General features: G+C 45.0%; 5 protein-coding genes across 7 annotated transcripts in view; 4 read left to right on the forward strand and 1 right to left on the reverse strand.

Annotated features, from left to right (window-relative positions):
• Positions 1-505: 505 nt before the first annotated feature.
• Positions 506-40,595, forward strand: LOC8028604. The gene is made up of 21 exons (XM_042294848.1): positions 506-552; positions 1,684-1,736; positions 2,791-2,884; positions 4,906-4,974; positions 5,158-5,226; positions 5,937-6,041; positions 7,295-7,547; positions 9,533-9,821; positions 13,551-13,662; positions 15,441-15,608; positions 16,762-16,844; positions 16,924-16,999; positions 18,739-18,843; positions 21,095-21,316; positions 21,972-22,104; positions 23,468-23,615; positions 26,259-26,394; positions 28,660-28,770; positions 30,480-30,598; positions 31,010-31,157; positions 33,510-40,595. Exons 1-21 carry the CDS (start codon positions 517-519, stop codon positions 33,708-33,710), a joined length of 2,730 nt encoding a protein of 909 aa, XP_042150782.1. The 5' UTR covers positions 506-516; the 3' UTR covers positions 33,711-40,595.
• A 3,458-nt stretch (positions 40,596-44,053) lies between these two features.
• LOC8028598 lies at positions 44,054-82,749 on the forward strand. 2 transcript variants are annotated; one of them, XM_029981090.4, is made up of 12 exons: positions 44,054-44,290; positions 51,500-51,591; positions 55,753-55,862; positions 57,436-57,558; positions 66,140-66,276; positions 67,710-67,942; positions 68,963-69,107; positions 69,773-69,963; positions 73,891-74,082; positions 78,112-78,190; positions 78,376-78,428; positions 79,476-82,749. In XM_029981090.4, the coding sequence occupies exons 1-12, from the start codon at positions 44,170-44,172 to the stop codon at positions 79,593-79,595; spliced, it is 1,596 nt and encodes a 531-aa protein (XP_029836950.2). In that variant the 5' UTR covers positions 44,054-44,169; the 3' UTR covers positions 79,596-82,749. The 2 variants fall into 2 exon arrangements, with proteins under 2 accessions (XP_029836950.2, XP_029836951.2); XM_029981091.4 differs by having other exon boundaries at positions 78,115-78,190.
• Positions 82,750-89,533: 6,784 nt separating this feature from the next.
• Positions 89,534-113,612, forward strand: LOC8028599 (putative RNA-binding protein Luc7-like 1). 2 transcript variants are annotated; one of them, XM_040206582.3, is made up of 9 exons: positions 89,604-89,733; positions 92,644-92,701; positions 96,631-96,725; positions 100,010-100,108; positions 101,189-101,299; positions 104,307-104,818; positions 107,172-107,327; positions 110,224-110,299; positions 112,484-113,612. In XM_040206582.3, the coding sequence occupies exons 4-8, from the start codon at positions 100,013-100,015 to the stop codon at positions 110,288-110,290; spliced, it is 942 nt and encodes a 313-aa protein (XP_040062516.1). In that variant the 5' UTR covers positions 89,604-89,733; positions 92,644-92,701; positions 96,631-96,725; positions 100,010-100,012; the 3' UTR covers positions 110,291-110,299; positions 112,484-113,612. The 2 variants fall into 2 exon arrangements, with proteins under 2 accessions (XP_029836947.1, XP_040062516.1); XM_029981087.4 differs by lacking the exon at positions 92,644-92,701 and having other exon boundaries at positions 89,534-89,733.
• Positions 113,613-115,442: 1,830 nt separating this feature from the next.
• On the reverse strand, positions 115,443-130,464 carry LOC8028600 (putative surface cell antigen sca1). The gene is given in 12 exon segments (XM_029981086.3): positions 115,443-115,831; positions 116,375-116,536; positions 118,627-118,870; positions 119,458-119,548; positions 119,927-120,015; positions 122,046-122,110; positions 123,707-123,745; positions 123,827-123,940; positions 127,214-127,263; positions 127,266-127,326; positions 128,412-128,579; positions 130,411-130,464. Coding segments are annotated over 11 exon segments (1,077 nt in total). The 5' UTR covers positions 128,463-128,579; positions 130,411-130,464; the 3' UTR covers positions 115,443-115,720.
• Positions 130,465-130,642: 178 nt separating this feature from the next.
• Positions 130,643-143,000, forward strand: part of LOC8028601 (sorting nexin-8) — a 20,867-nt gene continuing 8,509 nt past the window's right edge. The window contains exons 1-8 of the mRNA XM_029981085.4: positions 130,643-130,848; positions 130,997-131,124; positions 135,737-135,863; positions 136,691-136,905; positions 137,868-137,982; positions 140,660-140,781; positions 142,100-142,180; positions 142,575-142,735. Of these exons, the coding sequence (XP_029836945.3) occupies positions 130,827-130,848; positions 130,997-131,124; positions 135,737-135,863; positions 136,691-136,905; positions 137,868-137,982; positions 140,660-140,781; positions 142,100-142,180; positions 142,575-142,735 (971 nt within the window). The 5' untranslated portion in view covers positions 130,643-130,826. The remainder of the gene's footprint in view (positions 130,849-130,996; positions 131,125-135,736; positions 135,864-136,690; positions 136,906-137,867; positions 137,983-140,659; positions 140,782-142,099; positions 142,181-142,574; positions 142,736-143,000) is intronic.

The raw sequence follows: 143,000 nt of genomic DNA on the forward strand, positions 1-143,000 counted from the left end.
ATGTATCTCGGTATTTGCATTCCCGAATACTTTTTGGAGTATCCCTGCCCAGCCCTGCTTTCCGGGCATGTAATCGCCCGCAAATTCTCGGGGCAGCGAAGGCGAAACCCATCATAAATATAATGAAAAAAAAGGGGGAAAAAAAAGGGGGGGGGGGGGAGAGGGGGGTAGAGGTAGATAGGTAGATAGCTACCGCCTACAAGCTTACGGCGTAACAAGAACGCGATATTTGCCCCCAGAACAAGAAGCAGTACGTCAAAAACGCGCCGACGTGTATTTGTCATTTTAAAAGCGGTTTAACGACTGCTAGTCGTTAAATACTCCCTGGTAAACGATTAATGAACAAGATGTCATAATCATTTTAGTGAAACACAACTAAGAGAGCACTTTAGGAGTAAATTTGAGGAAAGGTTCGAGTTCGAACAGTTCGAACTTCGAACCACACGATGTTTGTCGCAGCCGACTAGCGCCTCCGACGATCAACATCGGCGCTACCGCCACTGCCATCACGACAATATGGCGGACGAAAACATATACTGCGGGAGCTGGAAGGTCAGAAAAACTTTTTATTTCATAATACTGTCGAATTTCGGGCACGCAATTAACCCGACGGCACCGCAAGGGTCGATTCTTCCGACCACACCTCAAATTTGATTGCATGCACTCGTGTGAGGTTCGTGCGCGCCACTCTAGCAGCACAGGCCGTCGGTACACTGGCTTTCCTTCGTCTGACATTTAATGCGACTGGTTTGTTTACAAATATCCGTGCAAATGTTACCTTTGCGCAGTTCTTTTGAATAGCCTTTGCTATTGCAGTAAGAGTTGAATCGTGTTATTACGCTTCATTTTGAGTCTCGTCTGGACGCCTAGACCGCAGAAAAATGCTCTTTTCTCCATCTCAATGTTTCGACTTCACAGCTGATCGTTGGACGGGGGGAACGGGGAGGAGAGAAGCCTGGAAATATTCCTGGATGACTTCGGCTCACCAAAACAGCCGCAAATCATTGTTTGTTTAGATAACTCCCGTGTGGGCGTCGTCCCTAGCCCTTGACGGATCAATAGGAGCCTGAGAAATTATGCGAATGTGTAAATATAATTAAGGTAGTTGTCCCGTTTGGGTGGATCGAGACGGTGTATCTCGTTTTTGTCCTGCAGCTTGTCGCAAAGACCTGTATGAAAGACCTGCGTTTTTACCGCTGTGTGATGGCGGAAACGGGATTTTTCTGTCTTCCAAATATCGGCTGCCTTCGTTTATCTGGCTCGAGCCGATTCCTTTTATCTGGGTAGTGAAGAAAAAGACAGGCTCGCACCATAACCTTAACCAACCATCTCACAATATCCAGCACCTAATTACTTCAGTTTATAATTTTTTTCCCATGCATTTGTATTTGCACTGATGTTATACTAGTAGTCAGGTGACCCCGATGAATTGTCCACTTTTTCTTATCATGCTCGTCTCTACGCTTCTCTATGCCAACACCATTCAAAATGAAAGGAAAAAGAGACTCCGTAAATTGCCGTCACCGAACCGGCATACCTGCCATGCCTGGCCTGACGGTCCAATGGAGACGACATTCGGCTGTTCAAACACCGACCTCTTTCCAGTACGGGTTGGGTGGCACGCACTGCTTGGACTGTTGTTGAGTTGCGGACACATCATAATTTCTCTTTCTGGAATTGCAGATCACGAAATGCATATCGCTGGCCGCAGGAACTGAGGTTGCAGATGTCGAAGGGTAATATATTACACGCTGTTCTTATTCATCTTGATAGAGGTTTTAACACGAAATGTGTTTTGTTAGTCATTTGCTATAAGCAAGTCGTTGTGGACGAGTTTCGGGAATGATTGACATTGATGAGCGATACGCTAAGGGCATGACATGACGTTAAGGTCGTATATGAAACTCGAACCTGGGTCGATGTGGTGGCAGTCGGGTGCAATGGCCGCTGAGCTGCGTAGCACAGCTACTCTGAAAGCATTGCGCTCCTGGCAAAACGTGCCAGTGAGAGCGGTGTGACGTCGTGCCACGTAACCGCTCACCTCATTGACGTCACGCATTGCTCGAGAACCATATGGGCTAGTGCCTGTGCGGTGCGCTCGCCTGTTCTCTCTCTACCCGTGGCTAACATCTATGGTGCACAAAGAAAGAACTTGCACAGACCGCACATTCTGTGCTCCGTGGTCTCTGTCGGCACGATCGAGCTTGTGTGTTTTTATCTTTCACGGCTCTCCTAGAGCCTTCTAGTAGCATTGCGTAACATACCGCTCGTTTTAAAGTATGAAATGCTTTTTAACGCTATCCCCCCCCCCCCCAATCAAAAAGTTTTGTCTGGTTGTCCGTCCGTATCCCACTAAATTTAGCGAGGAATTGGATGTCATGTGCCCTATGCACGAATTCAGGTTCTATGCTAAATTTAGTGGAATCATTGATGTTGTGTGAATTGATGTCACGGGACCTACAGACAAATTCAGGTTTCCCGCTAGATTTAGCGGAAAAATTGACGTCACGTGACTTATGCACCAGTTCAGTTTCCCGGCTAAATTTCGCAGGAAAATTGATATCACATGATCTGATGTCATGTGCCCTATACAACACATTCAGATTAAAATAGAAACAAATTAAAGAATGATCCCTTTTTAAAATACTGCATTTCATACATTAAAAGTCTTTGAACGTAAAGGTCGCTGCCAATTTTTTTTACATTGACGGACCGCAAGGGAGTATGTCTGTTTTTGAGTAAAGTTTTTGGTCAACAAAGCTTTTCACATCAGTCTCTATCTTCCGCCAGGACGGAGTTCACGCTCGACGAAAGCGGAGACCTTACTTGGAAGATTCCGGACAACGCGGAATCCATGCCCTTCTTCAGTTGTGAGACTTTCGAGGTAAAACTTTCTGCGCGTTAGCTAGCCCATACTGCGTTTCGTCTTACGATCGACCGAAGCAGTTGCTACTGACTGCCCCGCCAATCCAACGCCGTAAAAGTGTCGCGCAGCTCTGCACTTCGCTTGTCACGGTGTGTCACTGCGCCCCAACCGAGAGGCGCTTGCACGGCGTTAGATGACTGATGTCTCGTAGTGTCTCCATCGTGAGATGCAACAGAGTATGTATAGTGATTTTTTTAGGGGGCTAAATGACGATCGTTTTGGAGGCTAAAAACGTGAGACGTGCAAGATTTTTACCAGATGGTATCTGTAGAGCTCTCTGCAATTTTTGATAATCACACGGCATCATAAAGTTTCACAGATTCTGACATCCTTGCATTCAAAAATTCCTCTAGAATTTTACATACCTTTCGTATGCTCCGTAATCAACTGATAGTGTGGTCGCTTTTGATACATATTTTTGTTCCTGCTAGTCTAGTGACACTACAAAAGTTTTATGTCACTACAGATATTTATACGGAAAGAGCTATCGTCAGCAGTCTTGGATATTTCCCTGAAAAGCGTTTTTCTACATTCTACTGTGTCTAATATTTTCTAAATGTATCTAACTGTTAAAAAGCAGTCAAACAATTTCGTATAGCACATTTTGTAGACATCAACATGGACCTGTACTCTGTTTTGTGGGATTAGATAGCAGCTTCAGATGCTGGCCAGAAATCTTTTATATTGATTGTAGTCAAACTTTGAAGAAGCTTTATTTTTTCAAGCCAGCAGGGGAACTATTTTTAAAAAAGTTAACTACCGAAATATCCCAAAAGATGCCCCACCCCTGAAAGATAACCCACCCCTATTTCTGGCTTGATTTGCTATTTTATTTTAAACACCGAAAGATAGCCCACTCCTGGTTATCGTAGTGTTCGGATCAATGACGACTTCTGCATAAAAGCGGCTAATTAGCCATGACGGGATATACCGTAAAGTACCAAGCGCCCGCACCCAAATTTCGCAACATCTCAAAGAAATATGCACAATACATATATAGGTAAAATTGATGACCTAACAAGCGCCCATTCCCCCCTTTTTTACGATTATCTCCATATTTTGAGTGTGCGCTTGCTCGGTATTATACGGTAAGCAAACACTGCTTACTAAGAAGTACAGTTGCTTCCTTGTCCCTTACCATGATAACTAGTCTAGCAGAAAACATCATCTAAAAAAAGTGTTGTTTTTCAACTTCTCTTCATTTTACACCAAAAGTTAGCCCACTCCCTATTTTTACCAGATTTTCTCTCAATTTTGGGTGGGCTATCCCTCAAGATATTACGGTGAGCATGGCTTTAAAGGGAAACTTCGGTCAATTCCGAAAATTCTGTTATTACGGGTGATTATCATGTTAAAACAAGTAATAAATGTTTCTGTGACATTCGTTTCCCAAAAAGCTAAATAGTTTTTTTGCGAACCTTGCTTAAACAAAAATCACAAAGCGAAACCGAAACCTTGCCCACAGCGGCAACATTGGTCCTGCTTGTCAATTACTAGACATCACGTGGTGCGGACACGTCAGCTATGTCATCAACGAAAGCGGCGGACAGCACCCCACGCTCTCTTTTTTTTCTCCCTCTCTCGCTCTTTGCGCCTCGAAAAGTAAGAAATAAAGAAAACTATTCTTCCAGCTGTTGTTGTTCCGTGCAGCGTTGGCTGTGTCCACACAGCGGCGTTAACTGCTCTGCTCCGCATGTCGCCTGCTAGATTGGGCGGGTTTCGGTAACTGTGGAGCCGTTCCAAATTCGTTAATCGGGTTAATAAACTTTTAGACCGAACTGCATCATAATATTTTACGTGTAGGCTTTTCAGATGATACGACATAGGACTGCATTGTTTTCTCAACATAGAAATTTGACCGGAGTTGCTATTTAAAACCCTGTCATAAGGGGTGAAATATCATGAGACCAAGCTTGTTTTGATGCGAACTGGCTGGTCTTTGGTGCGTTAGTTGCTTTTATATTTTTTTTTTGTTACAGGTGTTTCTTGGGAACCCGCACTACATCAGATTCTTCGGTACCTTTGCCGGTCACGTCATTGAGTTTCGGGTGGGTTGGGTCTCTACCATCTTGCCTCTGTAGTGTATTTCTTAATTCATCGACTCCGAACCTTGTGATTCTGATTGCCACTTTCATTATGAAACGCTCGTGTATTTCTGGGGTCGTGCACTTGACTTGTGCAGTCTTGGTTCGTCGTCTGTGCTCATGGATTTTGCGTCTGTTCCTTCGTAGGTGGCCCATTCCGACGAAGACGGCATTAACCTGATTTATGAGGGTTGGTGCGTCCTGCAATGCGTAAAGGTGGCGGTCCTTCTTTCGATCTTCCCGCAATTCATCTCCTTTTCTTTTTTTTTCGTGCATTTTTATAACTGTTTTAACCTCTTGTTAAGTCGTCGGTTACGTCCCTGCCTTTGTCCTCACTCTATCTTTTGTTCTTGTCTCAGTCTCTGCAGTTGTCTCTTTTCCAGTCTTCATTCTCGCCTTGCTGTAAATCTTTATACTTTTTTGCTTATTTTTTAAACTTTATTGTTGCATTCACATTGCTTTGCATTTTTGCCTTTATGTCTATTTTCCTAAAGATAACCGACTTTACTTGGCAGGTCCTTCTGTAACATTAATGGGGAATTCCTCTAGTGGACTTTGAGCATTTTTAGAGCTCTTTTTTCAGAAGGATATTGTGTGCTAGTATTTACCGCTTTACAGGTGCAGGCATGGAACGATTTTGGATTGCTTTAAATCTCCCGGGGATCTCTCAACGAATGAGGGGCTGTATAATTGCTATTGCACATGCGAGGAAATTGGGAAGCTCGCATTGAAATTATATTAATGTCGCAACATTAATGTAACATTAAGGCAACGATACTTTGAAAGCGAACCTGCTGGAAAAATCAGAGTTGTAGGCAAACATTTCGCTGCAAGTCAAAGCTTTCTGCCGGCTCTGACCACCTTCACGTTTTGTCGGTGACATTAACATTAAAAAAATGTCCTACCTAACATTGCTTCCTCCACAGCTGGCACAAGCAGAAACGGGTTGGGACGAGCCTTTCAGCTATCTGCATGCGCTCGAGGAAGGCTACTTCTCCGACGCTGTTATCACGGCGGAAGGTGGAAAACAGGTAGGCATTTTTCTTTCTCTCTTTCTTTCCCTAACCGGTGAAACAGCCGCAACATCTTGCTGCCGATTTTGTAGACGCCTTAGATGTCTCTGTTCACAGGTGAGACCTCAGAAGTCACTTCTGCAAGTGTGTCACTTACAGATGTGAATGTGAGCAAGTGTCGAAGTGTCTCACCTGCAAACATTTTTGTGTTTGAGACCCTCGCAGAAGTGTCCTTTGACAGAGACACTCGAATAAGTTTTGCTTATGAGAGTGTCTGTGTCTCATTTACAAATACATGCTTTTTTGAGTGAGACTCTTTCATAAGTGTCTCGCTTATTGGAGTGTCTTTGGGTGTCTCACCGACAGGCACCTCCAGAATATCTTTTAGATCAGGGGTCTTCAGACGTTTTGGCTAAGGGGCCAGATTAGCAATCTATCGCAATCTTGAGGGTTGAAAAAAAAAAAAAAAAGAATAATCAGAAACGAAGAAAAACTAAAGAAATTAACGAAGATAGGCATCTAAACACAAAACTGAGTTTTAGAGTATGTATTAAAGAAACCCTAAGTGGATTAATACATATGCTTGAATTTGAAATTTATTGTTCAGTGAAAAATGACATTTCACACACATTTGGCCAAGAAGACTCACCAGAAGTTAATCAAAGCGAACTTTGGCACCTTCGGGGAGGGCAAAAGACTAATTACAATAATTAGACTAATGCTGACAATGTGCAGTAGTCGCGACAGAGGACACTAAGCGCAATGTGCACGCAGAAGCCATTTAATTTTAACATAGTTATACATACATAAAGGGACTAAGAATGGTGATTCTGGTGATGACGATGTTCATTCAATAATATAGTGAGAGGAGCCGTGTTATGATGCAGCTTCTTTCATTTTTCTGGTACCCTAGTTTGTGCATCTGGAGCGCGTCACGGCGCCGTCGCTTTACGCACACTTTTTGCACTGCTAGCAGCGGGTCTTCTGGAAGCGGGCCAGGCTTTGTCGCAATGACTGCGGCCAGCCGCAGGCCGGTCAGAAGACTACCGTGGGCCGGGCCTTAGAGAACCTTGTTGTAGGTGATTGACTTGCGGAAGTATCCACAAGTGTCTCGATTAGAAACGTTTCTGTGAGCGAGACACTTCTGTAACTGTTCTGCAGACGGGAGATTTCCCGGGTGTCCAACTGGCAGACACCTACAAACTTCTCCCTCGCGCAAAGAGGTAATTGAGGAAACGCGCCAAGATCTGACATTGGGTTCCGCGTTGCAGCTTCCGGTGCACCTGACATTGCTCCGGCTGAGCTGTCCCCTGGTGGACTGGAGGTCCGGAAGTCCGCTGGACGGACTTCCGGACCCTGTGGTGCGGGCGGCCCTGCACTGCGCCTACGCGGACTGCCTGCCTCCTGGAACCACCGAGGAGACTGCACGGTCCTGCCTCGCACTGCTCGGGTCTCCTGTTGTGGGGTTCGAGAGGTTGACCGCGCTCTGCCAGCTCTTCCTCCACAATGCGGCCGTGCGGCAACGTGAGGCTTCGTCCAATGACTTTGTCTCGGTCACGGCATTTTGGGGGTTAACTCATTTTGATTCATGGGTGAGCGACTTCTGAATTTCCCAATGGCCTGTCGGTGCTTGCAGTTTGTTCTGTTGAGGGAAGATGCAAGTAAAAAAACGGCAATATTTTGCACAAGAAAAAAAGAAGTGATTTGGGGTTTTAAGGGGTTTTATTATTTTGAGTCTTTATATTTGATGTATAAAAATAATTAGTGACAGTTATGATTGCGAAATTAGTCAAACGCACATTTGATGACATCCAGGCAGCCCAGAACGGCATGAGTTCGAGCCATTTTTTTCTGTGTGGTTCTTCAAGTTGTGATGTCGCCCGCCATCACATTTACGTTGTCAAGTAGGCCTAGCCGTCTCCTTTTCGCTGCAGTTTTCTGTAGCTTTAGTTTTTCGCAGACATTTTTTTATAAAATGTTATTTTCGGCACCGCAGAAAAGTCTAACTATTCATCTACCATACAGTTTGAGCGCTTTGTTCTTTTTATGTAATTTTGGGGCATATTCACAGTTTGTGCACAAGAAGTTTTGTTCTTAATATTGTCCTATCACCATCAAATTTTCCATGTGTATACTTTAGAATGTATATATCTTTTATATTTATGAAAGCATTTAAGAAACTTCTGTTAACCCCTTGAAATGCCATATTTCATTTTTTTAATTATTTTAAAGTTAAGCAAGCGTCACATAGATTATTTTTGTTATTCATTGCACTCAGTGGTTTAGAAGGTGTGGATGAGTTTATTTTACTAGGCTTGTTTAAGTGTGATGCCATGCCTAACGTGTGCACAAAAACATGTTTTTTCTGCATGTACATTGCACCAAGAACCTAAATAATCAAGCTATATCAAATCTAACAGCAAATTTACAAAGAAAGGTTAAGCACCATAAACTGTAAAAATTTTATTTTGATAGTGTAAATAATAATAAAAACATTCCCCTGGCACGTGTCCCCTTAAAAGGCCCCTGAAAAGAAAAACAAATTTTTTTGAAACAGTTTGGTTAGGACACGCGTGTCAAAAAATTATTTTACGTGAAAAAAAACACTTTCTTAGAGCAATATCGACGGCGCGAGACGCAATTTGGTTGGTAGTCACCTCCTTTCCACTTGTTTTCTGTCCCGACATTTTGGGCGCGTGGAGGAGCGGTGGATCAACTTCGCCTTCACGTTGAGGTCGAAAGAGCGAATGACCATTCCTTTACGTCATGGACTTTGCACGCAGAATTTCAGATAAGTCTCTCGCCGTCAATACTGCTAAAAAAATTTTTCTTTGCGTAAAATTAATTTTTTTGACACGCGTTCTCAACGAGACTGTTTAAAAAGAATGTTTTTTTTAAGGGGCCCTTTAAATGTTTATTTTGGTCATGATGTAGTTAGATGTTGCAGAAAAGGAGGAAGGAGGCATTCTTTTCTGCATTGCCTCGGTGCAGTAAAAAATATTTTGGAACAAAGTCAACAACGTCAAAATAGGGCTCTCTGTCTAGCAAGGTCTAGGAATGACGTGCCCATTAAATGGGCGCGTCATTTCGTGGTCACACTTAAAACACGTGTTTGTGTAATAGTGCTTGAGTTGCACATGAAACATGTGACCCTTTCATGTTGCACATGCAACCTTGTGCAATCATTTCATGGTTGCACATGGTCACATATTTGCAAAATGCGACCATTTCATGGTCGCACTTTGCACATGTCGTGAGATGGGTGGAACTTAGTTTATCCCCATGAACACACAGCCAGCAAAGGACTCTCGAAGTCCTCTTCTGCACCATTTTGTCATAAAGAGGCACACATGATGCTGCACAATCATTGTTGTCATTGGCGTCTAAGAAAGGGGGCACAACAACAATGCCTCTGCAGCGTCGCACGTGTAGCTCTCCTCAAAGATCACCCATTTCCATCCTCACACCATGCGTTCCACCTCCGTGCCATGCATTCCACTTCTGCGCAGAGGTGGTATCCCTGGTCGCCGACATGCACCGCTGCGCATCGAGCGTCGTCGACTGCTTCAGCGCCAAGGTCGGCCCAGAGAACTCGCCCGGCGGTGGGCACCGAAGTGGCGGTGCGGTGGCTAACGCCGCAGCCGCGCCGGCACGCCTCTGCTACGTGGTGGGGCAGGCCCTGCGGGAGTGTGCGGTGGCAGCCTCCAAGCTGCTGCTGCTGTGTGACCTCTTCTCCCGCCACAAGCACCAGCTCTCGCGCGAGGAGAGGCGCGACCTCATCAAGTACTGCGTGTCCAGGTGAAAGGGCCTCGTCTGTATCCTGGGCATCGCACATTTTAACTAGAAGTGTTTTACAGTGGAGTTGTTAAAGGCTAGTTTCCCCAGGATTGTATCCGTCAGTAAACAAATGATGACACAGAAGTTTGGACAGCTACTGCCATTTATGAGTGATGGTGGCAACCAGACAACCGGCTTGCCGGTTGTCTGGTTGCCACTGTCACTCATAGAGGGCGACAACCTTTCGAGCCTTTCCATTTTGGCTTGCCGACTAGTGGCTCGCCATTACTTCATTCTTACCATAGTACAGCTTCCCTGGTCTTTTATCTTCACCGGAGTGGAAAAGCTGAAATTTTTTTTGGCTGGGTGTTCAGCATTGGGTGAAGCCCTGATAGAAGCATGGCCAGGAGGCTCGACGCCGATTGGCTGACGGATGGGAGAGGAGGAGTGAGGTGCTCGATGCCGATTGGTTTACAAAGAGGTTGTGTGACCAGAAGGGTAGGTGAGGAGGGGTGAGGTAGGCGAGAAGGAGCTCGACCACTCGTGCGCACTGAGGGAGAGGGGCTCGAAAGTGTGGAAAACTTTGGAAAATCGCCAGCTTCATCAGTTTGATTAGTGATAATACCGCTTCATTCTAGGAACAACTATTGAATTTACTCACGGTACACGTTAAACTGTCTGATGAAGAGTGCCTTGATTGTAGGCATCTGGTGTCGGGAAACTCTAGTATCGCTAAACGTTTGTGATGCTAGGACGTTTGACACATGCAACACAATGGCCTAGTAATTTGCCATAAATTTCTTTTTAATATTATTTATTTATGATTTAGAAATACTGCCAGCCACCATTGGAAGCCAAGGCAAGGGCGAGCGTATAAAAAGGAAGGCAAAAAGAATGCAGATTGAGATCTCTCGCGGCACTGCGAGCAACACACAAAAAACAGTAGGCTATCATGGCGGAAAAAGTTGTTGGTTGAATCATTGTTGGCAATGATTCCACGGTAGATGCGTTTGTAACGCTCTCTGGCAAGCTGTCCCGGTCGTTGATCATACTTGCGAAAAATACCAGCATCGGTGCGACGTCCGCCGTCCTTACAGGAACTAGCAGACGCGGAGGTTGGAGCAATGGTGCCTGGAGCGCATCATTGACTGGTGTGTTAAAGGTGAACTCCGCCGACTTTTCGAGCTACCGAATCCAAGGGCATAATCTGAATGTGGATGGCTTCCTGATTCTGAAATGCTATCTCGTTCTCCCAAATTGACTCTAGTTAATTTAAAAAAGTGATATTTTGTTTGTTGCCGAAACTGAAACATCGTTCTCCCTAGGTTTTTCCCAGTTTTCCCCACCGCCCAAGTGTGACGTCACTTGTGTGCAGCGAGGCACGCTGCCGGCAATCAAGTATGCTCGCGCCTGCCTTTCTCGCGTCTAACGGCAAGAAAACCTGGGCGTTCGTGCTGTTTGAAGTTGATAATTATATATATTTGCATAAAGTATGGCCTTGGTCTACGTGCACAACTATAAGAAAGTAAAAAGAAAAGAACAACGGGAGCAATTGGAATTTTTATAAAACCGGTTTTGCAACTCGCTACGCTCAAGCCGCGCCTCACTAGTTTCGTGATATTGCTGGTGGATCTGTTCCCTTTTATTAGAAGATGGCTGGCGAAGAAAGGTCGAAGAGTCACGCGATACATCTTTTGATGAATTGCCAAAGCACCGCAAGAAATGCTCGGAACGTGGGTACAGGTGCCCCACACGCTCGTATCACCTGAAGAAACGTGCCATTTGTTTTATATTTTCTTTTGAAAAGTTACTGTTGCAGGCATCAGCACGTGTAACTACTCTTGTGGCATCAATATGCTCCTTGGTGCTTAAGTAATTTAGCAAGGGATCTGTAGACATTTCTGAAAAGCGCTTCTGGTCGATGCCATTTTCAGCGTTCGTGCGTGTGGCGCATACATTGCTCGCCTTCCAAAGCGATGAACATTTGCGTGCTGGGCTGGGACCTAAGATATGTAGACTTTCTCAAAAAGAATGAAATGTTAAGAATGGAATGAACTGCATTCGTTTAGATCAGATGGCAGGTTACTGATCATGAAGATTGTGTTGAAATGACGATTAAAAGAACTTCACAACCACCAAGCCAAACATCAAGGTGCAATGGAATGCATATAAAATACACAAATACACTGTTCATCTCCAAATAAAGAATATTTGCTTGAAGATACAATAGTGTGTGAGGTACAGAAAGACATCATAAACCTTTTAATTCAATAAGTTAACAAAAGTTAATAAAAAAATGTACCCGTATTTTTTTCTTTTTACTTTTGCGGTAGAATGCAACGCGTTCAAACGCCCATCCACGAGAGCACATGGGAAGGGGGTAATTCTATATAAGATTTTTTTTAAGGTTAAGTTGGTTTAGCACAGTTTTCATCAGCTGTAAATTGGCATGCTTCCCTTTAGCACCATAATTATTTTCATAATTAAAAAAAAAAACTTCTCAGCCTTATATAAAATTTCTCCGCAATATAATAAATTAAAAACGTTTTCATCACTTCTGTAGCGAATATTGCACGCCAACCATTTGACAAACCAGGCAAGGCTCTATCGTATATTAATGGAGCTCAACACCTGCTTCATGAACCTCTGTAATAGCAGAGAGGAATAGCAATATGTCGAAAGTCATGTCTAAATTCAGTCTTGAACTTTGTTTAGACGTTTCACTTCTCGTCTTCAACATATCGGCCGCGTGAGTGGAACTCCGAGAGTAGATTCGACGTCCGAAACAAATATAGTGTTTGTAAAAAAAAAAAAAAGAAATCACTCAACCAATTGTGAATAACAAATGTGACTTTGCCAAATGTCGACTATGGTGCTAGTGTACTATTTTTTCTCAATATTATTAGCGCTCTTTGGACGGATGTCATAATGGCCACAGCTGGCCTGAGTTTGTGCTTGCCGCTCTTGAAACTGTTCCAGCTGCTGAAGGATACTCAGCTCGCAGCTATAAAGTATTCCGAGCAAAAGTGAAAATGTTTCACGTGACACTAGTTCTCCTGGCACACAGCTCGCGCAAAAGCACCTTGACGTGGCTGGCCTCCATTGCTGCCGGGGAACGTTTTTTTTTTTTTTTCTGCCATGAAAACAAGGGTAAAAAAGAAGCTTTTTCCCGGCACTGTTTCGACAATCTATTGCGGAGCACAGATTGCTACCCATTGCATAGGAACTTGCAACCTTGAAGCTGCAAAAAAATTATCTCGATCGCTGGCGTCCGGAAAGCCACTTCGCAGCTGCCCGAGTCGCTTGTCCGCCTGCACATGTGTGACGTATGCGGGTAGGGAAAAGTAGGGATTTTTTATTGTTGCCAGTAGAAAGTTGCCCCCTGGGACCCTCGCGGCCGGCGTAACTTGAAAATTTAATATTTTCACGAAAAAATTTTATTTCTTTAAAATATTTTGGTTATCTGATAAGAAAGGGTTATTAATGCGGTCTGCAAATTTCCAACCAAATCAAGGTCTACCAAAAAATTGGCGGAGTTCCCCTTTAAGTGCCCTACACCCTGTTGGGAAAATAAATTTAATTGAATTGAATTGAAGATGTGGGTAGACACACTAGTGTGAGACACATCCGAAGCACAGCACCACAACTTGTGGCTCATGAATACGTGCCTCGTGTTGGCATTTGTTGAACGAAAATGTATGGTTCTTGAGAGCGTTTTGCCTTACTTGCGTCACTGGCGCTGCCTTGCAGGCTACCCATCTTCATGAACCAGCTGCAGAAACTGCTCGAGGCGGTCAAGCGGTCATTCGGGAACCTGTCTTTCACGGAGCGCACGGTCATCGCGGCCTACGTCGTACCCGAGGTGGGTCCGAAGGCGCCCATTACTGAGGATCTCTGGCGCCGCCATCTTGGCGTTGAGTGTACTGTCGAACTCTGTCGCTTCTCCTGGATGGACATCTCGAGGTTCCCCGCTCGGTGTCCAAGTTGAAGCATGGAGGCATTCAACTTGCTGGTGTCGGAGGGCAGCATATTACCAGATTCTTTTTGTAGCGTTAGCTACACTGGCCGAAATTGAGCAGTTTCGTGTGGCCTTCATAATGGGCCGTGCTCATTATGTGAGCCGTGCTCATTATGCGGAGTGCGCGGCAACAGAGCTCCGCATAATGAGCTCGCATATTGAGTGCGCAATATTGAGCACGGCTCGCATAATGAGCACGGCTCATTATGAAAGCCGCGCGAAGCCGCCGCCGTGCACCGTGCCGCTGCCGCACGCTCCGCCGCCGCTGCGCTTGCCTTGCCGGTCTGCCCATTCCAGAGGAGTGACGTCACAGCCGTGGAAGACGCACTGGCGCCGCCGCGTGCCCAGCTGTGCGCCTCCGTTGCGCAGTAGCCAAGTCTGACGCTGCACCGGAGCCGCTTGATAGCACCTCTCATTTTGTGCGTATAAACTCATGCTACGTATATCCTGGCATAACTGAGCCAAGCCACCGCAATTGTTTGTTGCGACTCCACCTCGTGGTAAGGAGGATGAGCACAAACTATTTGGAAACTTTTTAGGGGCACGTGAGATTTGGGTGATCAGCAACTTGATCTTGATCCAAACTGACACAAATTCCAGAAGATGAGAGAGATTGATGGTGCACTGAACAACTCCGATATTGCTAGTTATACTATGTATTGATCTTTTGAGATTCAGTTAAAAAAAAAAAAACACACTGAAAATCACCTACCCCCTTGCCAAAATGGCTGTCATTAGTTCAGAATCGTTGAAAATTTCTCACACAATTTGTTTTGCTACTTTATTATGGTAGACTCTCATTAATTAAATCTCTAGGAAGCCACAAATTTTCTTTGAATTATCAGAAGTTTGAATTATCAAAACTTCATCTAAATATGCCACAAAATAAAATTATGATTTGCTATATGAATGGCTACACATACAAAGCAGATACTCAATGATTTCCTCTACATAACCCTACTGATCGGGGGCAGGTATGCCGCACGAGAAAAATTTGTGAAATATATGACATAGGTTTATTTATCCCTCAAAAAAGTTGTTTATCGTGGACTGTTTAGACAGCACATGACAACTCAAAACAAAATTAAGATTGTTTATTGGGCCAAGAAGTTGTCTAATGGGAACTATTAAGCAGTGGACAGAGGAGCAATGAAAACGGGCACCGCGCGGGAGTTTTCACAGCAACTTGCACGGAAGCTGTGACGTGGACCCATGCCGTGCCACCATGTCGCAGCATCTGCGCAAGTTGCTATGGAAATTTCCGCGCGGTGCCCGTTTTTATAGCTTGTGGCACCCTGCTCCAGCCCCGTTGAGAGCGCTTTTCACCGAGCACCCGTGCACTGTGGAGAAGCAGCACCCGCAGAAGCAAGCTTCGCAGGTGTTGCCTCTTGAAATTTGTTTGAATCAACCAAAAGTATGAAATATCCATGTTTGAATTAGCGTGAGACTACTGTGCTTTCAACCCTTCTGAACCCGGGCCTAGTTTGCAGCATACAGAACCCATGCAAACGAGGTTATTTACAACGTCGCCGTTGCCTCATTATTTGGACCATCAGTTGTTTGCGGGCATGGAAATAGAGACGGAACGACGATGGCACGATGCCAAACGTTGGCCCGCGCAGATCGAGTCTTCCCTGGACTCGCTGTTCCAACTGATTGCGGAGGCCAAGTGTGCCCTGGACCTGATCATCAGCCGGATGAGCAACGACAAGGGGTGCTCCGCATCCGCGGCCTCGGACTCCGAGGGGAAGGCCACCGTCGGACAAGTCCTCAACCGGTCCCTCAGAAACGTGAGCGGCTCCCTCGAAACCGCTGTCGTTTCACGGCGAAACCTCTAAAACGTCGCAACCAAAGATCCCCAGACCATCCGGCGCAGCTTGACCTTGGGTTACATAAGCAGCCCTTTTTTGACGAGGGTTTGATTCTGTGGTGCATCATAAATTTGCTGATACAAATTTGTTTTGTCACAGCACGCCACCTTTGTTGGTACTTGTTCAGTGAATTACGCTGGTACGTGTTTTTAATGCAAAAGCATTAACTGTCTCATGGAGCGAGCCAACGTCATCAGCTTTTAAACCGTGCCAAAAGGTACTATGAATCCTTTCTCCAAGTGAAGCCAGCTCCCAGCTATGAAACCACGCGCAAAGCTAGCCAACGGGACCAAAATTCCCGATCCCAAAGCAGCGGAGTAAAGCTGATGGATTTTCGGCTTCAATCTCATTGGCTGGTGTGCGTCAACGAGGCTACCATTGGCCGGACACGCAGTGCCATGGGATGGCCGCTCGTTGAAACTGACGCTGCACGTTAGTTTCAATGACCGGCCACCCCATGGCGCTGCGCGTCCGTCAGCATGCCAATACGAAACGTCCAAGGTCACAGCGGCTCTCTTTTCGCCGGCAGAGCAGAGTGGAAGAATGATGTACATGCTTTCGCATTCACAACTCATGAGAGGTGCTTAGTTGTACCTCGAGCCTTTTCTGAAAAAGTCTCGACTGTACAAGGGTCGAGTTATGTCGATGCCTCAGGTTCCAGTACTAGAAGCACAAGCAACTTTGTTTTCCTACTTTCATGGCTTTAATACGCGAGTGCTTAATAGGGAGAGTTTCCGCCGGTAATCACCTAGTGAGCGAATTGGGTACTGGTACTTCGGAAATTAAAGATTTATTTCTTGTTCCTCCGGAGAAGTGTGGGGACAAATGGCACAGGGGAGACGAAATTAGGACATCAGATCAGTTGCCGTAGTCTTTATCCGCATCCCTTTTTGTTCTCTGCTTGTGTCTGATAACATCCAGGCTTATGACTGACCTGCTAAAACCCATAAAAAAACAGTTTTTTGTCCCCGTTTTCAAAATGCTAAAATTAGACTAATGGGAAGTCGTCCATCGCAAAACTCATCACGGCATCATAAAAATCTTCTCTCTCTCTTGTCCATCATGCTTGCAGTCCCTGAACGTGCGGGAACTGGTGAAGCTGCGCAGTTTCTACGAAAAGGTGTTTGTGACCTTCATCAGCCTCATGCGGAAAAAGTGAGTCTCGCTCGTGCCTACGTCCTCGTGCCCGTGGGGCCGGCCCGCGTTTAATGATGGATGTGCGTCGGATGTGCAGGGAAAGCTTCTGCGACATGGGCAGTGGGAGCAAGATCCGGTCGGTTGCGAAGAAGTTGGAGCAGTTCATCGATGAGGTGGGTCCATGTTGATCCTTTGGAAATTAGGGCATTTGCAAAAAAAGCTTCACAGTCACTTCGGACACTTGCCATGTGTGATACTTCCGCGATGTAGTGACAGCTCAATATTTTAACCCTAATCTTGAAATGGAATTCTAGTTCATAGTCACTTCTGATAAATCTAAACCCTAGTGGCAGTCCGCTATCTTAACCTTAAGTTCAAAATAGAATTCTAACATCCACGTAAAGAGCTGCTTTTTATTTTTTGGGGAGGCTCGTTGCTGGAAAGAAGTGCCCTTTCTTTTTACCCAGACCGGTGCACCGATGATGTTGTGGCTTTGCCACAGGCCACCCGTGTTGTGAGGGAAGTTCGCTTGTCAATGTGGGAGAGCCCTCTCTAATAAACTTTTAAGATGTAATTTTAGAGCGAATTCGAAGCGAATAGAGGTTTTGGCCCAATGTTCTCTAATCGAATATCAAATAGTTTTTTCTAAGCCTTGCATTGCTGTTGCACCATGTTTATATGAAAACCCAGCTAAACCTGTGAAGGTTGTTTTCAAGCTTCACTTGTCTATTTATTAGCTAATTTTAATATAATTATAATTATCCACCATACCTAATTGAGTGGATTTACAAATCTTGACATCTACAAATATTTTTTTATTAATCTTTAATATAAAAACAGAATTAATCATGAATGATGAGCACAGGTTTTCAGGGCATCTCTGCCTTGCATACTCTTGCATAACAGCGACAGTTAATTTTGAAATATTTACTGCAACATAAATATCAATGCTAATGTTGAAGCTTGGGTGAGTTGGTACATACTTGAGAATTGAAACAGTGCAAAGGACGAGAGACGGGGTGAAGGACAGACAGTGCACTGAACTGTGGCGACACGGACAGAGCACTGAACTGTAGATATCAACATTAACGAAGTTCCCATTTCTTTTTAAATACACCAGGCACGCAGGTGCATCATCCCGCTTTGAAAGTGGGCTTTTCTCCCAAATATGCAATTGCGACATTCATGTTTTTCCAAGTGTTGATGGTGGCGGGTTACCCTATTGAGGGCGCTTCTTACTGAGCACCGATGCACTGTGGAGAAGCAACACCTGCGGAGCTCGCTTCTACGGGTCTTGCTTCTCCTCAGTGCACCCGTGCTCGGTGAGAAGCACGCTCAACAAGGCTAAACCATCGTTACCAACTCTTAGAAAAATATGAATATCGCAGTTCATCGCAAAGCGGATATCGAATAGTGCACTATTCGAAACTACTATTCGAAATTTTGAATATTTGCACAACACCACATAATTTACAAAACAAAATCCGAAGCACTTTTTCGTTTGAAGGTGAAATTAAACACTATAAATCAAGATTAGAAACTTGAATAGTCATAGAAATGGTTACAATACACTACTAGGTATTCGATTTAATACTTTGTAAAGAATATCTGTAAAAATTCAGTTTAATATAAGCAAGTTTAGAATGTTTGTTGAAAAAGTTAGAATTTGTCTCCATTTGAATCTATTAGAAAAATTTAGAATATATTTCTGGAAAGCATTCAGACCTACTTGAATCATGCTATAATTACTATACTTTAGAACTGGAGGACTGGGGTGTGTTTGTGCACTCTTGCTAAGCATGGGAGAAACTGTGCTCACCCCAACTTCGGTGTTCTCCATTTTTTACATCGAAAGTTTGCTTTGAATGGCCTAGTTTGAAACAAGGGAATGTGAATCTTTCTGGCGACGCAGATTCCCATGCTGCTTCTGCGCATCGAAGAGCTTCGCTCGGCGGTCTTGGAAAAGCAGAGCTGGAAAGAGTGGAAGTTTCTCTTCAAGCTTGGCACTTCCAAAGTGGTGAGTCGCACTCGCCGTGCCCGCTTACGCTCTCGTCATCTCAAAGCTACACAGGGGAGGTTCTTGGCTTTTAGAAACCATACCTTGATCTACATGCTTTCTAGGTTCAAAAGTTCTTCCATCTGTATCTCCATGTGTGGCCTCCCCTATTTAAAACTTTGACAAAAGATTTTGGTCCGAGGAAAAAAGAGAACTTCACCTCTTTCCCACAGTATGGTGGCAAAGGCAGCGGTAGCACAGCATGTATTCAAACCAATCAAATCAGTTTTATTCACAAAAAGGATTGATGCAATTGGGTGAAAAATGCAGATGCATCCGTAGCCAGTCGGCTAGTTCGGGTCCATTAAAAATACTATTTATTACATAAAGTGAATCAAGGAGCTTAACGAAGCAGGACTGGGATATTTAGGAAACAATATATAAAGCACCTGATGTCTGAAGCTGCAGTAATTTACTGATCGAGGGATGATCAAGAGGGTGAATTTGATTTAAGAGAAGAGCAGAAGGTATTTTTAAGTGCTTCGTTGAAGTTATGTAGATTGCAAATTTTTGTACCACGGAACTGAATTCTTCTTTCTCCTTATGCATTATGAAATTGTGGAAGGCTAAAAGGCCAGATGAGTTAGCTCTAGTGTTACGAGGACCCTTGTTGTGTGGTGCTTCTCATGCATTTCGTGCCTCGGTGGCTTAAACGTTGCGGAGCTTAGCATCTCCGAAAGAAAATCCTTCTAAAGCTAGTGCTTCAGCAGGGGTGGAATGCAAAGTTTGCATTCCCCACTGTCGTGCAGCCCGGCTTTGACCCTGCTACTTCTCGTCTTCCCATTTCCTCTGAAGCATGTGGAGATCCTGTTCTTTAACATTTTTCTGTAATTTGTGGCCTATTATATATTAATTTTCACCTCTACTTTCAAGTTCTTGTGCTAAGCACAATCATAAGCACAGTTTTTTTCGATCAATTGTGGTTTTCAAGAAAACCTTCAACTTTATCACAAACGTTTCTGCCCAAATTTGTTCACAGCACCCCCATCAAAAAGTATGACACAAAATATAGGAGTGTGTTACAAAGAGAAGAGGGTGTGGCAAGACTTGTTTTAATTTTGGCATCATGCTAGAAAAAGTTGTCTCAAGTTGAAAGGTTTCTGCTTATAATTAGAAACAAGTCATCAAAGTCTCTGCCAATTAGAGAATTTTGTAGTTGATGTTTCCCAGGAATAGTAGTCTCGTCGCACCCTTCGATATATCAGGTATTGAACGCCGAATAATGTATTCAGGTTCAAGTTTTGGACCTAAAGATACCGTGGGCAAAACTTTGTGTCGTGACAAAAAAAAATGAATTCCGAGAAAACGGGACAAGATTTCCCAACAGGCTTACGAATAGCATGGACACAAAGCTTTGAATCAATGTAAATATATATAAATGTGCCTTTCCTGAGTCTAGTACTTGCAATACGTTTTGTTTGTCACTTATAGATGAAGAGAAAAGAAAATAAATAAAAGGTAACTTCTTTTTTCTATTTTTGTGTTTCAAGACCAGGGTCTCCCCTTAAGATAACAAGGCCATGGCTGCTTCAGCTTTCGGCTGGAATTCACGTTCAGTCAGCGCTGGCATGAATTCCAGTCGAACGCCGACGCGGCACTGATACGATGCTCATTCATCACGGGAGTGCGTCACCGGAAACTGTTGGGTGCCAGCTGGCCGTACAGCATGTCTTCCGTTAAAGAACGACCTCGAAACCTTTTACAGCGACAGCTGTTGGTGAGAACCTCCCTCGAGGATTACGTGGCGGTCCGCCACAAAAACTCCCGCCAGCATCGTCAACCATATTGTCAATCGTGCAATCGCTCCCAGTTCTGCCGCTTCTGGGAATCCCTGCTGTGCCTGCCTCCGCTGTAGTTGGCACACTGTTGGGCTGGTGCATGAGCATGACCATCCGAGACCGGCATCGCCTCTCCTTCTCTGGTGCTCGCTGTTGAGGTTGGGGGGGGGGGCAGAAAGTACCAGCAAGATTGCCGCCGTGTGGGCAGACCTGTGGACCTTCAAAAGTCCGTGGCAGGTCTGAAGAATGCGACCTTTGGTTATGGCGTGTGAAGGAGATTCATTGTAGACGGGGTACGGATCGGGAACGGAAGCGAAACCAAGCTGTTGCTGCGACACGTGCATTTCGGTGCACCTTTGTTCGGGAGGCGAAGCCAGCGACTTCGTCGTTCGTTTTCGTTTTGTTCACTGACGGCGGTCGTCGTGCACTTGCAGACCTGGGTGCTGAACAAGCTGGTGTCTCACCGTTCCACCCTGAAGACGGTGGTGGCCCACTTGTGCGACCTGGTAGCCAGGGACCAGTTCACCTCGGCGCTTGTGCAGCTGGGAGTCTTGACACCTGCGTCCGGGCAGCCGCACCAGAACGGCGTGGAAAACGACGATGCGACGTCAGCGCCGGTTGCAGCGGCAGTCTCGCCCGCTGTGGATTCCTTGCAGGCGAGTAGCCTTCTCTCAATTGATTAATGTTTAAAGGCTCAAGAGCACATGCTAAAAACTGTTTCCTAATTGCTTGATTGATTGGTCGAGGTTTAGTGAACCAGAAGCCGCTAAGGCTCTGATGTACCAAATGAGCTTTGGCTATGATATGTCAAATGCATTAATTTGATTGATTGATTGATTGATTGATTGATTGATTGGACAGGTTTTAATTGCCCAAAACCAACTAGGGTTATGATCCACTAAATACCCTTCATTGTATGATGATGCTTTATATTTCATTAGCACTTTTAATATCTAACATGTGAATGCCTCTTTTTTTTTTTTTGCATTGGCTAGCAATGCGCTTTGTTTCATGTTTATTTCATGAAGTCTGTCTTAATAGCCACAGTTTTCTGTGTCTATGAGCATTTAATTGCAACCTTCTGATATTAGTGTTTTGGTTATCTGGCATTACTTGCGACAGATACTGCCATTGTGCTCGATGTATGCATAATAAGCTTTTTCTTTTGTGATGTTGCTTTTTTTGTCTGCACCACTGCATGCATAACGACAAAGCCAGTAGAAAGAACCTGAAAAAGAATCTCCTTGATTTTTGGCGTGCACCTGTCGTAACCGGCTCGAAACATGGCGGTGACGTCTCCTGTCGTTTCAGACGGAATCGCTGGAATCCCTGTGCGTTCCGCCTCCGGCCAGGGATAGCCGGCTGGCCAAGGACAGTCTGCAGTTGCTGCTGGACGGCAAGGACACAGACATGTCCTTTGAGATTGTGCCACCCGTCGTCCCCGGTGAGCCACGGTAGCGCTTTTTGTTTCCCCCGTGTAAATGTTTGGGTTTCGGATTCTGGGGACGGAAGTCCCGGTACTGCGGTGGTCGGATCGTATTTTGTTGCATTTTGTGTCTTCTGTCAAACTAGGGTCAACCTTTTCAATTTACGGTCTTGTCCCCGTTGTCCCCGTCAAATTTCAATCTCAGTCCCATCAAAGTACAGTCTCCACCCCCGTAAGTACTATGTGTTCTGACGGAAACCACTTTTCGACAAAATGAGGCATAATGAGGTAGGAAAAGGGGCGGAACTTGACCACACACTGGCCAGTCGCCGTCTCGCATGAAGCACGTGATGTTTGGTTGGCTGGTGCCTGGTTGTACATGTTTGGCCATCTTTCCAACGGTTGTTCATGCATGTGCACAGCCCAATCCAAACTCTTGTGATTATGACACGTTTGAGCCCACTAAAAGAGCCCTGCAAGGATGTTGTTCTATGGTCATTGGTGAGCTGGATACAGATGTCTGGGTGTGGGAGTGACACACTCATAGAAAATGGTCCCGGCAGGGCATGCAAAAACTGCCACACCAGTGGTACAAAAGCATTTCGCTTCAGAAGGAATACGTCTAGAGGCTGACATACCCACCGACCTCTAAGTGGTTGGTATCTGCAACAAAAAAAATAGGTGTAAATCATAATGGTACACTTCTCGTAGCACGTACGGAATGGAGAATGCACCTATTCCATTTGCTGTCACAGTTTTACTGGACATGTGCTTGTCTAACCCTAAGAAAAAAAAACTGATATTGTAGTACAGTTTTTAGGCCAGATGTTTTTGAATATTGATTGACTTTGGAGATTGAATGCAATTTTGCCATTTGAATATACTTTCAAATTGAATTTAATAGAGCTATAGATTACATGTGTAACTTGTACAAGAGTATTAACGCTTGCCTAAATAGGTTCAAAAAGCAAATCATCCTTTTTTACTAGTGTTCCTTAACAGTCATTTGTATATAAACAATGCTGCAGGGTGTAATCAGCAACATTGTTTTTAAAACATTTGTTTCAATTGAAAGAAAGCTGCAGGTCAGCTGTTTTCATTTGCCATTTCTCTTCTGGAGGAGAGGTACATAAATTGTGATTGATTGATTTGGATGATTGATGGTGATTATGATTAATTAATGATGATGATTCTTGGTTGATTGTGATTATTATTAAGATGTATTGATTGTGATTATAATTGATTGATTAAGTGTGACAATTATGATTGATTGATGGTCATTGTCATCATTGATTGATTGAGTGATTGATTGAATGATTGATTGTGATTATTATGATTACCATAGATTGATGATCTGATGCGTTCAAATTCCTGCTTGAAGGTTACGGAGGCGAGTCCAGTCCAGAAAGCGGAGGCGACGCACTGACAGTGTCGCACCGTCGAATCGAGGCCCATCGGGTCGTGGTGGCAACACGCTGCAACTGGTTCAAGAAGGCGCTGCTAAGCGGCATGCGGGAATCCATTGACAGGCAAGTGACGGAAAGTGCGGTCTAGTTTTACCACTAATAAAATTAATATTGATGATAATGAAATTACTCGCATCCCTCTGAGGTGCGAGACCCAGCAAAGCCAAAAGAAGAGTAACACTAATGTTGCCCCCGGCACCTCCTATTGGCAGTAACAGCATCCCCCTGAAATCGGGAGTTGGATTAAACCAGGGGTCAGCAACCAGCAGCCCGTGGGCCAGATTTGGCCCGCGAGGTCATATGATACGGCCCCTGGCACGCTACCAGAAAGCCCCACACATACATTCATACTCATACTCTCAAGGACTAATGGAGCAAGAAATATGGTTGGGTGCAAACCTTGTACTCGGACGTATTAATTCTGCAACAGCACACCAGGGAGTTGTCTCTGTATGTATCACCTATCCGCAGTTGTTGTGCACCAAGGTGAATCATTGAGAATCAATAATTAAGATCATCATGTCCAGCATAAACTGTACGAAATTACGGTTTTGTACCGTTGCCAATTTGAACAGTTTCTATCACACACGGAGGCTTAGTATGTAAATTCTGGCCAAGCGACTGGTCAGAATTTTAGCCTAAATCGTGTACGCCATTATTACAGAAACCAATTGGACTGACGGAGTTTAGTGTGCCTGATTTTTGGATGTTGGAATAAGAACTGTGTGACCTTAAAAATTATGGAGGCGGAAGCTGGGCCCCGGGAGCCTCACAAGATGCAGCGTGCAGCACAGGACAAGGCAGTTCACTGTGCGTCATATCGTTCATGTTTAAAAGCTGATCACCCCCCCCCCTCCCGGGCCCTTGTTTCCTATGCGGCCCGCTCCGCCTCCGTTTCGCGGCGGTTTGGTCCACTGCAGCGAAAAGGTGGTTAACCCCTGGATTAAACGAAAGTGAGGTGCAGAAGAATGTATTATATGTGCAGCCATGTCAGTTTACCTCAAGAAAAAACTTTAGTATATTTACTCTGTTGGCTCTTCAAGTGGCGTTATCACCAGCGTTACAAGTCTCACAAAAGTAATGTTGTTCCGTTAGTAAAAAAACACTTGTGCTAAGTTTGTAACATTGGTAGAAGCACCTGAGGTACTTTGTAATAAGGGTGTTGAATTAGTGGAGCTTAAAAAGTGCTGAATTTACTATAAATATTTGAATACATGATATGAATATGAATGCAGTTAAGAAAAGTCACGTTAGGCTCGTAATGGTGATGTAGGCTTTTGAGCTTCTGGTGTAATGAAAATAATGTTTTATTTTTAACACAGAATGTGTTACAGGGACAGTTTTCATGAAATCAGTGTAATATAACGAAGGAGCGCCACAAAAACCGTACCAAGGCCGCTAAGTTAGCCGACTTACGCCTGTAAACTTAAGGCCCGTTCACACTCTTGCAACCGAGTGCGACCGAGAGAGACCAAACCGGTTTTTAAGCCTCTTGCAATCTCTTAGGACCAGCTCCGCTCAGTGCATCCGGTCCCAAGAAGTCTTTCTCGGTCGTACTCGGTTGCAAGAGTGTGAACGCACCTTTAATTAACAATGATTTAATTGAGAGTCATGCCAATTTATTGTGCTTTATTTGATTTAATTAGACCAATTTAATTATTTTGTTTAAATCAGTTTAATGGAATTTGATGTAACTTAATTTATTCAATGTATTTAAATTAGTTTAATTGATTGCTAAATTAATCAATAACATTAATTTAATTTGATTTGATATATGTAGCTATTTCAAACTTAAATACTTTAATTCAGACTAATTTATTTACTTTAAATTAGTTAACAAGTATTAAAGGGAAGATGGGACACTTCTGCATTTGAGAAAAAACAGTTGTATTGCGTTCATTTGGCCTTTAGAATAACAGATTTCACAATTATGTTTCAATGTGATGCGCCGGAGAGCCATAAGAGCAATTTCAAAGTAGGGCTGAAGCCCCGCCTCCCTAGCCTTGGGCAGCCAAAAGATCCGTCGATGACGTCACGTACAGCGGCTGTCTTTCGCGGTTTCTCGCGTTCAACAATACTTGTGCAGCAAATGGTTTGGGTATTCGGGTTCACGGGGCACAAATACACTAGAATTCACCTCTAATTTTTTTCAAGAAGCTCCGTAGCTTCCCTTTAAGTAGTAATTACACCAACTCACTTTTTTAAGTGGATAACTATTTGTGTCCTGCTGCAGATTTTATGCCTCCGACTATCTATAAGATTAAGATACATTGAATTAAAAGTAATTCATTGTGCTTTTTGAGGTGGTGGCTGCGGGGGGATAAAGATGAAAGCAGAACACAGCAAATCTTAAGCACTGACATCGGTAGCTTCCAGAGGAAGAAGCAAGAAGACAACGACAGAAGGGTGGAGAGAGAAAGCAGACGGTAGGTTAGCCGTGTTCGTTTTGCTGCGACGAGTTGAAGTCGTCTGAGCGTTTGACAGCTTTATTTATTCTTATACGATACGCCAAATAAGGCTAGAGAGACGCTAGTTCCAGGCCGTGCAAGCAACGTTTTTTCCACTTCTTCGTGTGTAAAAAAACGTTGCCAGCAATACACCAACATTCGCATCCATGCCCCACCTTTTCGAAGCGGTTGCGATGAGTGGGACCTTTTCCTCCGGATGATTATATTAACTCCACGAGTGTCCGTCGTCGCACCGCAGGAAAATAGTGGTCCACGACACTCACCCCGAGGTGTTCCGGCTCTTCCTGGAGTACCTCTACCGGGGCTGCCTGGACTCGCGGACTCTGGCCACGGAACAGCTGGTGGAACTCATGCAGCTCGGAGACCGTTATGAGGTTCGTGGTTGGTTCCAACTTCTCGCCTTTACCTTCCTAACGTCCCGAGGCCCGCTCACCCACTCGCGTCTGCTTAGACCGAGTTGTGGTCTTTCAAGACGAGAAGACTCATCGGCTTGCTGGCGCCCTCTGCGAGGCAACCCCGGAACCGCATTTTACTAGAGCGAAGGTTTCACGGTATTTGCGAGACCAAATGTAAGCGCTATTTACGCCTCGTTCCCCGATTGTCTCGTGGGCGCCTTTGCCTTGGTTGCCTGGTCCGGTGCAAGCACAACCGGTAATAGTTAGGACTAGAAAGTGCGACTTCCCAAGCTCTAAATGCGGCGCAAGTGAGCTCTGGCAATGTCGTTTCGCTTTGACGGTGACTTCTTGAAATGCCTCCGGAGGACGGAAAAGCATTTTCTGCAATGTCGGATGAAGTGTCGGATGACCGGCAACGACTATTTTAAGTTTTGATATGATTTTTATACTCCATTCACCCTTGCTGAGGCTAGAAGGTCTGGTTTCAGCGCGAGCTTTCTGCCTTTGCTAACACAAGTGTGAAAGTGCAGGCACGCACAACCAAAACACTTCGGAAGTCAGCGAGCTCGGTTGAAAGCGGAGCTTCTGGTCTTAGCTTTAGGGCAAACGGAATATAGGCTAGGCAGAGCCGTATATGTAGAGAGTTTGGCCATTCGTTGGGAAATATAGGAGACAAATGAGGAGGCGCCATTGGCCGAAAGTGGGCTGGGCGTGTTCCAGGGCGTCTTCAGGAATTCAAATGTGACCAACCAGAAGCCGGAAATAATACCCTGGCAGTGGTCGCGAGAAACAAACCTGATAACTGCATTGGAGTAACTCTCGATGGCTGAAAATATGGTACACGTGATGTTTCAATCACGCTCATCCAAAATGATGGTGGAAGAGTGCGACTAGCGGAACGATCGACATAATCCGTACGCCAAACGCCGAGGGTCGGGAATCGGCCGTCCGAGCGGTCACACTCTGTTTGCGCAAAACAGAGTTGAGCGGCGCATTCGTTTCTTACATCTTTCTGCATGATCATGATCAAAACAACACGTGCACCCTATTTTCAACCACGAATAGTTACTATACTTCACTCTTACGCGCTTATTAAAACCATTTACGAACATAGACCTTTGATCAGAACTGTTTCTCGCTACCACCGCTAGGGGATTCTTTTCGGCTTCTGGTTGGTCAAGAGAGCATGCCAAGCCCTCTTTCCGAGTCTGGTGCACGCCCTGGCTCTGCCCGCGCCTCCCCATTGACGAAATCTCTACATATACGGCTCTGAAGCTAGGTTGTGCAAGCATTCCAATTTTTGAATTGTAGTTTCAAATAGTACGCTGTTTGATGTTTGCTTTGAGGTGAACTGCGATATTCATATTTTTTCAAGTGTTTATCTTAGCAAGTTGGCCCCATGGAGCATGCTTTTTAGAGAGCACCGGTGCACTGCTGAGAAGCAAAACCCGTGGAAGCAAGCTCCGTGGGTGTTGCTTCTCCGCGGCACACCGGTGCTCGGCAAGAAGCACATCCCACGGGGCTAACCCACCGTGATCGACGTTTCGAAAAGTACAAATATTGTGATTGCATGCTTCGGTGAAAAGCGCACTTTCAATGTAGGAAGGGTGACGCACGTGTCTGATGTAGAAAGAAGCGAAAAATTTGGGAATGTTGGCATCTACATTGCTGTAAAGTTTTAAAAATAAACTGGGGCTGTTATGCAAGGGTATTTGTAAGGCAGGGATGCCCTGACAACCTGCGTTCATCATTTTTTATTGACTTTTTTTTAGATTTGAAATTGAAGAATATTTGCATGTAGCAAGATTTATAAATTCCCTCGATAAGTCGTAGCTGGGTTTAATAGGTTTAATTTTATGTCAAATCCGTTGTTTACTTGCCATCCCAATGTAGGCATTGAACTTCTTAACGCCGCAGCTGGTAAATGCGAGTTTGATTTGAAAATATTCGGCCAAAACCACTATTCCCTTCAAACTCAAAATCCCCTCTTTGCACATGCCTACTAAAAGTGTTGTTACTCTATGTTTTAGTCGCAACCATGCAACCATCTTTCTGCCAGTATCCGACTATTTTTGCTTGGAGTAGACTTTCCAAAGCAACGGCAGAACTGTTCTCATCAGCACACACATTTTTTCTGTTGTTCTGTCCGCGTCTTGTGATTTTTTATAACGTTATCTGTCACATCGAAATTTGGGGACGAAGTGTTGGCCTTCAATAGTGTGTTTCTTTTCTTTTTTCTCCCAGGTGGACATGCTGAAGCAGATATCAGAGGATGCGCTCAGAGACCACCTGGACGAGGACTCGGCGCTGTTCCTGTTGAATTTGGCTGATCAGCTGAATGCACGAAACCTCAGGGTGACTGCTTCACCTTCTTTTTTTTGCCTCCCCTTAGCAGGGCTTGAACCTTAATTTGACTTTCCCGCTTAAATACGTCAACATGCTGGTGTTAAGCCTTGCGCCTTTTAGTTTTGACGTCTGACATAGCTTGGCCATAAGCTTTTCGGTTTTAACCGAAAAAAATACCGATAAACATACTTCGGTGTAAAAACATGAAATTGTTAAAACTGAAAAACACTGATAAACATTTGTTAGTGTCAAAAAATACAAAATCAATTTAAACCGGAAGATACCGGTTTCTTGAAACTTATGCTCCAGCTGGGACTGTTTTTGTAGAAACCATCGCCTCTTAGACTAAAACTCTTAGCTTTTTATTAGATTTTTTTTCACCAACTATCACCGTTTTTCTCGTCCCTTCGAAGTATGTCATCCAAGTAAACCCATATATTAAAAATGAATAGTAAACACTGACTAGCTTTCACTGATTTCCTTTCTAAATAAACACCATACAATCTATTTCCTAGACATAACCTACCATAATATCCCGAGTCATCGCCCATCCCCGAGCCATCGCCCACCCCATTTTTTGGGCCAATATCGATATCCGAAAAAACACCGAGTCATCGCCCACCCCTTCAAATACCCCAGCGCGGACTCTGCGATCCGCAAACACTCATCCTACCCGAATGAGGCGGCTGCGGACCTTACAGTTGGAGGACCTCCGTGACAAAGTAAAACGAAGGAGGGAAAGACACTTCTTTTTGTTTACGCATTTCCTCCGTGAGCGACCCCAAAGTGGTCGTGTATCCGTGCGAAACGAAAACGATGGAGATAACAAAATAAGAGTTTGTTAACGTAGCCGCGGAGTGTTAGGTCAAAGTCTGTCTCCGCCGAAGTAAGGTCACCGCGAACCCGCTCCTTCTTCCCGCCCGTGGCGACCACGGTTGTGCAATATTTTAGGCAAAGCCAAAGCGTAAATAAAGCGTCGCTGGAACATCCTACACAGACGTTTGCAGAGCGTCCCAACCATGCATTGATAGCCCGCCGTGCACGGACGCACGTATGTACGCACCAAACAAGAAAGTTGCGCAAGAGCTTGCAATTGACAAGGCGCCCGACTTGGCCCGACGCCAAAGTATTTGCCAACGCAACCGCCGGCTTTCACGCTTTCCCAGCATTGCTCTTGGTAGCTTCTTTGGACCGCTCGCTCGCTGGCTCGCTCGTTGCGCCTGGTCGGTTTTTCTATTTTCTTGTGGACTTTTCTTTCTTTTTTTTACTAACTAGGAGAACATAATGGTGACATTCTTTCACGGAACAAACTTTCGTGCTATATGCAGATCGGCGGTGTTTCTAGCGCGTATGCAAGCAACGGACTTCGCTATAGTAAAATATTCTTTCGTGAGCATTTTTTTCTATAAAACAATGAAACTAAATCGAGTTTTGAGTTTGATGTATCTCTTGTGCATCAGCGCTAGATACGCAGAAAAAAATAGGCGTTTTTTTCCGCTTTTTTTCAAGTGTTTGTGCTCACCCACCGAGACATGGCCCACCCCACTTTTTTAACGAATTTCAGGCGGTTGGGGGGTGGGCGATGACTCGGGATATTACGGTATACTATACACTCCGGGAAATACGGTGCTCTGTTCTAGTTTGTGGTGTACGCTCTTGTTTCCCGTGCATTGGGTTTCACTGAAACGTGTTTCTGGTCCGTTTTCCGACGTGTGCAGAACTCAGTTCTGGAGTTTGTGGCCATCAACAAAGACGTTGTGAAGAGTGAGGGCTACTTCGAGTTGCCCAAGGACCTGCAGACGGAGATCATGGAGACTATCACCTGGTTTGAGCTCAGGTTCGAGGCACTTCTCTCTTTTATTTGCCAAGTGGCATATGTGTTGTGTGAAATCTGCTTTCTCATGGGGAAGCATTACTTTCCATGGGAAAAAAATTGCTACTCATAGAAAAGTGGGTAGCTTTTTCTCCCAAATCATTCTTCATGGAGAAACTTATTCCACATTAGAAAGCTTCCCCTTAAGAAAGAATCACTTTTCTCTTTAGTTTGCCGAGTCATATGTTGTAGATGATTGAAAAAACCTGCCCCTCCCCCTTTCCCCTCCCTTAAATTTTTACAAATTCGGAATTTAAGGGGAGGGTGTCACATCCTGACTCCCCCTTCTAAATCCATTACTGCCCATGAGTTACTCCTTGGAATCCGGCTTGAGAACCCACGTTTTGACCGAATAGACGGCCCACACTTCCGCAGGAGTTCCCAGAGGGCGGAGGACACTGCCCCTTTTGGCCGGCCGTTTGAGGTCACCAGCCCCGGCTCGGCGTCTTCCAGCCTGCTCGACATGGACGAGTTTGCCTCGGCACTCAACATCTCGGGCAAGGAGCTGACCGGCAACGGACACGTGAGCGACCTCACGAGCCGCGTCGTGCGACGCTTTATGTTTCGACGCAGAGTCTGTTCGCGTGGCTGGCTCCTAGCCCTCCTGTTTAGTATTTTCGTAACGGAAGAGTGTTGCACGAGTGCTGCATCAGCAATTGGCTGCAACTTGTGTCCTTACCGATTGGCAGTGTTGGGAAGTACCTCAAGTATGTTGTGCTTAAAGTACTACTTGGAGTAGGTTTAGAAAACTTGTACTTTATTTGAGGTGCATTCTCTGAGTGTGTACTTGTACTTTGCATAAAGTATTTTTTCTGGTACTTTCCAAAGAAAGAATAACTCAACTTCAATGTACATTACCCATGTTTTGTCTCGGTGAAATTAGCCTCTTTTCAAGGACCACATGCTCGCGTCCTTGACTTTCCCACTACTATACACGTTTGCAAGTCCGGTCTCAGGGCGCCGCCATCTTCCTCAGTGGGGTGCGCTCTCGGGAGCGGCCATAATCCGATTACGACGCCTTAGCAAGGCTTCGTAATCGGATTATGACTGGTCCAAGCGCACCCCAGACAGGCAAGATGGCAGCGCCCTGAAGCCGGACTTGCAAACGTGTATACACAACTCCTGAGGTCCAGCATAAAGATTCACCAACCTCTAACAAAAACTGGCGCATCGTTGTGGGAATATGCGTTACCGTCTTCCAAGATGTCATTTGGTCGGTTCTGTAAGTGGAGTAATGGCGGCTATAAGACCACTACAAATACATGCCTTATAGGTTGATTGTGTTAAATAGTTTGTCAGCGAGAGTAACACAACTACTACTCTGTGGCCACTTGACTTTATCCAGTATTCGCCGCCATTTCCGAAAACAACTGATGCACCCCCGATTACCCCTGGGGCAATGCATACGAGTTAAATAAACACTGAATGAAAGGGCACTATTAAAATTGTGTTAAAAAGTACTTGCATTGTACTCTGAAAGTACATTCTATTTATTGTACTTTACATCAAGTACATTGCACCTGGTGTACTTACTATTTTAGTTGAAATACCGGTACATAACCTCTCGTTTACTTTGTAAGTTACTTTGAGCACTTTGTGGATGTACTTTACCCAGCACTGCCAATTGGACACAGGATTCGGCTGATAGATGACGCAGTACCCGCGTCCAATCTGCGCCTGGTAGGCAACATAAAAAATATGTCGTGCACTATGGCCTTGTCACCTGTTAGGCGTTGAGTGAGTGCGCTTGCACATAGTATTAGGGCAAAGGAGTTGCAGGCCACTCCAAGCACAACTAGACATACTGGTTGATTGATTAGACGTATTGGCATCATGTGGTGAAGGCGGTGCGACCCGATAAAGCACTATTAGACAAATGGGCGTATCGGTTAATGGGTTTATTGAGTAGACCAGTGGTTCTCGACCATTGATGTTGATGTTTCGGAAATTTCTTGTGAATCGGCGATGATGCAGGACCCTGTTCGTGGTGAGGTTAAGGGTAAGGTATAGGTTAATTATGATAATGATTTAATAAATGCATATAACTAAGGGCTAATATGAAGTAGACTTTACCCATCGACAGATACACGAGAAAACTCGCGCGAAAATTAGTTTCTTCTCAATCTGAAAAAAAAAAAAAAAGACAACTTTTATTGCTGGTGCTTGACTGATGAGGCAGGGCTTAGCAACCCCAAAGGTTTCTTAGACCCCCATTTGAGAACCAAAGGAGTGGACATTGCAGAGAGAGATGAGGCCCACTTGCACTAGTCAGCATATTGATTAATTGACTGCCTCACATCAACGGCGTAGGGCAAAGGAGGGGTGGCATATGTGAACACTAATAGAAAAGTAAATGTGCTAGTTAATTGACTGATTAATTGACTAGACAATATGAACTGAGGGGTATGGCCCAACATTGGGCCTATAGGCATATTGGTTGATTGATTGATTGATTGGCAACATGGGGTAAAGGCGGTAGAGCCAATTTTAACACTAATTGAAGAGTACACACCTTGATTGATTAATCAATTGACTGGTTAGCATTGACAACACAGGGTGAGATGTACAGTCTACTGCAGCACTAATGGCCATATTGTCAATTGATTGATTGGCTGGATAGCATCAACAACACAGGGCACAGGAGGTAAAGCATGTTAGTTAATTGATTGACCTATTGACCAGACAACACAGAGTGAAAGGTGTGGCTCACTCCGGCACTAACCACACACATTGGTCAATTGATTGATCGGCTGCCTGTTATTGACAACACGGACGAAGGACGAGCAGCCCTTTCCATTGCCCAATAACACGAATAACCATATTGGTTAATCGATCGACCGACTGATCGATGGACCGGTCGGCGTTGACAACGCAGGGCGAGCGAGGCGCGGCTCAGTCCAGCAGCTGGAACTCCTTGGAAGAGCTGCCCCTGACCCACGACTCGGCACAACTCGAGGTGTGCGTGGAACAACTCCGCGACGTCGTCGGCGAGGCTGTCCCCCGGGAGGCCCTCGTGCAAGTGTCCCTGGCCGCCGACTACGACGTCAACCGGGCTCTCAACTTCTTCTTCGCCTGAGAGCCTGCATTGTGCTGCAGCGCGAGTCACGGCCCGAGCTGAAACCAGCGGTCGTAGCGAGTTGCCTTTTGTTTGAATGCGGCTGCCTCTCGCATCGCAGGTTTCTGCGTCGGAGAGAGATATTCTAGGTGTCTCTCTCTCTCTCGCGATTACCTCCACGGGTTCATCAAATGCTCACCGCGGCGTCTTGAGTATGATAAATCCTACTTTTACGGATGGAAATGAGACGGACATCGGACTGCCAATTTTGACAGTGTCGGCGTAAGGACGCGACGATTAACAAGCTTCCACCGCGCTTTCTACGCACACTATCGAGACTGTCGCTGGCAGTCAATGATCCCGGTCATGACGTCCCGGTTAGGAGTCGTGCGAGAGAGCCACCGAAACGTCTCATTGCCAATGGTCGCCTCTGCCTTTTGCTCTCTCGCGGTAAAGGCACTCGACAGAGCCACCTTCCGGAGAGATGGGTCGCGAGCAAATTTGTCGCCGTTGTCTAGTGTCGACTTGTGAGAACTTGGGTTCGAGATTTTGCCCTGCAACGAAGGACGGTTCTTGTTGGTCGCTCATGGCGTTGAGGTCGTCGTTGAGTGCATTCGCTTGTGGGCAAGTTTGTCGGCGGATTCGTGACTGGGGTCGCGAGGCCCGACTTTCTGGTCTTGGGTGTAAGGCCTCGTGTTGAGTTTTAAACCTTTGTGCGACATTTCGAGGTCAATTTTAGGGTGTCTTAGGAATTGAGTACCTCGGATCGGGTTCCTCGGTTTGAGGCAGTCTTAACTCTGAAACTATTTTTGTGGTTAGCTTGACAAAGGTCAACAACTTGGGAAGCTCTGTTCCTAGAACCCCCTGAATAGGCGGGCTTGCTACGAGGTAATTTGGATGTTGCGTTGGTTTCAGAAACAATCACGAGCTTTGAGAGCTGCTGCTTTTAATTCAGAGATGGCCTTAGAGCAGCCATGATCAAGCTAGCTGTTCAAGGTCACGATGATAGGCGACTTTCAACGACCTGCCGCATTTTAGATCAATTTAGATAACTTGAGACACTCCAAGAAAATAGTTTGCTGACCGGCACAATGACAACGACACATCTTTAGGAAGTGCTGATGAGAGCTCTATTTACTTGGGTTTTATTTTATCCTCATTTAATTGAAGGACAGAAAGGTTGATGTTTTCCCAGCAGTATGAAGTGGGCAGCCTGCCTGGAACGTATCGGGCCACATCACCCACTCCGACTGCATTTCCGAAGGCCTGATATTTGTCATTGAGGGGAAAAAAGATATATTAAGGGTCGCACATTATCAGGGGCACATTTGCAAGGACTGTAACTTGCTTTACATGAGGTTGGTGTACAGCCACTAAATGTTACATATTTACATTACACATGCATCACATAACTAAACTGTGTACTAGAGGAAGTTTTTTTGTTCTGTTTTTTTATTTCCGCAGCCCAGTGGAAAGCTTTGCTAAACTTCAATTTGGAGATGAGAACATCTTAGAGAGCAAGCACGAAGCTAAGCAGGAGCCCCGCGAAAAGCGTCAAACTAAAATGCCCAAAACACGTCTCCTTGCGGGGGACGGCTTGTTTGATGTGTAACTTGACCTTGACGTGTCCTAGTTAACTTGCAAAGCCAGTGGGGCAGCAGGTGTTGTTGTTTTTGCACTCGCAGTGTTCAAAGCACTCGTTACAACGCGTTTCTCCGTCTTATAGCACGACAATACATTGTTTGTCTCTGTGTGTGTGTGTGAACATGCCTTTTGGAAGTTTTATATAGAACTCTACATGTGCAAGGGAGAACAGAGCCGCTTGAGAACAGTTGTGATAGCACCATTTCAGTCTGTTCGAGGGCGTGCGCTAGCGTCGGCGACGACGATTTAGCATTTCCGAAAGCACCACGTACCCCGTCACTTTAAAGGTTCGAAAGATCACTTACTAGTGCTGTTGTGCTCTGGAGTTATCTCTTAATCTCTCATCACCCCAAGACCCTATCATGTTGGGAATTCTGAAATCAACCTCTCCTTTTGCACACGAAACGCGTAACGTTTGGAACCAAGATTTATTGCAAGGACAGAAGGATACATGCACTGCAGAGGACACAATGATTAAGGACAGTTCTTAACAGCCATGTCTCTACGATTCTTCATTTAATATTCCTCGGGACCATTACCGCCCTTCCTTCCTTAACCCGGCCGCACTTCTACCTGCAATGCGTTGAGTGGTGTTGACATACATAGTCTACCATACGGACGGACAGCATGGTCCCATAAATGTCCCGGTGACGTTCGGGGGAATGAAACGACATCCTGAAGACGTCCTTGAAAGCACGTGTCCTGTCAGGGTATAGCCACTGTTTGAGCGAGCCAGCTTCCTTCGTTTTAGTTACGCATTCGATCAAGCAAATGCGTCCGTGGTGCTCTTTGCTCCGTGGTTTCTCTGCAGCACACAGGTGCAATAGGGAAAAGTATCCTGCCCTGTCGCTTTCCCCGTGGTATTGTGGCGCACTGCGGGAAAGCGTCTCTCTGCGTCACTTTCTCGCAGAAGGCTTGGCTGGTGTCGGAAAGGGATTTGTCTGTTTGGCTGTGTGGTTGAGGTGAAGAGCTCCTTCCTAAATGTTTTCTTTGTGTTCCAACGTTGGGAGACCAGACTGCCGCTATTCGTTGAGCGAGTATGATAGTGTCTTCTGAGTGGCTGTTACCTGCTTTATTTGTCTGTTCTCTTTCCTAAGGCGCAGGCATTGCAAACGGTAGACTACGCCGAGATTCATTTTAAACTCTCAAGGTACAAAGCGCTGTGCCATCGCCACCGAGAGCAGTTGTCAAGGCGAGAACTGCAGGGTTATGTAGAGAGAAGGAAACTCGGTTTTTCATCCCGCATAAATAAACTTTGCGTCGCAGTAGGCTGAAACTCTGTGAGAATGTGACGCTAGCGGTGGTCATAGAATGGAAAAGTTTGAGCAATGACGTTACCTGGATAAAAAGATAGAAAAGAAAAACAATCTCTCGGCGAGCTGACGTCCACCTAAGCCTAGTATTCATCAAACTGAAATTTGAAATTGTGGGTGCCTGTAGGATTTATTTTAGTCAAAGAACTTGTCGGTAAGAACGAAAACAATGTCATCCTTCTAACTGGCACGCTTTTTTCTCTGAAATAATTGCTACGGGACCCTGCGATTTCAAATTTCGGTTTGATGCTGAATATTAATCGGGCCTAGTGGACGTCGGCTCGTAGAGAAATTTTTTTTCTTTTGTATCTTTCGATTTAGGTAACATCATGTGCTTTAGCATTTGATCTCTACCGCTAGCACCACAATCTCGCGTAGTTCCAGCTTTCTGCGATGCGTAGTAGTTTATTTCTGCGGGCGGATAAACCGGGTTTCATTTTGAATGTCTAACCCTGTCTGAGCATCGGATCTGATGGCACCTATCGCTCGGAGCGTGTGACGTTGTAGTAGTACCTGTGTCACCATAAATCGTAAGGATGAATGAGCTTGTGCAGCTTCCAGGCAGCTAACTTTGGCAGGTCAGCCTCTTCTTCTTCTTCAACTCCTTTTTTATTGTGCAGGCATAAGCGTCTCATCGTGTTACCTAGTCTCTCCGCAGTTTTTGGAACTAGGCGGGTTCCGTCATTGCGACGACTGTGAACCGACCAGCCGAACCTCTTACGCGGGGCCGGATGGGTGACAGTTTTTACCTAGTGTCTTAAATTGTCGGTATTGTACCGTATAGATGTTTGTGTGTGTGGTTTGCTTTTATTGTTGTGCGTATGTTCTGCCTCTTTTTTTTTTTTTTTTTTTGCTGGCAAAGTTTTTTTAAGTGGGATGCACCTTGAGCTGTTCGGTCACCTGCAAACAAAAATGGTCATGCTCGTATCGACGGAAATTGGAAGGCTACGACTACTTCAATGTGCCTCACTCTGCCGCCATATGACGTGCTACTCTGCAATGTGAAAATGGTCACGGCACTTGTAGGGTGCCTGGACAGTTTTTGTTCGGGCCCGTACATCACGAGTCAACGTTTCCGTGTGTTGAGCGCTGTGCTCGAGTTTACAATGCGGCAGAATTTGTCTATTTTTTAGGTATTAAAAGTCTGCAAAAATATAAATGGAGGAAGAAAAAGGCTTGAAAGCTCTTCCTAGCCTAGTCAGAAAAGGAGTTGTGCATTATGAGTTAGTAATTTGAATTTATAGCTCCTTCCCTAGTTTAAATCATCATAAATGACCCACAAACACAGTGTATCGCGAAGATAGCACTGTCAAATCGAAGCAAGGAAATTTCATGGCTGTGCTATCACAAGCTCTCTGACTGTGCTTTAGTGCCATTTTAAACTCCCTCGCTTTGCATACCTCTACAGTCGCAAGCCATTTGATTATACTTTAATGCCATTTGCAGCTTCCCCACGTTACGCATATGTACTTCTCTGCATTGACTTGTTGCACTGCAAATAAGCATTCTGTGTGATGGGTAAAGTTTGCGAAAGAAAGCTCCACAGAAGTATCTCTAAGGGCACCAGAATGATACGGTTGCTTGCAGGTTTTGAGTATGTTCAAATGGAAGTTACTGAGACCTAATATTTAATTTAAATGATCTCAAAAGAGGCACTACACTTGCAAGGAAATTCAATACACTTCTAGTCTTGTTGTCGACTTGTCTATTCTTGCATTGTTCACTTTGGTGTTCATTGATGCCGTTTCCATTTTTGTTTTTGGGGAGGTGGGTTTTTCTCTAGTTTATGCTTATCTTTTTGTTGTCTCTTTTCTCACAGTCGCTTTTGATGCCTTTATACACCTTGTTATCTCGAGGAAATTATTTTATATTTTGTGTGCCCGTGTTTACCCAGGCATTCCGAAGTGATGCTGTGGATTGCTTGAGGGAGTGTTTGCAATATTTTATGCACCCTTTGTTTGCTGTGATATGTGTGTAATATCTTTTAGCAGTGCCATAGTGGCGGCATTATTAAGAACGATAGACTGCTCCACGGCAATAGCATACTTATTTACCGTTGCTTGATTGTTATTTCTAGTTTTCTGGATCACTTGACTTTCTGATTTCTCTTAAAAATGTTTTCGGTGTCGTCGACTGTCCCAGGCAGGAGCCGGTTTACCGTGCAGTCGCGCTTATGGGGGTTGCGTAAAGTTGGCCGTATCACCACGACCCGTTTTATCTTGTCAGTCCCGTCCGGGATGTTCGAAAAGTAAGGTGGCTCAGTATGTTTTCGAAAATTGTTTTCATTGCTGCTTTATGACTCGCCATGCCATTAACCCTTTGAGTGCCAACTTTTTGGGGTTTTTTTTCTCGTGCTGAACGGACATTTCGGTCTCAGTAACACTGCAGCGTGCTCTGTGAAGGCTGTTTATTTGTATAAAAGACACTTTTAGGGGCAAAAAAAAAAAAGAAAAAGTTTTTTGACGTCTGCATGCCTCCAACCCAGGACACATTTCTCGTATTGTAACTTTTTAGCTGTTGTAGAGGCACCTTGACCTCGCACCCCGAGGTCACTCTTTTGGGTGGCCTTCACGGCCTTTTGTTTATTCGACACTGTAACTTCTTTGTTTTTGATGGTTGTCAAATATCAAATTTGTTAGTAATTTCTAGATCTCGATGTTTGGCTTGAAGAGCAAGGTTGACCGTCATGGATTCCTCGTTCTGTAACAACGAAGGAGCATACTGAAATAGAACTTGCCTAAACAAAACAATGACATGCTACCAAAAAGTGGCACCACAAATAGGAGAGTGCTTTTATCGCTTGCTCACACATGCCACTACACATTAAAAAGAAAAAGAATATTGCAAATTAGTTGAGAGGGCCAGGGAGCAAACTACATCCTGGGGCATGGCACTCAAAGGGTTAAACATACTTTCCATTTAATGCTGCACTGTTCAGCATTAAATGCACATAGCAGCACGCACTCTGGGCACGTTTACTTGTGAGTGTAATGCAAAACAGTTAAAAGCAAAAAAAAAAAAAAAGAAACTGGCTGGCTGATTGGCTGCAAGGCATATACTAGTAGCACTTTATTGGAATTCGGTGCATTGTCACAACAGCTCAAGTTGAACCATAACCGAATTCATCCTAGAAAAATGCTCGAGCATTGTCTTGAACATCGTACTAGAACTTCGGTGTGGTTGCAATTCCGTGCTATGCCTTTAGGAACGTAATACTAACTTTGAGTACTTTGATTTCTCGTGTTTGTCACAATGCTTTAATTACCGTAATGTCCCGAGAGATGCCCCAGCCCCAAAAGATAACTTACCCCTATTTTTAGCTTGATTTGCTATTTTCTTTTAAACACCGAAAGATAGCCCACTCCTAGTAATTATAGTGGCCGGATCAATGATGACCTCGACGTAAATGCGGCAAGGTTGCTATGGCGGGATATAAGTGGACATTGCCGACTGGAAATTGTGCTGTCATCTCTGCTTCACTGTCCCTCGCCGCGATAACGAGTTTGGCAGGAAAACATGATCTAAAAATAGTGTTTTTTCAACTTGTTTTGGTTGCACATCGAAAGTTAGCCTACTCCTTATTTTTACCCAATTCGCCCTTGATTTTAGGTGGGCTATCTTGGGATATTACGGTATTATTTCCTGGTAAAACATTCTGTTGCCTTACCCTTCGATTGTCCGTGGTACTTCCAAGAGTTAGGTCAGGGTTATTGGTCTAGCTTGTTTCAGAGTTGTTGCATTAGCGGTGTACAATATAAGTGTTGCAATACTTTTGCCGTTGGTTTAGTTTGAGCCACTAGTCTGCAAAGGCATACTTTTATTCCGACCTCTTAATCGAATGCGAGATTTCTTTCCTCCTAGGCATTCGCTGTCCACTGCATAGACATTGTACATATTGTTGCCTCTGTGCGTGAACTAGCAGCGAATAAACATTATTTCAAAACCTTTATGACCATGTCTTCGAGGTGTCTTTTTCAAGATCAGCTTGTGTCATTGAACCTGGCAATTAATGATGTATCAATACATTACAGCTTATTTTATCGATAGATTGGCGTTACAAAAACAAAGATTTGACCCAACTCTGACATTGATAATGAAAGATGTGCCACCAGGATAGTGCTTAGAAATGAGCGGGCGATCACGTGGGACTATTAAAATCCAATAACGCGTTATACAGTGAAATCCGTTTAGAACAAACCCACGTACAGCGAATTATTGTCGATATCGAACTTAAGGAAAATTTAGGTGAATAAAAATGGATGTAAAAAGTATGTTTTATAACGAACAACATATTGGCTATGTCAAACTTTTTCCCCCGGGAAAGTTTCCGAAAACGCGCAAACAATCGTCTTCTAGCCTGTCCCTTCCCCCAAAAAAGAAGTACCGTAGGAAAGAAAGAAAATTCAAAAAGCTCAAGTTGCGAACATAGTTGAACGAAGAGAAGCAATTCAGAAGGGGAGAAAGCTAAAAAATACATTCTGCACACACACACAAAAAAAAAAAAAAACCCCAAAGCATTTGCCCACGAAGAAAAGGAATTCAAAAGGAGGAGCTAAAAGAAATAAACTCTGCACAAAAAAAAACACAAAAAATGTTTTAGCGAGTTGTTACAAGGCGGAAGTCAAGAGATGTGAAAGAAAGAGAGGTTCTTGCCTTAGAATGAGCTCATCGTGGAAGTTCGTCGTAAATGGTTTCTGCTATATCGAACTACTTGCTATATCGAACTGATCGTAGTGTTTCCTGCTGTTCGTTTTAAACGGGTTTGTCTGTATTTTAAATAGGGGTGGGCGAATATTCAAAATTTCGAATATGAATTGAATATTATAAATTCATTTTTTGTATTCGATTCGTAAACTAAATCTTTGGTAATTTTTGAATATTCGTCGCAACACGAATATTCGAAATCAATCGAATATTCGAGATCGTTTTCACAAGCGAAAGTTTTGCTTTCGTCTTCAGTTTCACTAAGTAAAGCCCATTGGGGGGAGGGGGGGGGGGGGGGACAGTGACATAGCTGCATGGCAGCTTCAACCTAAACTGGTGGCTCGGTGTCGGTAGCGGTAAGCTGCGAGTTTCTGTTCCCTTGCGACTCCTGACTTTTTTAAACTGCTCACTTTCGCGGTCGCCCACCCGTGTTATGGCGGATGGAGGTGTTTGCGGGGAATTGTCTGCGAAGCGGAGAAACGAGCGGAAAACGACACAAAAACGAAGAGAGGGGCGCTATTGGGAAATATTTTGCGAGGGTGACGGCATCAATGGTGAAATGTACTGCATGCGAGTCAATGCTTAAAGCACCCACAGGTACGACAACGCCCCTTGTCAACCATCTCAAAGTACATCCAGCGTTGTTGAAAGAGTGTCGTGAGATTACCGCTGGTACGCCAGGAAAATATCATCCGATGCCGACGGACTTCGTGCGCCGCGCGGAGCCCGTGCCAGAAAAGAGGGTGCAAGCGCCAAATAACAAGGAGGCCGCCATGGTGGCGCTTGATTTACAGCCTTGCAGCATTGTGGAAGACCGCGGCTTCAGAGAACTTCTGACAGAAGCCGTTCCCAACTATCGCCTGCCATCCCGCTCTACACTCTCGCGCGTGCCTGTGCCACTGATGTATGGCGTGAGAAGGTGAAAGCAGAGCTCAACAGTGCCTTTGAAGGTGGCACTACCGCTGTTGGCTTCACAAGTGACATGTGGGCATTGCGCGCTAACGAAAGTTACGTGAGCTTCACCTGCCACCTTCTCACTCCAAAATTTATGATGAAGCAATTCACATTGAACACTCGACACACGGCTGCCAGTCACAGTGCTGTGAACATTGCAACTATGCTGGAAGAAATGTGCCGTGACTGGGAGACACCCAATGAATGTGCGAAGTTCATCATAACGTATAATGGGTGCAACATCCGTGCTGCTGTAAGGAGACTTCCGTGGACTGAAAGAGCGTGCTTCATGCATACGCATCAACTGGCGATTAATGACGCGAGATCCCGTTCGCCGGCCATTGATCGCCTGTGCAAGAAAGTGAGGCATATTGTGGAACATCACAAGTACAGTTCATCAGCCTAGAAAAGGTTTGAGGAGTGCCAAAAGAAAATGGGAAAGGACACACTACGTCTGGTGCAAGACGGGGAGACGAGATGGAATAGCCAATACCTAATGTTGTTTCTCCTTCTGGAACTAAAAAAAAAACAGTCACTGTGGAGCTTGCTAGACTGTGACATCGATGGACTTGATTCATTAGAGTGGAAAGATGCTTCTGAATACATACAGTCGTGCGCGATACGAAGGTGAACGCCGGGTTGTCGACCGCTTCGTGCTATTAGCGCCATGACGCGACTGCCGTGGCAGCCACGTCATGGCGCTGATAGCACGGAGCGGTGGACGGTCCGCGGTGTTCACCCTTGTCGGTGATGGGGAACTGTCGGCCTTTAACGAGGAGGTCTAACCTTCTTGTTAAAGGCTGACGTACAACCTCGGTTTTCTGCAAGGAAGATAATCCTCTTACCGCTCCCCCTTTCCTAAGCTGCGAGGAGACCCAGGTGGGGCAAGGTAAAACGTGGAGAGGATATAGAAAAGGAGGAGGCGGGCAAAAGTGGAAAGCGCGAAGTGTACGTCGGTGTTTAAGATATCAAAGTCTGGCGAAGCTTTGCACCAAATACTGGGCAATACATCAGTGCCAAATAAAAAAGTTTTTTTTTTTTTTTTTTTTTTGCGGTTGGAGGCGTAGTTTTTATTTGGAGGGAGCACCTCCTACCTGACCATGTGCAGCAGTTGATTTCTCTGCATGACAACTTGTGACCTTCCTTACACCTAGTATTTTCGTTTTTGTGTTTTTATCCTCGTTACCACCAGTGAGGCACTGGTGTGAACGAGAATAAAATACAAAAACGAAAATACTAGGTGTAGGGAAGATCACAAGTTGTCATGCAGAAAAATCAAATCTGCAATTCAAAAATAAAAATATTTAAAAGAAAAAAAAGACATGTGAAGATAAAAATGCTGTGAATAAATGCACCGTGCCTTCGACTATTCAACCTTCGATAACATATTCGAAGCTAACTATTCGTATTCGATTCGTATTCGAAAATATTAGCATTCGCACACCCCTAATTTTAAATTTTGATAATTGATGAAATACAACAAAACAAAAAAACGCAACTTTCCAAAACGTAATGGTGCGGCTTATACGCGAGGCTAAATTTGAGCGAAGTGTTTTATTTTTGTTTGTCTGGTCTACTCCAATGTGCGTAAACAATTTATAAAGTAATTGTTTCTATAGGAACTCAATTATACTGCGCTTTAACATCTGGTGAATCATCGGCAAGTCCATATTTCGCTTTTTAATTTTTATTCGATATATCTACCAGCGCCATAATGTCAATGGGGACAGTGTGGGTACTACGGTACTATTCAGTCGCTGGTGCTTCATGGCGTTCCGCTCCTGACATGATCAGACGCTTTTGTAGAGTTCGCATTGCCTGAGGAAAAACAACAAACCTAATCGAGATTAGAGATCGACGCAAATATGGATTTAGAAGACATCGAAAACTCTTCCAACGTCCAAGCTGAGACGAGCTTTGAGGTTCAGCTATACATTTACGATCTTTCACGGGGCCTGGCCAAGTCTCTCACACCGCTGTTTTTAGGTGAGTTGTCAGATTTCAGCACCCCATTACCCTCGATTTCTATCATAAATTCGCCAAACTCACGGTCGTGACTTAGGGATCGTGACCTTTAACTTGACTTTCAATGGAGGAGCACGCGGCGCTTGTTTATTTGGAGAGAAAGCTTTGAAAATAATCAGCGAGCGTACTGAGCGCTCCGTGATGTGGGAGGGAGCGTGTTTATTTTTAGGTTGTAGCTTTTTGGGCATCTCTGATTTCGAGCAGACTTTGTTATGTGCTTTTTTTTTTTTTATTATAAATAAACTTGGAGGGGGTTACATTTTGTTACCGAACGCGAGTCGATCCATGTAATGGTGTTGAGAGGTCGAAAAATCACTTCGTCATGCCCGTGTCGTTTTGCCGGTGTCAAGAACTTCCTCGTATAAAATTCCGGATTCTCAAGGTCGTGTGGACGTGTGTCAGTCCTCTTCATTGACACCAGGGCCATTTCCTCTGGGGTCTTCGATGCCCAAGATTTTTGGATATTATTTTACGCGCGTTTGAAACAATGTATGACTTCTCTTGGCGCGTCCCTGTTTTGTTTTGGACAAATTTGATAGGCGTGCAAAAATAAGAATGACCAGAATTTATATGATTTTCTGAATAATCAAAATGGTACTAGAACCGCATGTTACGAATACGAACCTAGGCCCCTTGTATAAAAGTTTTCGTAAACAGGTAATACAGATTTGACACATTTTAGGATGTGTACTGTCAGTTGTGCTTGTCTAACATGCGAAGCAAAAAAAAAAAAAAAAAAAAAAAGAAGAAAGGAAAATTAATGTGATGCAAAATATTGTTGTTTATGTATTCTTTCCAGGCCTTGACAACACGCACCATAAAATAATTAGGGACTTGGGGGATGAGCTTCAACATTTTTAAACTGATAGTCATGATGATGGAGACAGCAGAGATCTAATGCAACTCATCTGCTGTGGTTCATGAGAACTGTTGCAGTGACCGAACTTTATAAGAAGTTCCCAGAACAACTTTTATGGTCTAAATTAAAATCTCAAAAATTGGTTTAGCAAAGTATGACAGGTATGACTGCCATTTGCTTCCAAGGTGCAGCTAGCTGGCTCGCCTGTTTTTGTGAACATGTAAAACAAAGAACTTGTCTCAATCAACGATCACCAAATGCAGCATACATACACTCCTAAAAAACTTCAGTTTTTTTTTTCTACCGCATTAATGGATGATGAAACTTAGGCATCAAACCAGGTGCCTAAATTTCAGAACTAACCATTACCTTATTCAAAAGTTTTAAGTGATTTTTTGAAAATTTCAATGAGAAAATGGGGCTCGTTTTTTGAAACTGGCTTCATCAATCACCATTTTCCCATAAAAAATTTTAAGAAATCGCTTACGACGGTTAGTTGTGAAACTTTGGTACCTGGCTCGAACCACTAGCGCTACGTTTGGGCAGATAATGAGTGTCCGGCAATGCATGATTTGTCATTCTGTACATGCGCGTACCAACCGGGGGGGGGGCAAGGGGGCACTTGCCCCCCCCCCCCCCCCCCCCTGAAACAGCCGCCACTGGGCAGGGCAAACACTGACCGGCGGCGCCCAAGGGATGCCGAGAGCACCGCCTCCTGGCCCTGGGGGGGGGGGGGGGGGGGGGGGGGGGAGGAGAGGGGAGGAGGGGAGGGGAGGGGAGGGAGGGAGGGAGGGAGGGAGGGAGGGAGGGAGGGAGGGAGGGAGGGAGGGAGGGAGAGAGAGAGAGAGGGAGGGAGGGAGGGAGGGAGGGGGGGGAGGGGGAGGAGGAAGGGAGGGAGGGAGTGCTTCTGGTTTGCCCTCTCACTCAAAAACAAGTTGCTACGCCACTGATTCTGTATTATTTTACTTCTTTTTTATGGGTGGGGGATGACGTTCTGTACAATTTTTAATGTTTCTATGGACTTTCCTCATATTCTCAGGGGGAAAAAAAAGAAAAAGGAAAGAAATTATGGTGCTGCGGGTCATTCTGATCAAATAAAGACAGGGAAGTATATGTGAATCTAACCAACAAATATGAAGAGAAAGGTCTTTTTTTTTTTAATGACATTTTTGTTAATTTAAGTGGCCAAGGGCGGGAGCAAAGCAACTGTCCCGTTAACTGTGGGGTAGCAGTGCAGCTGGACTTTCGGTTTTATTTCAAGCGCATCACACATCTCTGGAGGTGATAAAATAAAGTGAAACAACTGCTGAGTGGCGGAAATGCTCACAGAAGGATGGGACGTCAGGGGTGGCCAGACTACTTATATTTTGTAATTAAATTACGTTCCTAATTACTCTGCCTGGTACACCTGAAATGTATTATATTACATAAAAAATACTACAGAAGAAAATTTTATTATTGCAGCTAGGCGGCTATTTGGGCCAGTTGGTTCATGGTCATAACCTAACCTTTTAATTAATTGCAATTACAAATTACTAAAAAAATGACATTATTTTCGAATTACAATACTTTTTTTTTCTCCTTATATGAACCAAAAAGCAATTATTACTTTCTTGCAATAGGTAATTTTGTCTACATTGTAATCACTTTATAAGCCACTCTTCGGAGTCTGCCACACCAGATCCAAAGCATTGTAAAGCTAAATGTGAGAAAAGAGAGGAGAGTTTGAAACGAGAGGTCTGGCAGGCAATTTTTGGGGTGACTCCACAACTCTAGGCTATTCACGTTTTGTGCACGTTCCGGCTGTTGCGTGCATTTTCACTGTGTTTGGTGGATTTTGGACAAAACGGGGTAGATATAATTGCCGGCTTCGTTTCCAGTTTCCCGCAATATCCTCTAAAGAAAGCAAAAATAAGGGACCAGCAGCTGCCAGTGTTTTTACAAAGAAGAAAAAGGCTACACATTTTTGAAAACCGGAGACGACGGACGAAGAAGGGGACAACACACAAAACGTCTCAAACGCAGCTACTAAATTTTATTTGAACAGTCGTTTATATAGCATCTCTCCCACACGTCTTCCGGAACTGCCCACGTCACAGCAACTTTTAGCCAGGGTACATCTCGTCTTAACCCTTTTTTTTTTTTTTTCTCTTTCTCTCTTTTATCACCTCACTTAGTTTGTACAAAGCATTGCAATACAAGCACCATCATCACACCCGCTAAAGTCGGACCCAAGGAACCACACCTTCACACCCCACGTAACCTAACCGGCAAAAAAAAAAAAAAAAAATTGATAACAACACAAAACTTTTTGGGTGGCTTCGTCTAGTCTGATAACAATTCAAATCTCCGAACTCCCTTCATTGTCGCAACCCCCGAAGGTCAGATCCAACGCACACACCTTCACACAAGCTGCAAGGCCTAACTCGCATCTCGTATCACGCACAAGCACGCCGCATTAAAACACAAAAAAAAAAAAAAAAAATTACAACAGCAAAAATTTTCGGGTCGCTTCGTCTAATGCGATTGACGGCTGACTGATACAGTTTCCTACAGTCGTGATTCTAATTGTCTCTTTCAAAACTCTTTTTGCGCAATCTTTTTCTTTGCTTAAAACAACAGTAGACCCCCACACCGGCAGACAATTATTGCACTCCTGTACGTGTTTAGCAATCTCAGAGTTTGAAGACCCGATCTTAACTGCCCTCATGTGTTCAAGCAGTCTCTCATTCAAGCACCTTTTTGTCTGCCCCACGTAGGTGAAACCGCAGGCCTTCTTCGTCCGTCGTCTCCGGTTTTCAAAAATGTGTAACATCAACCAGCTCGCCTGCCTACTTACTTTATCTTCAAAAAGGCTACCTTTGATTTTTAATAATCGACCAAATATCTGTTTGGTGGTAGATCTATTATGAAACCTCTTACACTGGCCTCTCATCTCTCACTTTACTAAATTCCCTCTTTAACTGTAGATCCTGTTTCGTGACGAGAATGCGCAGCACACTCAAGGTATTCATGCAACCAATCTCGCGATAGAAGTGCCATAGTTGTTTTGAGAACAAAGGTTACGCCTTTGAATTCCTGCGTCCACTTCAATTTTTTAAAATTATTTTTTAAACTGGTAACATTGTGTGTTTGCACACTCCTCCTCTGGTTGTTCTGTTCTTCCAACGACCTAAGTTCCTTCTGTTCTTCAAGGCTTGTCCCTCCATGAGTCACATACTCTCTTTTTTATGTATTATAACATTTATAATATAATTAATATTAGGGTTGTACGTATAGTGGATTTTGAGTTTGAATCGAATTCGAAGCGAATAGTGATTTTGGACAAATATTTTCGAATTGAATATAGAATACTTGCCGTTCAAAATGCTTGGCTGCTTTTAGAGGGAAATTTAGAGAAATACTTCCAAACTGGATTTTTCCCACTGTCATTAGAGTCCATCTTGCCTAGGGGTGTCGCAAACTTTTGTCGAACCACATTTTTAGGCTCAACTTCGAGGGTTCGACTGGGTCGAACTGGTTTGACTGGATCGAACCGGTTTGACGAACCTTCAAACTTTTAACCAGGTTCGACCGGTTCGACTTTATGGACAGCGTGGCCAGACCTTGATACAAGCATGTCTAGGTTTGGAGAAATTTTTTTTATGCAAAGGATTATTTTAATTTTGTGAACCGTTGCAATTAAAAGAAACTAATTCTGATCACTGAAGAAGTTAATAACTTATTTTTTTGTACTGTATTAACTGAAATAACCAATCAGTGTTGCCCTTAATTCATCCCTTAGCCATTACCATCCAATCCGAAGCCAACTAGCAAGCCTGTCGCACATGCGCATAGCAGTCGAACCTTTGTCGAACTTTTCACAAGAAGTTAGAAAAAGTCGAACCTGGTTGAACTTGAACCTTGACCGGTTCGCGACACCCCTAATCTTGCCAACCAACCTAGCTTCCGCCGCTTTGACAATGTCGATGTCATTCACTCACCTTGTCGCTATATTAATATAGTATTCTTTTGAAATATTATAATTTAAATGTTTTGAAACGGTTTTTATGAGTTTTCTCGCAAATAAAGGTTTGAGGTATTAGCAGGTTATGAGAAATTTCTAAATGTATTTATTTTTATCCTAAACTTGTTTTTCTAACTTTATGTCTGGACGCGGTGGTGGTGAGAAAAGAGTGCTGGCAACCAGGGTGCCAAGATTGGCAAAGATGGCGCCGGCGTCTCTGGAGCTTGTTGCTCAGTTTCTTTTTTCCCGTTGATCAAAAAAAAGTTGATGAAATAACTACGATGAGTATATTTGAAAGTTTCCACAGTAATATTTATAGCATTTTGCCGAACGTGTGAGTATATTTTTGATTTTAGAAATTGTTCCTTTCTGTTTTCCGGACAGTAAACAAATTTGCAACCGTGAGTTTTCCGGCACGGATATTACAACTGCTCTCGAAGTGAATATCGAATAGAGTAATATTCGAAACTACTATTCGAAAATTCGAATATTTGCACAGCACTATGTAATATATAATTTAATATTTATATAATAAATATAATATAATGTATAATATAATAAGTATTATACCGTAGAATACCGCACATCCACCCATTCCACACTAAGCACCCATACCCAAATTTGTAAGATCTGAGAAAATATGCACAGTACATTGATATGTAAAATTGATGACTGGACTAGCGCCCATCCCCCATTTTTTGCGCGATTATCTCTAATTTTTTTGACGCAGAGTTTGACTGAAGTTTTACTTTTGTGCACATGTGCGATAATTGAAAAGTGCAATATTTGTTGAGTATATTGTTGCATGGTTTCACTTTAATGAACTTACTAAAGCATTTAAAGTACATATGTTTGCTTTGGTGTTGTGTAAACATTGCTAATCATTTTTTTTTTTAATATATAAAATGAACTATTTTATAAATTATTTTTTTCCAATTTCAATATTTTTGCATAAAAGTCCGGCAACGCTGTCTATAAGTTGAACTTCGTTCAACTTATAGGCAGTGTTGCCGGGCTTTCACAAGAAGTAAGACAAAAATGGGAGGGGGGGGGTGGGGCTTATGTCTTTAGTTTTTTTGCCCAATCCCCCGAAGGTCATCTTGGTGATATCCCACACTGCCTGGTAATGGTTATGAAATTGCAGAGGGTAAGCAAATTGGCAAAGGAGAGAAACCATACTTTTGGTTTTTAATTTCTAGGCTAGGCGGCGCAAGCTACTGCCCATTATAAAGGGTGCAGCCATTAGCATCCATCCATCCATCCATCCTTCTTCGAATTTCGCTAAAAGTCCTAAGCATTGCGACATCCCTAATTCTATTATTTTCTCCCACCACCGTAATGTCTTGAGAGATGCCGCCCCACTTTCTGAAGATAACCTGCCCTCTATTTTTAGCATGATTTGCTATTTTCTTTTGAACGATAAAAGCTATAGTCCACTCCTAGTATAATCATAGTGTTTAGATAAATGATGACCTCTGTGTCAATGCAACTGGGTAACTACGGGGGGGATATAAGAGAACATTGCTGACTGGGAAGTGCAGTCATCTTTGCTTCTTTGTCCCCCGCCGGAATAACAAGTTTGGCAGGAAAACAGTCTAAAATTAGCGTTCGTTCAACTTGTCTTGGTTGCACACCGAAAGTTAGCCCACTCCTTTTTCTTACCTGATTTGCCCTCAATTTTAGGATATCTCTCGAGGTATTACGGTAGTCTCATCAGAGCTGCTCTTTTTGGTTTTTGTAAAGAAAGATTGCCACAAGAAGATAATTATTCAGTGTTTTAATTACTTGTACTAGCTTACAGTAAATCATTACTACACTGCCTGTACCATGATGGATTGAGTTATGTTGCTTATCACTGCAAAAGGAAATTTTATTACTGCCACCCCTGGGGGGGTATTTGGGATATTTACATTTCTAAACTCTTGTTTTATATGCAGTTGTTTTTCGGGTTTTTTCAGTTACATTATTGTAACTGAAAAACCCGAACAAGCAAAAACCCGAAACAAGCAGCTGCTTGTCGAGAAGAAAAGTATAGTTTGTGCTCATTTCTGTGGCTTACATTATGGCTTTAATGCAGCGTTCATCATGATAGAAGCACAGACATTATCGCAGAAATTTATTCAAGAAGTTGCTTGGCTAAAAGTGGTACGACAATACTATTAACAAACTGCATTCTTTTGCCAGAATTTTTGTTGGTTTTCTTTCTGCAGAGGAGCAGTGCGGGGGGTAGCAAGTGTATGAAATCTTTGAGCCGAAATGTTTCGGTAGTGGACCTTTTAACTGGCAACGCATTTTTCGATTTCAGGAAAGCAAATCCCGGGCATCTGGCACACGAGCATCGTCGCCTATGGAAGGGAATACTTCTTCGGTTCCATGGGCATCGAAAGTTGCGGCGCGGTGAGTGCCTTCCCCTGGAACGTGGCGATCTGGCGTCGAGCGTCGTTGGGCACCGTGGCAAAGTCTCCAGAGTTAGATTTATCGTCTGGCTTTGAACATTGCGTTTGTTGCTGTCGGCAGTTTAACACCAAGTTCCAATACCGATTTCCTCTGTTGCTGCGGTCATCTACCTCATCTTTTGGTGTATAAGTCTTGGTGCGGAAAAAGAGCTAGATTTGAAGTATTTTTTCTCGGTGGTTGGGTCTATCAGCACGTCATATTTTTGTTAAAATCCAAGTCGGCTTAAGTGCCTTCTCAGAAGCCCTTTAACCATTTTCCGTTTTCTGTTCTTTTTTTTTTTACCAGCTTGCTTAACGCAGATTTTGGTTTCGGTAAAACTTGCACGCTCTGTGAAGAACATTTATTTGTAAAAGGTAGGCTGTTTTATGGGCGAAAAGTTAATTGATGTCTTCATGCCTTTAACATGTGACAAATTTCTTGTATCATACTTTTCGAGGTACGATACTATGCAGCGACACTTCGACCTTGCACCTTGAGGTCACTCTTTTGAGTGGCCTTGCTCGGACCTTTTTCATTCGTGACAGTGGCTTCCTTGTTTTTGCAGTCAAATGACGAATTCATTGGTAATTTCTAGATCTCGGCATTCGCCATGAAGCGTGAAGTCCAACGACATATATTCACCACTGTGTAAACCTAGGCTAGAGTATGCCGCAACAATTTATAACCCATATCAATTGTACCTTGTCGACACATCAGAAGCACTACAAAACCGAGCCACTCGTTTCATCATTATCGTTGTACAATAATTTTACGAGTGTTTCTGCCTTAAAAAATAAACTCCGACTTGCCCTTTATTCCCCCGACTTTGCCTTCTTCGCAAAATTCATTCCTACTGCTCAAAGACTCTTTGCGGTTACCACCATAAACAACATTTTCCCGCCCAAATGACTCATGCTATCAAACGAATTTTTAATGAGATCGGTGCTTTTAACGAATCCTTTGTTCCCCTCGTGATTTCCGAATGGAACCAGCTGCCATCATCTATCTTTACCGTCAACGACACTACAGCGTTTCTAAACACTCTTCAAATCCATCTTTTGTGAGTGCTCTTTCGGTTGTATTTTATTTTGTATAACTCCTACTTTGTATTATTTTACGTAATTGCATTTATCTGTTGTTTTATTGTATTAAACTGCTCCCCCTCTTCATGCAGTGCCCTAACTGAGCCTTTAAGGTGGAAATAAATGAAAATGATGGAGCACATCAAAACAAAAGTCGACTAAAAAAAAAAAATCACGTGCCATTAGAAAGTGACATTACGGGATGAAACATTGTTTTCATCGCTCGCTCCTACATGCCACTACATGTAAAACAAAGATGATGTCCCGGTTAAAAGGGGCGGGAAACAAACCGAAACTGAAACCACGTGGGAACGCGCCCATTTGTGCGTGGCACCCCCGGGGCCATCAAACTCGACTGCATCAATATCGCCGACTTCTCAATCTGAGATGAACCAACCTATGTGGTGGCATTGGTGGATTAAAGGCCGGCTTACGCATGCATGCCAGCACGGTGCTGGATCGTCGCTACCATCAGCACTGACGCGTCTCCAAGTTGGCGCCACATTGTGTGTACGAAGCGGAAGAGATCGGATCTCATGCAGCGGAGCACCAGTACACCCTTGATGTACCATAACGTCTGTGTTGCTTCTTTAGCATTTACCGTAATTTCCCGAGAGATGCCCCACCCTTGAAAGATAGGCTGCCCCCTATGTTGGGCGTGATTTTTTTTCAGGAACACCGAAAGATGGCCCACTTTTAGTAATTGCGGGGCCCCGGCCTATGGTGACCTCGGCAAAAACAATGTTACTTAACCAGGGCAGGAAATAAGTGAACATTGCTGACTGGGAAGGCCAGTCATCTTTGGTGCATCACCCCTTCCTGCGATCACAAGTTTCGCAGGTCACTAAGTCTAAAACTAGCATTTTTACAACTTTTCTAATGGCATGCCAAAAGTTAGCCTACCCCTTATTGTCTTCCGATTTGTTATCACCTTTAGGTGGGCTATCTGTCAGGATTTTACGGTAGTCACCACTGCGTTGTGCGTGTGAACGGGCCTTAAATCTTTCACAGTTGGGTTTCGTTTCCTGAAAGGTGTGCCCTGGCGGTCAGTCTTGTTTCCAAAGGCGCACAGAAAGTGCCGGCGGACTGATTTTTTTTTTTAAATGATCTACCCAGTGTCGCAAATAGCGGCCAGTCTCTTTAAATCGGCCAAAAAAATTTATTTCTTACCCTATAGTGCTACGATTTTGTGCAGCGTTGCCCACAGGTGGTGCATTTTTTCTAGGAAATTTGCAAAGATTGAACTTACCTGAGGAAAAAGTAAAAAAAGAAACGGGTTTAACTCCTATGAAAACGCAGCGAAGCCACCGGTCTTCAAACAATAGGACACCCTGTGGTTTGAAGACCGGTAGCTCCGCTGCGTTCTCATAGGAGTTGAGGGGGGACGCTACCCAGAAAAAAACAACTTATTTCTGCAAAAAAAGTAGATTTTGAAAAAATGACATACTAACATCCACCAACATCTAGGGAGTATTTCCAGAAAGTTTCATTATTTAACACTGCATAGTGGTTTATAAATTATTTTGGTCCATTAATGCTAAAGAAAAGGTAGGGTTGGAGCGCTTTACATGCTTTTTCTCCGTTCCACTTTTCTGCATGAAGTTTAGTTTAGGAAATCTATTGTTTTCCTGTTACACAATAGAGAATTATTCTTAGGTGGTTTCTGGAATAGAATTATGTGAGGAACATGCCTGGCTGGTCAGTTTTTCTACTTTAACATTGTTTTATGCTAAAAAAACTACATTTGTAAAAAAGTGCAGACATGAAAACAAATTTCTAATCTTCTTAGTGGGTTATACTTACGAAAAACAACGCAATATATAGCAAAAAAAAATAGCTGGTTTTGTGCTATGGGTATTCCTATGACTATATTACACATAAAAATCATAAATTTTTAATTTATTTTAAAACTATAGTTTTCTTAAGTGAACACACTGACTTCCCTCGTTGTAACATTCGTAACAAGTTTCAGAATTTACATAGGACAATGAAATTTGGCAGGGATGGTATTGCCACTCATATAAACTTCCCCTGCAAATTTGATCGAAATCAAGCAAGCGGTACAGAAGTTGACTTTTCTGGATAGTGTCCCCCCTGATGCCTTTTTATTTTTTTTTTTACTTTTTCCTCAGGTAAGTTCGATCTTTGCAAATTTTATAGCAAAAATGCACCACCTGTGGGTAATGCTGCACAAAATCTTAATGCGATAGGTTAAGAAACAGATTCTTGCTGTCGATTTAAAGATGCTGGCCGCTATTCCAGGCGAAAATCAGCCCACCTCCAGCTGGATTATGGAACTGGAAATGAGGCAGTCCAGCTGGATTCCAGCTGGGTCCAGCTGGGTCCAGCTGGAATTTAGCTGGACTGTTTCATTTCCAGTTCCATAATCCAGCTGGACGTGGAGTGATTTAGACACCCGGTATATGGAGCATGCATGGCGCTTGCAAGCTATTCAGGTGGAGAAGTGTCGAATGGAGATATCGAGGGTAAAAGTGGTTGGCTTCCTGCTATTTGGTTTCATTCCGGCTTGTCCCCTTCCACGACGTGCTGGCTAGTCCTCAGACTTGGAACCCGACATACTTTGCAGAGCCTCTCCTTCGGACGATAAACTCTCATCCTTTGAATTTAACTCTGAGGAGGGCTAAAGGCTTACGAATGCATGCTGGCAGTCCAATTGCTACCACCACCAGAGCAGCCAACACGCAAAGCCACCATCTCGCACATGCACGGAGCGTTTAATTTCAAAGCTATAAATAGCCCAAAACACGCGCGTAGACACTGTTTACAGTTTACCAAAGACATAAGAAAGGGCAGCACCTCCCGAAGTGCACATGGTTTTGCGTTTGGGGGGAAATTTCGAACGTGTAATCGTCGTAGTATGTAATGCAACGACCATCAGACGGCTAAAGCGGCAGAACCGCAGCTGGGAACTTTGTCAACACTTGATTCTGGGAACGTGGCTGAGCCCGAGTTATTATTTTGTTCACCAAGTTGTCGTTATGTCGGTGAATTAATGATGCAGCGACAATGGATTGTGCAGGGCCAGACGGTGTTGCACGACCCAGACCAGATCCTGACCCTTGGCCACACGGAGCTGCCGTACAGCCTCTTCCTGGAGTACATATTTGCCCTGGGAGAGTCCTCTTACAAGTGAGGCACGCCACTTTGTTGTCTGCCTGATGGCTGCGCCAGAAGCTCGGTTGGAGCGACGAAGAGACTACCATACTTGCTCGAATATAGTAGTCTGTGTGCTTACCACATACAGTCTATAGAGTGCACCTGGAGACAGAGGATCACGAAAGCTGGCGTGTCTGGTTCTTATTTGTAGATGGCAACACTTTGACTCGCTAAATCTGAAAGATCTATGTTCTGTTTTACCGTAAGCCCAGAGGAAAAACTGTACAAAAGCGAGGACAACACTCTGAGAAGAGCTTCCGTGCACTTGCACTTTTAAAATGTAAGTGTTGTTGAAGCCCACAGGCTCGTGCTTGTAGTATCGGCTTCGCTCGCACTTATACAACAATGCACCGTCTACGAACAAGCCCACGTCTCCGTGGCGTGATGTGACGTGGCGCGACGTCGGAGAGTCGAGTTGGTGTACAGTGGAAGCATAGTTGCTGTAGTTATACGGTTCCAAACATTCCCCGTTCTCTCAGGACAAGTGACAGGAAGAAAAGCTTCTGGGATTTTGTAAGTGCTTTTACCAGTCTGGTCACGAAATCTGCTTGAAATAGCCGGCTAACAGTCGGAAAGGAAGATTCGCTTGACGGCACAATTACGGTGGGCACTTTCGGAAGAGCACAATGCTTGTTGAGGGGGGCGGGGGGGGCAGGGGCAATGGGGGTGGCGATCATTCTCCCATACATTTCAGAAATTTTACACAAACAATACGAGGGAAAGGATGGAAAATCTCGTGCACCCCCCCCCCCCCCCCCCACTACCACCATCGTCACCCCGTCAAATTCTCAAATAGTTCTGCTGCCTCTGAATTGCTCATTACTGTCAGAAGAGCTCGATGCCAATATTGTACACTCCATTTCAGCATAACCACGGGACAACGGACAGTTGGAGCTTGCTCCTCTCCTCTCAGGCCAAGTCGTCACGTGCTTCACCCCAGTACTTTATTAGTTCACGTGGGCCGTAGCTATTTTTGTTTTTCTGCCAGGTCATGTTGAAACGGAGTATACCGACATAAGTGACTCTCTAGTTGGCATATTACATCGGCGAATTACTTTGTTTTCACCTATGTTTATATTTTCTTTGTGTAATGAAACCTCAAGTTCAGTGTTACTTCTTCGTGTCTCAAAACCCCGGTTCAGTGTCATTTCTATTTTGCGTATGTTGACAGCGATGGGGATATTTATGCTCACTCTAGAATGCCACTGTTTGGCATGCAGCATACGATGAGGCAGTGATGACATGTATCTGCATATTTTCTGAGTTAACAAGTACTTAGGGTTCAGTATATTGCAAATATTTCGTTGAATATTTTTTTTTGACAAAGTGCCTGAACCCAGCCGGTAGCTACGAAAAAGGAAACTTTTTTCCCTTCCTTACAGTGAAATTTCTAGTTGCGATTTGGCGCTCTGTCCTATCTCGTTTTTCTTCCTGTCTTTTCGTTTGCGCTATTTTACTTCAGTACATAGCATCGAAGTTTGTACAGGAATTGCAGCATCGGTGCCCCTCTCACGCCTGCTCGTCCGGCCATCGCGGCCCTGTGCAGGCCCCAGACCTACGACCTGTTCAAGCACAACTGCAACAACTTCACCCAGGAGGTGGCCACATTCCTCACGGGGAAGTCCATTCCGCAGGAGATCCTGGACCTGCCAGAGGAGTTCCTTAACACGTGAGTTTCCCGTTAAGTTGTCCAGCCCCAGAGTTTTCCCTGACTCGTCCGATGAAACGTCCATTGACAGCCACTTTGCTAAGTCTGTCGGTTATAGTCGCTGACAGAGTGAGGATGGCCGAGCATGTCTTTCGAACGCCCTTCTTCCAGCTCGCGATTTTGAATGCCCGTCCTTCAGCACACACTTGCAAATGCCCATCCTCCAACACAGAATTTCAAATGCCTACCCTGCAGCACACTATTTCGAATGCCCACTCTCCAGCCAACTGTTTAGAATGCCCACTCTCCAGCACATTGTTTCAAATGCCCCCCCCCCCCCTCCCCGCACACAATTTCGAACGCCCCCCCTCCAGCACACAATTTTGAACACCCACCTTCCAGTACACAATTTTGAATACCCACTCTCCAACACACTGTTTCGAATGCCTGCCCTCCAGCACACAGTTTGAAATTCCCCCCCTCCAGCACACAATTTTGAATGCCCGTCCTCTAGCATGTGCACGCAAGGTGTCCATGAGATGCCAAAGCGTGATCAAAGGTAGGAGGCAAAAAGCCTTTTGGAAAAAGAAAATATTTGCACGACTTCGAAATTTTGGGGGTCGGCCTTTCGGAGTAGTAGTGCATCTCAGAATCGCTCCTGATGCAATCTCCGAGAGTTGTCTCACCCCCGAAGGATGACCCGTCCCTGGTTTCTGTCATCCATTCGGCTTCGGTGTTTTTATTTGCAAAAACACTGAACGCTAGCGTGCACCTAGAGAGCACACCAGTCAGGTGACTTCAGCAGAATGTGGCAAGTTATGACAGGAGATAAAGAAAACAGCAAGAAAGTGATACGATGGCCATTTTTGGCTCGCGTCGTAACAAATTTGAAAGCATGTGGGGTCTGGGAAAAAACACCACACTACTTTGAGCTCGACCGAAAAATAGCAAGGCGGTGGATTAAAACTTTGGATTGGGCTAGTTGGTTCATTATATTTTGGAAGGCTTAAAAGTGCAAAAAACACAGACGAGGAAGAGACACATGCATGTCTCTTTGTCGTCCGTGTTTTTTGCGCATTAAGGTCTTCCAGATGTGGTAGAAGGTTGCATACAGAGTTACGGTATTTTTTGGCGTATAAAAACTCGCATTGTTTTCCCCAAATTCATGTCTGTGCATCTTGTTCAGTAGAGGTGCGTCTTGTACAGTGGTGTGACTTGTATGCTTTTTTTTTTTTACAAGTTTGGACCTTGTCTATGCAAGGTGTTGACCATTTTGACAAATTACTACAAAGGAGGAACGGCAGAGCACCCGCCCACGGTTCGCGGTTGGGGCTTTGCGTGGACCTTGCAGAGTGTGATTTATACGAAGTTCGAACGTTCCTCAAACAGGGGTCGGCCCAAGTCTTCCGAGGATACCGACAATCCACCCAGGACCCCGTAGTCGTAAAAATCGCGTCCCAGACATTCAAGCATTACGGGATCCCTGCTGTCCTTGACAGAAAGGAAGCGGCCGAGCTCAACGAGCTGCTCGCATCAGTGCTCCCCACTTATGCTTTCCTGTGTACACTATGTCTGATATGCACTCGTATCGGCAACATTGGGCATTCGTACGTATCCCGTCCTCGTCGCCGATATTACGTCCTGGCCGCACCAGCGTGACAAATGGGAAGAGCGAAGTAAGCGCACTGCGAGAGTACATAAAAAAGAATGAACGACGCTTACGGCGATGCCGACACAACAATGTGCGACAAGTTGAATGAAATTTCGTGCAACAGCGACCGTTCATTAAAAGGTTGACGAGCGCATGGACCACGATTGAACAGACTTTTGCACTTTTGATTTCGAAAAAACATGTCACTCCCCGCCCAACTACAGTGGGTTTTTTTTTTTTTTTTTTTTTAACTTTTCTTGGTCATGCATTGAAAGTTAGCCTCCCCCCCCTCGCCTTATTTTTGCCCAATTCCCCCCTTGATTTTAGGTGGGCTATATCTCGGGATACAGTAAAACCTCGTTATAACAAAATGGGATATAACAAACTAATAGATATAACAAAGCAATCATAATTCCCCTTGCTTGCTGATAGTGGGAAGGCATGGACATTGGCTATAACAAACTAATGGTTATAACAAAATAATTACGACTGCTCCCTCAACTTTGTTATAACGAGGTTTTACTGTATTACATAACTTGAAATACATCTTGTATACTTTGTTTCAGCTTCTGTCCGAGCACAGCCAAAGGCTGAGGGACGGTTCGCAACTTCGAGAAGAGCATTGCTACGCACCACAAAGTAGTCCTCAAAAGTATTTTTTTTTAAATAACTGTTTTGTGCGTAAACATTGCACAATATTCCAGATGTGTACTTCTGAGAATGATTGGCAACTAAAGAAATTAAATATCTGAAGTTTATGTTTTTATTAATATATGTAAATGAATGTGGTTTGGTGAAAACAAGTACATCCACTGGCAACACGGCTGCAGCGCTCGGTTTTTCTGTCTGATTTCGTTCCCGTAATGGCCAAATCATGTGCTTTGCTGCTTTCCTCACCGAGTCGCTTCAAAACGTCCTTTCACAAAGGCACGTTTGGGCATCAGGCGCGAGAAGCCGTGATGAATGTCTACTTGCAAATTCGGCAAGAGACTCCAGCCGCATCATAATGCGAATGCATTGTAAACAAGAAAAGCGTCCAGGCCACAACAATTCACTCTTACGCAACGAAATCAGGGCACCCCTTTACCTGCCGATCACATTAAACTCCGAGAAGCTGGTGGAGAGTACTGCGCCTCGATCCCTGGTATATCCAGACAATACAAGGAAACATCAACGGCCGGGTCATCGGGCACCTTGCAGTGCGTACTTACATCTTGAAACTACTGACATCCCCTGTGACTAAATTTCAGAAGGTGAAAGTGCACTTTTTAAGCCTGAAGCAAGACGATACCGTTGATACAGCCGTAGCAGACGAAATACTCGGCGAGCCGTCTGGGCGGTGCGAACGACCAGCAGCGCAGCGGAGTGATACAAAAGTGCAGGCGAGATCCCGTGACTTATTGCCGGCGTGCGATTGGCTCCTTCCACATGTAGCTTTGGCTGTGCTCGGACGGAAGCTGAAACAAAGTATAATAACTTTTTTTTATTGAGGGGGAAGTAGTTTACTTTTACTCGTGACATGCAGGCACTTGTGGCAAGCATCCAAACACTTAAAAAAAAAAAAAAAAAAAATTCAGTTTTTTTTTGTTTTTTTTTTACATGATAAACTAGCAGTTAAGTGCAAGACTTAGCGCAGTAGTTTCTAATTAAAAGGCTTTTAGAGGCGAGTTTATCAGTTAGAGGGCTTCTTAGGAAGGATGGTGAAATTTTAATTATACTAACTCTTGAAAACAAGCCTTCACTTATAATTAATTTTGTGGAAACGACAGTGAGGACAGCTTTTGTTTTAAGGGGGGGGTGGGGGGGGGGGGTGGTGGAGGGGAATCCTATTCCTCAGCTCTGACCCCCTTCTTCTTGATAGAAGAAATTTACTTTTCTCTAGGAAACAAAATAGTAATAAAATTGAAGGAGCTGTGCAACAATTTCAGTGCTCTGCTTAAATAATTTGGGAGTTGGTGTCTCGACTCTCTGCAGTAAAGAACAAAAAAGCACTTTTGCCTGCATGTCCTAGTTTTTATTTTAAAAATTGACAAAGATTGAGGTTTTCGGCACCTCTCAACTCCTTCACGATCTTCCGAATCACGTGCCCTGTGACATGAATGGGGGACGCGCAGGGTTCCGGTGAGGCTCTTTCTCTAGAGCCGAGAACTCATCCGCTCGCGACCGTGTGACTACGTGTTTGCGCAGCGCGATCAACATGGCGAAGGGAGGAAAGTCTCGTCTGGGTCCGGCCATCCTTGTCCGGCTCTGCCCCCGTCCACCTCCGGCTTCTGGTGGCTGTTCGCGGTAGCAGACAAAGCTGATGGTTTTGTTGACCTCGGATAGATGGCGCCACTAAAACTCCGTATAATAAAGGTTTTGTCGATGATGCGAGGTTTTTGACGCATTGATATTTATGTTGAAACGACAAGATTTATAGAAAAGTCGCCTTTTATCGAGCAGGTATTTGCACAACTTGCCATCTTTCTACAAGACCCTGATTGACGTCATGCCACGTGGTTCTCATGGCCGCCGCTCGCGGCTGCAGGTCGGGAAACGTTCGAACTTTTGCCTCGTGATTACGCGGCGGAATCGCAACATTTCGAAGGAGGGAGATGTGTTTTCTGTCCTTTGTGACAAGATAAACAATGTCAAAAGTAGAAGATGTAAATTCTTTCATCGTTAAAATCGATGCACAGCTCTTTTAAGTATGTTTTATTAATAAAATAAAAATCAAATATCTTTTTTCCCCCAAAGAACGAGCTTGAGTAGAAACAGTTTGTGTGTCTAAAAGGGGCTGCTGAATTTTATCTTAATATTCAATTAACATGTCAACAAAAGGAGAAAACTAATATTATTAAAAAAAGTTTGAAATATTGCTTAGTAGGTATTTCTGCCATGAAGGTCGGATGAAATTCGACCCTCATGGCACCGTGGGGAAATACGGGTGTTTCTTTCCCTTAGTGTAGCAATGCTATAGAAAGAAGTGGTCATTTCCAGGCTGGTTCATTTGCTTTTATGTTGGGTATTGGGAGCTCCACAGAGTTCTTTATACGAGGATGTCTAGAGTCGTGCAAAAATGCATCCATTTTGTGAACAGCCTGTTTTTTAGATACACGGTAGCCTTGCATAAAGTGCTTAATTCGAATAACAGTAGTTATAGATGGAGGTATTCTAGACGGGTCGCACTAGAAATTGTTATTATGCACCCCACCCGGTAAAAAGGAAATGACACTGCAATGAATTGTGTACTAAAATACCCAATGAAGTTATTAGGCTGTGATCAGGGTGCACAGTTCATGACAGTGTTTAGACTAAGGTGAGACCTCAGTACCGTATTTTCCGGTGTATAAGATGCACTCTCCCCCCTTTTCGCAAGTTTCTAAGTAAAAATTAGCATATAGGAAGCACCCCCCCCCCCCCTTTTCTCAAGTTTCTAAGTAAAAATTAGTATATAAGACATACTTGTGTATAAGACACCGCCGAAAAGTTTGGAAAAAAAGTGTGTCTTATACACTGAAAATATGGCAAATATGCAACTCCAAGTCAATTGCAAAAGGCAACTGAGAAAAATTAAACCATGACAAGTGTTTCTCTAACTAAAATCTGTTGTGTGGTGATGGATGTCTGCAAAAAACATGGCAAAACATACAAGCCGAACTGCTGTCCTTTCTTATTACATGCATCTACTATACAGTCGTTCAAAAATGTGTGCTTTGAGGTTTTGACCATATTATATCGTACTAAAGCATGTTAAGACCCTCCAAGTGTGAAACGCAAATTTCGTAAGGGGTCTAACACGCCCCAAAAAGAATTGATGGAGACCCAAAGCATGACCCTTTTTGTTTGTGTTGTAACACAGCAACAGCGTTGTGACAATCCTTTCGCGAAAGAGAGTTGCGTCTGTTTTGCCGGCATTCCGACCCCCGCGACTTCTTTTGACGAAGGAGGTGTTATGGAGAAGGAGGGGGTGGCAGAGGAGAGAGAGGAGGACATCTCCACTATTCGGGGAGCGTTCCTAAAATAGCTGCACGGCAAGTCATCCTCGGCAGAGGGTGGAGACATGGCAGACCATATGCTACCCCCTTCCCATACCTCCTTCAAGGAGGCAAGAAGCTTGGCACTCTCTGCTCTGCTTTGCCACCCTCACATCGTCTGCCGTTGCGTTCCCTCCGTCTGCTTGCCTCGCGTGGTCTGCTTGGTTGCCGGTTGCGTCGTCTGCTTTCATCTCGCAGGTAGTGCCCGTCCTTTCTGTCGGAATTTTTGTTATTTGGTGTTTGTTCCTGCATCATTATGATGGGGAGGGATTTCGCGAGCAACGAACGACATTGTCGTTTGCGGCAGATACAAGCGACCGTCGTCTGCTTTTCGGAGTGTCCCGGTTTGGCCGTCTGCTTGGAAGGCAGGGTTGCTGAGGGGTGTCGGGTTTCTTTGGCGTTTATTTTTCGGTCGGGTTTGTTCGAGTTTTTTTGTTTTTGTTGTCATAATTTTCGTGTGTGGAGTTGCCATTTACGAAAGCGGGTCTCTTTCAGGAAGGGACAGTTTGTTTTGGGTAAATGGTGCTCTTTCATTTTATGCTTTGTGGCATATTTTTATTCATTTTAATCTATATTAAATATGCTTTTACTTTTTAGCTCTTTTTTTTGTTTTTGAGGGCTGTGAGATAGAAAGGGGGTGTATAGCTATTACAGGGTTTTACAACATTCTTTTACATTTTGACGTCTCCAATTATTTCTTGCATAATGTGGATGATTTCTTGCATAATGTGGATGTCTCCATTGCAGCCTGCTGGTTGGCTTTTTTACACTGTCGAGAATAATTGAACAACCACAAAGAACCGTTCATTGTTTCTAATTGTCACGAGCTGTGTTTTTGCTGGCTTCAGCAACCCTTTTGCGAATGTATTCAGATAAGACGCTTTCAGCGAGTCAGTTACTCGAGCTGCCACCAGTCGGCGCGCCCTTCGCGCGCTTTCCGGGCCGCCATAGCCGACCTTCAGTTTCTCGCCGTTCCTCCGCGTTGTGTGCTGCATCGGCCACTACCGGAGCTTTGTTTTCGTGTTCTTTTACGTTCCGCGTTTAAATCTTGTATTTTCTTTAAATCTTTTCGATATTTAGAACTGTCATTTAATCGTTTCATATTTATATTTCGACATAGCTCTCGTATTTTCTTATTTATTGAATGGAATCGGACAGCGAATGGGTCGACGATACAAGATTATGAGGCTTCAATGACCATGTAGGTTCATCTCCATTCTTACATTTTGGTCGCTAATAAAGGGCATTCAACACTTTTGCGACATATGCAAATTGCAACTGACGCTATCACAGTCGTGCTTCTCGCTGCATGTGCGCGCTGGTTTCCGTAAAGCCGACCCGCATGTAAGTGATTTAGCGTGCGACGAGACGAGCGATGGAGATTTCTCACTGTCGCCCGTCACATCGCTCGGTTTTGGGATTTCTAGAAAACGTCGCTCACCCTCTTGGTCGCTTTCTCCGTCGCTTCCATGCGGTTCGCCTCGTCGCGCGACTGACTAAGCTACAGCGAAGCGGGTCGCCGTCGCTAATCTGGTCGCTAGCCAGATCGCTTACATGCGGTTTATACTCAATTAATTTTCATGCACACAGCATTGAACATTGGCGCCTCGATATTAACTATAAACCGCATGCAAGCGATTCGGCGAGCAACGAGACAAGCGACGGTGACCCGCTTCGCTGTCGCTTGGGCAGTCGCGCGACGAGGCAAACCACATGGAAGCGACGGGAGCAAGCGACCAAGACGGTGAGCGACGTTTTCTAGAAACCCAAAAAACCGAGCGATGCAACAGGCGACAGTGAGAAATCTTCGTCGCTGACTCGTCGTTGTCGTCGTCGTTCGACTCGTCGCACGCTAAATCGCTTACATGCTGTTCGGCTTTACGGAAACGAGCGCGCACATGCAGCGAGAAGCACGACTGGATAGCCTTACTGCGGCAGCTGAAATTTGCATATGTCGCAATGGTGTTGACTGCCCTTTATTAGCGAGAAAAATGTTAGAATGCGATGAACTTACATAGTCTCTGAAGGCATAATCTTGTATCGTCAATCCATTCGCTCTCCGATTCCGTTCCATAAATAAGAAAATAAAAGAGCTACGTTGAAATATATATATCAAATGAATAAATGAAAGCCCGAAATATCGAAAAGACCTAAAGAAAACACACGATTTCAACGCGGAACGTAGAATAACGCGAAAACAAAGCTCCGGTAGGGGCCGGTGCAGTACACAACGCGGAGGAACGGCGAGAAACTGAAGGGCGGCTATGGCGGCAGGGTCACGTGACGTCAAGATGGCGGCGCCCATGAAATCTTGCCTGAAAGGGTCTATATTTTTCTCTGCTGGCAGGTTTCTTTACTTTCGAATCTGTTTACTTTTTTTGTGTAGGTGGAAGTGGGGGGTGGGGAGGGTAAGGTGAGCGATGGGTCTCTACATTTTTACGAATCCGTCAGTCTAAAAGGTTTATGGGTCTTGTAGCCTCGGCACAATTCGCAGTGACAGGCTGCTTCATGTAAAAAAGAAATAATAATTGAGAACAGGAACTGTCGACCCGATGCTGTTGACAAGAAGGCAGTTGCTAGAACGGCACAGTCACAGAGTATCACGCGACACAAAAAACCTGGAATCATCGGGAACTGTCTGGTCAGCCTGAAAAGAAAGCTGGGGGAATTAAAAGATGGATATTCGCTATAGGATTGTGCTGTAAAACTAAAAAGTTAATTTCTCGAAAGGTAATTAAGAGCTTAATTATACCAGACATTATTAATTTTCCTAAAATAGGCAGCGACCAATTTGACACAAACCTTTTTCCTGCACGACGCATACTCTTTTCAGAAGTGATTTGGCCAGCGTTCTGTGAAACTATCCGTTACCTTAACCCTCTGTCCTTGAATCCGATTTGCGGATCGCAGTGTTTATGAATTGTTTCTGGTGCAGGCCACTGGGCAGCTCGCTCCAGGGCTACTTCAGTAATCTCTCGTTGCGAGGCGAAACAGCGCGAGGTCTTAGCTTCGGTGGAGGAGCCCCTGCCGACTTCATCCCCTTCGAGCCGTCGTCCGAGCGGAGAGCCAGAAGTGAGTTTCGTCGCTACGTCACTCGTGCCTTCATAGATTAGTACACGTTTTGTGTTCAAAAATTGGCTGCGTGTTTGGTCATTCTGCCAAATGCGTCTAAATACGGTAGCTTTACGGGGTGGGTGGTGCCCTTAGTTTGGGTGGTGACTAAGGCAGGGATTTTGTATGGAAACAGATCACGTCCCACCATTGTGCCTTTGTGACGACGCGCGTGCTCCTTTTTTAAGGGGTTATGGCACGGCAAAAGTAAAATATGAGATAACTATACTGCTGGGACCCATTGTATGTTCCTATAATCCTGCTAAATTTGTCTTGAAAATGACGCTATAGTTTTGTGGATAAATCGATTTATATGCGGGTCTCTCGGTTCCGCCTCATTTTAAAAGGCCGCCGTGCGACTTACCCTTGCACGCATTCACAGAGTTGGCTCTCTTGGCGTCTCAAGCTTCAGCTTCCTCGTTTACCTTCCGTGTTTCGAGCGTGCGGTCCGTGACGATTACATCTGCGGCATCGCTCGCCTTGTCAAAGTGTTCGACGTTGATCGCAGCAGCGATGAGAGTGATTGCTATCAAGAGATGTTGGAAGCTGTTCATTTTGTCTGTGACCCGCTGGCGACCAGCTCCAGTGACGGCGAGTTACGGACGAACTCGCCGTGGTCACCGTCGTCTGAGTCTATCTCGCAGGCGCATGCAGATGGAAGGTCAGCGGGCTGGAAGCGAGAGTGAGAATAGCGTTTGGGTTGCCGAGTTGCGTGGGTGGTTTTGATCATACCATGGCAGGGAGAGCTTGGGCGATCATGGGCGCGCCTAGAATGAGAGAGCGTTCATGGTCACGTGGTTTATGGACACCATGGTGTGACTAACTTGGGCAGTGTTGCTTGGTCACCAGATTAAAATGATAAAAATTCGTAATTTGATTATTGCAATTACCAGAGCTCTAAAGACTGCGTAACTTGGTGTATATACTAAGTAGCCTATGAGCATTCCATATCTGTTTAATTTTCGTGTCATAACCCCTTTAAGCATTTCCCTAATACAAAGCGTTTGCATTGGATAATCTTGTGTCACCAAGAGAGGGGAAGCACGCTTTTTTGCCCACCCCTCCTCGTTCCACATGCTCTTTCTGCACCAACCATTTCTGCTTCTCTCTTTCGTGCTCTTTTTACCCCTCTCTGCTCCACACACTTTCTCACACCACCTGCTTCTGCTCCTCCCATTCCTGGGTGCTGCGTTCGTAGCTCAGTTGGCGGCGCATTCTGCTTCCATGTTGATGACCGGGGTTCAATCCCTGGCACTGGTTGCCATTTTTTTCTAGATTGTTTAGCGGTTATGGATTGAACCACACATATCGTACTTACACGACTCCCGAGGTTGGTTGACCCTATAAATCTACCGCTTCGAAAACTCTTTACAAGTCTGATCCAAAACCCACAGATTCCCTGTCCCCCGAGGCACCGCGTCCCCGCAACCCAGCGCCAGCCCCGAGAATGTCTTCGGAGTCGGCCACGGAGGCTCTGCCGGACCAGCGTGCCAGTCCGTCTCCGGACCGGACCCCGCGGCCCAACGGGGGCACCCACGACAGCGATGGAGAGGCGGAGGAGCGCCCGGCTCCTGTCCGCAAGTCCCGCCGCTACAGTGATCCGCCGGTGTTCTACTCCGACGTGAACGTGAGTTCTCGACGTTCTTGCGTCCGACACACTCTCTAAGGCCACATCTCAAAAAGCAAAAAATAAAAAAATAATTTGTTCTTAAAAAAAATTTTTTATGTATATTTACTAGCCATTTCTGGTTCACGTACTTGCAACTTCTGAAAGGTGCACTCCAGCGATATTCTGAGCTACCCTAACTAACTATATCTTTTTAATCGCTGGCCTTCCTTTCCAGTATGCCATTTAGTATCGCGAAATTCAGAATAGTAGTTATTGTGAATTCAGCAAAGGAAGGTGATGCCATAGCCAACACTCGGATATACCCACACTTTTCAGTGCCACGACATCAGATGCAGGCAGGCTTCCAGGTTGAGCGGGCAGTTTAGAAAATGAACTATGCCGAGCATTTGTTTCGTGCTGCTGCGCGAGTTCTACAGCGAGCTTCCAAGGCATTCGTTTGGCACCACGAATGCTTGGGTTCAGTTGGGGACAAATTTGACAGTCCAAAGAGTGCATGCATCCTGCCGCATGCATCACTTTTTCACTGTTGCCGGTAGTCTTTCTCTTCGAAAATTGCGACGAGGACCAAAATTGTAAATTCAATGACTTTGCGAAAAGAAAGAAAATTATTCTGGCCAGATATTTGGGTTAGTATTTCACTGATGTCTGTTGGTGTGTTTAGCGAATTTTCAGGCAATTTGGGGATTACGAAGATGGGACCGAGCTCTCGGGGTCTCCTATGACGGGAGAACGCTTTGGCACCATTCGTGAGGCGACCTTGGAAGTGCACTTCACTAGAACAAAGGTTTTGGGGTATTTGCAACATCAAATGTACACACTGTATGTGCGAAATGGTTATCTATAACATTGTCAAAGGTTTTTCGAGCCAAGAGGCCTTGGTTCCTGCCTCTGCCACAGTGGTATGGGAGAAAAGGGGCGAGTTTCTTTGTTTCGACCGGGCCAATCACTTTGTCTTCGGGTCTTTGTGGATCCGAGCGAAGACCCCGTCCAACTAGAGGCCGCGGTTCGGTCTTTCAGGGTGCCGCCGCGCTGAAGGAGCTCGAGGACTCGCTGGGAGACAAGCTGAATGAGGCTGAGCAGGCAGCGCTGCGCGAACTGCACGAGTACCTGGTCACGGAGAATGGCGCCTGGGCCCTGGGAACGGCGCAGTTGGACCTCTTTGGTCAGTTCACTGCCACATTACGTAACCTTGCTGCCCGAGGTCTGCCACTCCTCCCTTTCGTCTGCTACGCTTGTACGCTGCTAGTCTTCGACAATATCTAACAGCCTAGTTCACACGAGCACTTTTAACCGTAGTTAAGTGTGACTAAGTGCAACTGGTTAGCAGTAACTGCTAACCATACTGAAGCATAACTGCAGTTTAGCATGCCGTCAGACAGCCCTGACCGCTGTTAGGTCTGACCTCAGGCACACCTTACCGTGGTTGAGGGTGCACCCGTTTAACCAGGGTATAAGCGTTGAAAGTAAAAAAGTAGTAGTTCTGGACATTTACAAAATGTGAGGTCTCCTAATTGAAATGTGCAGGGGTGGGGACGAGGATGGTAGCGCACATAGAGGCAACGGTGTTCACCCACTCTTGGCTCGGAACTTCTTTTTTTTTTATTGCAAGTGCACTTTCGTTTGCTCAAAGGTATCAAAGGTACCATAAGACAGGACAAGTTCCTTGAAATGCATGGATGAAACCCAACATACTTCGAGACTTCATTCCTTAGCAGGCGCCTCTAGCATCAATGTGTGCCGAAGGATCGGGTTTGGCAGCAATTAGTGTTTCATCCGTGTCTCTCTAATAGTTCTAGCTTTTTGACAACTATGCATTGCTCTTTGCAGGGCGGCTGTTCACGGACGCAAGCTTACCCGTGACTGTGCGGCTAGCACTGCTGAGGGTACTCCAGGCGGCGGCACTCAAGGAAGATGTGATCCTGTTCCTACACCAGGATCGCAAGAGCCACTGTATCATGAGCTACGTGTACCGCATCGAAACCCTGTCCCCTGAAGAGCAGGACGAAGTGCTAAAGCTGGTGAGTGGCTCTTGGCTGAGCTGCGGCAAAAAATATAAATGGTCATCGATTTTTATGAGATACACTCCATGCTTTAAATATCCACCCCCGGCGCGTCTACAAAATATTTCGTCAAAATGTTGATTTTTTTTTTCCGAGAAAATGAATTTTTGAGTTTGCGCATACATTACCGAATGAATCACTGGCTGCCGCTCCACCGGCAACAACGAGCAGGGGCTGCACTGGAAAAATCATAATGCGCTGTTTATGGTTTTTCATTTTCAAGTTTGCGGGCTCTCTTATTTGATTTATTGCGGCTATTTACATCAAAATTTTATTTTGTTCAGCTTTACCTTCATCTCTGACTTTGGCGTTTGCAGAATGTGAACAGGGGGGGGTATCATTCCTAGTTGTCATTCTGCAACCAAGACTCAGATATACAATGGAACCTCTCCAAGTGTAACTCTGTTAAGCAGGCAGCTTTCAAGATAGGTGAAATTTTGCAAGGTGTTTGTTGGATTTTCCCGTGTCTCTAAAATGGTGTTCTTGTCTTCTATTACTTGGACTTCTGCTTAGGGGAACAGTGTTGCCTGGTCTGTTGACCAAATTGAATAAAGAGATTTCATTTTACCTACACTTACTCTTTTGTTATGTCGACGAGCATTGCTTCCTTTGCAGTCCACCTTTCTCAGAAGTATGAAGTCGAGATTATTTGATTGCCTTAATTTTCCTCTCTCTTTGTGCTGCTGGAGAGTTGAGGGAACAAGGCTTTTTTGTAGCACAAACTCAAGGGGGAAGGTGTTAAGAACGTAATCTACAATGGGTACAAAAGTGGCAGTTGGGAAGTTAAGGTAGTAGTAGCATTGTGGATGAGTTGGTTTATAAGTATCGGAGAAATGCACAGCATGCAAAAGATATTGGACCACGGTTGTGAAAGAGTAGCAGATGAGAGATGGACTAGTGAAAATAAAATAGATTAGACAAGCATTGTCCAGTCAGATTTTTTTTTTTACTTGTCCTACATTTTATGTAAGCTGTGCATTTATTTTGTAAGCATTTTGGGGAGCTCACTTTAAGTCATATCAGCTCAATGATGCCACACTGTCTAGTAGCGCCCACTTTCTGCCAGATTTAGTCTTGGATCGGTAATTTTGAAGATGGTGGATTGCGTCGGACACCTCGTTATGCCCGCCTCTGTCTTGTGTACTTAGTAAAAGTTTCTTTTTAACGCAAAAAACCGGCACATTATGCCCCGACCAACACACAGGTCAAGACAACATGATCAATATACCTCCCTTATAGCTGATTTACACGACGGACCGAATCTCGATTTTCATCTGCGGGCCGTGTAGCACGTGGCCGTCATGTCACCAATTCCTGCGACCCCAGCCTCATCCGCGGCCTGATAAAGTCTAGCGCCCTTTCACTCACGGATATCTGACGGGACATTGTTTGTACAATTACAACGGTACTATTAAAACTAAAGCAGTGCAACATTGTGTTTTGTTTGTTTGCTGTTTCATTTTGTCGTGCGATTCTTGGTTCTATGCGTGAAAGAAACTGCAGAAACTTTGTCCGGCCAACACCATGCAGGTTTCGGTACTCCTCCGGGTCCGTGTCAAGAAGCTTCCGTCAAATTTCGTCCAGCACGTCGTGATAATTCTTGCACGTACAATGAGCCTTTCACTGAGCAAGACCTTTCTTGTGGCTGTGATGTACTTAAGGGGGGACAGTGGAAGTTAATATGATTGGCAAGCCCACACCCGCCAAATTTCATCGTCCTATGTCAATTCTGAAGCTTGTTACGAATGTTACAATGTGGAAGTCACTGTGTTCGCTTAGAAAAACTATCGTTTTAAAATAAAATAAAAATGTTGTGTAACATCACTGTGTCACGTGATGCCATGATGTCAGATGACACTGATGTGTCAGGTGTCGCATGTCATGTGACACTGATGTGTCATGCATGACAAGTGGCACATGATGTCACATTCATGACACTGTGTGAGGTCATGTGATACCACGACATCACAGTCTTGTGAACGCATGACACCGTGATACGTGACACACATTCACAGCATGTGCCTGGCTCGTTCGTAGCACATTCTGCGAGTCTCCAAGCTTATCGGATATGATAAAAAACTGCTTAGGGGGTACGCAATTTTCAAAATCGGAAAAACTAAAAAAGTTTAGTTTTTTACATAATTTTTTTATCTGTTCTTTATGTTGTATTGAACCAACCTGTAAAATTTCTTTACTGTGCTGGGTTTCTAATTGACGCAAGATTAGCAACGAATTAATAATTGTGCACTGAAAACCGCCGAAAATGCTACAAAAACAGCGGCCGAGCATGGCGACCTCGGGTGCGTTCGAAAGGTTTTCTTTCCTTTTTAATGGCGATGATGACGTTTCCGTAGCGCCTTCGGGAGGTGCACAAAACGTTGAAATCCGGAACGCACTGCGGTTGCACTCATTGGCTCCATGGAGCTAGTGGTCCGAGCGCGCACTCCCACTAATCGCGGGTTCAATTCCCCTTTCAACGAGTGAGCCTCGTCGTCTGCTCGTGCCGGTGTGAAACTGTTGCTCTCTTGCGAAGGGCTTTTCTGTGCCTTGTTTGCGGCGTTTCTGCCATTGGTAGGCAGAGCTTTTTTGTCCAAATTTTGAAAATTCACAATTGCAAGAAATTGTACTAAAAATACATTTCAAAGCAGGTGAACTATGGCCGTCAAGGGGGGTGTTCTATGTGCAACCCTATCAATTGGAATAAAAACTTGCCCGTTTTCACACTTTGCACCGAAACGTGATTTCATGCAGAGAAGTAATTAAAAAGAAGAACCCCTGTTGTGGTCAAATAATGCACATTCAATATAAATGGTAGCCTTAACTTCCAGATATCAGAATTTCACAACTGGCAGATGCCCGACAGGGATTGTTGATACTCATTTTCTAATAGTCAAATTTTCTGTTATTTATCTTTCATTGACATAATGTCGCAGAAAGCTAAGATTAATTCTTCATTTTTGTTATAGGTCCGATTAAAAAATATCTTAATGGACATTAACATAATATTTATAACACTAAAAAAATAATTTCAAATTACTACTTATTTTATTTTTGAGAGATCTGTCAGGGTGTTCCTAAAGCTCAAAAAGATTTAATAATGACTTGTCTATTTTCTATTTTCATTTGTTCATGCGATGAGGAACTGTCGCTGATTTTCAATGGCCAAGGTTACTCGAAAGCCAAATCTGTTCAAGCTTTCTTTTTTTGTTTTGTTATGGTACTTAAATTACTTTTACAGTGTTTCTTGATATAAATATGTCTCCTGGACGTCTACGGTAACTTTTAAGGTAGTGCTACATGATATGAGGCTAGGCCGCCCCACCTTTTAACTTCTTTCTCACTTTTCTCAAAACACGTTTTTTGTCATCTGTCTTGCCTGTGCAGGCGATACATCTTGAAAATTGCTCATCCGATTTCACTTCTCCTTGCTGTATTATATTTCTAAATAACTAATGCAAGGGGTGAAACTATTAGGTTATCAATATCTGGCCTGTATGTAGCTTTTGTACGAGCGACATAAAACGTTTCTGAAAATTAAGCACTAAGTAGCACAAAACCGTTTTGTATGAAAAACGTTTTTGATGCAACACAAAAATAATCTAATAGTTTCACCCCCTGGAGTATGTCTTGGGGCATTATACGTGAAGTTCTATAATGATACAGTGTGTTAATAGGTCTAAGGGGCTTGTACAGACCATCAACATGCAAAATCTTCTAACTTACAAACCAATGACCAGAAAAGCTTCAAACTTTGTACAGTCTACCTTCTTAATTAACAAAGTAGAAAGCTGAAGTAAATTTCATTAGCCTGATTGTGGTTCTTAAAAAGTTAGTCTCGAAACCCAACTCCTGACCTTAATTTGTTTCCCATGGCGTCCCGGCCAGCTGTGCAACATGTGCAGCAACGTGAGCAGCTACGACTGGCTCCTGTACATCTCGGAGTGGAGCGAAGAGGGAGGCCAGTCCTGCAACAACGCCCGCTCCACCGTGCGTGCCGCAGTGCACGGCCTCCTCACGGACCGCCCCGTGGCCCAGGAGAGGAGTGCGGGCCTCATGTTTAACCTCGCTCTCAAGGAGGTAAGGAGACGCGCTCTTTCGCGCGGGAAGCCACTGGAGCATGGCCTCCCATACACGTCCGCAAATATGTCCTCAGGGCGAAGCTGTCTTGCTCACTTGGTTGCGGCCGTAATTGAATTATAACAGAGAACAAAGCGCACCCCAAGCAAGCAAGATGGCGGCGTCTAGAGGCTGTACTTGCAGACATGTGTACAGGGTGTTTTAGGGGCGAAGCTCCTTAGGGTCTAGCCTTGTCCGGCCGGCGTCCGTGCTCACATCGATTGCACTGCCTCCGGGATTGGCCCACTTTAAAAAAAAAAAAAAAAAACGTACGCCCGCACGGGGGTTTGAACTCAGGACTGCTTGCTTACGAGGCAGACGTCTTACCCACTACGCTACACTTCTTTTTTTTTCTTTCTTTTTTTTCTTTATAACCTGATTTATTCAAACAAAACACACATATTTACATTACACAGATGTGGTTACATGACATGGTTACATGACAGGTATATACAAATGAGTAAGAAATATGGAATCGTCTTCCCTTCAATGTCTGACGTTGACACCTCAAAATTCTTTTAACGTTTCGAGCGTTTCAATTCTAGGTAACCAATTAGGTACTGTCTCTTGTGTCCTACAGTTTGCGATGTTCGCCCCAACATTTTGTTGAAATTACATCCTGGCCGCCTGAGCATCGACGTCGTTATGGAGCCTTGCCGTGCGGGAGAGCCATAGACTATGAAGGCCCAGGAGCATTAACAAATCAAAAGGCACCCCGTCCTCATTATCGATGGCCAAAAAACGAATACCATGTGGGTCTAAAGGAAATGCATATATAATCGCGTTAAACTTTGCATGCTTTGGCTCAACGTTTATAGACGAGAGGGCGCTGCGCTCAAATGCTCAACTGTGTATATAACCACGATCCATTCTACACATTCTTTCTGACATAGATTGTTGACTTAAGCGGTGGAGATGTGTTTCCACGGCTTCTAGCGGATCCAAGCTGATCCGCTAGAACCACTGGCTCTGCATTTCACCGACCATAAAGCAGTAATAATGAAGTCAAAACGCAACCCGGAACTCAGCACTACTCATGAGCAATAAAAATATAATCAGCACCATCAGCATTACCTATGAACAATAAAATCAGTATCGTCAGCACCACCAGAGCTTCGCCCAAATCAACATGATTCACCACGTGAAGATGCATCCATTTTTTGACTAGGCTGTTCACATTTGTTCTGCTAAAAGCTGTGAAAGCTACACCGTGTTTGGCGCAGGTGAGTTATACGGCCTTGGGGACATAACGTAGCGGACTTATCACCACGATAAGTCAGCTAATTAACTAAAATTTATAATTATCTTTTTAATTTATGAAAGTAAATATATGGTTCCGACTAGAAACTTTCTGGGCGTTATCGAAAGGCACTAAATGATAAATTTGAGAAAGGTTTGGGGTGCGTGGCAAGCGCATGTTGCGCTAAAGTTACCGCTCGTGCATTAGGTGCAATCACGGCATCGCGAGTAATAACTTTAGTGCACCACCACGCTTACCAGATGCCTCAAACTTTTCTAAGATTTACTTATTTAGTGGTTTTCAATGACATTCAGCAAGTTTCTAATTGGAACCTTATCTTTATTTTCAATAACAAAAAAAGGTAATGAACAAATTTTAGGTAATAACCGACTTTTCGTGACGAGTATCCGCCATTATTCTTTCCCTCGGGCCGTATAACTCACCTGCTCCGACCGCGTTAGTGTAGCTTTCACGGCTTTTTATAAGCAAATCTATAAAGTATATAAAAGAAAAAAAAACTGTATGAAGGAAAGCCTGCACATTTCACACCAGTAGAATAGACTGCTAGGTCGCGGGAAAAGTGGGAGTTCTGGGGTGACCATTTTAGAGGCAGCACCACTCAGGAATCCAGTGGCCAATCAATGAACCACTTTTATCTTTTTGCATCTTGAGGGAGAAGCGAGAACAAAGAGAAAAGATACCCTGTCTCCTCCGCAGTTTCTCTCTACGGCTTACCCTCCTTTCCTAGTGGGTTCAGGAGTAAGTGGGAGGATGTGCCAAGGGACCGAAAAAGGAGGGTAAGTCGTAGGTGGGGAGCGGCAATGGACAAACATTTTTTGGGGGGCAAAAAACAAACAGAAGTGGAAAGTTTCGAAAAGTGCCTGCGGATTCTTAAAGACGCCACCGACCATACCTTTTTTTTTTGTCACATTCTGTCATTCTCTCGCTTCCAGTTTTCCGGGTGGATCTGGCGCGGAAGGCACAGGCTTCCGTCCATAGCCCCCGATATAGGAGGCTATGGCTGGAGTTAGTCGTAGGACGAACCCCAAAATCTTTTTCAGCGAGGCTGTAACTCCTCTCTTTCTCTCTCTTTGTCTGCAAATGGGAGGGGGGAAAACTTCAGCAGGGTTGAAGGTCCTTCCCTCTTTCTCTTTGCATACTTCAGTGAATTTTCTCCTGGTAGTGCTCTATAAACTTTTTTTGGCGAGGTGTTGAGAATGGCTTATCACAGTTCTTTTGTTTTGTTTTACTTTTCTTAGCCGAGCACTGTAAAATACCAATCGTGTACCCATGTCACAGTAAGCACTCACTCACTATTTGTGAAATGTTAGAAAAATAAGTTAAGGACACCCAACTCAGACCTTTGAGCCCACCTATACTCCCTTTTATACTTAGTCGTCATGTACAAATACTAGTGGACTTTGAGTTTAAAGCGAATTCGAAGCGAATGATGGTTTTGACATAATATTTTTTAATTGAATATGGAATAGTTTTTCCTGAGTTTTTTTTACTACCGTGCACCATGCTTAAACGAAAATTCAACTGAACTCGTGAAGGTTTATCCCAGCCTTCCACTTGTCCACTTCTGAGCTCAGTTAGTTTTAGTATAGCTATATTTATTATTAACTGTGTCATGTAAACAACAGAATTGTTGCAGCTATCCTAATTGAGGTAGTTTGTAAATCTGCTTTTTGTATGCAGATATTCTTTCTTCAATTTGAAATATGACAAAAAAAACAGCAACAACGAAACAAGCATGAAGGATAAGTGTGAATTGTCGAGAGATCACCGCATTTAACTTGTACTCGCATAATCGCGGCACGATAGCCCTGTTTAGTGTGCTTCTCACTGAGCACCTGTGCACTGCAGGGAAGCAATACCCGTGAGCTCCGCGGGCATTGCTTCTCCGCAGTGCACAGATGCTTGGCATGGAGCGCACTCAACGGGGCTCACTCGTTGCGATTGACACTTTGGAGGGTATGAATATTGCAGTTCACCTCAAAGTGAATATTGAATAGCGTATTCGAAGCTATTATTAGAAAATTTGTACATTCGCGCAACACTAATACCTAGTGTATGACCCTGTCATCTTGTCAGTGACTGTAGCGTCTCGTTTGCGCGAGAGGCCGTGCAAATCAAACGCTTAGTGAAGCACGTGGGCTCGTGCCAGCAGTCACGAAAGCGTCGCAGACAGAACGGGCTGCAGTTGACAAACATGCTCCTCCTCGTCAACCACTTCTCCCAGCTCGCCGCTTCAAGGCATCAAAGCCCACCCCGTCGTGTGCTCCTTTTGCGTTTTTGAGCTCGAACCAAACCCATCCCCCCGTTTTTTTTCAGGTCATCTCCAAATGGCTAGTGGGGTGCCTGCTCGGTCAATTACGGCAGTGACTGCGTGCAACTAATGTTCCTAGATAAAGTGTCATGTGCCTCCTCGTATCGGCCGGCTTGACAGTGCATTTTCTGGGAAGGACGTGGCTACACGTATGGCAGCAGAATCGAGTGGAAGACACTGTTATTTTTTTAAAGAATGTGCTTCATTATGCGTTACAGTCGCTACTTGTACACTACGGCACAAAGTGTTAAGGCTTCACTTGCAACTGCTTGGCCACTTTTATTGGTTTACTCTATGTTAGCCTTGCCGGGAGAAACTATTCTCCACTTTACGTAGCCCAACTTTTTATCAATGTGATAGTGTCGATGGATATTTTCAGTAACCTAGGTCTGTTATATCGTCTTGGTTGTTTCTCCAGCAGTTATTTGACGACACAGCGGCCGAACTGTCGACAGCAATCCTTCAGTACCTGCACGGCGACATCAAGGAAGAGCAAGGTAAGCTTTTACGGGAACGTCTTTCAACACTTTTACGAAATCCTTATTTTTTTTCACTTTTTTGGTAGGTTTTTTCTTTTTTGCTTTTACGGGACTTCTTTGTTGTGTCCTGTGCATCACCCTTGCAACTATTCTGCGTCTGTTGCCCCTCGTTTTATTTCATGGTGCCAAAATATTTTTTCCAGCCTTCCACTGTTTAACGGCTCTCTTGCGGTTTCTCAGCATCAGCTACAATGACGTGAGTTACGGCTTTGCTTTTCGTTTCACGTTTTACGTGTCTACCGTACATCTACGGGAGAATTTGAAACTTGGGAAAAGTGGAAGTTCTGCTTTTTGCTGTGAAACCTTGTTGGTCTGAAACAAGTCACAAGTTTGAAAAGCTGTAGAATTTTATGTTGCTTTATGTGCATTGTGTAAAGACATTCTGTAGTAGTGTGTCCTTTTGTTGCGGTTCTCCACAGGTTCGCTCAAACTGCTCTTGAGGGAATTTCAATGTTGTTCATAGTTTTAGTTTCTTTATAATACAAAATCCCTAGTATTTATTTTTATTATTATTTATTTTACATGGCTCGGTTATTGTCAGTGTTCTTGGCAAAGTCATTGAGTCGAATTGTACTCTTATCTCTGAACAGATAGTAATATGTTGTTTTTATTCGTAACAGGCAATCTGCCACGCTTACAGTGGAATCTCGTTAATTCAAACCCTTTAATACAAACTTGTGGATCATTCAAACTAACATGCAGGTCCCATCCTACGCGTCTCCATGGGACGAAACTCCCGGTTTCCTCCCATAAAGCAAAGCGAACTTTGCTTTATTCAAACAAACTTTTGGTCCTCCTCAAGTTTGAATTAACGAGGTTCGACTGTATTAGAAACTGGCACCGTTTCACGTTCGTTGGTTGACTGCAACTCCTGCTGCAAGCCATACGAGTCGTGTATTAGGTGAACAGAAGTGCATGGGATTGTTGTATCGAAGTGTGATGGCTAAGCCCTATCTATTAGCCGATCACTTTCAAGAACCACACCTAACCAGACGATGTAAAAAACAAAGAAAAAAAAACTCAAGATATGCAAAAGCTTATCATTGGTCTCAGTGTTGCCAACAGTTATAGCACACATTGACCTCATTGTTGCCAACACTCCATATTTACACCATCCGTAGAAAGAGTAGGGGCCACTTTACTCGAGTAAAAAAAAAGACCTGGACAAAAATCGTAAAGAAAAAACTGTACAAGACGGTAAAAGACTGATATAGGGACACATTGTTTTCCAACCCATTTCCAGGTGCCCGCTCTCATCCAGATGTTGGGGCCGGACTTGAAGAAGTTCTCCGGCCTTTCGGAACGCGTTGGCAAGTTAGTAGACGAGATCCAGCAGAAGCTGTCTGCAAGCCCGTCGGCGTGACGTTGACTCGGACCATCCGTTCCTAATTTCGGCGTCTGTGCTTCCTTCTTTTTAATTATTTATTTTGTTATTTGGGCATTTTCTTATCGGCACCACCTGCCGCCGTCTCCAACCTGGCCAGGTGCATTTGTCAGCGACAAAACGGAGGTTTTTGTCGGGAATGCTCGAAAGCGGAAGTTTTCCAGTTTCGGGCTTCCACCTTCTCACAAAACGCGACTTCCGGTAAAAGGGATTGTGGTTGTGCAATACAGGGATGCTTAATCACGTGGCGTGAGTGTCCAGGCAGATCTGTCTTTCGTGCAAATCTTTTTTTTTTTTTTTACCTGGATTTTGTGTTGCGATTGTTGAAGCTCTCATGGCACAAAATCCGTAACGGTTTAAGAAGCCACGCAGCGCATGATCTGCAATAATGCGAAGACGACTATCGGCCCTGTACCGTTTGGCCCTCCTAACTCCAGGGTTCCGTGTTTTCGGTATGGGCCGATAAACTCGGAAATCGACCCTTGAGACGGATTTGTTAGAATCGATAACCTGGAGAAACTGTAAAAGACCCTATTACAGTGGTAGCTGTTAACGCACCTTCAGGACAGGACGTTTGGTGAAGATAGCGAGTTTTCGGAGCCTTCTGTTCATGACAGGAGCGATTCCGACAGCAGTTTCGAGCCCCAATCACGACAAGAGTGCACTGGTTGTGCGACGCCTAAATGATCGAGGGTTGAGTGCTTCGAGACCTTTCATACGAGGAAGAATCTGTGAGGGCTTATTGATTTAAAGGCATGAACGAACCACTTAAGCATGTAAATAAACATGTTTCTTGTTTTCTGCTCTGAATTTTACTGTAAAAGCTTTTTATACAAGCAAAACAGTCACGCCTAGTGTGGCCCTGTTTCAGGGGAAAAACGCGATACGGACAGCCCGAACGGGCAAACTCAAGAGAGGATGCACGGCCGAACTCAGCGCGGCGCGACCACTTCACGAGAGCGCGCGCTCAGCTGTTGGCCACTACATCGGCAGTTGCGAAACATGGCCGTCTACACCACTAGATTGCACACAAACTAAGGGAGCAGAAGAATGACATTCATGCTTTTGCATTCACAACTCATAAGAACTGCTTAGGGGTCCTCGGAATTTTTTTTTACATTGACCCAGAACCACGGTGTGAGATATATATAGGTGTGGACGCCACACTCGTCGCGGGTGCCAGATAAAATCCTCTCCTCGCCTTCGTTGCAAGTGGTGCCACCTGACGACTCTTCGGTGAGCAGCTAACGGTAGCCAGTCACGGGCCCAATTTCCCACACTTCCCTATGGGAGACATGCTTGTTTTTTAAGTTGTTTTCTGGGTGAGCCACATCGTGTAGAACTTAACACTTGCGCTACACGTGTTATTTAGACACCGCTTCCTCGATCCTTGTTTCGTGCGTCAACGGCGCCGACGACTGCTTTTACGAACGCATTCATACGGAGAGATTCCAGCGCGGTGTTCGAGCCAGAGTTGGTCAAGCTCAGAGCAGATGCTCTGAGTGGAAAGAGCGCGTGCCCGGGTGTTGAGGGACACTCGGGCACGCGCGCAAGAAATGAGACACTTTTTTGGGTTTTTTTTTTTTTTTTTTTTCCTCAGTTGTGCCGTCGGCCGAGGCTACTCAGGCGTGCGCCTAAAGGACTTTATCCAGTCGATCGCATTGCAGCGTTTTCCACGCCATGTATCCTCACCTATATATATCTTGGCGCTGTTCTCCAAATACGTCTTCTAAATATTTGGGTCACACATACGATTTTCTGGAGCTTGGGAAGTCCTTCCGTGTCCTGTCTGCTTCAGCATGGGCCCCCCATAAGCTCCGTTTATTTGTTTGACACCGAAAACAAACACAGGAAAACATTGAATCTGCGGGAAAAAAATATTGAACGCCAAGAGACACCCTCGAATTCGAAGGAAATTTGGCGCCGAAAACACGGAACCCCACTCGTAACTGCGCGACAAAGCTGCCTAGTATTATTTTGAAGCATCGGTTAGAAAACCAGGAAGACAACTTTTGATAAGGTGAAACTGCCGCTGAATTATCTCGATTACGCACTTAATCCTTGTAGCAGGAAATGGGACGTTTGAGACGAATGTTGTCGGAACGCAGGGGCACAATTTTTGGTCCACGTTGGGCAGTTACACATCTACACGAGCCGGTGAAAAACATTTTTTTATCGTGATGTGATAAAGATGCTCATGACGTAGGGAGGAAGGAGCTCTCAGAAACAACTGCAATTCAAGTTGATGAATATTGACTGGAGGAACCAGGGAAGAGTGACGAGATCTGTGAAGGATCCTGGTTGTGGCTGTAATCGTGACAGCCATGCTACTCTCCACGGTGGACCTGTTATGAATTTGTTTGTTGTTAGTTTAACTACTTACAATAGTTTGTGTATTTAAAACGTATTTCTTTTCTGTTGCTCGGACCTTTGATTGTCCGACGCATCTGTTAGCCTCGCTGCAGACTTTGTTGCCGCAGTGCCAGTTGACTTTGGAAAGGTCAAATTTCTGTACGAAATGCAAATATCAGGAAGCGAGCATTCACATAAACATGATAGAGACCGGAAGGTTTTATCAAAGTCAGCACAGATTCGTGAAAGTTTACGTGCGTGACATATTTCTCCTGGAAAAAAAGTATTTTTCTGAGTGTTAGGCTCAATAGACTTTGTCTTGCAGTAATTTTGAATGGTTAGGTAAGGTTTTTATTGCAATGGGTAAACTAAAAAGATGCAGTAAGAAACATGAATAATGAAGTTTTTTTGTACATGTTTTTATTTGTATAAGCCGTTGAAGTTCTGTTACCGAGCCACTATATTGAGATGTCACAAATGCAGCTTACCTTTTTCTGGAAGTGATTTTTTTTCCCGCCTTTCAACCTCGAGTTTATTTTGCAGTGCAATAATGTTTCTATATTGTTATACCGTTTAGTAATGTTGGAAAGCTGAACTGTATAAAAGTGTTTGGTCTGCCATGTCATCTATACTTAATGTTACTTGAATAAAATGAATAAAAAAAAATACAGTTATAACTACGCAATGGAAAACTTTAAATCGATGGTCATGCTTTACTGCTGTTGCCTACACATGCAGGAGGCATCTGAAATGAAGCCCAATAAAATTGTAGAAAAGTGCAGTCTGATATTGGGGTATTTATTTCGTGCTTTGTCGACCTCTCTAACTAATATAACTGCCCAAGTCCTTTTTGTGCTTTGCTATCATGGCATTAACCTAGGAACAAGACAAAAAAAAAAAAAAGGAAGGATTTTTATTTTTTTTAAGGAAAAGGAAGAGCTCTTTTTTTTAATTATTATTTTTGATTACCCTAGTACAGGGGTTCTCAAACTGGGGTCTGCAGAACACAAAGGTTCCGCAAACATCCAAATTGCAATTCCCCCTCCCCCACCGCCTAGTTTAACCTTCCACGGACTGTGCCATGGATGGAGTTGGTATTGCGTACAAAGCAACCTCACCCTTTGTACTAATACCTAGGTATATATATTTTACATTGTGCCCCAGGTTAACCCCTCTGCATTCTTATTCCATCTGTAGTCCTTCATTTTGTCTTATTCTGTCAGTGCAATAAACTCTTGTTTACTATCTAAACACCTTTATTACCCAGTATGATCGATTGGCAACAAGATGGGGGGAAACTTTCCATTGGACTTTTTGAGGCTTGCTGGGGTTCCCTGGGACGAAAAAGTTTGAGAACCCCTGCTCTGGGAAATGCCCGTAATAGGCAGCGTTGGTAATAAGTTACAGTTGTGGAATCGTGGCTTTAGATGGAGTCGGTTTTCTCAAGAAGCAGATGGCGGAAGAACTTGATATGACTGAAGCACCGAAGTAATGGTGCCCATTTTCATGTTTGTTTTGTCATATTGTTTAATTAGGACATGGAAATGAAACACGTGGATTACTTTTCGTTACCTACGAGATAAGGAAGCGCATACATTTCTTTATTGAGCCGAATAAAAGGTGAATGGGTGTCGACATCAGTTTACGTGGTGAGGAAGCCCGGAGGGGGGGAAACGCTTACCGACTTTTTAGCCGGTCCGGAGAAAAGCTCTTCGCACTTTTTACATCACAAATAAAAGCTTGCCACGAATTTAATTTCGACATAACTGGGGGCATCCACATCGCAAAAACAATATTAAGTTGAATTCTCCGTGACATTTGTTGCGCACGAGACTATTTTAATTAACCTTAAAAGTGAATTCAGTCGCCAAGTGTCTCAAAAAGCATGGGGAGCGGATTGTGCCAGAAGTCGTCACTGCAGAGATTTCGTAAGCAGCCCTGCGAGCTCTTGGTCTTTCTCCTCGCTTTCTTTGGCCGGTGGCTCACCTCGGCTGACTCGCAGCAACGTTGCGATGGATACCGCCTGGTCTCGCCAAAGGTGCTCCAGAAGTCTCCGAATACCAGGGTGGCAGCGTCCAGCAAGATGCTTCGAAGGCATTTGTTCCCGACCTTGCAGGCATTGTAGGTGCGATCCTTATTCTGTAGCATAGCCTCCATCACATTCCTCACCTCGGGCGGCAGCTCGTGGCGTCTGTGTCACGCCGCCGTCGTCACCTGTCCAGCCACTCCCGCTGACGAAACAATGTGGAAGGCCCCGTTCACGTACATTGCATCAAAGTGCCTGATGAGGCCAGTCGTGCCATCGGGAGCAGGCTGCCGATCGTAGTCGAGTCCGGCCGGTTCATGCAAGAGGAACGAAGGCAAGCGCGTCAAGCGTGCCGCAGGACTTCCGGAAAACATCGATGCTATAGCGACAAGGCTCGGATTGCAGACCTGCTTAAAAAAGACGAAAAAATGGGAGCGTAAAACAATTGCATCGGAAAAGTGAAGAAGGACGCTGGATATCCTGCCTTAAGCCAGGTTTTAACGATGTCAAACGAGCTCATTCGCCACATAAAATAAGACATTCGCGATACATGGCAAATATATTGCTACAGGTAAGCGAGTGTTGCAAACCTTCTGTAATTAAGGTTCTGAAAATGCAAGTTATCTTACTGTGTGTGCTAGCTGGCAGAGGTGGAAGAAGCATTTCACGGTGGAGATGTCTTGCCCAAGGACTTCTTTGGCGACCCTAGTTGCAGCCATCTCATGATCGCCGATGATCGCTCTTGAATCGGGGGTGTACCCCCTCACTTCACAGGCATCCAGGACAGCTTGAAAGGGCTTTTCATATTGACAGGCTCTTTCCAGAAAAAAGAGCATAGACAAGCCACGAATCCTTTCCCAACTTTGCATCTTAACACGTACTGTTGCTTAAAAAGCTGCAAGCAGACGAAAAACGTGCCGCCCATATACCACGTTCGACTAGTGTGCAACGTCCTGAGCCGCTCGTTGCTGGCAAAAACAACCGTCCGGTCTTGGTACTCTATGCGGTTGACATAGATCAGGAAAAGTAGTGGGAACTCCCCTCCTGCAGTTGCCCAAGTGTCCGTTGCCTTCAGCTCTTATATGACTTGTGGCTCCGTAGGGTGCATTCTGCAGACTGCTTCTTTACTGGCAGAAGTTTCGGTTAGATATGTTTGAAACTTATTGCAAACCTGAGGTTCGAAGATCAAACCAAAAGGTTTGGAAGGTTCGCAAAGTTTCAGAACATCGAACTCGTTACATAAAAAATTAGACTATTTTTAAACTTTCGAATTTTTGGTGCTGAGAAATTCGACTGTTTTCGAACTTCCGATTTTTTACGTTATAAAATTTGACATTTTTGAACTTATTATGCTAAGAAATTCAACAATTTTCGAACTTTTGAACCTGCCGAGTTCAAAAGTTTGACGAACTTTGAACTTCTGAACAAAAGTTCGAGGCAACAAATATAAATAATGCAAGATGTCAATGTGTGAAGTGGAGCTGAAATTGCACTCGGACTCTTACTTAGCCGATTGTGCCACAAACGACGCACTTGTAAAGCGCTGAACGGTCACTTTGGGGTGACTTCGGCCTCGTACCTCACACTTTTTTCTCTCGACTTCGGCACAGAGCCTCTCCCGTGGACAACTCTGTAGGTTGCCTCAAGGTAACCTGTGGGCCAACAGATCCCTGATCGGCAGGCTCGAAATTTAACCAAGGTGCTTTGCTGGGAGCGTCCTTCGTAGCATTAGTACAGTAGACCCTTATTAATTCAAACTCCAGGAAGTCGCAGATTTTAGTTTGAATTATCAGTTTAGTTTGAATTATCAGAAGTTTGAATTATCAGAAATAATCTAAATATTATACTTGACAACATTATGATTTGTTACATGGAGAGCTGCACATACAAAAAAACAGATTTTTGCCAGTTTCCTCTACATAGGCCTAATTATAAGCAAGTACAGGCATAACACATTGGTGAAAGAACAGTGACAATAAGTTTATTCATAAGATCTCAAAACAAAATTTTCAATACCAGCCAACGCAAGTAGCTCTTTACGGGACTCTTCCTTTGCAGATGGAAACTTCCAAAGCTGAGCGATGTGGTCAAAGGCCTCTGCGGCTGTGACAGTCGGTAGTGGGTCATCCCTTTCTTCATCGTCATCTTCACTCTCACTGCTGCACTGTGCTGGCATTACTTCCTGTACTATGTTTTCTAACAAACACACATATCGTCGTCAAGACTCGCATATTCCGCCCGCTCGGCTTTCACATTATGTGCTTCAAGGTCAGAAAGCATATGATGCCAGTGAGCTGTTCCTCATCCTCGATGTCGTCTTGGTCATCATTGCTAGTCTTGAAGCACACAATGTGAACGCCGTTTTTCGCTAATGTGTGCATGCTTGAGCCCCGTTGAGTGCGCTTCTTGCCGAGCACCGGTGCGCTGCGGAGAAGCAGCACTCGGGAAAGCAAGCTTTGCGGGTATCAACTGCTTCTCTGCGGTGCATCGGTGCTTGGAAAGAAGCGCACTCAAGAGGGTCGCGAGAACAAAAAAGTATGAATTAAGCGAAAACGCCGTTCGAATTAAGCGGCATTGAAAACATAGCGGGACAACCAAAATTTTCAAATCTGTTTGAATTAACCGGAAGTAAAAAATAGCCGAGTCTGAATTATCGCGAGCCTACTGTAGCTGTTTTTGAACGCAAGTCCCTCGTTTTTTTCGCGCTAAGGGAAGGCGCACGCGGGGAGCGACGCCGATGCACACAATGCACGCTTAATCGGCGCTTACTTCAAAACTATTGGTAACCGGTGGCATTTTAGAGTGGCCATTATCTCCATTCATTGCAGAAGAAATGTTTCAGACAGCGGAAATATAGTTAGCCCGACGAAAACCGGTCATGACCTGATCAGCTGTATTTTCGGGGGCTGGGGCGTTCTCCTCAATCTGTCGGGGCTGCTGTGCCTGTGTCCATTGTTTTCTCCATCCCACGGGTCATTTCACCGAAAATAAACGCCCATTGCAACTAAACATTTTTGGGAAGCCTGGATGCCTTTATGTGAATACGTTGTTCCGCATATTTAGTTGTCTTATGCCAGCATCGCATTTAGGCGTTGTTTGATCGGATTGCTACTATTTTGCAAATAAGTGGGAAGAACGTTCACCTGATTACCTCTGGGCTTTTCGATGAATTCCGTTAAACCATTTCAACACTTGTTTAATTACGACAAATAGCAAGTAATTAAGGGCGATTCACACACTTGCATTTCCGACTGAGTCCGAGGGTTGCTATGGCAACAGCTGGATTGGATCGTCCAAAACCGTTTTTCTCCCTTATTTTGTTGGAGCCGTGAAATTCAAAGATGTGGAACTTAAAGGGATACTTCAACGAAATTTGAAATATTCCCGTTGTGTTCAAAAATAGGTTGAATATGATCCACAATATCCGTAAACGACAATCGCACGTTTGTATTTTGATCCTGGTGGCTGTATTTTTCGTTATAAACGGCCCACTCTGGCAAGCGCTCGGAGAAGGCCCAGCTTAGAGCACGTGACATCCAACGCAATCGTGACGTAGGTCGTCTCAAGACGAGCAAAGCTACGGCGAGGCTGACGTTGAGAGGATGGCCTAGTCGTTCCAGCCACCGAAGCGGCTGCTTTTGTACGAATTTTGAGTGACGGGTTAATCTTCTATAATCTTCTAGGGGGACAATAGCGACTTCTGCGACACACAAAAGGGATTCTCGGGAAGAGGGGAGTTCCTCCTTCCCCCCTTCTCTCGTCGTGGCCGGAGACGAGACGACCTCCGTCACTAGCTGTCAAGGTTCCTAGAGGAGCATTACAAACGAGGCGTTAGCGACATCCACCAGGTGCTCTTTGCTAATCGTTTAATTCGTTTTAAAATTCCTTTTCGAGACTTTTTTTAACAAGATATTGGTATGTTCCATGTGATACTGCTCTTTTGAACACATATAGACCAAAAAATGAGCTCCGAAATTTCGTTGTAGTATCCCTTTAAGATAGAAATTTTCAAACTTTTCGAGCTTATACTTCGAGAAATATTTGAATTTTTTAGACTTGAATATTAAATAAATTTGAAATATTGGGAATTTCCTATCTGTCAAAATATTCGAAATGTTTGAAATGAAACTTTCAAATTCGAACCTTAGCAAGGCTCGAAAATTTTGAAACCTTTTGAATTCGAACTTCGGGAGGTTCGCGGCATCCCTAGCTGGAATGCACAGTCTCCAGGCTTCCTTTTCCAGAACGGCCATGGACGCGCATCTTGGAGCACTTCAACCAGCATCTTGCTTGGTTGTTCTGAGGCTTCCTGTTCTTTTTGTTTCAGGCTCGTTCCCAGCTTTAACACTTTGGTGCTGTTCACATTGTTCGAATGGTTGTGAGGTATCATCGACCAGAAGCGTGTGACCTGGGTGACATACAAATTTGAGGAACCACTGCTCTGTACGCAAATACACTAGACAACTTACTGAACATTTAGTACTAGCAGGGTTTTTTTTTTGGGGGGGGGGGGGGGGGGGGGAGGTGCCTTCAGAAAAACAAGTTTGGGGGGGGGGGGGGGGGGGGGTGTTGTACACATTCCCTAGGGTGTGTGTAGGAAAATCACAGTAACACTTGGAAAAAAAGTTTTTTTTTTTTTTTTTTCACTAACTTTGATAATGGATGAAGTGTAAAAACTCCGCAAAGCTGAGCTAGCATTTATGATGGGAAATCATAGAGACACCGAGAGAATATTTTAATATTATTTTCCTGTTCGTTGCATCCGACACTGCCACTGAATCCATCTGTTTTTTGCCTGTTTCTGTACATAATCATAGCTGTCTAGTAAAACTTTGGCCTTGCCCTTTTTGGCTCTATGCTTTTTGGATGAAATCACCTCCATCATGGCCAAGAGAAGCGATTGACGGCTATCACGGCTATATAGCGGCAGCAACTTTATATCGTGATCGCTTCTGACCACTGAGGGCGGGCAAGTGACAAGTTATTTGCAGAAGATGAGCGAATGACGATCCAACATTGCAGCGGCAAAAGCCGAAGGAGTAAAAATCTGCGTGCATAAAAATGTTCAGTCAACTGCACGATGTACTACTTGTTGGCAGAAATGAAGTCTACAAAGCTTTAAGAGAAGACATGTTAAAAAGACCAAATATCTACAAGGCATACCCTTTAAGGATAAAAATTAATCTACAAGACCAAGCCTTACAAAAAACATATTAAAAAGAAAAAAATTCAACAAGGCTCGCTTCACAAATATGTCTGAGCTTTTCTCTGCATCTGTCAAAAGGCTGGCGAGCTATTCTCCGCATCCGACGACTTTGCAGTGAGCTTTTCTCCGATGAGCATTTCTCCGCGGTGAGCCTTTCACCGGCTAGTTTTCCCATAAAGCTTTACCACCACCACCAGTCCACCACCACTCGCCGCGGTAAAAAGCTGTGTAGTTCTGCCACACACAAGGTAGGTGGCGCGAGTCACCGCCCAATTTGAAAGATTAAATAAAATTCATAAAAGTTTTTATCCATTAGCAACTGTTCGTTGGTCTATTCATTTGCTAGCCTACTTCCTTATTTGCTTACTTCCGGAACGGCACAAACGCAAATCTGTCAGTCGCCGCCATTTGCACACGAGAGTGTGTTGCCCCATTTCTCCGTGTTTGAAACAGAACCGTGTTAACCCCTAAAATGTCGGCTCACGAGCAAATGCGTCAAATGCTGGACCAGCTTATGGGCACCGGCCGCGACGGTAAGTTATTTTAATGCGCTGTTCGTTCTTGGAAGCGCCTTCGATAGCGTGGTAGTTCGTCTGCGGGCTTCTGGCCGAGCGGACATTTGCCGTCTTCTCTCTATTGTTTTCTTTTCTTGTATTTGTCTTTATCATTTGTAACGTGTACAGAACGACAGCTGGAGCTCTCAGCTCGCCACGTTTCAGCTCGGCCTTTCAGTATGCGCACCTTTTATTTAACGTCTCAAGTCGGGGCGGGCGACTGTGTGTTTAGGCTTCAGATTTTCGCGAGTGAGCGATTTTTAGGGCTGTGGCGCTCGCCGATGCGGAAAACCAGTGTTCACAAAATAACAATAAAAAAAGAAAAAGCGTTAGTCTTTTTAACATTGCGAAATCATGTAGCTACCAATATGCTTGTTTTAGCGCTGAATTTGGACAGCTATTCAACCTTTTCAACAGTACTGAGTAGAGGTGTTGGCACGAGTAAAAGCGCGATTGAGTGTTGCGCTCTTGAACATTTTCTTGCACGAAATACAAGAGGTTAAGCAAGGTAGTGAATGATCGTAAGGCTCATCAGCCTTTCTGGCGCAGTGGTGCCTGACGCCTGGTGACCCAGTTTTCGTCAAGATTAGGCAATGTATGGAACGTTGAAGGCTGAGATGGCCGAGATCACTGCGACGCGGAAAATAGGACAAGTTTTTCGAGCATTTGACGCCTATGATTGGGTAACAGAGGAAGGATGTTCAGTCTTTTATTCTTCTTTTCGCGGTTGCCTTTCAACGAGTGCATGATCATTATCTGCCCCTTTTTTGTACTAGTGAGGCCAAGGTAGACTAGGGAGCATATGGTATGCTGTTTGCAATACCCTTGTTGCTATTGCAGTCTTGCATGTTTGGCAACTGTTGCTAGGGTAAACACGGCCTAGTATTAAAACATTAATGCGAAGTATTTTTAATCACCAATCTAGCAAACACTTAGAAAACGAGTTTTCGCCCGATGGCCCATGATGTTGCTGCGGCCTAGCTTGTATCACCAGTGATCGCTCGGTCAGATACAATTTTTTTTTTCCTTTTTTCATCAGTCGTAGTTTGTATAACCGTTGGAAAGCCTAATGATGTATCGCCCGGGAAAACGTTTTTGATTATGTTGGCATTGTTAGGGGCATATCATCAATCACAAGCATCAGGAAATTGGAGCTACTTAACTCAGGCACGTTGCAAGGAAAGCAAATAGCTTTTTTTTTGCACTGCATGCACGTAACTACGCATTGTGGAAAGCTCCTAGTTCGCTCGACCAACGTTAGTGGTTGGAGTATGGTGGCAAAACTTCTCAAGTTGATTTTATTTTGATTAAAAATAAAGTGCCACCTGTGAGAACGTGAAGACGAATGGTGATCTATGCTCGTAATGGCTGTTATATTCTCATTTAAATTTCCTCTTGTTTTAGTTAAGATAATGCAAAGCTGTGAAGATTTGGGATGTCACCCCAACTGCTAGTGGTACATTGGGTGGAGTGTAAGCACTTTCTATAGAGGGCGTAGTTTACTCGCATATTGCTAAAGGAGGATGGTATTTGGTCACACGTGTCCTGTACATTGCCTAGTCTGGTGACCGGGGACAGCGGGCAACACTGGGCAGGAAACTGCAGCAGATGTTGCACATCGAAGTCGTCAAAATTTTGAGGAGTATGAATAGTCCTATAGCTGTAGCAAAAACATGGCGCTGACGGAAAGGACCACGTGATTCATATCCCTTGGTACATTCCTGGGTTTGGCTGTGGAGCGGAACTTCTCAGATAAGAGTCATTCATATAAAGACCTTTCATGTGAGGATCATTTGTATATGTATGATATAAGTATAATATAAGAAATTTTTATATGAGGAAGCTGCTATCTTACCTGCTGCGGTGTTTTAGGGTCCTGTACAGTTTATAGCTTGAGGAAGCAAAGGTGCTAGAACGCTTCAAACTTGGGAAAGGAACTGGTGTCTTGTGGTCAAGTTTGTTTAGAGGCAGATATGGAACTTTAACATGAATATCCACATGCAATTGACCACGAACAGGTTTGTTGATATGGTAATATTGAGGCATGAGTTCATACAGTTAATTTTGCAAGCTTCAATGTAGAAAGTGCACAAAGCAAGTTAGAACCTTCGTTTATGTGACTGTTTCCTTTCTTAGTGGAGCTCGCTATAAAAGTTCTAATGGAGCACGGCATTCTTTTCTGATAACTTTATGCAAGACGTTTTAAGCAATCTCCACTTTCACAAATTTGTTTCAAGCTCTTAAGCATTTGAGTCCTTAAATGAATTGGACCAGAGTTGCACATGTGGATCGTCTGGTTTGGAAGATAGCCACTGATGAGGGCACAATGCTCCAGATTGGTCTCTTCACTCTTCGAGTGACCAGACACGAATATTGGATTCCCGGTTCAGGCAGAAAATAGCTAAAAACAAAGACCCAGCATTAGTTAGCAACGTAAAAGAAGCCATAACTGACGTATTGTTTAAATCTGTATATAGTCGTACGACTATATACAGATATAGTCCTATGACTATACCTGTATATATACATATATACTATATACACATATGTGTATAAAGCCATAGTGAGGCGCCCATTGTACGAGAGGTTCCGTTACATACGAACCCAGTAGGGCCAAGTCCACCAACGTCGTGTGGGCAGGCACAGCGTTGTGAATGAACGAGCGGATGGACGAACGAACGATTGATGTTGGTCGTAGCATTTGGGAGAAATGCATGGTGACTAGCGCCACCTAGCCTACGGATTGTTGGCAGACAAGAGGCCCCGCCTTCCCCCTCCCAGTTGAGGAAAGAGCGGCGGGGGAAGGCAAGGGGGTGCTCTTTCTTTGGCCGTGGTTGGGGGGCAGGGTCGTGTGGCTTGTCTACAGGTGGTGTTCCCGTGTTTTTCCAGGCGAAGCACTAAAGGGCCTGGAACCGGGAGAATGTAGTTGTTCAGTGCTGTACTTTGCGTGAGTCCCTTGCTGTCTTGCTGACATATATACCTACGTGCTCGACTTGCACCAATCTTTTGGCCAGCGCTGCCGCCTTCCGTCTCTCGGCGGTGCCCGCGGATCGTTTTCTTTTTCTCGGTCGTCGTTTCATTGTTTTCATTGTCATATTTAAAAAAAAAAATGTTTTAGTAAGTTTTGAAAAGTTACAAGATTACCAAGTTATTTTTTTTTCCTCCACTTAGCTTGCTCGCTATGAAATCGTGGCGTAAGCTTACTTTTGAATTGCCTTTAACGTCTTTTTTTAAAAAGGAAAAAATGTACCACATTCTTTACTGTTCTGGTGGGAGGGTACAAGTCTGCATTCAGTGTGTTTCCTTCTAGCTTCACGGGGGAGGAGTAGCAAGCCCGTTTGGCGGAGTGTCGCCCTCTTTTGGAGAGTGGCGGTACCCTTTAACTCTGGGGTTTTTTGAGCACTGTGTCTCATGGCCGGCCTCGCGTTGCTTCTCCCGGTGTGAGCGGGAGTGGGCCAGTGAGGCAGGGGGTCCCAGGAAACGTGGATTGTGGCCCCGAAATGAGATATCGGGCTCGTTTGTACTTTTGTGCGTGCTCCTTAAGCTCTGGTCGGCTATTGTACCAATCTTTACCTGGAATTTGAAAGGCAGATTCATTGCCAAGTAGGCACAAAGTGAAAAAAAGCAACTCTGGCAGCTGTTCCACGTTTCCCGGGGTACCTCGGCCTCGACCGATTGGGCCAGGCCTGTGCGTATGTGTCTGTTTGGCAAGGAGGGCCGTCGCCGCCACCTCCGTTGCCGAGTCCGGCGCCGGCGCCCCCTCCCCACCTTCCCCACACACTCCTCCTCGCACACGACACGAGAGAGAGCGCGCCTTTGGGGGCCACCGAGCCGTAAGTTTTTCCGGTCGCGCGTCGGAAGGCGTACGTAAACCCTCTATCTTTTTTCTAAACAAATGAACCCTTTTTTTGTGCTGGTGAGGAGCACACACCTTCCTTTTCTCTATGTCTCATCCCACGGCAACGCACGCACACGCCAACCGGGCGGGCAAACTCGGGGGAAGAGAAAGTGCAGCGCTACTGCTACCTTCAGGTCAAGCCGGGAAAAACAGTTTTGGGTACGTCTTTAAAAAAAAATAAAGAAATGGAGAGAGACGGGCCAGGAAAGCTGGGTACGTCCTTCGAAAGAACTTTGTTGTGCCTTTGTTTTGTTTTTGTTGAGAATTCTTTGCTTGCTGCCGGTACGAATCTGCTGTGTGTCATACCACTCTATTTGTCCCCTCCCCCGCTCCACTTCACGGCGGGGAAACTGCGAGATCATCGCTGGAGAGGTGCGCGTGAGTTGTCTGCAGTCGGTGAGCAATACGTCCAGGTGGCATCGCCGTTTAGGACATTTCGTTCATTGACTGGCGGTTGTGGCGTCATCGCGACCTTCGGGGTCTCCGGTGTATGGCATGACCACCGTCATTCTAGATTTCTTACCAGGCCTCGTTTATGCGGTGCTACTGAGTCGTCGAAATTAATAGCGCCGTCTACACTTTCTATCGGCCGTTCCCGTGGAGCTGAAGGAATGCCAGTTGGGCCAGCTTTTTTGACCTGCACGTTCGCCATCTGCTCCTTCTATCTTCATTCGAGGAACTGTATTTTGTCGGCTACCAGAGATTTCTGGCTCACTGGAATTGCAGACGGGTTTTGGGAAGGCCTCTCATCATCTGTCAAGCCAAAGGTTGAATGGTCTCTCTTCTATTGGGGTTGGTGAAGGCTCCTGGCTAGCAGAGGTGAATTGTTCTGTCCTTGTTTTCTCAGCTTTTGTCGGACGGTGTTTGCGAGCTCCCGGTTGTGTTTCTCGGAACCTGCGCAGCTGCTGTTAATTTTTTTCTTTGTTTCGGTCTTTTTTGTTTTTTTTATAGTGGGCAGCCAGCTGTATGGGCACAGCCACCTGTTTACTTTTGTCTTGGCTGTGTCTTAGTGGAGAACTAGTACCGTTGTGTGTACCTTGAGTTCAAATAAGAGACGGTCTTCTGCGCAGTTCTGGCTGTTAGGTCAACGGAAAGGTGTCCAGTTTTTTCGATTGCAAGGAAGGCGTTCGTTGGCGGTGTAAAGCTGTGGTTGTAATTTTTTTAAGTTTGGACGAACCAATTTAAGCATTTCCTGCTTAAAGGGGCCCTGCAGTCATATTTAAGCGTCTACCTTTTTTGCGGTTTCTACGTCTCTTGGGGTTAGGGCAAGCCAGCAGGCACGGAGAGGGTAACTAAATATCAGTGCGTCATATTTTAACCGAACGACACAAAACCTCCTCCACTGACGGGGGCGACCCGCGGTACCGAAAGCGCGCGATATGTGACGTCTTTGGTCCTGGGCTTACTACTGGTCAGGGCCGCTAAAAGCTTTTTAGTCTAAATACAAAATATAAGTGGCACAAACCGTTTCAAATATGTATAAAAGTAGTTTTTGTTCAGTATTTTAGATCAGAAAAGAAACAAATGCAGTTTATAAAGTACGGAAACAAGAAATGACCCGTCGACATACCCGCCACCAAGCGGTGGAAAAGGCAGCGCATACTAGAAAGGAGTAGTGGGATCAGGCGCCGACACGGAAAAATACCGGATGTACGCGGCGGCGCTGCAGTCGTAGGGACAGGAAAATCTGACCGGCTCCGAGCGTTCCGAAGGCCTTCGACGAGCAGCTTTGTCTGGCGGTTTGGCCGTTTCGCGGTATGGCAGCGCAAAGTGGCTTCCATTCTGAACTGATCTTTACCCCGTGTTTGCTGTCGTTTGTGGCAAATGAAGTGTCATGCCGAACTAGTGTTTAATCGCGCAGCAAATGCAATGTGAGTCGCCCTGGCTGCCTGCTGCATACAGCCTATCCAGAACATGCTTTAGTGGCGCCCTCTCGCGCCGTCGACACGGAGTGTGGCAGCCGTGAGCGCTCGCATAGCTCACTACCCCTCCTCTAGTTCACTGCCACTCAAGCAACCAAGGACATCATGAAGGAGGTTATTTTTTGCTTGTTTTTGTAATTTTAATTTGCCTATAACTTTTAAAATAAAGCGAAATTCGAGAAAAGAAAGGTTTCATTAAGTTTCTACGTTCAGTGCGCTCAGGTTCGGAGCAAAATAAAAATTTTGTAAAAACGTAATTGCAGGGCCCCTTTAAGAATAGCTTACGTTCAGTATTTGTTGAACGAAATAAACACTTCTCAAAGATTTCCTAGAAATTGCTGCGGCGTCTCGTTCAGGCTACGTTTTTCACCGCATATGTGCATGCACTAAAAAGAAATAAAAAAATGTTATCATCCTCTGATCTTTTGCAGTAGAGGATTATTTGCTCTCGTTTGCTTGGACTCGGCAGTCAGTCGTAGAAAAGTTTAAGCGTCAGCGTAGCAATAATTTCCTAGAGCATACTACACAGCCAGTGGACACAATTTAAGAAGAAAAGATATGAGTGGGCAGAAAAAACGAAACCGCCTCTAACAAGAATAATTTCGAAGCTTGCACATTGCTGGTCCAGCTGCCACATTGAGGATGTTGCTGGCGACTTGGGCTTGTCAGTAACCTTACTGTTTACAGTCCTACGACGCGCCCTTTAAGTCGCAATTGTTCTTCTGGGGAATCTGTCGGCGAATCAAGTCTCCTTTTCATTCCAATTCACTCGGCTCATTTGCCAGTTGCTTATCACCGGCCTCGTATTCGGGCCACCCATTGGCTCGTTCGGTTCCTATCGGTAGCGCAATGAGGCAGCATTCCATTGTCCGACCGGACGTCCCACATTGGGCGATTCCGACGTTCCTTCTCCGAGGCTTCGTCCGGACGACGAAAGATTGATTTGAGCGGAGGGGGGCGGTTTCCCGGTACTTGTGAGGTCTGCCCCGCCTTGCGTGCGACCCCTCGTGACCTGCTCTGCGCCCCGTGCTCGGCGGCCCTCTCTGCCCTCCGCAGGGGAGAACAACCGCTACAAGGTGCACTTCACGGACCCGAGGGTCTGCAAAAGCTTCCTCCTGGCCTGCTGCCCGCACGACATCCTGGCATCCACGGTGAGTCGTATGCCGCGGGACGAAGCGACCGGACGTCGAGATTTAGGCGAGGCGAATTCTCGCTTTTGGCGGCTGCGGTTTCCGCCGTTCCGCGGCGTGCTTGTGGGATGGCGTTTTGTCCCGCTTTGGCTTCCCCAAGCCCCAAATAGACAAAAAGATGTGTTACTTAGCCAAGACAATCATCTTTGGTTCATCACCCTGCAATCCCAAGTTTCGCTGGTCACAAAATCTAGAACTAGCAATTTTACAACTTTTTTTTGTCGCACATTGAACGTCATCCGACTCCTTATTTCTACCCGATTTGCTTGTGATTTTAGGTAAAGCAGTTGCGTTTTCTGACTTTATTAAAAAATGGTTGTGACACAGTTGCGAAATATTGATTGGGTAGTCTTCTGACAACCGTATTAATTCGCCTGGCAAAAAATGAAGAAAAAAAATGGGGGGCGTTAGTATCCCTTTGAAGGGACACTGACACCCCCCAAAATAATTTGTTTAGCTTTTGCCCGGATATCTATTATGGTGTCAGAAGACGACCCAATCAATATTTTGCTACAGCATCACATATATTTTTAATGGAGCAAAAAGAAATGCAACTGCTTGGAACCGGAATTGAAACTGGACTGGGGCGGAAGCAGAAATATAGAGAAGAAAGTTACCTGAAGTCACGTGGCTGTGCTACTTTTTTTTTTATTATTCAATCAACGTATTTGCAGCTTTTAAGAAGCCACAAAAAAGGGGCATCATATTTTTTGTCCTTTTGGTATTGAGTGTGTGCCTTCGATGACCCGCCAATGACCCACGATTGATTATCTGTGGTGGTTGTGTCTAAACCATAGAAAACGGCACTTGACCACGGAGAAGAGAGTGAGTGCTACTCAAATGGGCCAGTTCTCGATCGGCTGTTTTCAGGCAGAAAGACAAGGAATTTCGAGCCGCATATTGTGTTCTGTGTAGTTGGGCTCTGTGTGTCATGTACAAATAAAAACCTTGGCGAACATAAATACCCGTCAGTGTCCCTTTAAAGCGATGCTGGTGCTGAAGGTTAATTGGTGCATGCAGTGATGTGATTGCTGCGCCAATTGCGCCAAACTGCGCCTATGGGCTAACCCTGCTACATCCTGCTACATTTTGCCAAAATATGGGTAATCTGCGCCAAGCCTGCGCCAAAGGACCGATTTCGGTCGCCTTTCAAAACCGAAACTAAACTGAAAACCGCAATAGACCGATCTCACCAGCTAGTTTGAGTACGCCACCGCTGCCGACGTGCATCATGGGAGCTGTAGTCTTTCTGCACGCGTGATAACCCTGCTGGAGGTCTGCGCGAGCAGAGCACGAGGCGGCATGAGCTGTCTCATGAACTGGCGTCTGCCTCCTACTACTCCTACGAACTACAGTTATGGCGGCGTCACGCATGCGTGGAACGCTTGGTGAGATCGGTCTATCGCTAGGTGAGCGCCACCTAGCGTGAGCTAGGTGGCGCAAGCGGCTCCTGACACAGAGATACCCTGCGTGAATCGTCCATCCGGTCCCCCGTTGTATAGTTTTCCCCGCTGTCTCGCGTTTCGCGCCCTCGTCGTTTCAAGAATCTCGTCTCGCGTCTTTTTTCTAATTTTTTCAATGATAGACGTGGGCGTGTGCGGACGCTCCGACGCTAGTGTGCCGGGTGCCAGCAATGTCGTCATGCTGTGAAACAAAACCACGTCTTTGCGCGGCGAGAGTTGCTTTGTGAGCTGAAACGCTCGCGCTACCACAATTACTGTGGTCGCGCGACATCGGGTGTTGCCGTCCCCACGTCGCTGCAGATATGGCGCTTCCTAAACTTATTCATCGACATTCCTGTCTTTGTTTAAATCGTACTCTAATACAAAAATCTCTCTTTAACTCAATGACTGCTTGTCGAAATATTGATTACCTAGGTTTTTTTCAGTAGGCTTTCTTTTGAGAGAACCCTGGTACGTGAAAATATGCCGTGAAAGAAAGTTGGTGAAGAGAAGTGAGCTAAAGCAAAGAAGGCAATGTCTGCACGCTGAACCCGCACAGCGTGCTTGTTTGTCTCGAGTTCAGTCGTTGCTCAAAGTGCTCCAAGAACTTTTTGACCCTGGCTCGCTATGTCTTGTATCGATGCGCTCAGGTTTTTTTTTTTTTTTTTTCTGTGTGTTCAGCTTTGTCTTGCCTTCCGGCCTGGCAAGCACGCGCCGCTGGACTGTTTTATTTTTATTTTGTCGCATGCTGGACAGTTGCATTTTGCGTACTACGACTACGACCGAAGCACCAGCGGGACGCTTGCAATCCATTGTTTTACGTTTGCTTACTTTTGATGAAAATCTGGCACGTCGGGAACCAGTAAAACGGTAGCATGCGTTCTTTTCGGAATTGCTCGGCAACGCCTACAATACACTTGTGGGATGTCTCAGCCGTAAAAACACAAACAGCGAGTTCTGTCAGAACACAGCACGAAGTGCCTTTCGTTTGTCCGCCACTTAAAACGAATATTTTTAGCTCAGAATATCTGCTCCAAAAGCCACTTTTGCTGCTGTGAAACACCGTTCTGGCTGCTCCAAAGGCCACTTTCGCTGCTCCAAAACACTGTTTTGGCTGCTCCAAAAGGTGCTCCAAAATGGTTTAGGCCAATCACATCACTGTGCATGGTATGTGAACAGTACTATCAATGTAGTGTCTACATAAATGGAAAAATGAATACTAATGTTCTAACCAAAAGTATTAGATCCCTACGCCAAACAGTGCGCAAACTGTAAGAAAAAAAAATGTGCACAATGTATACGAAATTGCAAAAAAAAAAAAAAAATGCTCACCCGTCTTTTTTGATACATGTCCCACTTTGGGCGCCCAAGTAATATGGTTACTTTACCTTAGGAGGCACTGCGATTTGTCAATCTAGTACTCGTAAAAGCTGCTCGTTTTACCGATGCGCCCTTGGAGATCCATTCACCTCATGAGACAGACTACAACTTCATTTGTCAGCGGCAGGGCCAAGCATTTTCTGGCTTGCTTCGCGGTGCAGACGACGAAAGCTACACTTCTAAATTGTTTATTTCCTTGCATAAAATAAAACCCTGTAAAACTAAGATTTCGATTGCGGTTCAAGTCCTTCGGATGATTCTAACAAATCTCGTGTGTTCTTTCCTGGGGTGACCCTGATGAACTTGGTTTCTTTGCAAAGTTAGCTTCCACCATTTGTTTGGATTGGGCATCAGTGTGTTTCCGTGTCCGTGACGGTTGCTGCTTGCGTTGTTTTGAAAAGAGTGCGTAATTGTCTGATGCAGAGGATGGACCTCGGGGACTGTCCCAAGATCCACGACCTGGCTCTTCGGGCGGACTTCGAGAACGCCTCCCAGAAGAAGGATTACTTCTACGACGTGGATGTGAGCGGACCATGCTGCGTCTTTGCGAGTCGTTCTCGGATAACGTCGCTGTTACCAGTTGCCAGGCCTGCTGCCGTTGCAAGTTTCAGTGCCAGTTTACGTTGTCACTGTTACTTGTCGTCAGTGAACATTTTCACTTATCACTGCCAGTGTACCATCATTCGTATGCTATCACCAGTTGCCATTACCATCTGTCATGGCCTGTTGTCGGCCAACATTTTTGTATGCTGCTCTGGTTTCTTGATGTTTAGAGCCCTTGGCCAGGAAGCTGAACAGACGGTTTACTTCCTGTGCATCATTTGCTGATGCACCTGTAAAGCCCTGTGAAAGAAAAGCAGTAGGGCTTCTAAGTCGGCTACAAAACGTCAGCTGAGTAGAAAAATTGTGTTTATCCTTGTGAGCCTAGGCGACACTCAAGACCAGGGTGGAGAATAAAAATCAATGATGATTTTTAATTCTCTATTCTGATCTTTATTCTCTATGAAATATAAATATAGCTAAAAAATCAAGCCATCCTTGTTTTTATATGGTTGGGTTTATATGGATAAAAAGTTGCTAATTACAGTCGGACCTCGTTAATTCAAACTCAAGGGGAACCGGAAATTTGTTTGAATAAAGCAAAGTTTGACTTACCGGGAGTTTTCTTACATAGACATGCATAGGATGGGACCTGCATGTTAGTTTGAATTATCCGAAAGTTTGAATTAACGAGATTGGACTGTATACTATACTTTAGATTGCAATAAATCTTCCAGATTGTTTTCAATCAATCTGTCATGGCTAGTGATAATTTCCATTTTCTAGCCTTGATGATTTCAATCAAACTATTTAATTTAAATCAAATAAATCTATAGTTGGTGACAAGTCAAGAACGATGTGGAAGCTCCTCCCACCCCTTTCCACTTCAGCGGAGCGAACGGTGGGGAGGAGGTCGCCTCCTCTCCCGCGTTCGCACTACTAAAGTGGAAAGAGATGGGAGGAGCTTCCACTTCGTTCTTGACCTGTCACCGACTATAGCTTAACTTTTTATTGTTAAGTTGGAAAGGTCAGGACCCTTTGGGGAATCGGGTCATCTTGCAGGCCATGGAGCACCTCCAGAATTTCATTGGGGAGTGTGACCGGCGAACGGAGCAGTCCAAGAGGCGCCTGGCGGAGACCCAGGAAGAACTCAGCGCTGAAGTCACTCTCAAGGTGAGCTTCCCTCTCCTCAAGTCTCAATGACTCGATAAATTGGATTTCTTTGCCCGCTATTTCTTGAGCTGTATGTTGGTGGTCTTGTGAAGAGTAATGCGAAATTGTTCCCGATTATAGTATGAGTGGCAACTGCGGTAGTGCGATTCGACGGTCCACCGATTGTTCAGGCACGCTGCTAATAGACCCTTTCCAAAATTTGGTCTGGCAACTTTGATCACCGTCGTCGTCTGCGCTACCTAACGGCTGTCGTCTGGCGACTTGCGGAGGAAGAGGTCGAAGATGCGGCCGAGACGAACGACGCAATGTCTATATTCGTGAGCTTATTACGGTACGACACACAAATTCAATTCCAGAGCTACGTAACCATTCGTTTCTAACCGGTCCAATTGGTCTATACACGATCGGCACTGAAGTCCGTTTATGTATAGAATTGTATTGAGGGGTTTATGCGCGTGGGCACTGTGGGCCGACGGGTTGTATCTTTTGTGACCATCGAAACCAAGATGTAGAAAGAACTGCGCACCATGAACATATTCTTGTCTGCCGTCACCCCGCAAAAGTGACGGTGTCATAAATGCTACACTCTAGTAAAGTATGTTGCTGGGCTGTCTACGCTCCTGTCCTTGTCTCTTTTGCACTTGTTTAAAGGGACCATGAAATGACCTTTTTACTTTTTCCAGATAACTTTTACATTAAACCGTCAATGTTCACTGAATGCCGAACAGGCATCCGTTTTCGTCTCGGTTTATTAACTTTTACACAAAAAATTATTGAAATATCGACTTTTTCATTCTCTCCAACTGACCGCAAAAGAAGCCGTGACGTAGACCGTTTCCGGAACCGGAAGTTCTCTCGGCAGTAGGAGAATGGGAGTGTTAGCGGCAACGAGTTGGGGTGCACCGGTAGGTTTTACTGCGCTGATGTCACCGACGTATTTCCTGAATCGGCGCCTCTCATCGCCGCATCGCAGCTGAGCGAAATTCAATGAGATATGTTGCGCTACAGCGACAGCATGGGACTAGTCCCATACGCCGGTATGCCTGTTGGGAAGTGCAGCGAGTCTTGTCACCACCCCGTCATTGTTGGCAGAAGGGCCGGCCCGTGTCAGTCGTTTGCAAAGCGACGTAGATGGCGTTTTTCGCGGCCTCGGAGATGCAGGAGCGAGCCGACGTTAAAAAAGATGCGTTTGAACTACGAGTGTCAGCAAGAGCCACGTAAATACCTGCTTACACTCGGAGCGGACGCGCGCGCTTGATGGAAGTCTTGTATTCGCGCTGTTGGTAAGCGCTTCGGGACCGTTCTTTTACGATTGCAACTCGATACTGACGCGACACTCGGCAAAGAAAGGTTGGACCGGGGTCGACACGTGCAGTCTGTCAGAATAAAAATGGCATACCAATAACAAAGTGTACATACCGTGTTACGAAGGCAATCTATACGGCGTTTATTTCAGCTCTATATCACACAAAACAAGAAGATAGAATCGACGAGAGTCCCTTTTCGACGAGTGTTCGTCAACACTGCCTCGGAAAACAAGGGGAAGAGATTGACCTCCTCACCTCTTAATCTAGAATTGAGGTCAGTGATCAAACTATAATACGGGAAGGGTCCACAAGGGTCGCGCGGGCATATTCCATTTAGCACGCCAGCCGGTCGTAGGCAGACGGTCTTGCGACGAAGCAACGCAGCGCCGAGTCGGAATGCCTGCTAGGCCTATACGCTTCGTCGGAGTCGGTGAATCCAGCGTTCTTGTTCGTCGTGGTCTGTTTTAAGTACTGTTTTCTTGCTGCTTGAAGTCGGCACGCGCGGGAAGAACACGTAGAAAAATAAACGTTCAGTCAGTCAGAGTTTTGAGAGGAAGGAAAACAAAGAAAATAAATGTTCGTCGGTCGCCGTCACCCAAGTAACTGGCGGCCCTGCCCTACTGCGCACGCGCAGTAGTTGCTTCGTTTACCACACGATAGATGGCGCTTGGCTCTCAGCATTATCAAATTTGGCAATTTTCGCCACACATCTCTAATTATGCTACAAAATGTGGATCTGAATATTATTTAACAAAACTTTTAGGAAACATTCGCCGGCTATTTATTGTTTACGATCGCGGTGCTGGTGAGGTAGGCTCTTACCCAATAGGCGATGTGGATTCGGCTGACGTGCACCGATTCTGCGTATGCATCGTAGTGAACAGGCGAAGGAAGGAAGGCGCAAAAGAGTCCAGTTTTCTTTTAAAAGTTCTATAGCAAATAATTTTTTTTGGCTCCCTATTTTTGTGTTTTTGTGTTTCTTTTCACACCTTTTACGACGTGCGGCGGATGAAACTCGATTTTAAAATCATTTCATGGTCCCTTTAACTTGTACAGACACACTAGTAGATGTGGCAAACACCCGTTCTGTCGTAGGTCAAGACCCCACGGTGACATTCGCGTTCGCTCAAAACTTATTGCCGAGGCTTCTAGCCCCCAACCTCCGGAACCACATTGTTTCGTAAGGTTGCTAAAAGGTGTCACTGACTCGCCGCCACTGCTTGGCAAAGTGAGTTTTCATGTTGACTTCTGTTGTACCAGATATCTTGTGTTCTTTGACATTCGTTTGCCATGCTGTACCTCACCGCTCACTCGATTCGAACGATATATGATCGCTCTTCTTTGGCTCAATTTCTGCTCATCTACTTCATTGTGCCGCCATCAATTGAAAGACCTTGCAACCTACTCGTAACTTTGTTTTATTTTGTAATTATTATAAGGTAACAAGTTTTTTTCTATAGGATTATAGAGTGCACTATAGAGGAGACTGCTGCAGTTGTTTTTGGGCACTGAAAGTAAAGACTTGGTGTTATTATTATTATTTGCCACTTCAGGAACTTTTGCGATGTGTGGGACAATAAACACGCCGGTCGAAATTGCGTGCCAGGCACCACGCTTTTGGTCGTCGATTCCTCCTGTCAATTGTTCAGAGCGAAACGTTTCGAGGCTCTTCTTGGACGTAAACGTCTGTCTCCTTGCAGCTGAACCGCGTGCACGAGCTGGCGGAGAGCATGGGCAAGAAGCTGGCGGCGGCGGAGGCCAAGGGGGCGGATGGGAACGTGGAGGAGTCCCTGAAACTCCTCGAGGAGGTGGAGGACATCCGCCGGCGCAAGGCGGAGGCGGAGCAGGACTACCGCAACTCGATGCCGGCCTCGTCGTACCAGCAGCAGAAGCTGAGGGTGTGCGACGTCTGCTCGGCCTACCTGGGCATCCACGACAACGACCGGCGGCTGGCGGACCACTTCGGGGGCAAGCTGCACCTGGGCTTCATCGCCATCCGCGAGAAGCTGGACAGCCTTCGGCAGACGGTGACGGAGAAACGGGAGCGCCAGCGCAACGAGCAGCTGGCGGAGCGGGAGGCGGAGAGGAGGATGGCAGGGGGACGGTGGAAGGGGGCGGAGGGAGGTGGGGAGAGGGCTCCCAGGTCGTCGAGGAGCCGGAGTCCCCCCGGGGGAGGAGCCAGAGGCGGAGGAGAGCGGCCCGTGAGGCGGAGGTGAGTCCGGGAGCGGTTTTCAGGTCTTTTCGGGGCAGGGGACGGCCTTATCCGGCAGCGGGTGTGGTCCCGAATTTGCGGTCGTGCCTCTTGTGCGACGTACGAAAGGCGGTCTGAGGACGCCGTCTGAGGCGCGGTTCTTCCTTGTTTGGTGGTCCTGCGGCATTGGTTGTGCGGAAACTGTCTGGAGACGTGTTTGAAGAATAGAAATGTGCGAAGAGAACACGTTTCGAACGTGCTTGAGACATGTGCACAGGTAATACTGTACTGTCTGCAGTGAACGTGGCGTCTTTTGTACGATGTGCGAGCTGTGAGACACAGGCTTGAAGGGGTCACGAAATGACGTCAAGTTGGAATGTTCACGACTTTGCAGAGGCGTACCGGTCCTAGTCTGGCCCAAGCATACTCGCACGGACCGCCACCAATTCGGAAGCTTCTTTGTCGCGGGGAAATTGCGAGGACAAAAGGGGACGATCTGTTTCAGTCTTGTCTTCGCAAAGCTCGACGACGTAATCGTGGGACTGAAGCAACCTTTCTGACGACAGGCGAGCACGGCTCGTGGATCGGACATGAGAACTGCGTGAGTGCCAGACTTCGGTTCGTAACAATCGATGCCTCGGCAGACACCCGGGTAGTGGCTCGTGTCCAACCGCTGCGGTGATGAGAATAGCCGAACTCTAACGGTGACTGGAGCTCAGCTGCGTTTTCTACTGTGATCAGCGTTGCCAGCACAGGATGGGCACGTGACCGCATGCGCCGCTTGTTCTGGCTCTGAGTTGAGGGGATGAACGATGCTCATATTTCTCACATTTTTTTTTGGCGACTGCCATTGCCTAGGCGGAAAAACTAAGGAAAGTTTATTAACGTTAAAGAACGATTTTGACTAGCACTTAGCGAAAGTAGAACAATTGTTTCATGGCTCCTTTAACCCCTTGCCTACTAATAACGAGTGTCACTCGTGCCGCCATTCACGGACCATAAAACCCGACCACGAGTGTGACTCGTGTTTCGGTTTCAGAGCTTGTTTTGTGAGCTCTGCGGCAGATGGCAGCACTACCCCTGTTGCTCCTGTTTACCTTGGGTTCTTTTCTTGTTTGCTTTGCTTTTTGACAGAGAGAGGGCGCTCCATTGACAAAAAATAAGCGCACTATTGTAAGCAAGCGTGCCAAAAATATGTCTTCGGCGCGGAGGTCTGCTTTGGCGGACGAAGATATACAAAGACTTCTTTTTGAAAGTGATGAATGCGCCAGTATTTCTGACGACGAATCCTGCTGCCTTTCCGATTACTTGGAATCCGATGAGAGTTCAACGCACTGTGAGAAAAGTGTTGAAAACGATGCGAATCCTGGAAGCATTTCATCGACTTCAGCGTTTGCACGTCAGTGGAACTGGGAGAAGAGGGACAACCAGCCTGCTCAGTCCACCTTTGTAGAAACCCCAGGTGTGTCAGCAAGGGTTCAACGCAGTCTTGGTGAGAAGACAAGCGCCTTGTCGACCTTTTCCGTGTTTGCAAGTCATGATTTTTGGGCGTCTGTCTCTGCTGAGACAAATCGCTACGCCGAACAAGAGATGGGCGATGAGGATCATCCCAAGAAATGCTATGAGGAGCAATGGTTTGACACCACTCCGGATGATATAAAGGCATACTTTGCCTTGTGCATCATTATGACGCAAGTGAAAAAATGAACTGGTCCAAGAGGTCCATAGTGGAGACTCCAATTTTCGGCAAAACGATGTCCTATGTGAGGTTTCTGCTAATCTCTCGATTTCTATCATACTGTGAAGAACTACTGAAGAAGAGGAGGCGACCAGAAGTCCTGGTATAGAGCACGAGACTACGCCTGAAAGCCAAGGAAACGTTTTTCTTTATTTTGACGCAAATTGCTTGATTTAAATAAAGCTTTCTGTACGATCTTTAAAGAAAAAAAAAATGAGTAGTCAAGGGGTTAACATTCCATGGATGTTGTAACGTTGCATGGTTGGCCCGTGAATGTCGTAAGGATGTCCTAATGTAGCACAAATGCCTCGTGGATATTGTCGGGACATTCAAACATTGCGTGGATGTTTTGGGGACATTACCAGGATGTCCACCCGTCAAACAAAGGTCCTTTGAGGCTAGCCGTCCACCTACGGATACCCGGGCGGCGAGTTCGAATCCCGGCCGAGGCGCCCGCTATCCGATAAGGGCTCGTTCAACAAGAACTCGGTTGGAAGCGAACGCAAACGTGTGAACGGGCCTTTAACCATATTCGTTTTTACTCTGCGTAGAGAGGTTCTTTTGTAAGATTGTCGTTCACCGTCGGTCGGTGCTCCCGGGGCTAAGTGGGGTTGCTTGCTCTTGTCGTTTCTCCAGCAGGTCACGGTCAAAGGAGCGCCAGCGGCGTTCGCGGTCGGACTCCCGCGGCGCCTCTTCTCGTCGGGCGTCACGAGGTTCGTCGCGGGAGCGCAGACGGGACCGGAGCCGCGACCGCTCGCGTCGTGACAAGGACCACAGGCGGTCGTCTCGAAGGTGAGGAACGGTCGGATCCGTCGACGGCGGAGTCAAGACTTGGCGTTAAGAATGCACGTGTGCCGACGGCGTTTGTACGAGTGCCAGGAATCGGTGCTGTTGGCGCTTTTTTTTTTTTTTTTTGGTTTTTGGACAAAAGCGGGGCGACAAAATGTCCTGAGTCGTCGCCACAGTCTGTACTTGGCATCAATGTTTTCGGGTGGCATTGAGGCCGGTGTAGTTTCCGCAAGGCTGCAGCAGTCCTGCACTGCCATGCGAGGCTCTTTGGCACATGCTTGTGCGAAGGAGACGTCGAAGGTAGCCGTGAGGTTGCGCAAGTAGCTTCGATGCTGTCTGAGCACCGTGGAAACCACCGGTAGGTTTGACAATGTAGCGCGGAAAAGTTGCCTCGGACAAACGTTCAAATGGATTCGTTGACAGTACAATTCCTTACCGACTGTTCGGATTCTCGCAAAGTCTAAATAAACATTTATTCCAAAAAACTGAATTCGGACTAAAAAATTGCCGTTGGCACTTCATGTATTAAACGGCTGGAGAAATTGGTCGATAGTTTGCTGGATAGCGTTTCGTCTCTTCGCGATCGAATTGTTGTGCATTTCGGCGGTCCGTGTCGAACAGCTGCACGATTGTTAGCACGGAGTGCGCCATCCATTTCTGTGGACTTGTCAAACGTCACGACAGCGTCTGTCGTTCGACAGGCTTCCCAAGGGCACGGCACAAAATGAAAGCGCGAGTCGAACCTAGCCGTCAACGCAGATGTCGAGGTTGAGGGTGCTGTTCCGGTGCCATTCGACTCTGCCTGCAGGCGACGGCCGAAGGCACGCGCAGAAAGGCGGCAGATAGTGTGCGGATGTCTAGACGGTCACAATCTTTTCGTGAGCGGCACAAAATTAAAGTGCCAATCAGATCAACCTCGGCAATGCGAAAAAGAGGCGATGATTCTGATTGTAGCCTCAGTTCAGCTTCTGTATTGCATAGACGGCGCCTCCTGGTATAGAAAAATCAAGCAATGAAGTGTACGTTGTCCGCATTTTCAGGCACTGTTATATGTTGACTATGGGGCAGGTGCGAACGCAAACGTGTGAACGGGCCTTTAAAGGGCAACTCCGCTTAATTTCAAAAATTTCGAGATAGTGGCCGATTTTGCTTTTTGAAGCACTCCAAAACAATCCCCAATCCTTTGTTTCGCGAAAAATATAATCTTTTTCGTGTAATTTTACTCTAGCCATGATTACAAACCGAAACCGAAACGGTGGCAAAGCCGGACAACATTGTATATTCGGCATCACTAAGCATGTACACCCACGTGATATACAAGGGAAGGAGCTCCCCTCTTATCAGGATCCTCCTTTGTGCCTCCTGGATTAGCAAAGGCGTCGCTATTCTCCTCCCAGAAGATTATAGAAGATTAACCCGTCACTCAAAATTCTTAGAAAAGCAGCTTCCCTCTCCTCCTTTTACTTGGTGTTCAAAAGTATGGGATGTAACACAAGCCGCGCTCAACGAGGCGATCGGCTTATCAGTAGTATCAATAGTTGAGCGCCGGGCCGGCCGAGCGCGTCACTCACGTCTTTCACGGCGCTGGCGCCACCCGTGCTCTCCCCAGAAAAAAAAAATTGAAAAAAAAAAAAAAAAATCTGTACATGCTTGATGACGTCGCGGACGTGCCAGGAGAAGGAATTTGGAGGAAGCGGAAATGCAGCCGGGCAGTGTTGTCTGGCCCGCACGTCTCATCCAAAACCAGCGGATTCGTGCTTGTCGAACTTTGACAGCGATTTTAATGAATTTCTAGGCGGAATTCCGTCGTAATATTTGCCATGGGGGTTTTGTAGATGATAACAAAGAGAACTGTATAGTTTTGCACTACTGGAAATGAAGCGGAGTTGCCCTTTAACCATAATCGTTTTTACTCTGCGTAGAGACGTTCTTTTTTAAGATTGTCGTTCACCGTCAGTCAGTGCTCCCGGGGCTAAGTGGGGTTAGTTGTATAAAACTCAAAATGATCAAGTATGTCTAAAAGTTTGATGCAAACAAAATCTTTGGAAACTGTGTTCGTTGATGAGGTGCAAGAAACTAGCTACGAAGCGCCGTTCAGGCTATCACTATTAACACCTATGTGCTGCCGCATTAAAAAACTTGTGGCCTATGCCGACATGCATGTTCCATGTATTGTGTTGAGTGCAGCTAAATGTCTATCAATTTGTAATTATGGTGCCTTGTCACATTAAGTTTATTATCTAGTGGCTTCTACAGAGCAGGTCAGAAGTATTAACTGACTCATGGAGCAAAGCCAGCATTGTCTGTAGCAGCGAAAAACTGCACCAAAATTCCGTCTGTAGCAGCGAAAAGCAGCACGAAAGTTCCCATTGGCTGAGCGAATTGGCAGCTAAAGTCCTATTGGCCAAAAACCCAGCAATGCAGATGCTTGGTCACAGAAGCCGTGTAGCCGGCAGGGTTCGCTGAGCCTGCGTAGTCGGGGAGCGGGATGTCACTGCCGGAACGCCGTGTGGAAAATGAAGACGTGGCGCGCTGCTTGTAGGAATGCGCTGCGTCTAACGAATACTTTCGCATTCTTACACGTAAGCAGTCTTCGGTGTCTTTTAGTACTCTCCTCATATCAGTATGTCTTTAGTCTGTAGTCATGTTTACACTATAAGACTGGTATTACATTACAGCAACACTTCGTATTTATTAGGTATTTATTGAGTTAAATTTTTTCTTATTAACGATTTTCCTGGCGTCAACAATCTCTACCTGGCTCCTTCGTTAGCGCTTGTTTGGCACTTGATAGTGTGCATGCCATATGGCAGTTACGCAAATGCAAAGTGGGTTACACTCTACGGTTTTTGTTGCGCGTCGGAACAGGACTGCACCATACCCGTATTTTTGCTTACAGGGGTTCTTCCCGTGAGAGGAGACAGGAGCGACAAGACAGCGAGGAGAACCACAGGTTTGACAAGTGATGATCCCTGGTGAGCATTTTTGTCACACATAGTATAGAGGGTGTAAAGAATTGTGGTATGTTAGTGCTATATCTTTTTTAATTTTGAGCATTCCTGCATAAACATATTTTTTCTTCAACATTTTTTTTTTGTAGATATGTTTTTGGAGTAAGATTTGTGATACATGATTTGTACCGTCTTGTGTCGCAACATCGGATTATTCTATTGAAAGCGAAATTGCATGGTAGAATTTTTCTAAGAGCTTTGTTTTGCCAATTATTTTCCCACATTTGCTGCCGTAGCTGATTCTGCATGTTGGGAAATTGCTGCAATGTTATAAAATAAATTTTTATGAATAAACAGTTTGTTTGGTTGACTATACTTCGTTTCACAATAACTTGGCGAACTGTGGAGGCTAGGGCCCCGTGACCCAACAAGAGCATCAAAGCGAGGCACGTGACCCGACGTCATGGGAGCATTTAGGCCTGTTTACACATACAGCGGAGCGCTACGTGAGCGCTCCAAGGAGCGCTAATGTGGCGCTTCCTAGCGCGTGACTTAGTTCTAACATAGCGCGCGATTAGCGCTTCTGTAGCGCTTTGTTAGCGCTCCAGTAGCGCTCTGTTAGCGCTCCAGTAGCTCCTTGTTAACGCTTCAGTAGCGCTTCTTGTACCGCGGTGCTGCGGGTTAGCGCGTGCACTGCCGTACCGGTTCCTGTGGTTGGGTGTGCGTCAGCAGCACCATGGCGGACATGGGGGATGCTGAAATAGAAATGCGACAAATGCTCTTAGGTAGTGCATATGTGCGTGGACGGCTTAACGCCCAGAAGAGCCTTCTGGGTGCGCAAAATCTTTCGCCATCGAGACACCGAGGGGTACCCGGCGAACCTTGTTCCCAGGCTGAGGGACCGAGACGCAGAGCTCTTTTGAAGGCGATTATTTTTAACTGCGTGTCTTTGAAACTAGGGTCATGCATATCGAATAGAAAGCGATGAGGTCGTACCCAACCAATTAGTCGCTCAGAGTCCACGACTCTGAATCGCCTGCCCGACCCTTTGCTTGGAAAGCGGCTGTTTTACTTCTTCTTTCAATGCAAAAAAAAAAAAAAAAAAAAAGGAATCGGCGTGCACGCGCTGTTTTGCAACAGCAAGCACGGCACAAGGAGCGTGAGAGCGCTAACAAAGCGCTTCTGTGGCGCTAACAGAGCGCTCCTGTAGCACTAACAGAGAGCTCCTGTAGTGCTAACAGAGCGCTAACAAAGCGCTTCTGAAGCGCTAACAGAGTGCCACACCACGCGCTAGGAAGCGCCACATGAACGCTCCTTGGAGCGCTCACGTAGCGCCAACTTAGCGCTCCGCTGTATGTGTGAACCGGCCTTTTGTGTCACTACGGCAGATGCGAGGCCCGGAGGAACCGTCTGTCGTCTGCTAGCCAAGAATCATCTACTCAGAAACAAACCAACTTCAGATGAACGTCCACTGCAGCAACATTTCCGTCCGCTAGAATAGCGAGCACTTCAGGAACTGTTCACGACACAACCATACAGTCAATTTAGTCGCGAATCTGCGACGGGTGCTAATGCCAGGGCACCGTGGGATCTTTTAAGAGGAAACGGCCGATTACACGGCTGCCATCACCCACCGGCAATCACAAACGGCCACAACGCTACTACAAGAAAAAAAAAAAAAAAAAATATCTGGAGCGGATACGGATGGTGACGTCCCTTTTTGGTTTAAATATAATTGAAACTCTTAAATTTGTGATTATTTATTCTTTACTCTTCGTATCTTCTCGTTAGATATTGAAGGGCACGAGTTCAATTATCGTTAAAAGAGAAAGAAGCCTAGAACTACTTTTTGTCGGGAACGGCGCTGTTGCTGTGGCGGTTACAAGGCCCCATGGCCTCGACCATGGAGTGTTATCACATGTCTTGCTCCAGCGCTCTTATTGGGTCGCGGGGGCCGCAGCCTCCACGGTTCGTCAAGTTATCGTGAATTGGAGTTTAGTATTATCAGCATCACACGTTTTGTAGAGCAGTTATGTGCAGTCTATCTTATGACCTAGTTTTTTGCACAGTGTGCTAGAGTTAGCCTTTTTTTTTTTTTTTTTTCAAGATTAACATGTAGAAATAATTCAGAAATGCCATTGAGGAATGTACATGTAAAACATTTACTTTGGGTAACACTATATTCCTTTTTTTTTTCATTTCTTTCAGTTTTGGACAATCGAAAGCTGACCAAGCGACGATCGAAGACGGTGATTGCGTTGTACATATTACCACATATTATTGACAAAAATCTCCCCCTCATTTCATATCTATTGTTTTTTCTTGTTTTTTTTTTCCTGTCATGCTCTCCAAACAGTCTGTGCAAGTTGACTAAAAAAAATAAACGTCTGGCGAATCAATTTTGCAGTTTTTGGCAAAGTCGGTTATGGTCGTGGTACTCGCAAACTATCCCGAAAGTTTCTTGTTTGTCCGGGAACGTCTGTTTGGTGGGGCCTCAATCCCACCAAGCACACAAAAACACTGCTTACAATACGGATGTGCGATAGCGATTTTGGAGTTCAAAGCAAACATTTCTTCCATACAAGTAATTTTGAAGTGAAGCGAATAGTTTGTGGCAGTCAATGCAGTTGTGTCTCATTAATATGGACAGCTTTGTTTCCCAGGAAAATTGTTCATAATAGTGAATCAAGGTCAAGATCACGAATAACGAAGTGTGGCCACAAAATCGGTTTGTTCGGAGCAATAAAAATGTTGAGACTCTCGAGTTGAAAATTGGCATTAGAGGATGTTTTTGTCATGTTTTAAAGTTTGCAGCTTAATGCCGTTAGCACTTCAGAAAAAGCGTCGTTGTTTACCCTTTTGCCCGCAGTAACAGCAAAACCATGACGCAGGATGCATTCTAGAAATAATTCGAGGCTTCTAGCTTTCATATCCGCGGTCTCCAGCTGCCCATGGATGCGTCGAACGTGTGTTAAAAATGGGTGCATTACGAAATCGTCCAACGCTTCGTACAACACACCGGTTTGCTCGCAAGCTATCTCGGAAGTCCCTGCTAAATTGAGCATTTTAAAGAAAAAAAGGAAAAAGACGACGGTGATGCATGTATACTGTTTTCGTCAGTTTTGTTTTTTTTGTCTGAATTAAGGGGTGACACTGGCTAGAAATTTAACTTCTGAACTACACAAGTGATTGGAATGAAATTTGCAGGGAAGATTTGACATAAGATGTAGGTGTGAAAACTTTCAGGTTTTTATGAAAATCTTGCATAGTTGCATAGGAAGATGCATCACTTTTTGTTAAGAAATTTATGATATGCAAATAAACCTACTAAGCATCATTTTGACTACTTGATTATAAAGTGGGGGATGTGGTATTTCGGGCTATCTAGTTTAAAACTCAAATGTAAATATTTCAGGATGAGTCAGTACCTTAAAATATGAGATGCATATCTGTCCTATGTCAATTTCTAAAAATATACCGTAAAATACCGGGCAAGCGCCCACTTAGAATTTAAAGATAATCGCGAAAAAACGGGGGATGGGCGCTTGTCCGATCATCAGTTTTACATATAAATGTACTGTGCATATTTTTCATATCTTAGAAATTTGGTAATGGGCGCTTAATGTACAATGGGCGGATGCACGGTATTCTACGGTAGTTTTTTCTCAATGAGGACTTTGTCTTCTAACAAAATAAAATAGATAGTCCAATTCCCCAGTTAATTTCAGTTCAGAAACATCTCAAGACCGGTTATAACAAAATAGCGGCTGCAGCGAAGCGATCGTGATTTCCCATTCCCTTTTGCACTTCGTTAACTGAAGTCAGTTATAACTGATATAGCAAAGTGATTTCCGATTCCCGTTGACTCTGTTATAATCGGTCTCGACAGTATCAAAATACTTTTACCTTTGAACAAAAGGTTCCTTCGTATGAAATTTGCAGCAAAAAGTGGAACTGAGAAAAATGCACTCGAACATTGTACTCCTTTACTTTGTTACTGCCTCACAATGTGTTGAAAATATTTTATGTCAACGTTATTATTTGGCATATAGTTATCAAATTTACTGCGAGGGTGTATAATTAGTTTCTAAAACCAAAAAGCTCAAATTTGAAACATGAATTTTTTTCAAAAATGTCTGAATTTTAGGCTTATTTAGGCCCTTGATGGGGAACTCCGCTCAATTCCGAATATTTCGGGATAATGAGTGATTTCGGATAAAAAAGCCCTAGTAAAAGACAATACGCAATTTGCTTCACGAAAAATGGGATATATATTTTTAAGTCTAATTTTAAACACTATCAGAAATAGAAACCGAAACATCAGCTCCGTCCGGCAACATTGGCCTCGGGCCGCCAAGAACATGGCTATCACGTGGTACGAGATGCAACGTGATACCTTGCGCAATGACGGGCGGGATTGGGGAGAGCATGTGCAAGGCGCAAGTGTCGTGTGCACCGCACTCTTTACCATGTTTTGGTGCCAACGACATGTGCATAACAGTGGCATTAGTCTGTGCACGTATTGTCCGTAGCGTGGGCGAAACTCCGAGACAAAAATCACAAGCGGTGCGGCGACGACAGCGGTTGTGACGCAGGAGACGGCGGGGCAGCCAGACTGCTTCCAAGAAGCGCGCTGCGCAGGCGCCAATCACGTTGACACCGCTGAGCGCTGAGATGAAACGTTGCTGACATCACCTGCTATGCTTGCCCGGAGAAGTAAAAACAAGCAAAAGGGGGCAATGGTGATGACGTTTAGCTCAATGTTGGCTTTGCCCACGCCGTAGCCTTGACTGCACTGTTTGTGGCGCCTCAATTCGCCCGCTAGTCGGCCGATTTCAGCAACTTGGTGCGTTGCGAAGTTTGCCGAGCTGTTTTAAAAGCATTTAGACAGAACTAGGTCTTAATATCTGATGCTTCGTAGGTGATATTGAAAAGGAATGCATTGCTTTCACAAGAACAAAAACGAAGCAGAGTCGCCCTTTAAAAAGTGACCATGAATCCCAAATGTTGTAAAGGGTGGGAATGTTTGCCTGCAGATTGGTTACTAAGTGGCCGACTTGCTGAACACTTTTCTGCTATGCCGCTAGCAATATGCAGTTGTGTAATCCAAGCTTGACATCATTTCGCGGATCCTTTTAATGTATATAGAAATTAAAAAAACAAGACGAAATGGAGGTTTCTCTTTAATGTTTCGTGTTGCTATGTGAAGTGCCAAACAAATGTTTGCAACATGCAACCCCCCTCACTAGGAGATGGACGCAGCAGCATCGATTGAAACGATGATGTGAGTATTTGAGATTCTGACTCCGTGCTACACCAAAAAAACAATGCTAACATCTGTACTGCTGGCTTCGCAGTTTTCTGGTTGTCCGATTGGTCTCGAAGTTTCCGCGATCGCCGCAGCACCCATGCGGTTTCGAGACGTCCTTTTCTTCTCCACTTGAATCATTCTTCGTGCTGCATTGCGGAGTCCGTGGATGTCTTGCGCTTCAATGCCGTCGACGACCCATTCATTGCACTCCCCAGGGAAATGTCGGATGCATTCGAAGCCTTGCGCTGTGGAAAAGATTTTCTGGTCAAAGATTTGGCACATAGAAACCAGTACGATGTGCTGCACACGAGTAACTATACAACGCCAAGTCTGGACGTAACAACAAGTTCTGAATATATTTAGTTATATGTCGGACATTTTGATGAACCGGTGAAAGGAAAAAAGTCTGAACTGAATGCCTGGTATAAATTCATTTCATCCTACGCACTTACCTTGAACGCAAGTACTTTCCGAGGGTAATTGTATACAGGGTGTCCCTCCGAAAAAGGTGCAGGGTTTTTTGATCGCAGAAATAAACTAGGAATTGCCGAACGCTCGTTCTTCGCCCAAATGTTATTCTAGGGGTCCAAACCAGGATGCCAAAGTTTCGGCACTAACCGTTATCTCATTCAAAAGTTACACGCAGTACATACTTATTGCTATTGGGCATTTTTGTGCGCCGCCGTTTCCTTCACTGCAGGCCAACTTCCCCTCTGCGTGGACGTCTGTCCAACCAGAGTTGGTCGGACAACTCTGCGCTGTATTCGACAACAACGTTTTGACCGTACCTTTCTGTAATTTCTCCATCCGCGCTGTATCTTCTTTGCGGCGACGTTCCGCTTGACGCGATCCACCTTGGGGTCAGTCTCCGGAGGCTTTGGGTTGCCGTGCTGCTGCTTTGTCCCGTGCGACTTCTCCCTGGACGACGCCGACTGTTCCTCCTTCCGCTTCTGTTGCCGAAAAACAGCCGGAGAACATACCGTTTTTACGGGGTCTCCCCCGCCAAATACTGCAATCCATGGCTTCAAAATGGCAGCTTTGTGCAGCTCCCCGCAAAAAATGTACAATGTTTATTTTTTTCAGTGCAAAAGTGAACTATGCATCACCGAATGCGCATTCTCCAACCAAATGTAGCGCTAGTGCTTCAAACCAGATGCCAAAGTTTCACAACTAACTGTCATCTCGGTCAAGAGTTATACAGTAAAATCTCGTTATAACAAAATGGGATATAACAAACTAATGGATATAACAAAGCAATCATAATTCCCCTTGCATGCTAATAGGGAAGAAATGGACATTGGCTATAACAAACTAATGGTTATAACGAAATAATTACGATCGCTCCTTCAACTTTGTTATAACGAGGTTTTACTGTAGGTGATGGTCTGAAAATTTCAATGGGAAAATAGGACGCCCTTTTGGTAACTGGTGCCATTCAGCTCCATTTCTATGAGAGGTTCATCGGCTGCCATCTTCCCATTGAAAATTTCAGAAAGTCGTTTATAACGTTTGAATAAGATAACGGTTCTGAAACTTTGGCATATGGTTCAGACTGCTAGGGCTGCATTCTGGCGGAAAATTGGCGTTCTGTGATGCATAGTTCTATGACACATAGATAGCATACGACTCAAACGGTAGTAAATCCCAGCGCAATACTTCGAGAAACTGATTTTTGCAGACTGCCCAAAGTGAGATGGAAGCATTAGCATACATGCCGTATATATTGAAAGCATACAGACTGGCATTGAAGATGCGAAAAACCGGTCTTGCCCATATATGGGAGCCACTCGATTAATCATTTACCGTTTACATAAAACGGTGCTCGAGTTTCCCGACTTTATAGACGCTTTCAGGCAGCTGTGCATGGGCGCCGCCATAACTGACCTTCAGTTTTCATTCCCTCTTACTCTGTTCGGTTCACTCCACCGTTACAACAGCAGGACAGGTCATTGCCATTTTAGGTGTTACTGTGTCCTCCTCCCCAGCATAGGGCTCTGTGGAGACCCACCAACGTCCGCTTCAGTGGCTCGGCATCTCGGTAAGACAAGAGAAGGTCGGCAATGGCGGCTAAATTTGGCGCGCGCTGAAAGCGTCTATAAATTTGAGACGTGGTGCACAGCAACAAATGCAGGTCAATCTTGCAAAAGTGTGGTAGAGTCAAATATGATGGAGAATCTAACTTGAAAAAAAAATTAAGCACACTGACAGAGGTTTCATTACCTGTTTCGACATTGCAAGAGGAACCCGGAAAGGACATAGCATCTGCTTACGAACAGCAGGGAAATTTTATGAGCCAATTCATTTAATGTCTTCGTCCTTTTCTTCCTCTTCCAAGCACACCAATAAAGATTGAAAAAAGAAACCCGGGTTTGTTCTGCGAGTATGCGCCCTCTAATTAATCTGTTCGGAATGCCAGTTGTTGCGCTGCATGTAATAACAGCCCCACTTCTAATAAGCTGCTGTTATAAAAATCATCTGAAAAACAATAAAATTTTGAGCAAGGCTTACTACGAGCTAATATTAGTTTTACAATCATCACGACAGTGGTGTTTTAGTCTGGTGTTTCTGCACGCAGGCCTATAAATTTTACTAAATTTAAATTTAGAATACCTGTATATAATAAATGATTCTAGCCTAGTTTATTCCACAAGTTCAAAAGCAAGCATTGCATCCTTTCATTTGTATAGAAGGTGGATCAAAAGCTTCACAAGATTTCTCTCACCCATGTTTATTTTTGACACCTGCACCCTCACAATTATGCAGAAACTGCCCCGGGAAATGTGTCGTTTCTGCAGCATACTGCCAGTTTATTAGTCTAGAAGTTTAGCCACCTGCACCCAGTATTTTTAATAGAACCAAACCCCAAATGCTTTCCTTCCTGTTCTACAACTATTTCTCACAAATCAGTTGTGTGGGAAAGCACAACACGCCAATGGTTGTACCACCCACTCCACAACTACTGGCAGACGACATCTGCTGGAGACGTCTGCTTTTGAGACGTCCTCTGCTTTCAAGATGCCTCTCGAAGCAGACGGCTCACCTTGACAACTTCCGTCTGCTTCCCGCCAAGCGGAGTTGCAGCAGATGACCCATTGCTGAGGGCCGCCATTTGGCTTCTGCTCACGCTGAAGGTGTCCGAGCGTTTTGCAGTAACCACCCTCTTGGTTTCGCTCGTAGACTTGACTCGGCTCGAGCTGGCCGGACGCTGGCTACGGCTGGCCGTGGCTGCCCTGGATGCGCTCGGCTGTGGATTGGCCTGCGATTTGAGCCGCCGGATCTCCTGGCTGCAAGAGTCGGGTTGTGAGGCAACATGTGTGCCATTCAGAGAATCGCACGGTTAAGGGGTATTCACACGAGGGAGAAATCCCGGGGATTTCTCCCCGTCACGCGCATACCACGACGAAAACGTCAGGCTTTGCGATGTGCAAAAGCCTCGCGTTTTCATCTCGTGATGCGCGCGTGCCGGGGAGAAATCCCCGGGATATCTCCCTCGTGTGAATACCCCTTTAGGAGACGGGTGCCATAAGTAAAAAAAAAAAAAAACACGCTTGGTAGAAGAGCGTGTTGGTTTAGGTCATGGATGAAGAAAGAATAAACAATTAAAACAGGGTTGTGGTTGTGTTGTCCCTGTTTTAATTGTTTATTCTTTCTTCATCCATGAAAAAAAAACAGTTATCTTTTTCTTTTTTTTTTTTAATTTTTAAAAAAGGCAAGTTTTTGTTTTAAAATTTTGATGCGATGCTTCCACCACCTTCGAGCATTTCCGCGGTAAATCGTAGAGTGACAGATTACCGCGCTGATTTATATGGTCACCTTAAAGGCTTCACCCAGATTTGGGGCACCACTGTGCAACCTACACAAGGACACTCACTCTTTTTCCTTCACTTGCAGCGTAAGACGCCGGTTGTCTTGGCCGAGCCTTTCCATCTGCTCACGCAGCTTGATCAGTTCTGCGCTTGTTCCTGCGAGACCACGCCAAAGCGGAACAGGTTATCGGTCTATCAAAATAGCAACCAGTCACATGCAAGCATCTGCCCTCCACTGGTAGACAAGCCAAAAACAAACTCCACCCTATGTAAAGACTACTGGATGGCAACGTGATGTGATGTAGTGTGATCAAGTGTGATGTAATGATACTAATGTGATGGCGATGACGAAGATGACTATTTCAACCTAGGAGAGCCGTGCTGCCTCCGAAAGGTGAGTAGTGTATATGACATGGGCCCGAAGTGCCACGCTAGTAGTGGCCATGCAACGAACACGTGGAGGTGAGAGCGATTTCTCGGCACGTTCTTGCACGCTCCACAGCAGAAGGTACAGTATATGCTCAACTGTCTTACCTCCGTGTGAATTTAATGACAGACGGCTTCTGGGGGGCTGCGGCTTGTCCGTGGCCTCGGCCAGGTTCTTCTGCGAGCTCTGGAGCTTCCTGAGGGATGTGAACACCCATTCAGAGACCCAGCTTGCAGATGCATTTGTAAAGGGATTGCAAAACTGTGTTTTCTAACACCTGACGCAGAATACTTTAAGCGACTGGTTCTTAGCCGCTTCCCCTAACGGAAAAGCGTCGCACAAGTACTGTGCCAGCGTTTGGCCAGGACTTGCGTCCTTGACGACTAAACGCGAGACTCAACCGAATGCCGACGGCGGCAGTCAGTTAGTCGAACGACGTTTCATTGACGGATCGTTTCGTCGACAGATTGTTCCATTGGAAGGCTTCCCATGCTCGTTCCATTGACAGATCTTGTGAGGTTTCGTCGAACACAAACCCGCTGTTTTTGCAACAACCTTTCTCCGTATCGCCTGGTTTATGAAGAGGGAGAGAAGGGGGGGAGGTTTGGGTAAATGCAACCCAGTGAATCACGTGCTAGCTTTCAGTGACTTGGTAAAAAAAAGAAGATATGTTGCGGATGAAATATTGCAGGGGCATGTGTCCACGAAACGAGCCTCCACAAAACATAGTGTCGACGAACCGTGTGTCCATGAAACACGTCCACGAGATGTCTTCCACGAAACGTGTTTCCACAAAATGTACGTCCACGAGAAGTCGTCCACAAAACGGATGTCGAGAGAAGATGTCCACGAAACGTGTTTCCACGAAATGCATGCCCACAAAACGTTGCCCATGAAACGATAGGGACCCGAATGCTGACACTGCACCATGGTCACCGACAGAGTGAGAATGACGGGGAGCGTCTTTCGAGTGCCCAGCCTCCAGCATGCACTGCATGCTTTCCACCATGCTCTGGCTGCACAAGCGCAGTCGAGGTGCACGAGACGCCGAAGGAATTTCGAAGTTCGGAAGAGACAACCGATGCTCCCCCCTAACGTTCTCACCCTGTCGGCGACCTAAGTGTCCAATTTGTGCCCCACACCGGCCTCCGGCAGACGATATGGGGAAATGCAGACGAAGTCCCGACAAGATGGTGTCCCCAGGGATCTAATTTAGGACCACTATTGTTTATAATTTTTGCTTATGATATTGAAATGTGCATAAAAAAAATTCCAAGTTGTTGCTTTTCGCTGGTGATATGAAGGTGTCTTCACACGTCGGGTCACTCGCTGACTGTGCATAGTTAAAGGGCAACGTGTCACGTGTGCATGAGTGGTGTTTATTCAATCATTCAACGATCAATTCTTATAAAACCAAAGTGTTATCAATGTTTAAAACATGGAAACCAATTTCAAATAACTAAATTCTCGATACTTGGGCATAATTTATTGTTTGATGAAGGAGCTTACAAATCCGTTCTGTACTATTCATCTTTCTTGCAGTCTCATTTGTTCCAGGGTCGAGCTTGCCAGTGTTGTTTGAAACTATGTTACATTATCCGAATCAGAACAAATTGATCATCTTCAGAAAAGGCTCATTCGTAAAATTCATGATCAATATTTCTAAAGAAAGTGTTTTTTCCTTATGCCTACATTCTTAGAAATCACAACTTGCAAACCTTATCAAGCAGAACAGTCGTGCGAGACATATTATTTTTTACAAGAATGATTCATGGTCAACTTGATTGTGCTATGTTATGTTCCGTGAATTTCCATGCACCTGTCCATTTTATCCTTTTCATTGGGAAAATCTATGTTCCATTACCTGCGTGCAACTTACTTTTAAAGACATGTCCACCAACTCTGCGGAAGGTTTTGTTAATTACGAACATTCTAAGCATGAACTTGAGTCATTCTTGTACAGATAGCTACCATATCGTTTTTAAACTTTTTCTATAAGATTGCCTGCATGGATGTATGCATGTTATTATGAATGTATAACTGTTTGTGAGCATGCTACATTTTGTACTTAAGCATCTCATACAAGGACTTTGGTTGCTTTGAGGCACGAAGTACCAAATAAATAAATAAATAAAGACAACCATGCACAGGAAAGGACTCTCCCCATTTCGACCACCAATTTTGTCTCGGAGTCCAGTTTAAAATCTTGTAATTTTGGAGGCTTACCTTAGCTTCTCTTCCTTCTCGCGCAACTGCACTTCCAGCTTCATGCACTTTTGCTTCAGAACGTCCTGCGAATGGAAAGAAAAATTGCGAGGCTTCGGAGAATCTGTTCTCATTCGTCGATACCAAACTGGGTTTCTTAATCCGCCATTATCACTCTACATGTGAACATGAAACCGTGGTCGGCAACATGTTAAAGGGGCCCTCCGGAGCTTTCTGCAATCGTCTGTTTATATTGTTATATTGCGTAGTAGGTGCAAGTTAATATGTATACAAAGTTTTAGATTACAAAATCGTTTATTAAGCAGATGGCAGAAGAAATATATCGGGACTATTTTCTCTTGGAAGACAATCCCCCATTCCCTGCCCATCGCTAAAACTTGACCAATGGAAATGCTGCGTCCCGCGGTGAATGCGGACATTATTTTTGCAACACTTTTTAAGCTTGTTGTAAATTAGAGTTTGAGAAAAACGTAAACTGATTGTGGTGCGGGAAACATAGTCCGCAATTATCGCTCCAAAACCAGCGAACTATGTTTTCTCCCCGCAAGCTTGTTGCTAGGGGGTGATGCGTCGGCGCGTCGGCTCGTCTGCTTCCCGGAGCGTCTGCAGGCGTGCGTTTGCGGGACACATGTTCCTTCTTCCCATGGATCCCGACTCCGAAGCCAGCTTTGCGATCCTTCCACGTCAACGAGTCAAACTTTTTCTTGTCATCTGTGGGATGCGACTGCGTATTGCAGTAGCAGCGCGACGGTGCGGTGCGACGAATGACGACTGCCGAGCACAAAGTCCGGGTCCCTTGACGACGGTCAACGCGTGTTCGAGAGATTCCTCCGCGGGTCGGCGGTCGGCGGCGTTGGTGACGCGCAGCGACGCCGGGATCCTTCGAAGGCTTGCTATTGGCTGACGCGTAAAGGGATGCCCCTCCCGTTTTCCGGGGTCATCTCAGAAAGGGGGGCGTGCCGGGGACTTTGATAGCAATTTTAGTAGGAAAGTCCACCGCGCATGACCGTAATTTTATAATTTTTAGGATCCTTAGGGCCTGCAGATTGAGTTACCGCCATAAATAGACCATCGCAGAACACTCCAGAGGGCCCCTTTAAGGACGCGTTAGATGCTCTTCCCCCGGCGCAAGCTTTCTGCCTTTAATGTGCCGAGAAACTGAGGGAGAGGAGGACACGAGAGCGTGCGGGGACGTCAGATCGCTGAGCTCCGGTTGGTATGATTAGTGGGTAGACCTAAAGCTACTACCTGCCCTTGTCTCCACTGTGCTCGTCGAGCGCACTAAAACGCAAAACGCTGGCGTTTGGCTCTTGCATTCAAACAAGTTCGGCAAGTGTAGTGGAGACAAAGGCGAGAACAAAATGAATGACGCGTTCGACACAATTCTCTACTACGAATTGGGATTTTCAACTGCAAATTTCCACCCAATTTCGTTCTGAACTTTGGGAAGACACGACAAAAATCGTGCGAAGGTGCTCGCTGCATTGAAACTGTAACCAGCGTATCTTTGTTTCGAGACCTTCGCACTAGCAAAATGCAGTCCCAGGGTCACCTCGTAGGTGGTGGCAGCGTGTCCTCTCGTCGCATGAAATCGCGAGAACTCTGTCGTAAGCAGACGGAAGCGTTCGAACCATCCTCGGGAATATCTGCAACGCACTTACGTCTTCCTTCTTCTTGTCTTGCGCCACGGCGGTCTTTTCCTGGCGATTGGAGATTGGGACCGGATTAGTAATAGATCGGGATTCGAGCGGATTGGCTACCGACGAAAGAGGGACGCGCACCTTGGAGAGCAGGGTGAGCTTGTCGACCTGTCGGGTCTTCCGGAGGCACTCCTCCTCCAGCCGCTTCACCTTGGTCTTTAGGCTCTGATTTTCCACGCGAAACTGCGCCACTTTCTAAACGGCAGAGGGAGAGAAAAAGACAGAAACCATGAGAGTGCAACGTTAATGTGCCAGGAATCTCGACGCAACTTGCCATATCGATTCAAGTGTAACACGTCGCTTGTACCTAGCTACGTTTTTGGCGACCAAACAATGGCCTAGGTATTTTTGAAGAAGAGGAGTACCTGTAATATGCACGACGAGAAAATGCCAGATGGACTAATAAAAGATGGAAACAAGGTATGTCAATACTCTCACAGTTATCCTCGAATGAACGCATTAAAAGTGAGGAATCCTTACCTACGACAAATATGGGAAGCGGCTACTGCTTCATAAAAATTATGCATTTAAAATAATGAGGAAGTAACGCGTTAGTTTCGAGCCGAGGTAATGCATTCTTTTGAATCACAGTAACGAATAGGGATGTCGCGAACCACCCTAGGTTCGATTTCGAAAGGTTTCGATATTTGCGAAGCGAACTGAGGTTCGATTTCGAAAAATTTCGATATTTTCGTACCGACCGAGGTTCGATTTCGAAAAATTCACAACTTTTGACCACAGCGGTGTTTCGAATTCGAAAATTTAGAAGCTTTCACGGTTTCTAAAATTTCGAAATCGAATATTTTTTTACTTCAGGTTCGATAAATTCGAAGATTTCGAAATTCTTTGTAAAAAAAATTCTTAACTGTATTAATGAACAAGTCTTCAGCAAGAAAGTCGTAAACGTAGAAAAATGTTTGAACAGCAGTAGAGGCTTTAATACACGACGTTTCGGGAAGAGACTTCCCTTTTCGAAAACTTCGAACGCTTCGAATTTTTATAGACATGAAGTTCAAACAATTCGGAGATTTCGAATTTCTTTTTGCATAAAGTTCGAAAAGTTCGAAGGTTTCGATTCTTTTTTAACGTTAAATTAAAAAAAAAAAAAAAAAAACTTAGAAGATTTTGAATTTCTCTCTAATCCAAGTTTTCAAAGTTCGAAGTCCGATTTTCAAGTTTTTCCACAGTTTCAGCTTCAAATAACGTTTTCACGACTCACTGGTTTTCACAAAATCAAGTTTAGAAAAGTTAGGGTGTGATATCTAGATTCTGCGAAGTTGGTCAGGCAATTAAATGAGGCGACGAGTGTCCCGGACGTGCTAGAATATTTGCCAGTGCAGAATTGTGACCGCCAGCCCTGGGGTGTGGGTCTTCAACCTGCATCACGCAGTAGTGATTGCACGAACACACTGTTTTACGAGACTCATCCAGTTCGAAACGGCCAGGGGCGAGCAGGAGGTTGAGGCTCAGAAGAACCTTGATGCGACCTGGCAAACTAGCTCGCCACCCCTTGCACGCTGGTAGTAATCCGATCCGGTGAAGTTTATAATTGTCCTGGAGGTTTATTTTCTGGGACGGAGGAATCGCCTCGCAAAAAGCACAAAAGCCGACACAACTCGAGGTCGAGGAGCGTTCTACCATACAAGTGGCGTCGAAAGAGGAAAAACGGGGGAAAGAGGGTAGCGAAGGGGGAGGGGGGGGGGGGGTGCTTCAGCCTCCTTCTTCCCCTTGCAGGGATTTCGGACTGTTAAAGAAAACAATACGGGGAAAGAGGGCGTGGTCGAGCTTATTTTAATCTGAAATGATTTATGCATGTGTATAGCTACTGTCGCTCTTCACTGCATAAAAGGTTGCGTAGATGTTCATTGTTAGAAACTCATTGTCAGAAGGCACTGCTCGTCACATGCTTAGTGGTTCGGAAGTTCAAAGCTGTCTTTTCGACCTAAACACCTGTGCCGATAGTAACAAAAAAAAAAAGAAAAAAAAAAAAAAAGAATAAATGCGGGAATAAAAAGCAGGAAAAAAAAAACTATCAAGAATTCGTCGGAAGTGTTCTATTCTTGCATATTCAGAGGTTCAGAACTTCGAAACAAGTTTCTTTTACCAAAATGTGTACAGGCTAAAAGAAACACGTCCCAGGAACGTGAAGCGAAAAAAAAAAGTTTTCTTTTAAGGACGTGCTGAACTTGAACACTATTAGAAATCTTCTCCCATGAGTTAATTTATTCCTTAACGTGAAAAAACAATGAATATATTATTTTGTATTCTGCAGATGGCAATGATATGTACTGTCTGTGGTGTTAATTTAAATGCGGTACCTCAAACAACTTAGACGAAAATAAATACCAAGTTTAGGTCATAATTGCATGCAGATACATGTTTGGACATTTCTTCGAAACTCACGTTGAATAACAATAATCACATCTTAAGACGGCACTTACCTAGGCTATACAGTACATAGATCATTCTTAAAAAAGTATAACATATCAACCATAAATAGCTCCTGCTGCAGCGTGCTTCAAATCTGGCACAAACGATAATCGTCAGAAACCCGTCGTCCTTCCTCGCCCCTTCGGGGATTTATTTCTTTAAACCTAAGCATGCCAGAACATTGAAATAAACGACATTGTCTTTCGTAAGGAACGCAGCACCGCGTGTAAACGTTCGAGAAAAAAAAATTACGAATGTACACCACTACCTGAAATCAAATGAAACCGTCCGCCGGTCTTTCGAAGTTCGACGAACGTCGAACTTTTACCCTAAAAGGTCGAAGTTCGTCGAACTTCTGACTTTTCAGAATTCGAAAGTTCGAAACTTTTCGAATTCTCTTGATAAATAAGTTCGAAAGTTCGAAATTCATCGAATTTTTTGGTCAGTCAAGTTCGAAAGTTCGACAAGCATCGAACCTTGCAGCGCAATAAGTTCGAAAGTTTGAAAAAGATCGAATTTTTTAGCGTAATAAGTTCGACGGTTCGAAAACCGTCGAACTTCTTAGCTTAACAAGTTCGAAAATTCGACCTCCGTCGAATTTTACGATATAGAAAATTCGAAAAATCGAAATCTTTCGAACATTTCGACCGCTTGATTCGATCATCGAAACTTCGATTCGAAAAAAGTTCGCGGCATCCCTAGTAACGAATAACATACCTAGTTATTTTCTGAGTGAGCAACGACTAACGGTGTTTAGTTACTTCGTTTCAGTAACGTGTACATGTCTGCATTGCCTTGATTGGATACCGTGCACGCCACAAGAAAGTAGATGAGCTGGCCCTCTCTGAAACGTAGAGTATGTGCGGACGTATAGTAGCTTTTAAGAAAAATGTTTCACTTGCTGCTTCTTGTGAAAACGATTGCATGGTTTCCACGAACGACAGTCCACCTGCTGCTATTTGTAGAAATGGTTATGCCGTTTCAAGGAAAGCCAGTTGGCAGACAGGCGCGGGGTGCCGGTAAGAGAGTTCTACCCACCTTTTGAAGGGTGGCGGCCTCTTGGCGCAGCTTCTCTGTACTGGCTTCCTGGCGCAGTTTGTCCGTCGTAGCCCTAGCCGAAGCTGTGGCCGAACTGTTGGGCGTACGTCCACCTGGAGGCGTGGAGTGAGAGAAACAATTGAGACTGTTATTATGCCAAATGTGCCCCCCCAAAAAAAACTAAAATAGACACAATTAAAATAAAAATTTTCAGCCTTTCCACCCTAGTGAAGAAGGAAGACCAGCGAAGCTGTGCTATGGTGGGAATAAAGTAATGGCCCCGGCCGCAAGTCAGCAAGCCACAGTGGAGAGGCTGGAGAGGTTGCCGCCATCTATGAGCGACGGCGGCAACCAAACAACTGGCAAGCCTGTTGTCTGGTTGCCGCCATTGCTCATAGATGGCGGTAGCTGTCCAGAGGTTTGTGTCGAGATTTGTTTGCCCACGGACGCGATACTGGGAAAACTAGTCCTTAACAGTTCTGCTGTAAAAAAAAGAAAAGAAAACAAAGCGAGGGAAGTGTTTTAGTCAGAACAGAAATTTGCGACGTAATATTGGCAATATAATGAGCAATACATTTAACACCTTCTGCCAACACACAAATATATGCAAAAACAGACAGAAAGGTTTCATGACCCCACCAGTTCACTGTTCTGTCCCCACAGTTAAAAATAATGTGGTTGCCTCAGAATAGGCTACGCTGTACAGGGACCCTTTAATAAGAGTTCCTTTACTTACTCGACGAAACACGGAGGAATAAAATTTTCAGTGTACCCACGAAGAACTGGAAGTTAATTTAAGCCGCCCGGCGATTTCTGCCTTGGAGCCAAAAAAGGCTCGATAACGCTGCAGCATCATTACGCCGCGGTTTGTCTGTTTTAGGTTACCGGGAACTTGCAAGTCGGAACTTCGCCTCGAAGCCAAGGAGGTAACCCCTTATAATTGCTCGGTTAGTAATAGGAAACCAGCATTATTACTACAGTAGAATCTCGTTAATTCAAAACCTCTTAGATCAAACTTGCAGATAATTCAAACTAACACGCAAGTCCCATCCTATGTGTTTCTAGGAAGGAAACTCCCACTAATCTAAACTGCATTATTCAAAGAAAGTTATGGTCCCCTTTGGGTTAAAATTAAAGAGGTTCCATTGTGGTGCCAACACTAATAATGGAAAAAAAAAAATGTTGGTAGCTAACGTACGAGTTTCTCTGCCGTTCTGAGTTCCATCCGACGAAGATTTGGACGGTCCATTGGTCAGGGGCTTCGGCGACGACGAATTGGTCGAGCTTCGAGCCGCCGAAGCAGGTGCCTTAGCGTTTGTGCCGACACCGTTCATTGGATGCCAACCCTGGGGCAACGATGACACGTCTGCGGTAGGACACACAACATTGTTATTGTTGTTATTATTAATAGGTGACACATATATGTACGGCTGTAAACAAGCAAACCAGAATGTGCCAAGGAATTGCCCAAAAGCGTTGGAGGACCAAACACGTAAATGACCCGAGCCCGCGCTCAGGGAGGGTTTGGTAAGAGGGCGCGCTCGCTCTCGGCTAGTTCTGGAACGCAATCTCAAAGTGGCGTCACGATACGGCCAGTAACTGGCGGGGATCTTGCAGACTGAATTACGTTTGCCGTATTCTGTTACTGGAGGTCGGCAGAGGTAAAACAAACGAGCATGTGAAATCTGAAGGTTCGTGCATCTGTACAATACTAAGTGTGGCTTATCATGATGGGGAAGATACTAATGCTTTGGGATTAACTTGTAAGTCTATTAAAGAAACTGCCAACGAGTACTTAAGCTTGCCTTTACTTCGGGGTTAACCTGTAAATCTATTAAAAAAAACTGCCAACGAGTAATTAGGTTTGCCTTGTTTGTTTGTATCATCTTGTAACAAAAAAAAAAAAAACATTTTTTTTTTACTATTGGACCGCCCTGTTGTGATAACACAAATGACAAAGTGTGTCCGTGCATTCATATTTTTGTCCAAAAATTTCAAGACAACAAATGTTCCATAGCCTTGTGTTTTATGCTTCAGCTTAGGGGATCGGTAGCCGAGTGGGCTAGCACACACCAGCCCAGAGCACGTTGAGCGAAAGCTTGCACTGCAGAACCCAGGGATCCTGGGTTCAATCCCCACCTCTGCCAGTTTCGATCTGGATGAGCATCGTACCGGCATGCGGTCGTGTATCACTACTGCATGATGCACGTTAAAGACCCCAGGCTAGCGGTTGTACTGCATTGGCTAAATTTCTCACCTACAGCGAGTGACTCGTCACAACTTTGAAATGGCTGACGAACTAAACGCTGTATAAACATCCACACAACCCCAATTATTATGCTTCAACTTGGAACGAGAAGAAAAAAAAAAAATGGACACAGATATTGTGAATATGCGTTGGTCTTCTCTATCTTTTTTTATTTGTCTCGGGTTGAAGTATGGAATTCATTCACGAGCTTACCCGAGGTTTTACTCTTTCAAAACCTTGTGACATAAACAAAATAAAGATTTGAGTGCCAGTAGAAGTTATGCCACATGTTAAGACCCCTTGCCCTCTCAGTTTACACAAAGATGCGACGTTGCATCGATGAAGACCGTCTTCATTACAAGTGTCGTGGACGCATGGTCAAAATATTTTTGCGACAAAGTCGTGTCCGACAAACTCGCATGAAATATTTTTTAAACATCAAAAAGGCGTAACACGTTCTCCGTTTTTCTTTTATGTTATCCTATGCTGACAGGCTTCATTGGAGTAGAGTAATCAACATGAGTATCCATTCTTGAAGACGAACTAAAAAAAACTGTAAAAGAGTAAAAAAAAAAAAAAAAAAACTGCACGCAACAATTTTTTTTTTTTTTTTTGTGGGAGGATGCGATTCCTCACAAAGCTAACAGAACTATTGGGTAAACGCAATGGTCAGCACGCAAATTATTTAGGTCCTTATTCGCACCAGAGATATCACTAGAGATAGTCAAATGAACGCGAATTCGTTCGGGATTTCGATCGTGTTTAAATTTCAATGGAGAAGCGCGGATGACAGGGTGCCGGAGCGGTCTGTTTTGCTCCACCTCGAAGCTATGACAGCTACGCCCCACAATGTTCATGCAACGGATGGTCAAGCACGATCGCCTAATAACCCAAATACCACAAACAAAATCAATTTTGAGTATTTTAAGTGTGATTGAGTGATCAGTACCTGCTTCACCATGGCAACGCTCCGAAACAGCCGCCATTCTTTGACAGCTCAAAGCTAACACGTGAAACGGAACTCTCAAAATATGTACCTTCTTTTATGCACGAAACAATGAACTTCCGATAATAATGCAAAGTATTAACCCTAAAGTTAATATATAATATATAAAATATTCTTTTAGTGTAAATGTTTTGTGTTTGAGAAGAAAGCAGGAGATTAAACGCGGGTACCAGCTACTTCTCTGTATCGTCGTACCGAACAAGGGGGTGTCTTGTTTTTGTATCGATGTCCGCAAAAAAAAGTGCGAAATATGACGGCGCACTGCCGTTATCGGTAACAATTCCAGCAATAAATCGGCGTAATTAACATCATGGTCGCACCGATGCTACGGTAACAGCAGAAACTACGAGCCCACAACCATGTCGATCGACCTAAGCATCGGTGAGTCTGTACTGTAGCACAAAATATTTTTCGGATCAACTTTACGGCGTTATTTTTCTGTGTACGTTTTCGCTACACGTGTTCCATCGTAGGGGCTGTCGGCGTGGTATTTAACGATTTTTTTTTTTTATTGTCATTACTTTCGCAGGCGCGGTGCCGGCGATCTACAAAGAAGTCCACGCTATCCTGAACCCGTCGGAAAGAGCCGAAGTCGACCGAGAACTTTATGGCAAACTCCTATCGTCGACGAACCTCCCGAAGTCGACATTAGAACAAGTCAGTATTTTTTTTCTTCCCCCTTTTTCTTTTGTTTTCTATTTTTACGCGTAGTTCCGTGTTGTGCTCGTAGGAAACGCCTCCTTCCCGTTGCCATTGTTATTTATAGCCTTTCTCCTTTTGTACGGATTGAAACGCTTCGATCGTTTCTCCCCTCACAAAACGCTGACCCCTATCCGCTTCATCGCTTCACCGAAAGAAAAAAAAAAAAAAAAAACGGCAAGAAAGTTTCTCCGGAGAAAGTCATTTGCGTCTATGACCAACCGACCGACGTCGTACCTACCGCTTCTGATCGTCTGGGAGAGTATGCGCGTGTCTGGCAAACCAGTCCGTCCAGTTCTTTCTAATGTCTCTTCTCTTTCTTTTTTTTTTCTACAACTTTGCCAGCCAAGTAACTATGGGGCAAAGCGTGGGTACGTGAGCACCTCACTCGTAAAATAAACGCCGCGTCACGTCTCTATCCGGACGCCCGATTGGCCGAGCGGGCCGGAGATAGTGGTGACGCGGCCCGTCCTCAGCAGCTGATTGGTCAGGCCGCCCGAAACCGCGATGACGTGGCGAACCTGAGGCACGTGATTGGCTGTGCCGGCATGCAGCTCCCGCTTTGGTCCATCAACCCCTTTTGGCGTTATCTTAGATAAGATTCCGATGTTGCATTGAACAATGTTATCTGGATATGTGGGTGGGATTAGAACGATTAAGCGAGGCAGCTTTTAAAGATAAGTGTGGTTTTCGCTGCCTTCGCTGCCCCCTTACCTGTATACCGAAGAAAAATGAAGTAATGCACGTTTGTGCTGTGAATGTTTAGCATCAACATTCCTGTTGTTCTTGTGGCTGGAATTTGACTCTGCTGCATTCATTCTCAAGGGGAGCCGTTTGAAGGACACCAGTGAGTTGTACGATTTCCTTGATAACACTTTGGTTTGCTTGGCTTTATTTGCTTTTTCATTTCTTGATATACAGCTCAACAGTTGTCTTAAAAAAAAGAAAGAGATACTTATTTCTTTAAATGAAAAGCTGAGGTGAACCATCTTTTGCATGTAGTTCGCTACACTAAAACAAAACTGTATGAAATTAGATGAAAAGATGATAGTAGGGATATGAAGGGAAAGAGAGATGTGCCAGAGGAAAGGAGGGGATCGACATTTCGACCAAACAGTCACGCGCGCCGTTCCCCTCCTTTCATCTGGCACCTCTCCTTCCCTTCATGTCCCTACTAATATACTTACAGTGCCCGGCAGAACCCTACATCTTGTGAGTAGAACATTGTTGAGGGACATGTTGTAGGAATTTTCCGAGCCCTCTGCATTAGGGTTCGTAACAAGTGTCAATGAAACTGATAATTGTGGTCTTGCATCATTGAGATGTGATACATATCCCCCACATGAATTTATGATCCAAGTTTGGAGCTTGTCATGTCACAAGATTCTAATTTAATAATTGTTTTCAACTGAACGCTTGAAAGGTTTATGGGGTGTTTTCACGCGACGTCAATCTGCCATCTTGCTATTAAATACAAATTTAATGGCGACAGATGAATCTTTGAAATACTTGCCTTTGACACGCACCAGACAGCTCATAGCAACAAAATGGTAAACATAATTAGGTACTAATTAAAAAATGTCAGATAAATCCTTGAAATGCTTGCTTGTACTGGCTGGTGTGTGCCGAGACAAAATGGTGACATCGGTGAAAACACCAGGATGCAGCAGAGGTTCCAACTTGTTAACAAACATTTTATAGTGTTCTTACAATGATTTTGAAATATGCAGGGCAGCCTAGCCACTCGTTGTCACCTGTTAACGAGTTATTGAACACACTTTTGATGAGAATCTGAACAATCGTCAAGTCACCCTGGTCATCTATCTATATGTACTAGGGTCTCTCTTGTTCAGCTTGCCTCTCAAGGACGGCCCCACATAAAACCTCATTATTGTGGAGTGTGAAAGATGCTCGACCAGTCTCGAGGTAACTACCGAGGCTCCAAAAAGGTACCCCCTGGGAGTCTACAGGAACTTTTAGGAGGCTTGAGGAAGGACCCATGGAATCCTTTAAGACTGTGTTTAGATTCTGAGAGTCTATGGCTACGGTTCCATGAGGTTCCTGTCCTTGATCATGGAGGGCTTGTTTAAATACCACAAAATACCACAAAAGCGCCCATCTCCTTCAAGCGCCCACTATTAACATTTCCCGAAATTGGGAATTCTGCAAATTGTATGTTAAATGCTTGACTTGACCGGACAAGCGTCCATGCCTACATTTGAAGGGCAACTCCGCTCAATTCTGAAAAAATTAGGCTTGCATGTGATTCCATTTTACAAAGCACTACTAAACAGCTCTACGTCTTCGGATTCGCGAAATGTGGAATAATATTTGTGTAATCTTAATTTAAACATCAGCTGATACCGAAACCGAAACTTCGGTTGCGTCAGGCAACATTGGTCTCGAGTCGTCAGAGTCATGGCCACGTCACGTCGAACCACATGGTCTTGTGATGTTCGTGGGGGCGAGGTTTAGGGCACGCGACGCGGGATGGCCCGGGGGAGTAGGGGAAGGGAAGAAGATGAAAGAGGAGAGGGGGAGCGGAGAAACAGATCGATACGCGCGCAGGGCAGCGCAAACTAGCTCATCCGCGTTCAGTGATCACGTGGACGCCGTTGAGCCTACAGCGGGAGGGGAAACTCATGACGTCATCGTTCAATTTCGCTCTGAGAAGTAAAAACAAACAAAACATGAGAATGACGTAGTCATGCTTCTGACATAGTGGTTCAACGTTGGCCGCTCCAACTCCGTCGCATTGACTGCACTGACGATTGTGCCTCATGTCGCATGCTAGAGTTGGTAGATTTCGGCGACTTGGCTCATATGAAAGTTTTCTGGCGAGTTTATTAAATATATAGACGGAATTAGATCGTAATATTTGACATGGGGTCTTCCTATATGATACTGAAGAGGGCTGCATAGTTTTCTAAATATCAAAAATGAAGCGGAGTTGCCCTTTAACCCAAATTTCAGTGAAAGTGGGGTGGGCGATCCCCCGGTATTTTACGGTAATGTCCTTGTGTCTAGCTTGCTTCAGTTTCCCAAAAATGGTTGCTTGCACATGTACGTCTGCTGTCTTTCAAAACTATGATGCAATGCTGTGGCAACTCCAATCTTCTCCACAATCTCAGTCGGCTTGCTTGAGGACATACCTGTCCTTGTAGCCCCGTTCGTTTTGTATGTCACTTTCTTATCTAATCCTTTTCCAGAACTGCCAATCGTACTGGGAAGGTGGGAAAGAGTTATCTGCTATGTTTGAGTCCGTGTTGTCTGATAATTGTAACTCTTAGCACTGTACGGCTCACAGCAACTGCATGCATCCACACTCTAAAATGCATTTTGAAAAAAACGAAAAAAAAAAAAAAAACAACAAAAAAACAGTGCTGTGTAGCGATATGGACTGTGAAATAATCTTGGTTATTGTTTGCACGTTGTTGTTTTGCTCTCTGGTTTTTTGTTGGTTTTTGTCCAGTTTCTTTTTTAGATACCGTTTTCAGAGTGGCTGCCGATGGCGATAACCTAGAATTGTGGAATGCGTCAGCTCCCAGGTGAAAAGTGGTCCAGCTGGATCATGGAACTGGATCCAATTGGATTAGGAATTTCCACCTTAATCTAGCTGGAACCAGTTGTATAATCCAGCTCCAGCTGAACTGATTTTCATCTGGGAGCCTACAAAACATGAGTTGTAATTCGGCCAAGACACTGTTAGGGACACTTATTTTACCAATTTATTTATTTCGGATAGTATCAGGGCCACAAGGGTATTTGGAAGAAACATAACAATACTTGTTCTTACAAGACTTGGTTGTTGCAGAAAGGAACAATGCTTTTGGCATTTGAAATTTGTACGTTTTGACAAGATAACATGTATCCAATCTAAAATGTACCTACATACCGTAAAATACTGGGGGAGAGCCCACCTCACTTTCATTGAAAACTGGATCGATCTATACTTAGTTTCACCTTATCCAGACGCAGCTGATGCTGCAAGCTGAGGGGACCAGTCAGACAGCATCAAAAGTGCACCACCATGGTGTTCATCATGTCTCTGTATGTGTTCTATCATGACTGAACCAATCATAAACAGAAAAGGCCCAGTGACTTGCGCTTTTGATGCTGCTTGATTTGTCTCGTAATATGCAGAGTTCCCGAGTTTGAAACACGTTAAAAATGGGCGCTTGGATGAAGTGGGCCCTTCTCCTGTATTTTATGGTATATTTTAATTATCCACATAAAGGGGGAAATTAGCGGTGCTCTGCAAGGAGCCAGACTTTTCTTTACTATGGTTTTTGAGGCGAATATGAGTATAGCTGTCTTCTGCTTGAGGACAACACTGAACTCAAACGTTTTGATTTCTAATAATCTTGCCAATGAGTTGCAAGTCGAATAAATACCATTGGCAGCTACAAAGTCGATAACCGCCGCTCTTCACCGTCTGCAAGGACACACTGTTGCCATTATTCCTGGGCCTTTTTCTTTCGGATTTATTCGCCAAACGGTTTGGCGAAATCGTCGGTGTTTTTTCCGAGTCAAGGATAAAGACGACGTTTCTTTTCGTTTTTTCCCACAGGTGTGGGAACTGTCGGGCGCCAGGGTGGGACCGGTGACGCGGACTAGCCTCTACAAGAGCCTAGCCCTCCTGGCATTGGCACAGCAAGGGAAACAGCTCGACGACAAGTCCCTCGCCAACCTAGAAGGTGTGTCTTTCTTGGACCTGGGCAGGGGCGACCCGAAGCTATGCGAAGAGCAAGTTCGTCTGCTTCTTTAAATTTGTAGGGGTTGTGGTGACATCAGCACGTCGAGCTCCGATTGGCTGATTGAAGGGTAGTGGGTAGACCTGCAAACAAGTTGCCTTGAGATCGACCCACTATACCTCAATCAGAGCCAATCGGAGCTTGACGTTTTGACGTCACTACAACCCTTGCAAAAGGAAACAAAGTTGTGCTCTGCATTTTGAGGTACTATACTCTGTTGCGGGTTAAGATAAGCAGGATGAGCACATCCCGCAGAGCTCTCCACCCTTTCCACTTTAGCAGGGTGAATGCTGGAGAGAGGCAAGCCCACTCACATCTTTTCCAGCGTTCTCTCTGCCAAAGTGGAGAACGGGGGTGGCTCTGGGGGAGTAGGATGTCCTGCATATCGTAACCTGCAACAAAGTTTAGTGTATCGTGTCCATATGTATACCGTAAATACTCAATTGAACGCCCACCTGCTACGAAGAGATATATGGTGAAAAATGTCGGGTGGGCGACGTCCTACGGAGATGCTGTGGCGAAAGTTTGTAAGAAATAAGTGACGAGCATGGCGGCACCCCTTGTTAAACCGTGTAACACGGGAGCTGGCACTGCAGATCACCGGTGTAGCCAGGGGGAAGAGGGGCCTGCGGAACCGTTGGAGAGATGATTAATTTGTTGTTTTTGCGCGGGTTCTTTATCTTCCATTGAACGATTCGCTTCTCGCTCGGCGCTTTTATCGTTTTTCGGCGATTCGAGGAGCAACTTCTTCGACGTGTTTCCTCCAACAGCAGTGCCGAGCCCGTCGCTGGGGACTCCGTTGGAGCTGCGGGAGCATCTGGGGCTTGGACGGAAGATGAACCTGGACGTGCGGACCGGCGCGGACCCCCGGATCCTGGGCCTGAGCTACGGCGAGCTGCTGGCACAGGACACCATCCGGGTGGCACTGGTCCCCGAGAAGAAGGGGCTCATTCTCAAGCACGTCGTCTACGAGGTCTCTAGTCAGGTGGGCAGCGACCCCCTCGCCTTAGCGTCCGGTGCTCGCATGCCTTACTACGAAGAGCTTTTTCAGAGTACCCTCGGAGGGTAACCCAAGCTCCTGAATCTCCTTGATTGCTCGTGCCACAAAATTAAGTGTTTTCCCAGTTTGAGAAGTGTTGACGTGAAACATTCTTTGTCAATCCCAAAAATGAAGCCCGGATAAAAGCGTGGCCGCTTGGCTTGACACTGATTGGTTGGCGGATGGGAGAGGAGGAGTGAGGTGCTTGACACCAAGTGGTTAACAGGGAGGTCATGTGACCGGGGGTGGAGTGATGAGGGGTAGGCGAGGTGGGAGAGGACGAGTGGGTGAGAAGGTTCTGGAAGTTAACCGGGTTTATCATTTCAAGTGTACATATGCCAAGCGTTATATTACCCGACGAAGAGTGCCGTGAACGTAAGCGTCTGGCTGGGCAGGCTTGACGTGCTGCTAAACGATAATATAAATGTTTTTGATGCTGGAATGTTTCACATATTAAACAGAATTGCCTAGCAATTTGCAGTACATTTTTTAGCAGACCTAATTAAGCCAACCTATGATGCATAACTGTGAGCCAGACAGTTCCTTCCATGTACATTATTTTCTACAGGGCTCTATGCTGTTTTTTTTGCATCACTACCTAATCTGGGAGGGGTTCCCTGGCTGCCAATATATAGAGTTTATAGATTCGTCAAAATCGAAAAGTTTGAAAACCCCTGGGTCAGAAAGGAACAAATTCCACACGGTTTCCAAATCCTCCGAAACGCCGTGCGGAGTCTTTGCAAGCCCTGGATTTTCCCCGTTCTGTAAGAATAAGCTACAGGAGTGTCGGGAATTCCCCACCTGGAGCTCCTAATCGGCTGTCCGGATCTCTCGTCTTGCGCCCGACCGAAACTTAAAGGCGGCTCTTGGCCCCTCTTCCTCGCGGGGGGTTCATTCTTTCGCCGCAGAGGTACCAGTCGTGCGTGGAGCGGCGCTACAACGACTTCGTGGCACTGTTCGACGTGCTCCTGCAGCGGTTCCCGTACAGGGCGGTGCCCCAGCTGCCACCCAAGCGGGCCATGGGTGAGCCGCTGCTTTTGCTCCCGCGCACGGGTTGGTGCTGAAGGTTGCTGGGCTGGAAGAAACGGGGACTTGGCGCATAAAGGTTTGCTAGACTACCGACTACGAGAGCCCCTTTGTCGTCGACTTGGGGTTTGGCCAAGGCTAACTATACACAGCTCGCACACACGTCCTGTCGGCGGCCATTGTTGTGGCCTTGCTGTTGAGCGCATACCTTACGCAGCTTATGTTCCGCACTGCCGAATTTGTTTCGGACGGGACCCCGGTGACGTCACGTGCAAGCCACGTGTGCTTGGCGTGAACTTTTTTTGCAGTAGTACACTGTTACAGGTAGCGTAGCTTCCACAGTGCTGTAGCCCGTACTGCTGCAAGAGCACGTGGCTTTCGTCTCTCGTCTTGTTTGCATGTGCTCTCGTGCGAAGGCGACGCTAAATGCTAAATGCACGTGCTGGTGCAAGCAGCTTTGACTATCTAAGTGCTGCGAAATCTATGCTAGCCTTGACAATGTGGCCCTACAAAAGTTAACGCCAAATATAGCTTTTCGAGGTGCATACGAGCGTTGAAAATGGCTCTTCGACGTGACTGGCGTAGGGGATGTGTTTGAATGCTGCCGTATTTGATGGGCCTTATTTGGACATACGTCTAGCCGGCACTTCTCAAAGTAATCAGTGTTCATCCTTTTTTTTTTTTATAGTCCAACATATGTAGATAAATGAACCATACTTGATCAAATGAAACAGAGACTACGAAGCCGCTGAAAGACAAAATATTTGGCGGAGCCGGGATTTGAACTCCGGGTTTCTCAATATCCAGTTGGGTATGCCGACCACTACACCTTGTCTTTCTGGCATTTCCTCTTTGTCTTATTAATGCACAGAAACAAAGTGTGTCCAGTCAGATGTGTTCTGGAAGCACACGGTGCTGTGTGGAACGCAGTTTCACACGGCACCGTGTGGAACTGCGCCTTACCGTCCCTGTTTGTCTTTTCATGTGTACTATATATTATTTTTTGTTTATGACCTTTAGAGGTACTATCATCATCTGCAGGAATCAAGAGCCACGTTTGAATATATGCGATGGGTACTTTCATCGTCCTATGTGGTCTCCAAAGAGGAAATAATCGAAAATATTTGGATGAATGAACCGCACTTGATCGAATGAAACAAAGTCTACGAAGGCTCCGAAATGTAAAACTGGGAAAAGTAAGGGAGAAAGTAGAGATACTGCGTCTGAAAAAAGTAACAGATAAGGTTGATATCAATAAGGTGGAAACGTGAAAACTGTCAAATCGCCCTTTGTGACCAGTCATGTGCTTGAAGACTGGTATTGGTCTTGGCCTGCTTTGCAGAATCAAAATAGAATCTGTATGGCCAGTTTTTATAAATGTCGGCACAAATTTTTAGAAGGGTGGCACTCAGTTGGTCGTACAAGGGTTTAGCGAACAAAGTGCTGCTTTGACCTTACATCAAAAGACACTTAAGCGAATTATGACACTGCGAATCGGCGTGTATGAGTGGGGTAGGTGGGTTAACATTTTTGTGATGAGCTGCTGCGAGGGAGCGTGAACAAGATGGCCGGGTGGGTAGACGCAGAGCCGTACATAGTCTGGCCATCCATTGGGAAGTACAGTCTAAGCCCATTACAACAGACCTGATTACAGCAGACATTTGGATATAACATACTGATTTGTGAAGTTCGGTTGGTTTTCCTCTACATACCGTTGACTCAACTTCATATCTGCACACAACATACTCCTCTTACAACAGACCAAAATCTTGGTCAAAATCAAGGTTTGTTATAACGAGCTTAGACTGTATAGGAGGCAAATCAGGAGGCGCTATTGGCCAAAAGCAGGCTGGGCATGTTCCAGGGCGCGTTCACAAACTCAAACGTGACCAACCAGAAGCCGCGAATAATACCCTGGCGGTGGTCGCGAGAAACAAAATTAGTAAGTGCATCAGAGTAACTCTCGCCGACTGTAAATATAATGCATATGGTGTTTCGATCGTGGCACGTAATTTGTATGCCAGCCGCGGAGGACTGAGCATCTGCCGTCCGAGCAAAACAGAGTTTGAGCATCACATTCGTTTCTTCCATCTTTTTGCATGATCATGATTGAAACAAAACATCATCATATTTTCACCCATGAAGATTTACTATATTTATCTCATGTGCACTTATTAAAAGTGTTCCTCGCTGCCACCGCTAGGTGATTATTTTCGGCTTCTGGTTGGCCAATAGAGCAAATGTCCAGCCTTCTATCTGTATTTGGCGTGTGCCCTGGCTCTGCCTGCTCCTCCCTTCCCCTCCCATTGACCAAACTCTCTGTTTATACAGATCTGGGTTAACGTGCCCCAACAATACACGTCGTTCACTGAAACGGCAATTCGCTCAAATGATCGCTGTTCGCTAAAACGCGATTCAGCAAAACTTGATTGGCTCGTGCGATATGGACCCGTTGTAGAAAACTTCAGGCCCAATCTGTGGGAATCTGTTTTGACAAAATTGATCCCTTCTGTACTCTCGATTAGGTTTCGTTGATCTAACATTTAATCATCATTACCCCAATGTTTAGGGAATTCAATCCCGAACAAAGTGCTCTGTAGATTACAATTGCGTTTCCTAAAAGTTGTTAATTTACAACCTTTTTTTTTCTCCTGCGGTGGCAATGACGACACAGCGGATTCGCAGTTCATAGAAGAGCGGCGGAGGGCGCTCAAGCGGTTTCTCACCCTGGTTGCACGGCACCCAGTGCTTGCCTCGGACAAAGCAGTCAGCATTTTCCTCACCTCCAGCGGTACAGTAAGTTGCGTGTCACTTCTGTTGTAGCCGTACCCTTATAAGCATACTCCAGATTTAGACAAGCCTGTTTCAATTGTACCGTGGCCCCAACCATCGTGAAGCGTCTGTCATCAAGAATAAGAAAACGAGATACAGCCATCTTGCAGACGAAATTCATGCCCAATCCCTACTACCATGTTGAATTAACCTGAGACTGGTGTAGAGAAGAAACATCAAAACGTTTTGATATTTCTTCTCTAGCCCAGTCTCAGGTTAATTCAACATGTTTAATATTCACCAGTTTGCCAACACCTTTACAATTTTTTCTATGATAATCTCTACAAGTTCCATGTTTTTGTAAAGGTGAAAAACACCAATTGTGTGGACTGCTCTTATTTTTTTTTTTCAGCATCAGCATTTTTTTTCAAATTTGTAAGGGTATTCGTGGGCATAAAAGTTTACCTCATAGGTCAGTGCTTCAATTGAGCACTTTCCGCCACGCACCAGTAGATTTGATGACAGCCCTTCGATTCTAGGAGAAAGACGACACAAGCCAGTGATCGTTTCTTTGTTCTAACGGTGTCGTGCTGTACATTACCTGCACAAATATTTTTTTACGAGTGAAGGGTTTGTCACACTAACATTCTTTGTGCTGTGTGACGTAGGGGATGCCCTTCTGCCCACCTTTCTGGGTACAATAAAACATTGCATGAGCCCACCATTAGGGGATATCTCAAAGTAATACTAATTGTTTTTTCGACCATTTCCTGCGAGAATTCGACTCTATACTGTAGCTTCACTATAACAGAGTCTCACTATGCTATAGTCTCACGATGGCGGTCTCACTGTGGCAAGGTCTCACTATGTCTAAATTTAGTGTGGCAAAGCTTCGTTAAACAAAGCTTCACTATAGTGAATTTCTCCCTTCTTTTATATATTTTTATCATAAAGATATTCCACCGTAGCAGTGTTTCATGTGCCAAAGTACCATTCTCCAGACGTTCACGTCGAGCGAGTCCACCGAACATTGCTCAAGTACGGTGTTGCATCTATTTAGTATTCTAGAGCATACTAGAAGTTTTACGTTCTGTTGCTAAAGTAAAGCAGTCGCTGAAACCCGAGCGAGGGAATGCTAAAAGGCGAGTTACATGCCATAGAATAGATTTTCACTCTGCTTTCGTAGCCTTCCTTAGCTGACATGGTCACAGATCATGCTGTCCCACATCACGTAGTTCAGACGGTGTGACGTTGTTTCGAAGGTGTTTGGATTTCAGACTTAATTAACACGGCGTCGAGCCATTCTTCTTGATCACCGTATTCGTCGGGCGATTGCATGCAGGACGTGCAGACGAGGCTCAAGGACCACTTCCGGAACCTTCCTGACGAGTTCCTGACCAGCGAACTGGCACGGAAGTCGGACGTGAGTGCTTCACCTTTGCGCCATCTTCGCAAGAGACCCCTTTCAAAAGTGGGCGCCATCTAGTGGCTGCTGTGCAAATTGCTTGAGTCCGCCATTGTTTGGGCACACACTCCAAGCGTGTATTGGACGCCAGGGTTACGTTGGTGTCGGGCACGAACTCTGCTTGGCCCGAAAAGGAGGCACTTTGTCGGAGTTCGGCGACGACTTGAATCTAACCGTACGCTTCATTCCCAAAAGGTGGCGATTGCCAATGTTGCTCGACGGCCTTTCGGAAAGGGTCTAGTGTGATGTCGTTGAGCGGAAATCGAGAGGCCACAAACAGGGACGCGGTCCCCTTCTGTCCACAAACGGGGACGTGCGCACCGACTCTTCTTTTGTGGGTGGTGCGCGACAGGAGTTGGTGTCCAGCGACGCGACGGTTCAGTTTGCGGTGGTGCGGGAGCAACTTCGTCAGGTCTACGTCTGCCTGGGCCAGCTGAGGGACGCTGCCTACCGGATGGTGGACCGATCCAAGAGCGCGGCCGTGGACGTGCTCGTGATTGGACGAGAGTTTGCGTGAGGACCCTCTGTTTTAGTTTTTAAACTATTTTGGGTAATAATAATTTGAAAGGGGCGTTTTCTTTCTTTTATTTTTACAAAGCAGGAATGTTTTATTTATTAGGGCGAACTCTGGTCTAGTTGTAGAAAATGTTGAGTGGACTGGAGCTTCTTTGTTGATCCGGTTTTGTTGGCTCTAGCGTTGCCAACTCCAGCTTTGCCAACTTTTGCTTTGCTGAACTATATAACTTTGCTGGAATGGAACTTTGCTGGACGAGGATTT

Source organism: Ixodes scapularis, unplaced genomic scaffold (genome assembly GCF_016920785.2).
Source record: "Ixodes scapularis isolate PalLabHiFi unplaced genomic scaffold, ASM1692078v2 PGA_scaffold6__148_contigs__length_123643588, whole genome shotgun sequence".
Classification (NCBI taxonomy): domain Eukaryota; kingdom Metazoa; phylum Arthropoda; class Arachnida; order Ixodida; family Ixodidae; genus Ixodes; species Ixodes scapularis.

Excerpts from the sequence above, each read along its gene's own strand:
- LOC8028604 (XM_042294848.1), top strand. The coding sequence starts at position 517 with ATGGCGGACGAAAACATATACTGCGGGAGCTGGAAG. Across the intron at positions 553-1,683 it reads TATACTGCGGGAGCTGGAAG|ATCACGAAATGCATATCGCT; the intron begins GTCAGAAAAACT and ends CTGGAATTGCAG. Across the intron at positions 22,105-23,467 it reads TGTGCCACCCGTCGTCCCCG|GTTACGGAGGCGAGTCCAGT; the intron begins GTGAGCCACGGT and ends TCCTGCTTGAAG.
- LOC8028598 (XM_029981090.4), top strand. The coding sequence starts at position 44,170 with ATGGATTTAGAAGACATCGAAAACTCTTCCAACGTCCAAGCTGAGACG. Across the intron at positions 69,108-69,772 it reads GGCGCAGTTGGACCTCTTTG|GGCGGCTGTTCACGGACGCA; the intron begins GTCAGTTCACTG and ends TGCTCTTTGCAG. Across the intron at positions 78,191-78,375 it reads CGACATCAAGGAAGAGCAAG|CCTTCCACTGTTTAACGGCT; the intron begins GTAAGCTTTTAC and ends TATTTTTTCCAG.
- LOC8028599 (XM_029981087.4), top strand. The coding sequence starts at position 89,673 with ATGTCGGCTCACGAGCAAATGCGTCAAATGCTGGACCAGCTTATGGGC. Across the intron at positions 96,726-100,009 it reads ACGACATCCTGGCATCCACG|AGGATGGACCTCGGGGACTG; the intron begins GTGAGTCGTATG and ends TGTCTGATGCAG. Across the intron at positions 100,109-101,188 it reads ATTACTTCTACGACGTGGAT|GCCATGGAGCACCTCCAGAA; the intron begins GTGAGCGGACCA and ends GTCATCTTGCAG.